The sequence below is a fragment of the Dipodomys spectabilis genome, unplaced genomic scaffold, assembly GCF_019054845.1.
Source record: "Dipodomys spectabilis isolate Male_0828 unplaced genomic scaffold, ASM1905484v1 ptg000026l, whole genome shotgun sequence".
Lineage (NCBI taxonomy): Eukaryota > Metazoa > Chordata > Mammalia > Rodentia > Heteromyidae > Dipodomys > Dipodomys spectabilis.
In genome coordinates, this window is record NW_024870703.1 from 5,584,287 (window position 1) to 5,728,465 (window position 144,179).

At 42.7% G+C, this 144,179-nt stretch overlaps 1 protein-coding gene across 2 annotated transcripts; it reads right to left on the reverse strand.

The window, feature by feature from the left end:
* Positions 1-26,030: 26,030 nt before the first annotated feature.
* On the reverse strand, positions 26,031-116,582 carry Epas1 (endothelial PAS domain protein 1). 2 transcript variants are annotated; one of them, XM_042675559.1, is made up of 17 exons: positions 116,005-116,582; positions 68,886-68,989; positions 66,751-66,941; positions 58,618-58,769; positions 57,870-57,954; positions 53,798-53,916; positions 53,473-53,678; positions 43,059-43,165; positions 37,360-37,507; positions 36,537-36,751; positions 35,375-35,568; positions 34,770-34,880; positions 32,784-33,289; positions 31,910-32,036; positions 31,575-31,692; positions 31,166-31,342; positions 26,031-28,346 (listed from the first exon to the last, which is right to left on the reverse strand). In XM_042675559.1, exons 2-17 carry the CDS (start codon positions 68,930-68,932, stop codon positions 28,195-28,197), a joined length of 2,655 nt encoding a protein of 884 aa, XP_042531493.1. In that variant the 5' UTR covers positions 68,933-68,989; positions 116,005-116,582; the 3' UTR covers positions 26,031-28,194. The 2 variants fall into 2 exon arrangements, with proteins under 2 accessions (XP_042531493.1, XP_042531494.1); XM_042675560.1 differs by lacking the exon at positions 68,886-68,989.
* Between the last annotated feature and the right edge of the window lie 27,597 nt (positions 116,583-144,179).

Below are 144,179 nucleotides of genomic sequence, written 5' to 3' on the forward strand. Positions count from 1 at the left end.
AAAAGGGCTTGGGCCATAGCTCAAGTGGTAGAGCACTTGCTTACATATGATATTCTGGGTTTAACCTATAGTTCTTAAAAAAAAAAAAACTATCCAAAGTTACTTCTTACTTGGCAAAGGAAGAATTGGCTTTGCACCACTTAGAAGTAAATAATGACGTTTGCTGTAGCTGATGTGCTTCATGCATGATCCTATGGTGAGACTTCTGGTCATGACAGGAGACAGAAATGAAGCCTGTGGTTAAGGGGAACCTTCACCCAGAAGCTTGGGCCACCCTGTCCCCCTGAAGATCTGTGAAAAAGAAAAGGCATACATTACAGATCACATGATTCAGCTCGCAACATTCTAGACAAGTATAAGAAAGAAAAGCCACTAGGAAGTATGGTGCCTGACATTTGCTGACCTTCAAAGACGACCCTGGTGGAACACAAAATCTCCACCTTGGCAATGCTGGTGAGCGGCCTTGTTTTGCTGACTTTCCTTTCTGGATCTTCCTGGCTGATGGGTATGGAGCCTGGTAGACCAAGCCTTTCCTAAGATAGAGGGATCAGTACCCTCCAGAGTACCCTCAGAAGCTCTAATCATGGATAGACATTTCTGGAGGTGATGTCACCTGCCTTCTAGGATATTCTTTGTGAAGCCCTCAGTTCTGCTCTGGGGAAACACACCTAAGAAACCCATCTCTGTGCATTCTGCCACTTCTATGGTGTCATTGTTTTCCATGTCCACTCCTGTCCACCTTGAACATCCTCATTTCTCATTGGACAAGGTTCCCAGATCCTTGCCATTCTGATCAGTCTTCTCTGAGCAAAGTTCATTGTGCTAACATCTAGCTTTAAGGAATTTTCTGGGATTAGAATTTGGTGGGTAAAAATTGTATTTAAAGCCTTTGTGGGCATAGAAAACCTCCTTCCAGGACCTTAACTTCTTTATGGCAGAGTGGTAATAAATAGACCAGAATCAACCCAGCTACTAGCCATTTAATAATGGGCCCAGTTTCCTGATTAATAAGGAGGTGATTGGGAAAAAGGGATACCAGAAAAGAAAAGGACTTGATGCCTCTTTCCAACACAGAACACAGATCTTGTTTTTAAATTACAGTTCTGGAAGCTCACAGCTGCAAGATTCTTCAAAGTCATTTCCACTAACCTCTTAATGTCCAGACAAGTTGGTGTCCAAGGTCACAGAGAAATTGAATGGCGGGGGGCTGGGAAGGTGGCTCAGTGGTAGAGTGCTTGCCTTGCATGCCTGAGGCCCTGGGTTCGATTCCTCAGCACCACATAAGCAAAAAGAAAAAAGCTGGAAGTGGCGCTGTGGCTCAAGTGGTAGAGCACTAGCCTGGAGCTGAAGAGCTGAGGGACAGTGCCCAGAGTTCAGGCCCTATGACCGGACCCCCCCCAAAAAAAAATAGAAATTGAATGACAGGATCTCAAGCCAGAGCACAAAGCTCTAGATTACTTTCCTTTCATCTCTACTGACTCCTGGCTCTTTTTTCTTTCAGCCTCTCCAGACCTCCCTAGGACTCAACCTTTAGTCTCTCTGTCCATTTACCCTTACCTGAAAGCCTCATTTTGAAGATATAAACCCTAAAGTTATAAGATGCCTTGGTATATTTTTTATTTTCCCATGAGAATCTTCTGCATCGTGGTTTGTAGAGGAAGCTGACTAGCAATCTAGGTGTTGTCGTGGTTATCAACAAAGAACAGTGGCCGTTAAGATCATTCATGTATCTAAGTAATGTCAGCATTTACAAGAGCTGTCTTGTCCCACTAGGACAACAGGAAATGTGTTCACCCAAAGGTGCAGGTCACAGATAGGTCAGAGAGATAGCATAGTACCAGGGGTCAAACCAGCTGCAGTGTGCTTTCTATAGTCAAATATAGTCTACACCTTGGAGAACATAATTGCCCATCTTTTTTTTTTTTTTTTTAAAGCCTGAGTATTCACTTGGGCACTTTTAGGGCAAAGCCTCATTTCAACAAAAAACTTCTATGGCAATCAAGGTCTCGTGTTAATTTCAAGCTTTTATGTACATTTGCTTGTAACAATCTCTTGTATATTCTAACTTTTAAAGAATTTTATTTGCTCATTGAAATGATTTTATATGTGCATTTATTCATTCATTCAATAACGAATTTTGAGTACCACCTTTGAGATCTCATCTTGCTCTCTTCCCACCTAGTCTGAATTTTATTCTAAATGGTTTAAGATTCACACCTCACATCCCCAAAAAGATTTCTTTCTCTGCTACTCATGCTTTGGATACCCTCCATAAGTTTTAGGTTCACTCATGTGTTGGCTTTGACAACTGGGCTTACTAAATGTATAAATAGAACATTGTTTTAGTCATGAACCAAGTTTATGTGCATTGTGTAATTTCACCCTAACAACATATTAACTTTCTTATGACAAAAGTGAGCAAAAAGCTCAAAGAAATTAAAAATTGTGCTTGTCTCACCAACAGTGTGCAACTCAAAACTCAGGTTTGTCTGTTGCCTCTAAATTTTCTGCTTGACTCTTAATTTTCAGATCAGTCTTTGATAGTCAGGAAAGTATCTAAGCCCTCAATAGTTCTCAAGTGTAATTAATTAAAATCCAAACAAGTCATTCAAAACTCTCTATAATCTGGTATCAATCCATTTTTCTGTGCTTCTCTCTTGAAGCTTCCTGTGAAGTATCACTATTTTCCCCAAACCTCTTTGATGTTGTTCCACCATATCTGAATATCCTGTTCACTTGTTACTAGGCATAACATTTGAGTCTTTCCCATCACCATTATATGAAATCTCATTTTGCCTCAATTCAAGCGGTAACCATTTTTTCACACCAGCAATTGTCTTCTTAATTTTTTTTCATTTCTGACTCTCTTAAAGCACATTGTGTTATATACAAGATGCTTATTTTGCATTTTTTGGAATGAAAGGAACTCAGAGTTCAACTTTTGAGCTCATTACTTAGATTTCATCTCTCAGTCTTTATTTTAGAGATTGAGATTATCTAGCTTAACTGCTCAACCAGGGTTGTGAGCTCTCCTATATTGTCACATACAGAAAGTTACATTTGTGACCAAGTGTCCATTACTTCATGGTCTATAATGTCACAGAATTTGTAATGTTAAGTGGTTTCTGTGATATATTGAGCCAAAGTTTTCCCTTACCTCCTTATCTTCCACCATTAGTACAACAGTTACTGTAAAACCTTGTAATTTTCATGACTAGTTTGTGGAGAGGAAGCCTAGTGAATTGGCTTCAGTGCTGGTCAGGTTGGGAGATTGGGGATCAAAGTCTACTCTTCTACTTCCAAGCTGTATTGTCTTAACAAGACATCTTAAAAATGGAGATAAAAGTATCCTTCTAAAACTACTAGAATGAATGACAAAATGCATGCCAAGAAATAATTTATATGAAGGTTCAAGTACAACTCTTGGAACAAAGTTAAGTGTTAACCAAATGGTAGCAATTATCATCAAGCATGTACACTGCACACTATATTTTACTAGCCATTCCAGAGGAATCAAGATTGTGTAAAAGAATCCTCCCCTCTTATTCAACCTAAGACTAATTTGAATTGTATCCCAAATTTGTTGATCTAGATAAAAAAAAATGAGTAGCTTGTTTGTTTACTTGCCTATGGGATGAGTCTAGCTTGACAAGTAAAAGTTGGAGGTTCCAATGGGTACAATTTTATATAGTTTCTTGGCATCAGAGGTGGCCTTTTAGAGTTAATTGATCTATGATCAGCTCAGTTGAAGTGGCACTTATTTTCACAGAAAACACTTCACAGTGATAGTCAAACCCTTTTAAAACCATGGGTATACATTTCTCTCTTCTTTCTCATGTCAGCATTTTCATTTTATGGTTTTGTAGAGATAGCTATGCCTAGTTAGCTTTTCCGGATGAGGCCATTCGGTGTTTTGTTGTTAATTTTAATCTGTGAACTAGTATTTAGATTCTAATATCTGGGGCATATTATTAAGTGTTGTGATCTTGTGGGCAGTTGGTAATGGTTGCTTTGACTATTTCATCTACTAAGCAGAGCTCTATAACATATAGCTTTGGAAATTTGCCTCAAGTTGCAATAGGTGCACAACTAATTCTTATGGGAAATTTTGCTGCTCTAGCTAGCTCTCTTTTGAATAGAGGTTCAGTAGATTTCATGCCAATCTAATCCTGACTGGACTTTCTCCTTTGCCCCAACCCTGCACTTTGCTGATGGCTGAAGCAAATTCAGTCTTCCTGTAGTGGGAACAATAAGTTATTCAAACTTCAAGTGTTTTCTTGATAGTATAACTCTAAATTCTGCAGCTTTATTTTTACCAGAAACTCATTTTAAAGAAATGATGTTCAGCCAGGCACTGGTGGCTTGTGCCTGTGATCCTTGCTACTCAGGGGGCTGAGTAGCAATCATGGATCACAGTTCAAAGCCAGCCTGGATAGGATAGTCCCTGAGACTTTTATTTCCAATTAATCACCGGAAAACTGGAAGTGGCACTATGGCTCAAAGTGCAATCCTTGAACAAAAGAGCTTAGGGACAGTGCCCAGGCCCAGAGTTCAAGTCCTATACCAACAAAAAAGAAAAGAATGAAAGAGAGAGAGAGAGAGAGAGAGAGAGAGAGAGAGAGAGAGAGAGAGAGAGAGAGAGAAAGCAAAGAAGAAAAAGAAAAAAGAAATAGGGAAGTGAAGTTCATAAATAATTGCTCAGAGGATAAGCCATTAATCTTTTCATCTAGTCAAACCATCAGATGTTTTGAACTCTGGGCCTCTCAAAGGATTCAGTTGGATGAGGTGAACTTTGACTTGTGAGTGTTAGGCAATATTGAGGAATTAAAACTTGCTATTGTATTCATTATTGAAGGTAGAATTCATTCCAACCCGTTACATTAATATGGTAGGAAAATTCTCCTTGGTTTCAGTGCTTTACTTGGGAACCTGAAACCAGGATACTTGTAATAAATGATATCCTCTGAATTTGTCACTGCGGACTCCGTCATCAGGTGGTCCTTGGTGTATCTTTCATCCTGTCTTATTTTTTTGTGTTATCTCATTTTGTTTTCAGCCCAAGTTTTTCATTGAAACAAAATTCTAATTGTATTGCCTGGATGTTTATAACGGCCACAAATTCCTTTAGGAGCAAGTCAGGGCAAGTCCAAGTTTGTAAGAGCCTACCATCCCCTGGTGGAGGTCAGCAAAGTGAGCAGAAGTTCCAGAGAAGAGGACAAAGGGGGAACAATCTCCTTAGAAACCAAGGTCAGCACCTGCTTGCCAATCTTTATGCAAAACATCTTCCTCACCCCCCCCCCCCCCCCCCCCCCCCCCCCCCCCCCCCCCCCCCCCCCCCCCCGCTGCATGTGAGACACTAGACCCATTGGGCCAGCTTTCTCAGGAAAGCATGGAGGTGTTCCACAGATGGAGCGGTCTGGGCCTTTTCATCAGAAATCTAGTCATGCTTTGTAGCTAGTTGGGCCCCAACTACCAAAGCCAAACACAGCCTTGTTCAAGACACCACATCCCCAGCTGGTCTCACGTCTGGAGGACCAGAAGCTGCTCTGAGCATCCCTCACCATTGCATGGCAGAGCCTGCAGCAGCTCAGATACCTTGGGGTCCTTGAAAGTGCCGATGGGTCTCTGATAGTTAATTTCACCACTGGAGAAGGTAGTGCAGTACAATGAAGGTTTGAGGTCTCCAGATACCTCCTCAAGCTGAGAATATATTCTTTTTTTTTTTTTTTTTTTGGGTCCGGTCATGAGGCTTATACTCTGGGCCTGGGCGCTGTCCCTCAGCTCTTCAGCTCAAGGCTAGCACTCTACCACTTGAGGCACAGCACCACTTCCGGCTTTTTTCTTTTTGCTTATGTGGTGCTGAGGAATCGAACCCAGGGCTTCAGGCATGCAAGGCAAGCGCTCTACTGAGCCACCTTCCCAGGCCCATACCCCACTCTTAAATGCACCACAAACAGACAGTTTTGTACTTCTAATATGTACATATTTTTATTTTTTATTTTTATTTATTTTTTTATTGTGAACATACTGTACAGAGGGGTTACAATTACATGGGCAAGATAATGAGTACATTTCTTATCAAGCATCTCATATGTACATATTAACCTTGGCCTTCTATTTTTCAGATATTATCATGGTTCTAAGTACCAAAGGGAACTCAAAAAGTTAATCTTTCTCTACTACCTCCTTTCCTTGTCATTCTGCAGTGTCTTCTTTCTGTTCCTCCTGTTTCATTTTGAGCTGGTTATGAGATTCTGTTAATTGGTTTTGCTATGGTAACAAGTAATCTCTGACCCACAGAGCCTTCTGAAGCATAAATTTATTTCTGTTTCCTGAGCACTCAGGGTCAGCCATGGCCCCTTTTTATTGGAAACCCGGGCTGAAAGAGAAAGCCTCCTCATAAACACTTTTTATTGTCACTTCCACACAGTTAGCCTGACATAGGCTGGGGAGTGTACCCCACCTACAGGAGAACATTCACGTCACATGGCAAAAGGTATACCATTATCTTTTCAGGAAAGGATCCAAGAGTTGGGAACAATGAAACATTTTACCAATGACTCCTTCTAGGTGTCTGGCTCTGCTTGATGTATTTTATAGTCACTGTATGCTCAGCTTCAGGTACTATAATTCTATGAAATGTGACAAATTTTGTCCTATTTTTAACCACAAGGAAAGGCAAGTTCAGATGCCAAATCAGCAGATGAATTACAGATACCCATCCATTCACCCATTTGCTTAATCAGCATCTGAATGAGTGCATGATTGGATTGCTAGATATCTGTATTTCTATCAACTTTTCTTGACACCTGCTAACACACAGCGTCCACTGATATTTTCCTCATCCTGCTAGAGCTACTAATGCTTTGCTTATACTTTTTCACATGACATTCAGAAAGAGTCCTCAGTAGGTCTTAGTAGAATATTCCACATCTCAGATTAAGATATTAAGATATTATAGTTGAGTGGCAGGCTATAGCATGCATAGGGCCCTAGGCGACTTCTGGAGATTCTTTAATCCCTAATGGTGAATTGAAATAACAAGTTCACCCATATGTAGGACTAAGAGAACACTGGGTACTTTCTTGCTCACTGTTTCAAGTTGTTAGTCCCAATCATTAGTGGGTTTTGACTTGAAATTAGTATAATGAATCATGAAAAATATTTTATAAATGAAATTAAATAAGCTGGGAAGTGGTGACTCATGCCTGTAATTTAAGCTACTGAGGAGGCTGAGATCTGAGGATCATGGTTCAAAGCCAGTCTAGCAGGAAAGTCCATGAGACTCTTATCTCCAATTAACCACTCAAAGGCCAGTAGACCTGTAACTTAAGTGGTAGAACTCTAGCTTTGAACAGAAAAGCTCAGGAACAATGTCTAGGCCCTGAGTTCAAGTCCCAGGATTGGCACAGACAAAAAAAGAAAGAGAGAAGGAAAGGAAAGAAGGACAGAAAGAAAGAAGGAAAGAAGGAAGGAAGAAAAAAGAAAAAGAAAGAGGGAAAGAAAGAAAGAAATTAAAGAAAGGAGAAAGTATTAGATTGCCTTATATGTATAAGGGAAAAGGGTATATAGCTTGTTTCATTGAGCTTATGTTTTAGTTCTTTGTGTCTATGTATGAGTGTATATTGTGTGTATGTGTGTGTGTTTTAACGTCCAGTGTGTTTACTTATAGATTTATAGGCACATTCTAGTTACAACAAATGAGGGAAACCATGCAAACTATGTTTCATTGGGTCTGGCTTACTTCATTTAATATAATTTTTTCTTGTCTTTCCATTTCCTTATGAATAGCACAATATAATTCTTTCTAGTGGAAGAATTCAATTGTGTATATGCACCAGATTTTCTTGATCTATTCATCCATTGAAGAGTATTGTGGTTGATTCCATATGTTGGCTATGGTAAACAATTCTGCAATGAATATGGTTGTGCAGGTAGCTTTAGTGTGGATTTGTTTGTGGTCTATTGGATAAATGCTCAGGAATGGGATTGCTGGGTCATAGGGAAGCTCTATGTTTAGTCTTTTAAGGAACATCCATACTGCTTCCCAGAGTGGTTGAACAAGTTTACATTCCTATCAGCAGTGTAGTAGTGCTCCATTTTGGCCACATTCCTGGCAGTATCTGTTATTATTAGTTTTTAGGTAGTGGTCATTCTAACTGGGGTGAGGTAGACTCTCAGTGTTGTTTGAATTTGCATTTCTTTCATGGCCAGAGGTGTTGAACATTTCTTCATACGTCTATTGGCCATTCTTATTTATTTTTCTAGAAATCTCTCTTTAAGTCTTTAGCCCATTTATTAATTGGGGAGCTGTTTTTTGAGAGTTTATTGTTTGGTAATTTAACTTTTTGAGCTCTAAGTATATTTTAGATATGAGACACTTGTCTGATGCATAGCCAGTAAAAATCATCTCCCATTCTGTAGGCTTTCTGTTTATCTTGCTATGTCCTTTAGCACCTAGAAATGCCTCAGTTTGATGCAATCTCACTTATCCAGTGTTACTTTGATTTTTTGTGATTCTGCATCTTGGGAAGTTTTAACACATGCCTAGGAGCCCTAGTTTTCCCCTACCCCTTCCTGTAATATTTTCCTGGTATCTGGTATCTATTTAGAATGGATTCTGGTGCAGTGTGATATATAAGGATCTAACTTCAGTTTTCTGCATGTGTATAACCGATTTTTCCAACACCATTTCCATTTTTTGAAAAGGCTTTCTTCCAATCTGTGTTTTTGTCTCCCTTCTCAAATACTAGGTAACTATAGCTCTGTGGGTGTATTTCTGGGTCTTCTGTTGTGTTCCATTGATCTGCAAGCCTATTCTTGTGCCACTACCAGGTTGTTTTTATTACTATAGTTTTGTAATAGTTTTTTGGTGTTGATATTCCTCCAGCACTGTTCTTCCTGCTAAGGATTGTTTTTGCTATTTGGAGTTTTCTATTATTCCATGTGCATTTTTGGATTGCATTTTCTATATCATTGAAGCATGTTGTTGGGACTTTGATGAGCATTAAATTTGTAAATAGCTTTGAGTAGTATTTCCATTTTCATGATAGTAAGCCTTCCAATCCAGGAACATGGAAAGGTTTTCTATTTCCTTAAATCTGCTTTAATTTATTTTTTCAGATTTGAAAGTTTTCATAATAGAGGCCTTTATATCTTTGGTTAATTCTTAGGTTTTGGGTTGTTTTTTTTTTGAGGCTATTACAAATGGAGTTGCTTTTCCTAATTTCAGTTTTGATCTTCTCATGGTTGACAAACAGAAAAGCTATTGATATTTTGTGGGTTAATTTTAAGCCTGCTACTTTGCCAGAGTTTCAGATCAGCTCAAGTAACTTGGAAGAGGAATCTATAGAGGTCTTTACATACAAGACCATGTCATCTGCAAAGAGGGATAATTTTACTTCTATTTTCCCTCTTTGGATCCCCTTTATGTTTTGCTCTTGCCATATTGCTCTTGCTAGAAATTCCAAAACTATATTGAAGAGGAGTGGAAAGAGTGGGCATCCACAACTCATTCCTGATTTTTAGAGGACATGTTTTTAACTTTTCACCATTACGTATAATGTTGCTATAGGTTTGTCATATACAGCCTGTATTGTATGGAGGAAAGTTCCATGGATTCCTTGTTTCCCAGAGCTATTTATTTATTTATTTATTGCCAGTCCTAGGGCTTGATTTCAGGGCCTGTGCACTGTCTCTGAGCTTCTTTTGCTCAAGGCTAGCATTCTACCACTTGAGCCATGGTGCTACTTCCAGCTTTTTCTGTTTATGTGGCACTGAGGAATCGAACCCAGGGCTTCATGCATGCCCGGCAAGCACTCTACCACTAAGCCACATTCCCAGCCCTTTGCAGAGCTTTTATCATAAAGAGGCATTGAATCTTGTCAAATGCTTTTTCTGCATCTATTGAGAGGTTCATGTGGTTCTTGTCCTTACTTCTGTTGATGTGTTGAATTATATGAATTGGCTTACATATGTTGAACCAGCCTTGCTTATCTGGAGTGAATCCCATTTGATCATAATGTATGATTTCTTTTTTGTTAGTTGTTGAATTCATTTGATCAGAATTTTATTGAGAAGTTCTCAATCGATATACATCAAAGAGATGGTTCTATAGTTCTTTTCCTTTGATGAGTTCCTATCTGCTTTTGGGATAAGGGTTATGTTGGCTTTATAGAATGAGTTTGGTAGTGATCTTTCCCTTTCAATTTCATTGAAGAGTTTCAGGAGTATTAGAGTGAAGTCTTCTTTGAAGGCCTTACAGAATTCGGCTATAAACCCATCAGATTCTGGACCTTTGGGGGGTGGGGGGTGGTCTTTATTGCCATTTCAATTTTATTACTTGTTATGAGTCTATTTAGTTGGTTCAAATATTCTTGGTTCAGTTTGAATTTATCAATTTCCTCTAGGAATCCTTCCATTTCTTCCAGATTTCCCATTTTGTTGGCATTAAGGTTTGCAAAGTTCTCTTAGAATGTTCTAAATCTTCTTGTTTCGGGTCATGATGTTCCTATTTTCATCTCTAATTTTCTTTATTTGGGAGTGTTCTCTTCTTTTCATTTTCCTTTTTTTCTTGCTAAGGGTCTGTCAATTTTGTTAACTTTTTTAAAGAACCAACTCTTTGTTTTGTTGATTCTATGATTCTTTTAGTCTCTAAATTGTTTATTTCTGATTTGTCTTTTCTTTTTTTTTGTCAGTCATGGGGCTTGAACTCTGGTCTTTGGCACTGTCCCTGTGCTCTTCAGTTCAAGGTGAGTGCTCTACCACTTGAGCCATAGCACTACTTCTGGTTTTCTAGTGGTTAATTGGAGATAAGAATCTCATGGGTGCTCCTGCCCTGGCTGGCTGTGAACCATAATCCTCAGATCTCAGCCTCCTGAGTAGCTAGGATTACAGGTGTGAGCCTGTAATCTTTTGTGGTACTGGGGATCAAACCAAGGATGTTGCACTTGCTAGGCAAGCATTTTGCCACTGAGCTATATCCCAGCTTTTTAAAGTTTTATTATTTGTTTGTGTCTACTGGTTTGGGGATTGGCTTGTTCCTGTTTTTTCAAGGACCTTGAAGTGCATCATGAAAGTGTTGACTTGAGATTTCTCCAATTTGTTGATGTAGGCACTCAGAACTATAAATTTTCCTCTGAGTACCGCCTTTGCTGTGTCCCAGAGGAACTGGTATTTTGTGTGTTCATTTTTGTTAAACATCATAAATGTTTGTATTTTCCTTCTAATCTCTTCAATGACCTATTGTAGTCATTCATCCATGTGCTGTTTAGAATTTTCTGTGATGGCTTTTGATACTGCACTCTAATTTTATTCCATTGTGGTCTGACAGGATGCAGCGAATAGTTTCCCTCTTTCTTTTTTTCTTTTTGAATTTGCACAGATTTTCTTTGTGACCTAAACCATGATCTATTTTGGAGAATGGTCCATGAGCTGCTGAGAAGAATGTGTATTCTAATGCTGCTGGGTGATATATTTTGTAAATGTCTGTTGTCTAGTTGGTAAGTGCAGTTACTTAGGTTTCTTACATTTGAATGATTTTCTTAAAAAAATCACTTTTGATCAGTTTATATTTGTTTTCTTTTTAAAAAGTTGTCTGGCACTGGTGGCTCAAGTCTATAATCCTAGATACTTAGGCTAAGATATGAGGATTGCAGTTTGAAGCCAGGCCAGGCAGGAAGAGTCTGTGAGATTCTTATTTCCAGTTAACCACCAAAAAGCCAGAAGAGGAGCTGTTGCTCAAGTGGTAGAGCACTAGCATTAAGAAAAAAAAAAAAAACAGTGCCCAGATCCTATGTTCAGGCCCAGGAGGACACACACAAACACACACACACACACACACACACACACACACACAGAGTTATACTCTTTTTTATCCTCCTGGAAAGTATTTATTGAACACATGTAATATTTATTTATTTATATAATATTTATTGCCACATATAATATTTGAACTGAAGAATAACAACTACAAAGAGTAGCTGGTTTTCCAGAGAGGACAGGAACACCTGGGAGAGTCTTATCTCCAATTAACCACCAGAAAACCAGAAGTGGTGCTATGGCTCAAGTGATAGAGCACTCTCCTTGAGCTGAAGAGCACAAGGACAGCGCCCAAGCCCAGAGTTCAAGCCCCATGACCACCAACAAAAACAAAAAAAAAAAAAGAAAAAAGAAAAGACAAATCAGAAATAAACAATTTAGGGACTAAAAGAATAATATCATAGAATCAACAAAACAAAGTGTTGGTTCTTTAAAAAATTAACAAAATTGATAGACTCTTAGCAAGAAAAAAGAAAAAGAAGAGAACATTCCCAAATATTTTCTAGTGTTTAGTTAGTGTAAAAATAATACAATATCCTTAAACAAAGAGTAAGAATAATCTGAATTTTCCTCATTATTTTTTTCCATTTTCCATATAATGTTACTTCATGTGCAAGATAGCTTTCCATGGTGCATTTCAGATTTAGACTCCTACTTTTTCTCTTCACAACAAATCCTAAAGTTTCATACAAATAATATTTAATTTATGTATGTTGGGCTTCTCAACAGTATCACTAACATTTGGAGGTTATACTCAACATTGTGGGATGTCTAATAACATCATTGGTCACTCCCCATAAGATGCCCATAAAGCTCACTGCTCTTCCAGATCAAACAATAAAAATGTGTTTTTTGGAGGGAGGGAGGGGAAGGCATTGTCAAATGTCTCTTGAGGACCCAAGTCATCAGCTGAGAATCAGTTTCCTGAGAATGTTTCCTTTGATGATTATATAATGTTTATAACCAATCATCTTTTGTTAGATGTGTAGGCTACATCCAAAATATTGTTGTTACAAATCATGTAGCAAGTAATACTTTATACATGTAGTGTGTGTGTGTGTGTGTGTGTGTGTGTGTGTGTGTGTGTGCGCGCACACGTGCGTGCGTGCCTATGCTGGGGCCTTAACTCTGGGCCTAGGTGGATTCCTGAACTTGTTTGCTAAAGGCTAGCACTCTATCATTTGAATCATTTGAGCCACAGGTTCACTTCTGGCTTTTTGGTGGAGATAAGAATCTCATGGACTTTCCTACCAGGCTGGCTTTGAACCATGATCCTCAGATTTCAGCTTCCAAATAGCTAGGATTACAGGTGTGAGCCATCCCAGCTAAACGCACACACACACACACACACACACACACACACACACACACACACACACACACAGAGTGAAATTGATTTTTCTGAGAATAATTCTTCAAGATCAGGGATAGAAATACTTTTAGGAACTTTAATACTTACTGCTAAGTTTTTTGTTTTTTGTTGTTTTTTTTTTCCTAAGAGAATCTGGCCAGTCTCAGTAAGAGGATCAATGAATAATATAATGGTTTCCTTGACATTTTGCTAATGTATTCTCTACCATGTTGCAATTTCAATGCAATTTCAGGGGCTTGTGATGGAAAGAATGTAGAATGGAGAGCCTGACTGGTCTGGGCAGCATTAGTTCTGATGGCAGGATGACCTTTGGTAGTTACATTATCGCTCAGCTTTGATGTCCTCATTTATAAAATTAGCAGAATTTTCCCTGCCTTATAGGGTTTTTGTGCTTAAAAACAATCACAATATTCAATACATTTATGTGAAAATGGAACAAGGTGGCTCCATTTTCCAGAGATACGTTGAGATAAATGTTAGAAGGGGTGACATTGATCAAGACACATTGTACTCATAAATTTACGTGTTGAATGAAGCCCCTTTGTTTAATTACTTAAAGATTAAAAAAAACAATATGAGAAAAAAATCAACAATCCACCATCATTGATGCAGATACTTTTTTTAGAGGTCAGCAAGGAAGAAATTGACCACAGTCAAATGGAGGCTGGTGCTCCGAGCCCGAGGCCGAGGTTTCCTGTAATGGAGGAAGTTGTAGTTTCTTTGCCTACATTAGTAGGTGCTCTCCAGCGTTCACCCTGCTGATAGCAGAGATTATTGTCTGACACTTGAAATTGCCTGAGCACCAGGCAGAAATGATGAAATGGAGAGCTGAAAACCCATGCTAAGATCTGGGTGGCCGACTCAGGAGGAGATACTGAGGCTTCAGGACGGGGTAGAAGGTATTTATAGGGACTTAGAGTGAACCCTAACTAAGCACTAGCAAAGAGAAGGAGAAGGTAAGGGGTATGGTGATGGGGTATGATGAGTACTGAGGCAGGCAAAAGCCAAGAAGAGAGAGAAGCCTGAACTGTCTCTGAGAAGAGGGCGGCATGCTACCCGTAAGACGAGGGTAAGCTAGTGACTCATGCCTATAAATCTAGCTACTTGGAAGGCTGGGAATGAAAGGATCATGTTCTTACAACCATCCCAGGCCTGGTTTTCTCAACTCCTAGCTGGACTCTTGTCATTCCAGGCTACACGAGAGGCTGATTGGAAGGATCACAATGCAGGACAGCTTGGGCAGAAAAGTTTGCAATACTTTGTAGGGCAGTTGGATGTTGGTGTTACATATCTGTTATCCCAGGGACACAGGAAGCCCAAAAGTAGGCATCATGGCTCAGGCCAGTTCCTGAGTGGGAAGCGAGACCCAATTCTAATAACAGCGAATGAAAAACAGGCCTAGAGGTATGGCTAAATTGTATTGTAGCAGCCTAGTAAGGACAAAGCCCTGAGTTCAAATCCTTAGGACCCCAGAAGTAGGGATAGGGAAGGATTGGGAGGGTGGAACTCAGGTCTAGCCGTTTTGATATGGATGTGTCATGACAACCTGTCCAAATGTGAAACCACTGGTGTCTTTTCCTTTTTAACTTACCAAGACGCATGCCTCATCTTTTTAAGTCATTTCACCCCTACCTTCGCATCTCTAAGTTCTTTCCTCAACCCCACTCTCTGACATCCTTACCATCCCTCAAACTCCTGCCTGACCCTCTAATGAAGGAGAGGGGTTCATGCAAAGTATGCATCATTTGCATATTGCTTGCTACTGTGTGTGTGTGTGTGTGTGTGTGTGTGGTACTGGGGATTGAATTTAGTGCTTCCCACATGCTAGTCTGGCCTCAAACTTGCGATCCTCCTGCCTGTGCCTCTTAAGTAGCCGGGATTACGGTGCCATCACACTGGCTATTTTCATAAGCTAAGAGTTTAAAGTATACCTGTTGTTATTTTGGCATTAAGCCCTATTGTAAACTCAGGGGTTTGGCTGGGAGGTGACCTTGCCAAGACTGGAATTCCCTGTTCTCAGCTGCAGATAGGATAAGGCCAGAGAGGCAGGGGAGTTAGTATTCTCAGCCTCCTGGCTCTCTTCTGGATGATGGGAGAGGTCCTAAGGATCCATGAGGTCACACAGGTGGATTCCAATGCTCGTTGGGAGACAACTCGCAGCTGGGGACCTTGGTGGGTTCAGATAATCCTGGCAAGTGGCTGGCAGGGCCTGTGGGGAGACGATTTGCTGAGCTATTGTGGGCTTCAGCCTGCCTCTTATCACCTGTGTGACCTTTGACCTGCCTCTTCATCTCTGGGGGCTCAGAATGCTTGTGCATAAAAACAGACATAGGTGCCTTCTGTTAGTGTGCAGCAAGAGCTAAGTACCCACACATTGCTTAATATGCCATTGGCCTTTATACTTACCCTTGTTCCCTGACATTTCTTCATCCTCTTCACTTCTGCCCTACAAGGACTGCTCAAGAAGATAGTAAAGGAATGACAATTTTCCTTGTTTCCCAAAGCATTGGAGATGGGAATGGAAGGAGGCTGGGATTACAAAAGAGCATGATGGCTGATAGAGACATTCTCTCACTATGGTCATGGTTTTGCAGGAGTGGATGTAGGTCAGTGATGAACTTATATACCTGAAATACATGCAGTTTGCCCAACTTCAGTTATACCACAGTATATTTGGGGAGAACATTAAAAAGATACAGTTCAAGCCAGAAATGATTCTGTGGCTCAAGTGGTAGAGCACTAGCCTTGAGCTGAAGAGCTGAGGGACAGTGCCCAGACCCAGAGTTCAGGCCCTATGACAAAAAAAAAAAAAAAAAAAAAGAGATACATTTCAAATATAATGTTTAATAAAGGTTAAAATATACTTTCATGCTATATTGACATTTCATTACAACAAAATATGAAAGCAAAAAAGTGTTGTGCATAGTCATATCAATGGACAATCAGGTTTTCTGTGTCCTAGGTCAATGAACACAGTAACTCACAAGTTTTATAAACATGCTGTGTTTATGGTTATGTCCTTCATGTCTAGCTCAGAGCCTTGTGCTCTCAGCAAACATACAAAAAAAAAGGATGAATGAATGATCAATTGGTTGAAGGTTGAATGAATGAGTGGACGTGGAAACTTAGGAGAAATGACTGGCCGCACTGAGGTAGAGGCCATCAGGAGTCCCCTTCTGTGACCCTTACCTTTTATCTATACAAAGGGTCACCAGGGACCCTGGATGCTTCTCTTCCCTATTGCTTGTCTCTGTACTCCACCAACCAGCTTTCCCTGTGCACATTTCCTGGGGCTCAGCTGCTAGCTGCTAGCTTCATCTGTGCTCAAGGGGAAAGGGGCCATGGCTGGGCTGTGTTTACCTCCCAGTGATATGTCTACCATGAGACAGAATTCAGAGAATGGCATGGCAGCCTCTTTATCAGCGTAGGGAGGGGTGGACCTCTTGGTCTCTGAAGTCCTGCTGCTGTCCTGCATCTTAAGTGCTGTCACTCCTGCTCTTCATTAGGGGATCAAGGGCTTTGAGTGATGAACTTTTGTTCATGGTTCTCTTCTTCTCTCCCAAAGCCCCAAGCCCTAGTGTCCTATCACCAAGGTGGCTGCTACTGCCTACAACTCAGGCATTTGTAGAAAATTTCTAGCATATGAATGTAGACTGCAAACTTGGGCCAGATTTGGTCAACATATGCTTGGAATTCTGTTGTGTAAAATGCATCATGATTTATTCAAACAAGCCTCTTGACACTTTGGTTTAAAAATGTGGCTGCGTCTACAAATGTCTTTGTGCTTATGTAGAAGAATAACTGTCAATATGCTAGAAGTAGAAATGCTTTCTAAAGATAGCCAGTAAGGCCACCTTACTTGTGGATTTATTGTATTTGACTTTGACCAAACACTCCCTGTAGTGTGTGTGTGTGTGTGTGTGTGTGTGTGTGTGTGTGTGTGTGTGTGTTGTGTGTGTTTGTGTGTGTGTGATATGAAAAGAAATTCCCAAAAACAAAAGTTTTAAATTTGTTTAAAGTTTATTTACACTAGCTGACACAGAGAGGCTGGCAACAGTCTGTCTTGCATTGGTTTCCAATGTGGATAGTCTTTGCATATTAAAAAAATACTGCCTACCATAAGATCACGAAGACATTCTCCTCTATTACCCTCTAGAAGTTTATCTGTTGCCTTTAGGTCTCTTTCACATTGAATTTTATACTTTTTATAAAGTGAAAGTCAAAAGCAGTTTCTTCCGCTGTGGACTCCTGTTGATTGTCTCAGTACAGTGTCCTTTCTTCTTTGCTCATTAGTCTTACCTTGGTAAGACTAATTGTCGGGCTGGGAAGGTGGCTCAATGGTAGAGTGCTTGCCTTGCATGCATGAGGCCCTGGGTTCGATTCCTCAGCACCACATAAGCAAAAAGAAAAAAGCCAGAAGTGGCGCTGTGGCTCAAGTGGTAGAGCACTAGCCTTGAGGTAAAGAGCTGAGGGACAGCGCCCAGGCCCAAAGTTCAGGCACCATGACTGGACCCCCCTCCCCCTCAAAAAAGACTAATTGTCCACAGATAAATGGGTTAATTTTTTGACTGTTCATTCTCTTCTAACAGCTTGTTTATCCCTACACAATCTCACACTGCCCAAGTTTTTGTGATTTTAAAGTATGTTTTGCTCATTAGAAGTTTAGATTCAACTTCGTTCTTCAATATGGTCTTGGTTGGGCATGGTGATTCTCATCTATAATCCCAGCCGTCAGGAGGCTGATGCCAGAGGATCACAAGTTTAAAGATACTTTGGGACTATGTTGAGAGACACCGTCTAAGAAAAACAAGTAATGGAAACACTTGTCTAGCATGTCTAAGGCTTTGGGCTTGAGTTCTAGCACTGAAAATTAAAAGGAAAAAAACACCTTGGATATTTTTGGTTCTTAGTATTCCACATATTTAATTAATTTTGTTGACTTAGGCTTCTAAAATTATCTTTAACTTGTTGCACAAAAAAGATTTCAATTCAACATGTCCATTGATGAGAACAATGCATCTCGATCCATGTCACATTTATTTATTTAGTTTTTCAGACTATAAGCACAAATGCACATTCACGCTAAAGTACTAGTGTTCTTAATTGGGACTGTAGCTCATAATACAGCTAAATTTGAGGCTGGCATATTAGAAATGCTGGCTTTTTCAGTCCATGCATATCGGAAAGCTTTTTGTCCTGGTATTTTATCTTTCGCAATATTTTTAGTGCTCGATATTTTGCATTCTTGTACATCTCTTAGATGTAGCTGAGATATTTACCAGACAAACTCCATACCCTTCTAGAAAATTCTTTCCTGGCATACAGACTATATTTCTATCTAGGTTCTTCCTCACCAAATGGAGATAATTATGAGCCTGAGCTGGTGTGACTATTGTGAGGAATAGATGGGTGTTGGTAAAGTTTGGCACAATAATATGAAATTAGCTGCAGCAGCGGCTCCTTTCTGATGGTGAGTTCTGCTACTACTATTCTCCCACCTCCATGGCATGGACCACCACTCTGCAGACACACTAATGCTTGTCCCGGGACAAAGAGCAGATTTATGGGAGGGAATGGATCTACCTGGAATGAATTGGATAATCAGAAGACCTCCTCAGCCTTGAGCTGAGGCCAGGCCTTTCAGTCTCTGTCAGAAGTTCTCTCAAGGATGTGACTGACTGGAACAGGTGCTAAGTGAGGTTGCTGGACCAGGATGACACAGAAATAAGTTTCCCACAAACTTTGCCATTTTCTCCCAAAGGATCAACCCATAACAAATCCCAGGACCTTTGCAGAAGCCGCAAAGGTCTGTGTTGGCCCTTACTTGTAGGGTGGTGGGAATGATCAGCCCTCCCAGCAGAGAGCATCCAACCAGAGCAAGCTGCTCTGTGCTTTAGGCAAGAGGAACAGACTCTGCATGTCCAAACCATGTGGGCCACCTCACCCGGTCTGAGTCATCGTTCTCATCAGATTTGAATCTTGGTTGGAGTCCTGCCTTGCTCTTTAGTGAGGCCCCCAATCAGTGTCAATGTTCACGCTCAGCTGCCCTCGCCTCCACCAGGCTAATGAGGGTTGGGGAAGTGCCCTTTGTTTCAAGCCCAATAGATCTTCCAACTGTGGCCGTCTTCCTTTATAGTTAGAAAAAACGTTGGGCTCACACCGAGTTTAAAGCCATGATCAGGACAGAAAGGTAGGTAACCACCCCTGGCCACTCTCACGTCTGCCATTAGAAAGCAAGGAACAAATGCAAGCCCACTTGCCATTTGGACCGCACACATGTGGTGGCCCTCAGAAGCTGCAGAAAACAAGCCGGGGCTGGGAAGCTCTGAGATTCACAAAAAGTATCCGAAGCCATCATGCCCATCCCTTCAGGCTGCAGGAGAGGGCTGCTTCCTTGGGACTTGAGCCCTGGAGAGACTATCATGAAGATAACACTCATCTCCTGGCTTTTATCCCCGCTCCGCTACCAGCATCGACCAAGTCTTCCAGTTCACCAGTCATTACCTGGACCTTGTCTCCAGCACCTGCCATCCCCTCCCTTCCTCACCTAGTATGTCCTTGCATTGCAGTCCCAGGAGCTTGCTCTGACATCAGACTGGTGACTGGATGCCTGGAGGCCACCTGCTCTCCAACTCTACTTAAACTTGCTTTCACCCACTTCTGTAACTTAGCCCTGCTAGCCCTGGTCTAAAGCCCCTGTTTCAACAGGTGTCAGGCACTGCCTGAGGTGGGGAAGGAAGCTAGGAGGTACTACTAGCTTTCTGTGGCCATTTCAAAATTCTTTCTCTTTCTGTTCCCTCCAGAGTCTATCACCAAACTGTTTCCTGTTCACCCTCACTTCTTTCCCGTGGTTTTCACCCTTGCTCTTTTCTCTCCTCCACCTCTCCTCCAATTTTAATACCCAGCTGGGTGTGCCAGGCACCATCCCAGCCCCCAACTCTTCCTCACCTTCTCCTCTGTTACATTCCAGCCACCTCTGAAACGTCAAAATTGGCTTTCATTTAAAAAATTTCATGTGTACAGTAAGACTCTGTTATGATTTTTAACAGATGAATACATTTTCACCACCTCTATCATCACCATTGTGTATGGCATAATTGCAGTACTGCAAAGAACTCTCCTCTGTTGCCCATTCTTGTTCAGACTTCTTTCCAGCCTTGCCCTCTAGCAAGCAATGGTTTTTTAAAATTTGTATTGAGGCTTGAACACAGGGCGTGAACACTGTCCCTGAGCTTTTTCACTCAGCTCTGGTGTCCTACCACCTGAGCTATATATAGCTCTACTTCTGGCTTTTTGCTGGTTAATAGGAGACAAGAGTCTCACAGACTTTTCTGCCTGGGATGGCTTCACACCTCAATCTTTAGATTTCCTTCCCTTTTAGTAGCTAGGATTATAGGCATGAGCCACCACTGGCATCTGGTTTTGTTCCTATACTGGTGTCTTTTTCAGTGTGTCACATAAATGGAATTAAATAAAACCTACTCTTTGGGCTTCTTTCAATCAATCTAATATTGTTGTTGCTTGAATCAAGTGTAACAGTTTTTTTTTAAACTCAAGGCATTGGGCTTATTTAGCTTGTTTGCTTGGCTGGCTCTCTACCACTTGAAGCATACCTCCAGTTGACTTTTCTGATCCTTTTAGCCATGAGTCTCATAGACTTCTATGTTTGTGTGGTTGCAGTGTGCTTGTTTGGATGGGTACTCCTGTTGAAGAACATTTAAGCTATCTTTGATTCTTGGTGATTATGAAAAATGATGCTACAGACATTTGTGTGCAGATTTCTTTAGGGCAAATGGCCAGGAATTGTTTTGGTCCAGTGGTTAGGGTATGTGGAATCCCCATGTTAAGTTTCCTTTTCCCTTATAGTCATTCCTCCTCTGTGTGGTTCCCTTTGTATGACATTCAATCACTGTTTGACTTACTGAGGCCAACCATTTGAGGAGCCGATCTTTTTTTTTTTTCATTGATCATCAGCCTTCATTTTTTTCTCCTGTCTCTCACACAACCTGGTTTGCATGATCCATCTTTTTTTTTTTTTTTTGTCAGTCGTGGGGATTGAACTATGGGCCTGGGCACTATCCCTCAGCTCTTCAGCTCAAGGCTAGCACTCTACCACATGAGCCACAGCACCACTTCTGGTTTTCTGGTGTTTTATTGGAGATAAGAGTCTTATAGACTTTCCTGCTTGGGTTGGCTTTGAACCACGATCCTCAGATCTCAGCCTCCTGAGTAGGCAGGATTACAGGCATGAGCCACTGACCTGGCTGGTCCACCATTTATATTTATAATATAGTGGGGCACTAGTGGCTCATGTCTATAATCCTGGCTACTCAGGAGGCTGAGATCTGAGGACTGTGGTTCCAAGCCAACCTGGGCAGGAAAGTCCATGAGACTCTTACCCCAAAATCCAGAAATAGAGTTGTGGCTCAAGTTGTAGAGCACTAGCCTTGAGCAAAAAATGCTCAGGCCCTGAGTCCAAGCCCAGGATCTATACACACAGATACACAGACACACAGACACACAGACACACAGACAGACAGACAGACAGACACACACACACACACACACACACACACACACACACACATTCTATATATTATATGTAATATATATTATACTATATGTAATAGTAACGCTATATTTTTATAGCAATGCTAGTAGGGTAAACTGACTGCAGAAAACTGTGTTATACTTTTGTAACTTTTTTCATTTCTCTTCCCTTTCTTTTTCCTCCTACCCCCACTTCTTCCTTCCATTTTTGCAGTACTGAAGATAGTACTTAGGGCCTTTTGCTTAAAAGGAAAGTGCTGTGCTACTGAACCATGCCCTTAATCCTTTTATGTTTTTTAGTTTTTCAACTTTCCTGGACTGCCCTTGAACTGTGATCCTTCTACCCCTGCCTCTCACTTAGGGGGGATTACAGGCAGGTACCACCACACTCAGCCTCTTGCAATTCTATAAACCTACAACTATTCTAAACTAAGAGTGTATTAAACATTAAAGCACACATCTCCTGACTCAGGCCCTTCTCCAGCTTCATTTCTGTTCCCTGCTTCCTTTCGCAGGGCAACTTCTTGAAGGAGTATGTATTGCTGTTGCTACTGACTCCCCATTCCAGCCAGCTAATTCCTTCCTCAGTATACTCCAAACTACTGTCTTCAACTCCTGACCCAAACTGCTACTGTTAAGGTCAATGATGATGCTCATGTTAGCCAATCCCTGAGTCCATTTTCTCTCCTTCAGCCCAGTGTGTGTCCTTGGCTTTGGAATACTCTATACTTCTTGGCTGCCTCCTGTTTATTGGCAGCTCCTGCTGAGCTGTGTTGCTGGCTCCTTTCCTTCTGTGTAACTTCTGTTGATACTTAGGTGGTCCCAGGCTCTACTCTCCTTTGTCTAGACTCTTGTCCCATGGGCCTATTTCATCCCATCACATTGATTTAAGTATAATTAATCTGCCATCCATTCCCAAGCATGTATCTCTAGACTTAGCCTCAAGATAGAGACAATCAGGTCCAGGCTTTCTGGCCCAAGTTTACACAGCTTGAAGCACAGCCCTGGGATATGAAACAGTTCTGATGCAAGGCCTGTGCTTTGAGCCACCAGACCACCCTCCTGATCTCTACCTCTGCCCTAGCTCTATCCTGCTCCTCACCCCCAGGTCTGCTGTATGTGTTGTAATATTCTGACTTCATGCTTGCCTCCCTTTCATCCACTCTGGAATGACTTCTTCTCTTGGCTTTTATTCCTCTTCTGCTCCAGCCCTAGTGAGGAGTTTCTGATGGCTGATATCCCCTGGCTTCCTCTGCACTTCCCAGGGCTGGCATCCATACACTCATCATATTACACCTGGTGCTCACTTTGCTTCAGTTATCTCACTTTGTGAACCCCAAATCAGGTGTGTGGGGAGATCCAAGTACAAGTACAGGCCTGGGAACCTGTTAGACTTTTGAAGTGCAAAATCTAACACAGGGTCTGCTGGAAAGATATGGGTCGTGGACCTCTTTATCATCAACATCCACTCACACGGCAGGCTGTTATCTTGGATGGCTTCGGTTTTGTTTTCTGTACTGGCTTTTGGAGAGAGGGATTGCAACTTCGCTGAATGTTTCTCATTTTAAATTAGGTGGGTTGAGGTAGCACTTCCAAACTCTCCTAGATCCTGGGGGGCCAAGGAGAGTTCAGACTAAAAGAGAAAGAATTCATCTAGACTTTACCGAGGCCACGGCGAGGCCAAATAGTTCCTACAGAGGTCACTGAGTTCAAAGGAATATTTTTAAGAAATAGGAGTGACACTTCACTTGTGGTCATTTTAGAAGAACTGAAAGTGCCCTGTGGGAAGGCAGGAGGAAGAGGCTGGAGAGCCGTGAAGCAGTGCTGGGAAAGAGCCATGTGTGGGAGGTCTGTGTACCAGTTGAGAGACTGAGAACTGACCCCAGGGGCAAAAACCACTGGCTTCTATCACAACCTGTGAGTTCCCCGTTCCCTATGACGTTGACCTAGGCTCTGTCCCCAGCCTGCTGCTCAATCACTGTGTGTCTTCAGACAAGTCATTTGCTTTTCCTGGACATCCTCTGTAAAATAAGGAAGCTGAAAACTTGTGTGATGGGGTGGGGCTGCAAGTCTTTCTAGGTGCCTTTTAAAAACTGAGTTGATTTAGGTTAATATACCAACGGTCAGTAAGACATACTGACCCTAGACATCTCTTCCTGGAAAACAAACAAACAAACAAAACAAAAAAAAAACAAACTGAACCATTCATGTACAACCTTCTGATGAAAACCACAAAAGCAGAGCACAGGCAGAGCACAAAAGAGGAAGGTTGTGGATTGTGTAGGATCTGACTCTGTATTGCATCTCTAGAAAAACCACCCTTCATTTCCATCACCAGTTGAATTACAGTTCATCAGCGACCGACCATGCTGTGTGTGGACGATGGTGCCCTGAATAGATCAGAAGGGACAGGGCTAGTCTTTCTCCATTGGGTGGGAGCTTCCTGGTGTTCCAGTCTTGGGTCTGAGTCTTCCCTCCAGAGAGATTTCTGATCCAGAGGCCCTCAGATAGGGCAGTGCTGAGGCATCCCTCCCCAGTGGCATTTGTCTGCCTATTGAGAGCAGAAAAGGCTAAATGCTAACCCTTGCTTTTTCACACACTGCTGGACAGGCATATACCCATTCTAACATAGGAATAACAAATATCAAATAGGAAGCATTGAAGCCAGAGTCTTCAGTGGATTGAAATAAAATATGAAGTAGTGGTGGCTGGTGTGATATGTCTCCTGCCTGAGTACTTTGGGGGAGGGAAGGAAAAGCTCCTTCAGTCCAACAACAACAATGGCTTCTTTGTGCTCCTCTAACCCAGTGCTTGCTTGGAAGTAAGAGGACCAGGAACTTCCTCCTACCTGCAGGCACTTTGGACAATAATTATAGCCTTGGATATGGTTAAGGCCAGATACTCTGCCCCAGAACATTGTTAGAGACCCCCCCCGCAGGCCCTCCAAAGTTGTTAGGGGCTAGGGTAACTCCCTTCCAGGTTTAAGTCCTGAACTTGCCAATGTGAGGCCATTCTGCTCTTCAAAGGGGGAACTGAGGGTGAAATGTCTAACTCATAGAAGAGCTTCCAAAAAGAACAGGTAACATTTTCAGGGAGTCTAAGATGTCAGGCAAAGGTAGGTGGAAATGTAGCAGAACCCAAAAATCCAACCTGGGCAGGTACCAGTGGCTCATGCCTGTAATCCTAGCCACTCATGAGGTTGAGATCTGAGGATCACCGCTTGAAGCCAACTGGGACATACAAGTCCATGAGATTCTTACCTCCATTAATCATGAAGAATCCAGAAGTGGTGCTGTGGCTCAAGTGGTAGAGTATTTAGCCTAGAGCAAAAATGCTTAGGAATTTCAAGCCCCAGGACCAGCACACACAGACACAAAAATACAACCTGAAAGTTTAAGTACAATATTGGGGAAAAGATAAGAACAGTAGACATAAAAACTAAAAGGAGATTTAAAGGTTTAGTTAATAGAGACAAGAAGAATTTTCTGTTGGAAAATGCAAACAGCCATATCATAAATATAACTAAGCAGACGTAGGGTGTTATAGAAGAAAAACACTAGCCAAGATCAGATTCCATTTCCATTTCTCCTATAAACAAGCTGAGACTTGTTCAAGTCACTCTGAGTCTTGCTTTCATTGTAACCCCCAGTGCCCACAGCTAACAAGGTACCATAAAACCATAGGATATGGCCCAAGGAGACCTCAGTGTGAGCAGAAGTAGTGCTGGTTCTCCCACTTTAACCCACCCCTACCAGACTACAGCTGGGAGACTCTTAAGAGTGAGACTTAGGTAGCTGCATTTGAAATCTGGGGCCTATCAGGCCCATGCCCAGTGCTGGGCTTTGTTTCTGGATGAGATTAATTTTGCTCTCCCCATCTACAATCTATCCAAGGAAGGCGTAGATCGAATCAGGACACCCCCAAACTGACCACCAGAGCCCAGTCTAACTTTTCTTTTCTCTTGCAAAACTCTAGAGACCAGCATGGCTCTCAAATCACTCTTGGTGTTTTAATAAGGTAGAAGCCATGACTTCCTTCCTTGGATTCCCTCCAGCATACAAAGAAAGGGCAGATACCAAGATACCTAAAGAAATATGGAAGATACAGTAGTATATAGCTTTTGGAGTAAAAGCAGTTGCCAAATATTAGTAATACTCTTTCTTTCCTTCACCAGTCAGTTGTCTGGTTAAGGCCAGTGCCAGTGTTCATTACCTGCAAAGTGTTTAATAAATACTTCACTTTCCATTGGGTGTGATAAACCACAGGAAACAAGGGCCACCAGCAGCAATAAGATCAGAATACTTTAATAAGATATCAGTGTCAAAATACATTTCCTTATAAAGTTAAGCTTCCATTCAGTTATAATGTCAGTAGGAATTCAACAATATAATAATGTTCATGAAATTGTTACATTGACAGGTAAGGTTAATATGAAGCTTGGAAAAATTTTAGGGTGTTGTTTTTTAAAGTAAAACTGCAAGGGTAAAATGCCCTTAATGCTGAGGCAACATACACAGGAAATCAAATACCAGCATTTACATGTCAGTAACCCTTCAAGTTCTGCTGCTGTGTGCCAGCCGAACTGTGCTGCCCAAGTATGACTCAGGCAACACAGTTCCTAGGTAATTTTACTCCTATAACTCTGATTGTTTTTAAAGTTTGATTTTGGTTTGCAATAAGGCCCTCTGGGCTTACCGAATTCTAGGCCTTGAGTGCTTTGTATGTGTCTGTGTGTGTGTTTAGAAACTTCATACTATACTCCTGACAGAAAATCTTCATGTTGATTGTTATCTAAAAACTAAAAGGTGTCATCCCTCTTCCCCAGTGAGTTACAAAGTGCTCTGGGAACACTATTTTCAGTGCTTCTTACCTATTCCTGTCTCTTCATGTGACAGAGACCTCAGCCAGGTCCTGAGGCTAGGAGCCCAATGCTCCTTGGAGGTCTGCCTGCTGCTGGCCAGCAGGGGGTGCTGAACCTCAGCCTTCAGAGTCCTCTTTCTGAGGGTACTCTGCCTGCAGTTTGAGGGGGCACCCAGGGCTGGGGCTGGTCAGACCTGATGCCCTGGGTTTGGCACCCTCTCTCAGTCTAGCTCCAGGATTGTGAGCTAGAGGACAAGAATGGGTCCATTGTATCATTTCTGAAGCCTCTTGCTTCCACGAATTCCCATCAAAACCATTTCATGGTAGTTCTGGAAATATCTGAATGTGCCATATGTGAGACCACGAGAGTCACATAGCTCAGTGCACTTGAAGGGCTAGCAAGACAATCTGAAGAAAAGTTAAAGCACTTCCTCTCCCTTAGCGTTTGCCCCACCCCAGCCCCAACGCGCCATCACACCCTCTTGGCAGTAATAATAATAATACATACACACACACATAATACACAGAGAACGCGAGGAGAAGATAGCTCACAAAGCTCCCACTTAACGATTCCACTTTTTGGATTGTTTGTCACACCTATGGCATATCACAAAAGTAGAAAGCCAACAGAGAGAGAAAGAGACAGATCTTTCATCATGTTAGTACAGGCCTGTGGGAGTATTGTACAAATCTGCAGTATCAGCAACACCAAGAAAAAAAATAAAATTAACAGCTTAAAAAAAGATTACTTAAAGTGATTGTGTGAGCAGGATTCCATTCCCATTTCTAAGTTTTTAGAATATTACAAAGTACCCATATATATGATAAACACTTAACCCAGATATAAATTTTCCTTAAAAAATCAGTATGCTTTTGAATAATAATAATAATAATAAATCCACCAGCCATTGGGTGGCATAGGGGAAACCACCAAATAGTTCAGAGAAAGCCACACCGTGCAACTTTTCACAGGTAACTGCATACCCAAGACTTCACCCTTCACAATGCTTTTCTCCCCAAAAGTCCTATCAAAATTAGAGCAAAGAGTTGGCCTAAATAAAGACACTGAAGTTCACAATATGCTGATTAGTTTTTTTTTTCTTTTAAAAAAGAGAAAGGCTCTGAAAGGGAGACGCCACCAATCAAGCTGGGACAGCAAAATCCTTTTTGTTTCTCTTTGGCAACAACAATTCCAAAAACTTTAGTACAATGAAGCCAAAGCTTTCTCTACGGGAGAGCCAACATCCACCGCCACACTTGTTAATCTGGAGGCTAGGTGTGTTAGAGAGATCTCTGGGCAACATAAATTAGAAATTATTGAAGGTGGGGAGGGAAAAATTATTGTCAAATTGAAGAACATCTTCATTGACAGCAAAATGGAGCAGTAAAACAATGATGTATTTTTTAAGTAAGGGTAATAAAATGAGCATCTCAGAAAAAGAAGGCCACTGCTGGGTGACCTGGGCAAATCAGCCAGGTAAGTACATCTTGTAAGAAGTGTGCTGGTGTTAGAAATACCTAGTTGCAAAAATAGATGTAGAGTGAAGCTGGCAGGACGGCATTGGCAGGGCGTGCTGGGTGAAGGTCCTGGCTCAGGTGGCCTGGTCCAGGGCTCTGAGGAGATCCCCTCCTTGCAGGAGTGTGGAGCTGCCGGGCACGGGGACATTCACCTCACAGTCATATCTGGTCAGTTCAGGCAGTAGGTAGGGCTCAAACGAAGGACCCAGCAGTCGGCTTGCTATACCTGCAAGAAGGGTTGTTGCCATACTTTAAATATCTATATTACATACTAGAACACTAGAAACCAGCAGGATGAGGAGGGTGCACTTAGAAAGGCATTTCAGGTTTTCAGGTCAGGGGTTCTGGATGGGGTAATGTGTGTGTGTGTGTGTGTGTGTGTGTGTGTGTGTGTGTGTGTGTGTGTGTGCACATGTGTGTGCGTGCATGCATACACCAGAACTGAGGCTTGAACCTAGGGCCTAGGTGCTGGCTGTTAGCATTTTCTGTTTAAGGCCAGTACTCTACCACTTGAACCATAACTCCACTTCTAACTATTTGCTAGTTAATTGGAAATAAGAGTCCCGTGGACATTTCTGCCCGGGCTGGCTTCTAATCATAATCCTCTGATCTCTGCCTGCTGAGTAGCTAGGATTATAGGTGGGAGTCATATCACCAGCTCCTTGCTTTGGATGGGATAATCTTAATTTCCCTGTGTTCCTTCAATGCTGTCTTTTCCATGACCTACTCCCAGTTTGGGGGACAGACTCAACAAAGAACATGTCTCAGAAATGCTAACATCCAAGGAAGCAGGACACAGACAGGCAGGGCTCTGAGATGGGAGAGGCTGGGTGGAAAGGCCCTCACAAAGCATCCTGGCTTCACAGGATGAAGCTTCAGAAAGAGCTAGTTAAGCCCAGGGGTGCCAGTCCAAGGCCACTGTGTGCTACAGTAAGGAATTCTGGAGGGAATTTAGAACTACAAGTAGTCTGTGCACATGTATACCACAGAACACACATGTGCACATGTGTCTAAGATTTAAGAGACTGAAACTGTCCTTTCACCATGCTTCTTTTTACCCCTGGACCATTCTCACCTGAGTAGGAGGATAAAGGGGAAACTCCAAGAGGCACCCAGGCCACCCCCGGAAGTGGGGCTCAGTATTGGAAAGCAGCTCTTCATGCTGCTTTTCAGGGTGAACTGCTTTCTCTTCCTTGGGCATATCTACAAAAACTCATCCATGGTGAGCCTTTTCTTCCTGGTCTTCCTAGTCTTCCTGGTCTTCTTGGGGTCCATGCCTGCTTGCCCCATTTGCTTGTACTCGTATGGATGGAATGTTAGGATGGTATCAACAGATACCAAGGCTTACTATGCCTTGTTCATTTCTGACATAAGAGGGAAAATGATTGGAGTTGAAAAGATGGCTTTCCTGTGATTTCAGTATTTGAGGAAATCTGTGGGATTCATGCAAGGAGAACAATGCTAGCTACCACCCACTGTATACATCTGTCACCAGTACCCCAACTTGATGCAAAGCTTTCCTTTAACCTTCCTGGTTTGGCTAGACAAAAACCATACCTGAAACTAGGCTTATGCCTGAAATCTTAATTATCTCAATAAAGCACAAAAAAGGCCTGAAATGGAGCGGTGGCTCAAGTGGTAGACCACCAGTGTTGAGCAAAAAAGCAGAGTGCCCAGGTCCTGAGTTCAAGCCCTAGTACCAGTGCCCATAAAAATTTCCTGGTTTTGGCACAATCCCATTGGTGAAGAGCAGAGCTGGAATTGAAGTCCAGAGTCCAGGGGTTGTATTGCCTGGGTTTTGAGCACAAAACTGTAATTTCCCCCAAACTATACCATTGAGGACAAAAACCTGATATGTTTTCCCACAACCACAAATTATGCTCATGCCAAAGAGAAACCTTTTCATGAAGACAAGGATATTTCAGCTGAGCCTTCTAGACTGGCTTTCTACAGAGCCCCAGGTCACTATCCTGGCAATGTGCCCTCTATGCATGTGTTCAACTCCTGCCCAAACTCAGCACAAAGCCCTGATATGCAGGGGGCTTTAGCAATGTGGCAATGTGACTGGACTCTGCAACTCTTAGGTAGCAAGAACCCTGGAGGTGACATGCTCTCGGAAGGTTCTTTCTATAGCTCTGCAGTCAGATGACCCTCCACCCCCCACTGCAATACTTCTAGGGAGGGAGACACTGTTCTCTCCATGTAGCTGCCTTTCTAAGGGAGCAAGTGTGTCCTGTGCTCAGCCAAGATTTGCCACCCTGCAATGTCTATCTCCAGGTCCCCTCCATGCCAACTCTGAAAGTCTTCCCACTTTGTTTTGGTCAGTCCTGGGGCTTGAACCCAGGGCATGGGTGCTGTCTCTGAGCTTCTTTTGCTCAAGGGTAGCACTCTTCCACTTGAGCCAGTGCCACTTCCAGCTTTTTCTGAGTAGTTTATTGGAGATAAGACTTTAACAAACTTTCCTGCCCAGCCTGGCTTTGAAGTGCAATCCTTGGATCTCAGCCACCCGAGTAGCTAGGATTACAGGTGTCAGCCACAGGAGCCCATCTCTTTCTCCTTCTTAACTCCCTCTCTTCAGCAGCCCCTCACATACCACAGCTGTGAACCTTTCACTGCCCCTGCCCCTCTTTTTTCTCACCCAACACATATGACTTATGATGCTCAGCCTTCAGGATGCAGAACAAATTGGTATTCCCAGGTAGTTCAAACGCTTTTCAGCCCCCTGAGGTCTGTATTCTTTCTTTCAGCTACTCTAGTCCAACCGAGGAGGGCCTGGTCCTTCCCTATACCTGACACTGTGCAGCTCCGGGAAGAAAGGAGAGGTGGGCTTAGTGCTGGAGACACCAGGCCCATGTGGGTGGTAGATTCCCATAGGAAGTACCTGTCTTGGTGCCTGGGTACTGGGCAGGGACTCTATGTGGACAATAGAGTTAAGTCTCTGGAGTTTTTCCAAATGCTGAGCAGCTATCTATGTAAGGAGCAACCTGCCCAATCACCCCCCACCCCACTGAACCCTGAGATATGTGCCAGCTCCTGAGTACCCACCTGACACCTTGTGAGCTGATGGTGGCGGGTTGTAGTCTTGGTACTGGGAGGCATAGCACTGTGGAGAGAAGCCATTCTTGGCGTTCTCTCCGGAGTTCAGGGCTGATGGTGGCTGTGGTGGTGGCAGATGCCGTAGAGGCTGGCCCAGACCTCGCATGGGGTTTTGGATAAATTCATCTGGAAGATCAAGGCCTGAGCATGAGCATAAGGTCATCTGGGGTCATGAAGCCCCCAGTATCCCCTTTTCCCTTCGTAGAAGGCATATGGAGCCTGGAACCACAGAACCCAGAGCTCTCCAATGATGTTGACACTGGCTTCTTCTAAAGTGACTCAGAAAGCCAGTGAATAGTCAGGCTGTACCACGAGTCCCCCAGCCCACCACCAAACCCCTGGGTCCAGGTCTACTCACCAGGGGGGACATTTTCACTCAGAAGCTTGTCAGGCATCAAAGGGCAGGTCCCGCCTCGGAAGCTCTTCATGCGTTTCCACATCAGATGTGCACTGCTGTTACTGCCTGGAGGATCCCCCTGCATGTGTGAAGGGAAGATGTAGACAGAGGGTCAGTGGCTCATCAAGTGGCCCCTGTCTACTCTCTTGCTTTCTTCTGAGTACCAGCTGAGATGTCCTATAAAGGGCACTCAGCCTAGTGAGCTCTCACCTGGGGAGCCTGAAAGATGCAGGTATCTATATTTCCCATATGCATATCTGCCCCGCCTCGCCCCAGCCTGCCCCTTGTGAACTCACCCCACTCATGTCCTGGAAGGCTTGCTCCTCATACTCCAGCTGCCGCTTCAGCTTCAGTTTGTTGGATAGGGCTATCATGGCTGGACTCATCACATCTGGGCCCCGGGACCCAAAGTCTTTTGCAGATCTGCCATGCCAAGAGAGTGATGTGAGGGAGTCTGGAGGGCCTAGTTGCCTGGGGCCTTCACCTGGATGCAACATGCATGCCCAGGGCATCTGAAGGCTGATCTGCATCCTAGTTTCCTCTACCTGAACAGATACTGAGTTGCTCAGCACCTGTCTTTCCTCCTCATGCCCATCTCAACATGCCCATGCAGGCCACAGGCCTGCCCTCACATGTGCCTGTCTGATCTGTAGGAGAGTTTCTTTTATCCAGCTCTCTGCTCCCCAGCTCTGACTGAACTGCTCTGCCTGGAAGATACTAAGAGCAGACAGGAAAGGGAAAGGAATCTGGCACCAAGTCCTCAGAGGCCATTTCAGTGAGAGTACAGGATAGGAAGGAGTGAGGTGTGTGTCTTCTCATAGTTTTCAACTAGAGTTTCCTAAGATCTGAGAAAACAGTCACAAAAATAATTGTCTGTATTCTGTGGTGCAGGTTAAGAAAGGCCTGAAGAAAGACAAAACCCTCATGGCTCTCAGCAAGCCGCTCCTCTCCCTGCCTGTGCTCAGTCTCTCATGATCTCCTCTAGCCTCAAAGATGCTCATCCTATTCAAAGTCAAGCTCTCAGAGTTCAGAGGTAGCATGGACCACGGGCTACAGTGAAATGGGAGGGGGAAGGAGGCTGGGACTGGAGCCTCCCTGGAATGGGTTTCTATTGGTCCTCATTCCACCCAACACAATCTTTGCTGATACAGCCAAGCATTGGCCACTCACCTCATTTTGAGCATGGAGACATTGGGCAAGGCAATGGGGGACCCCAACTGCGATGGCCCCAATGGTGGTGTCCCCAAGGGCTCGGCGTGCTGATCCTCAACAGGCCACTTTGTGGGTCCGAAATTTAATGGTGGATCCGGGGGCCACTGCGTGTTGGATCTGCCTCCCATGGAAGAAAGAGGGGTTTTGGCCTGGCCACAACATGGTGGCAGGGACCCCTTGCTCCCAGCATCAAAGAAGATAGAAGACATGGGCCAGTGCTCAGGCTCTGTCTTCTTGCTCTCCAGCTGCTGCCGGTACTTGTCTAGGAGGAAGGGGCTGTGAGAGGCACTGGGGGCCAGCGGCTGGAAGATGCTGGTCATGGCACTGAAGCAGTGCTGGGGGGTGGGCTGCGGGCTCTCAGGCAAGTGCGGCTCCTCTGGGCAGATGGGGCTTAGCTGGAAATCTTCTCCATCCATGGGGATGTAGGGTGCCAGAGTCTCCAAGTCCAGCTCGTTGAAGTCGGTCTGAGAAGAGGCAGAGTAAGGGCAAGAAGGCTGAGTAGGTTGGTGTCCCTGCCAGGTCTCAGCCAGAGCCACACTTCTTAAGCACAGCTTCCAGTGTCACTCCTGTTCACACACCTCTAGTGGCTCCCTGTGGCCTCCAGGAAACACTCAGACTTGATCATTTAGCATGGAAGGTCTTCTGTCAGAGGACTGACCTTTCCATGATTGTCCTGCTTTACCCCGCACTGTGAGTCTCTTCTTTCCACCAGTGTCACTTCTATACCCAAACTGAAATTACTTCGTTTCTCCATTTCACTTGTCTAGACACCCAGCCTCTTCTACAAATCTGCCCACCCTCCAGCCTTCTCCAGCTGCAGTAGCTGCTCCTTTTTTCCTATCCTGCAACACGCTGACCTGCACTTCCCACTGTGTATGTGGGCAGGGGACACGGGACCCACACAGGCTTACACATGCAGTAGTAGCCAGGGCGCATATACAGACTCTAGTAGAGCACCTAGTAGGCTCTGGTGGCAGAACAACTTCCTTGCATTCCAAGAAGTAGATATGGGTTCCCTGTGTCACAGTGGACAGCAGAGGGAAGATGCAGGAGGAGACCCAGGAGATGGACAGAATGAAAGGCACTGATTGGCATAATATAGTTTTAAAATACAGCTTCATGGGACAGGTAAGGCTTTGTGCAGGTAGGATAAAGGCACAGGCTGAGGGACAAAGTGGGACTGGGGTTCTGTTAAACACATACCCACCTATCCACTTCATTTATATCTTTGTACAAGAACATGTAGTTTTTTTGGAATAACTACATTCATAAGAACCTGCATATAAATGGAATTTGTCAATCATGTCTTTTTTGGGGGGGAACTGGAGGCTTAAATTCAGGATCTGGGTGCTATCCCTTAGCCTGAACTTTGGGCTTGGGTGCCATTCCAAGGCTAATGTTCTACTACCTGAGCCATACCTCTATTTTCTGGTTAATTCAAGATAAGAGTCTCATGAACTTTTCTGCCCAGGCTGCTTTGAACCACAACCCTCAGATCTCAGCCTCCCGAGTAGCTAGGATTACAAAGTGTGAGTCCACCGGCACCCAGCTCAATCGTGTCATTTTAAAATACATTTAAAATAAAACATTTTTAGAAAACTCTAAACAAACAGTTTGTGACAGGAGGGACCCTGAAGTTCAGGAATGTTTTATGACTTTGGACATGTTTTCTAAGAGGAGAGCTTGCCTAAAAGAACACTTCTGTGGTGTAGTTTTGGTTTACTCATTGGAGGCTGTCATCCACAAAAGGAGATGAACAGTTGAAAATTAAACACTGAGGTGCTAGATTAACATAGTTAAGAAAAGGATGGGAGAAACACAACAGAAGACCTCCCCTCCCCTCTGCCCACCCCCCCAGTTCTCTTTTCCCTAAGGATCTCTGCAGGAAAGATTATGGCCAGCAGGCCCCAATGTGTCCCCTTAGGCTGCTGCATAGTTACCAACCTGTGTGTTACACTGGTCCTTTGCTTCAGTGTCCAAGGCAAAGAGCTTTTCAATCACCTCAATCTTCAGGTCATCCTGCAGGGATGTGTAATAGTCTTCAGGGCTGCTGGGCTGGGAACCAGGAAGGAGAACACTGAGTCAGACATAGTACTTGTGTTCCAAGAACAGTGCACAAGGAGAAACATGTTCCTGGACTCACTTATTTCCATTCCACCAAATATTTATAGAAGGGCTACTATTTATGAGCTGTGTGACTTAAGTCTACTTCTCAGTGTCTCTGAACTTCAGCCTCTTCATCATAAAAATGAGGCTTCTTTCACTTCCCAGGGTATCTTGAAGAGCAGACAAGATAAAGGCTATGTTTGCTAGGGCTTTGCAGCTATAGCACTAAGCTCTGCACAGGTACCCAGTTAGTTGCTTCTAGCTCTTTCAGACTTTCCCACTTGGACTGGGGTGGTAAGGGTATATCAAAAGCCAATAAACACCTTTGATTCCTGGTAAGCGAGTGTCCCGGCTCTGTGGTAACTTAGGAAGGAGAGCAGCACCCTTTTACTCAGGAAAAGCCCACCCTCCCCCACATCCTTGCCCAGAAGGTGGAGGCTCACCGTGGAGCAGCTGCTGTTGCTGCTTGTGGCACTGGGGGTGCTGCTCCCAGGGGCAGTCACCTGGGGCACAGTGAAGGAGGGCAGGCTTCCAGCCTCACTCTGGACACTGTGGTTCCTCAACTCTGCAGTCCATGGCTGGCCTGGGGGCAGGACAGCCTTGCCATAGGCTGAGGACTCTTCAAAGCTCTGGTTTCCTGTGGAAATATTCCTGATGAATATCAATGACCAGAAGGTTAGATGAAGCCCACAAGGGTTCTAAGAGAGCCAAAAGCAGGTCTGGGGCTTAGCTAGGACAAAGAGCCTAGAGCTGGGTATATGAGTCAATGGACTGACTCCCTAGGAAGCAAGGATGTCCCGAGAACACTTGATTTTGAGACTACACTTCTTAGGAGCTGTCCTTCCCTAGAGAGAACAAGGAAACAAAACAAATGGATCATCTGACTTAATACTACACCAAAATGGGGCTGAAAGATGTCTTGTGCCAGGGCCTATTGCCCTTAACAGTTCTCTGAATTTTGAGTCTCACATGGGGCAGGTGCAGGGGCAGGGTGGGTTGTTCTAGCAGGGACAGGAGAGGGCAGCATCTGGAGGAGGAGGCTTCTCAGATTCACTTCAAGGGTATCTCCAGGATGAGAGCAGGGGAAGGGCTAAGAGGTCTGCAGGGACCACAGTGGCACCACCCAGAGAGATCCATTCATGCTCTCATGAAGTCAGGCATTTGAGGGCTTAGCCCTGGGTCTGCTTCCGTTTTCCATCCCCGTATCTGGAACTTTCCCTCCCTTTATTCTATCTTATCCCTCTGCCTGAGTAGGCAGGCTGTTTTTCAAGACCTCTTTGGGGAAGAAAGGGGAAAAATCTGCCCTTGCTCAGGGACAACAACATTCATACAGCCTCAAAGCAGACCTCTCCCTTCTCCCTCCCTCAGCTCAGACTCTCATGTCTCAAGAACAGAGCCCTGAGGAAGTTTCCTTTGGTGCTTCATGAGATCATATTAGGAAGGTCTAACTCAGTGGCTAGGGCATATGGTTCTTTTGTGCCCAGCAGAGGGATAGCCATATGGTTAGCAAGATGTGGAGAAAGGCCAGATAAACTCTGGTTTAGGGAGAAATAGGGCTGAACACCAAGAGGTTCCATGAGTCTAATGAAGCCAAGAAGCACTGACCAAAATCCAGAGAGATGATGGCATCCCCAGGGGTAGGGGCCAGCTGGGCCAGCTCCTCAGGCTCCTCCTTCAGCTTGGTGAACAGGAAGTTACTCTTCTCAGACACAGCCACATCACCACTATTGTCAAAGATGTTGTTCATGGCCATCAGGTGGGGCTTGAACAAGGATTCAGTCTGATCCATGGAGAACACCACATCGTTCTTCTCAATCTCACTAATGGGATGAGAGAGCTGTTTAGACCTATGAAGATTTCTAGAAAAATCCTTCAGTTCTCCCCAGCCACATAGAAACCCTGACAGCCAAGCCACTCTGACCAAAAGATGGGCAGAGCCACTATGTTGGCTTCTTGTAAACAGTCACACAAGACTGTGTAAGACAGGATTACTATGCATGGAGATTTTTTTTTAAGAGCAGACTCTTCGGAACTGCATTGAGAATGGGGTACATATGAGGCCTGGCTGCTTTGCCTCTGTATGTTTCACCTTGGCAATCAATGTCTCTGATGATCTGAAGATAAGAGAGTATGAGCAATTCTCTCACCTAAATCCTCAATTCAGACAATATTAAGCATCTACTGTGTGATACCTGTGTCCTCACCTGGGTTAGAGAAATGGCACAGTGACAAATAAAGGAGAAAGGACAGAAAGACTCCCAAGAATACCACTTTCCCCAAGATCTCCATGTAAAGTCCTCTCAGTCAGAAGGATCTGAACTGCAGACAGCTCCAGGATACATTGTCCAGGGTTCTGAGAGGTTTGGTTGTTCCCTGGGACAATGGTTCTCAGGCCATAGGGTCTGCCAATCATTCCCCAGACACTCACCTCAGGACATAATTGACACACATGATGCACTGGGGCTGCAAGTTTCTAGGGTTGTAGATGACAGTCCCCTGGGTTTCCAGCCACACATAGCCTCCGTGCTTTGCGAGCATCCGGTACTGGCCACTCACCACCTGTCCCTTGGTGCACACTAAAGGAGGAGAAATGGGGTCCAAGATCAGAGAGGTAGGGGAAGTATGCACAATGGGTACAGAGACCCTACCGGCAGAGTAGTCTACAAGTACATGAACAGATCAAGAATGGGACCAGGGAAAACAATCTGATAAGGAGCTTCAAGTCCATCTCAACCAACTCTTCATTTTAAACAAAGCAAAAGGAAGTTACCAGAGGATTCACAACTTGTCAGTGGATGATCAGTGAAGGAGCAACCCACCCATTGTAAAGCTTTGCAGCTGCCTCTCACAGCATTCATCAACTCAGTTTCCCAGCCCAGAGCAGCTGTCATCAGAACAGAGAGCAGCACCTGCCCCTGTCCCCACAGGGTTCACATAGAGGAAGCCCCTGACCGATCTCCTGTGCCAGGTGGTCATGGTTTGCCAGCAGCTTGGAGAAAGCCTCACCTCAATGTGTCCTGGTGCTCGTAAACAGAAACAGGCTCATTTGCTTTTTAAAATTACTCTTTTTCACTTTTACCCAGCTCATCTCTTAGGCCTGCCATCTTTGGAGTCAGTTCAGGGGAGGATGGACACAGGCAGCTTCACTCTCCAGCTGGAGACCTTTATACTTCCCCCAGATGCCCAGCAAGGCTGTCTGGCTATGCCTTTTTCTTTTCTTTCTTACCTTCCTTCCTACCTCCCTTCCTCTCTTTTTTCTTTTTTCCTTCCTTTCTTTTTCCTTCTCTCCTCTTCTTCCTCCTTTTCCTCCTCCTCCTCCTCTTTCTCCTCTTCATCCTTTTCCTTCCTGTTCATTTAGCATGTGTTTTTGCTGTCTACAAACACTGTGGCAGGTCCCATATCCCGGACTATCTTATTCTGCAATACAGAATGCTCCCTTTGCTTTCATGAAAAAGGAATTGATAAATCCTTTTACATGAAATCAAGTCATGTTAGAATTTCTGGTAGCTCTCAGAACTGCCCATTTATGTTCATTTCTTGGGAATTTGTTCTTCAGACACCGAGCTCAGATGCCTCTCTCAGTCATCGAGAACTGGGGAGAGGCATGCTGGCAGGGTTAAGAAAACTAGCCTGGGGATTTTGAGGCGGGTACAATCCTTGGTTGGATATCTTTCTCTGCAAAACGGGGTATTCATAATAGAACCCACAACAATAACTGTCATGGTATCCAGGGCACAACTGCTGCTTGTACTGAGGATCAAATATACTTTCCTGGATGACTGACAATAATTTATAATGTTAATATGTATAGTGCATAGTCCATCACAGATTTTATATATTTGTATGTGTGACCAGGTGCTCCACGGGAGAATATCCAGAGTCTCTGTAAATATAGTTTCTCCAGTTCTCCTGGTAAGGTCCCAGGCTACCTCCCTATTCACCAGCCCTGTATGGTAGAGGATGCAGTTTGCTTTATATTAATGAAGACTGCAAGCCTTTATATTTATGTGTGTGCATGAGTACTCATGTGTACACCAGTACTGAGGCTTGAATTCAGGGCCTTGCCTCACATTCTCACTCAGCTTTTTCACTGACAGTAGGAACTCTACCACTTGAGCCGTGCCTCCACTTCTAGCATTTTGCTGGTTAGTTGGAGATAAGAGTCTCTTAGATTTGTCTGCCCTGGATGGATTAGAGCTGTGATCTTCAGATCACAGCTTCCTGAGTAGGATTATAGGCATGAGCCACTATTGCTTAGCTAATGATTTTTTTCTTTTTAAAAATTTTTAGTTATATATATTTTTATTGCTGCAAAGGTGATTACAGAGGTGTTAAATATCTTCTAACACAAAGGACACTAAGGCTATATGGGTTGTGACTTGCTTCATATCACACAGGTCAACAGGGATGGAGTCTGGGCTAGAAAACAGGCCTTGTGGCTCTTAGGACAATGGTATCTTAACTACATTACCCTGAGCCTAAAATGAGTGGGAGAGAAAAATTTGCTGTTGCCACTGTCCTCATGCATCATGGAATCCTTGACCAAAAGAATGACTTTTGTCTTCTCTGCTCTCCTTTTCTCAGTGCCTCTGAGCCTCACCTGCTGAAATACTATGACTCTTGCATAATTTCAAGTGCCTGGAGTTAACTTGTTTAGACGGTTCCTGATGCAAACCAAATTCAAGGCTCTTATTCTTTTTGATTAAACAATTTAGCAAGCAAAGTTTTAACTGCATTTCTAGTAATTGCGGGCAAGGCCTGGTCTGTCACTACAATATAATTCACACCAGCATTCTAATCATCTGCTCATTAATACGAGCCTTGGTGAGGGCCTGCTATTTGCTAGGGAGATAGGCTTTTTATGGCCTTTAATCTTGTTTCCTTAAGAGCACATAATGTCTTCATACAACAAAGGGAAGCCACTGCCAGCCCTCCTCTGAGAGTAACAATGTCTGAATTATTAATCCATTTGTAAATAATAGCTTTCAATTATCTAAACCTGTCTGAGGACTGAGCTTCTGCAGCCATTTCAATGGGAAACATGTTCAGGTTGAGATACAACATATAGACACAGGTACATGTGAGACACCAGTATGTAAACCTGGGCTACTCTCCAAATTGAGCTTCCAGTGAGCCAGAGAAGGAGTGAATCTGTATTGCAGCTTTATCCACAGAAACCCAAAAACAAATGAGGGAGGGGGAGAGAGAAAAGAGAAGGGCAAGAAGGAGAGGGAGAAAGGGAGGGAGGAAATGAGTAAGAAAGGGAAAGAAGAGAAGAGAAGTAGGAAGGGAGGGAGGGAAAGAGAAAAAGGAAGAGGGGGAGGAGGGAAAGGGAGGGGGAAAAGAGAGAGAGGAGGGACAGACTGATGGAGGGGGAGAGAAAAGGGAAGGGAGGAGTGAGGGACTCTCTCATAGTCTCTCTCTCTCTGGGGAGACTGCTGTTGTAAGTGACATTAGCTATATTTCCAACACCCGCAGATTTTGCTTTGCTAGATGTAGGTCCTGCTGGTTGAGCACAAGGTTCTGAGCTCAGGGCAGCTTAACTTAGCTCTATTGTTGGAAGAAGGGAACCTTGATTTCAATCTGGGCTATGAATTACCTGTAGGTGTGCCTAGTGCTTAAATATAGATCCAGTACAAACAAATGCAGCAGATCCCCTGCTCCTCTAGAGTTAGCAGAAAACTGATAGGACAATTTTTTTAATTGTGAAAATACTGTAGAGGGGTTACAATCACATGGGCAAGATAATGAGTACATTTCTTATCAAGCATTGTAGCGTCCTCCTTTGTTTCCCCTTCCCATCTCATCCTTCCCCCACCCCCACCCCCCACCCAACCCTCCTCCTACCAAAGTTGTAAAGTTGATATGACAAATTTTTGTCTTAGCTCCTTTGATATTAAGTAAGTTACAAGTAGGGGAACAATACTTTCTTTATGCCTGGCGGAAGTCATCCCTGTTCCCTCCACAGTAGATTCTTCTACACCTCTTTTGCCCCAGAAGATAAAGCACAATGCTGTCCTCCAAACATTCCCAGAAACTTTCTACATCTGTCCACTATGTTGGCTTCCCTCCACCACCCTCTGCCCCGCCCAGGCTTGGAAGGCTGGCTATTCCCTTAGTTTTGCATCGAAAGGCAAAGAAATCCAGAGAGTTAAGTGCTGGAGAATCAGCAGGTTAACTAGGCCCACTAAGCCCAGTGCCTGCCTGTTAGCCTAACTTGGGAACAAGGACTCTCAGCGGCCACAAAAGCATAGGGAATCCAAAGGGAAGGGAGAAGCCACATTCTTCAATCTCTAAGCTTACATTTGTGTTCATAGAGCACCTCATCCTTTGTCTCTTTATTCAGGCTGGATCCAGATTATTAATTTTTTCGTTTATTTATTTTGTCAGAGGGCACACTGGGAAACTTCTCTGATATATCATAATAGTCCCTCTCATAGTGTCAGATCAGATGAAACTCAAGTCATAAGGAAGAAACAGTCAGGGCAATTAGAAAGAGACCTCATTCCCTAAGAAAATGAACTGTGCTGGCACACAGTTTATATTGTTGCCACAGTATGTTAGCTTCTCTGAGCTCCAACTGCTCTGACCGCAGGACCCAGGGCTGGATTTCCAAACAGTGGACAAATTGCTATGTTTTCACTTCCTCTATTGCCAAGAGGGATACTGGGGATCTGCTCAGATTTTACCCATTTTTAATTTTATCCATTGTTTTAGTACTCTTATACTCTCCTTAGCACCATGGGGTGTGTTTGGAAGATCATTTCCCAAGTATCATTTTTTGCTTGTGGGCTTATATTTAGTGCTTGTACTAGATCAGACACTGAGAGAAACACTGAGATTAAAGGTTTGAACAACCTAGTTTCTAAGGAGCTCACAGTCTTATTTTATCACAGAAACAAGATTCCTTAGGATAGAGATTATTTCTACTGAGGGCGTGGTTTAAGTGGTCGAGTGCCTGCATAGCAAGTGCTAGTCTCTGAGTTTGAACACCAGAACTACAAAAACAAAAAACCATTTTTTATTTCCCACTGGACTTAGTAGAGGGTTATAAGCCCACACAGTCCTTGCCTGGTTATGGGTTGTAAGGATTTGAGGAAATCATCCTGGATCACCTAAAATCAGGAAGGCTAAAAGGGGAAGCTGACCAAGTAAATCCTAGAACTGCCTTGTCCAATATGGTGGCCCCAGGTCAGGTGTGTCTGATTAAATTATTTTAAATTTATTTTTCACCAGCTATATTTCAAGTACTGTACAGACCACATGTGTCTTGTACAGATGTACAGCATTACTATTGTAGTAAGTCCTAGAATCCTTTAATCTTCTAAGCTATAGAATAGAGTTCCCATAGGCCAACACTTTGTTGCTTCAACAGCCTCCCCAAATGAAATTTTTTCTTTAGACATAAAGCCCAGACTGACCTGCAACACAAGATCTCCTGCCCTCAGTCTCCCAAGTTCTAAGATTACAGGCATGTGATCCCTAGCCTGGGCTTCCTCCTCTAAAGTTACACTGATGTAGCAAGCAAGTTCCAAGAGAACTATGCCTGTCTGAACACCTATGTTTAGTTGGTTCCAGACTACCTTCTCCTTTGTTTTGTCCCATTTTTCACTGTCCAATTCAATTGTCTTTTGTTCTTTCCTTAACTCCCTCAGGCCTTCTCTTCTATGCACAGATGGACTCGCAAGTATAACTCAGATCCACATTGTTGCCATATATTATTGTTGCCACATATTATTCTCCACAGGATTGTCCCAGAGGACAGTATAGATTGTTGGCTATACAAGAGGGCTTAGGAGAGGTAGACTGTGGGACTGACATACTGCCCAGCCTATTGTCTCCAAACTGGACCTAGTGGAAGGGTTGTTTTCTTAATTGGTCTGAAACGTTGGTGGCAGCTTTGGTTCTCTATCTTGAAAGCTTGTTTTAGCTACCACCTGAGATGGCTGCTCTGAACTAGAGGGGTAGGCCCCATCTATAATCCTGGTTTGACACCAATCCAGGCAGAAAGTGTACCCTTTTTGGTACCCTCCCCCATAAAAATATGGTGGCAATCTGGTATAGCCTTCCACGGGAGGCTAGATTTCATGAAAATGAAGATGCCCATGAGATACTCCTGGAACTTACAGTTCTGGTGGCTTTTGGTCATGTTCTCTGAGTCCAGTGCATGGTAGAACTCATAGGCTGAGCGGCCAAGTAGTTCCTCTGGGTGGTAACCAATCAGTTCTGTGATTCTGAATTTAAAGAAAATAACCATGTCACACAAAGAGAAATGAACACAGGAACTTGAAGAAATTAAACCCAGAAAAGAAATAAATTTATAACACTCAAATTAACACAATCTAGACCTCTTGACCACACCATTTACTCAGTCTCCAAACAATTTGGATCCACCTCAATTGCCATGGTCCCTTCCCCGACCCCTACCCTACTGCACACACATGCTTGCTCTCCTAGAACCACTACAAGGGGTTTACACAGCCCAAACCAAATGCCTGTAGCTGTGTAGACACACAAGTGCCTAGGAGCAGAACAAGAGAAAAAACCTAGGCCTCTTCATTATTAGTTCAAACTCATTCTACAAGACAGCGGTACCCAGCGAGAAGTGGCAATTCTATGGCTCAAGTGAAGAGACAGTAGAGTGAGAAGGAGCCCGGTAGTGTAAGCCATCTATGCTAAAGCTTTGCTTCCTGGATGCTTCTTCTCAGGTTGCCATCATGACTTCATGACCTCAGGTGCCCTCAGATATCACATGTGTCTTCCATGGCAGTTTTTACTCATTCGTCCCCATCTCAGAAAAGAAGGGAAAGTAGGGGATACTTAGGGAGAAACATCACAGTCTTCTTTGGTACGCAGGAAGCTATGCCAGGATAGGACAAGGCTATCCTGATTGCCACTGACTTTGTTTGGTAAAGATGGCTAGTTTGAACGAGAAGTAGGCAGGGAAAAGGCAAGTGTGGAGAGCCAGGAAGAACACCCAATTCCTTAGGACCTTTGCTCTGTGATGGATGCATTGGAACAAACAAACCCTGCTTAAGAACCACCACAGTGAGACTACTCCACATCAGACCTAATGTTATTCTTCATTATCTCTGCCATCATCTTCATGAGTTTATTGTCTTCTTTACCTACTCTATCTCAAGTTAGAATAGACACTGGAGGCTCATTATTACAGCATATGCCTCTTGCTGTGCCCATGCTGGGGTTAACAATACAGACAAGAGGCAGGTGCAGAAAGCAGAAACACTAACTGCTTGGCTTATTCTCTCTGCTCTTAAATCTCTTCTAAATGGAATAACTTTGTACACAATTGTCAGACTATGCCCTCATAAAGTACTGCCTCCATCCTGCCACAGCCCTGGCTCAGTATTGACAGTCACAATCAAGGGCTAATTGCCCAGTTTCCCTCCAGAAACCAAGTCTCTATTTCCAGGCAATCTGATCTTGAGCTAACCTACAACATGTCACACATCCTCTTCCCTGGTACCCAATCCATATACCTCTTTGCTTTACACCAAACTCACTCCTACAGCCAGGCCTCCCAGCCTCCCAGCTCCTCAAAGCTCTAACTCTTGTAGAGCTAGCTTGAAGTCTCATTTTCCACAAACCCTCTTCGATTCCTTCCGCCTTCACTACTGCCTTGCTAATGAAATCCCAAAGGGCATGCAGTGTTACAAATGAAGAAGTATTTGTCTTCTCACATCCTAGGCTGTCAGCCCTTGAACTCAGGGCTTCACTTTTGCCTATTCTATAATTGGAGCTTAGAGTATCTGAGCAGTAGATTTTTCTGGATCTCAGGTTAAACTAGAGACCTATCTATCTCAGCACTACCAAGGAACCTGAATGCTAATGATCTACTTTTCTTCCTTGAGTATACTTGCCAAATTGCATTCTGTGTGTATTCATACACACACATATAACCTCCATCAACTCATAATCCTCAATCCAGCCTTTCTCTAGTCTATATATTGTACTATAGTGAGCAAAGAAGAGGTGAGGTTCCTACCTGTTTGAGACTCTGGAGTTTAAAGCCTGGGTCAAAGCCAGGAGGCTTATGTCTTTGCTGATTCAGCCCTAGGGAGATTTTTTTTTTTCAGCAAAAGGCTAGTAGCCACTTGTATCAGCCAGCTGGTATCATAGTGGGAGGATTTTCCCCTTCACTTGTCCCTGAGCTCATTGGCCATGAACCTATTCCCTGTAGCACGACACTGGGGTCAGCACCTAATAGTGCCTTAGCTGAGGTTCAGTTTGGCAGAGAAGAAGGTGACGGAACAGGGTTGGCCCTGTACCATATCATATCATTTTTCTGTGGGTCAAACACATTTCAGTCTTAGCCTGGGCATCAGAACTGTACCAGTGGCTCTGTTAACAAGTTGGCCATTTTCAGGCTCACTGCTTTGATAGATAAACTTGCTTTCACTTCTGGGCAGGCCAAGAATTTTCTAGAGACTCTCAATAATGCATCTACAGGCATTCTAGGAAGATATGATTGTATTTCCTGAAGGAATTAAATTTCCTTTCAAGATTAGGATCTTTAAATGAAAATGTTACAAGTAAATATTATAATCAGCCTCATAATAAGATTTTTTTAATCTAATTAATGTATCATCTGTTCAAAGGCACACAATGGACATGTTTTGGAAGTGGACAAACAAACATAGATTTTGGAATTGCTAGATATCTTCCCACTAGCAGCTTTCATTTATCTTGTCAACTAATATAAATATTTAATGTCTCCTTCATTCCTTTAAACAGACTACCATAAAAACTGGGAAATACACATAACCCAAACACAATTGAAGAACATTTGAGTTGTCAAACTTCACAAAGCCAGGAAACCCCATCTTAAAGCTAATGGTCACTGGCCTCCATCTGCAGGCATGCTGACGCCGGCAGGGAGGTTAATGAACCACACTTGTTTATAGGGTCAGCTACTATAGCACACAGGGTCTTCCCTACTCCCTTCCCCAAGCTCTGGACCAGCCAACAGAGCTGATAAGAGTTGCCTCCTTTTCGTCCATCAGGGAGGGGGGAGAGAAACCATTTCTTTCTAATTAAGGATCCTTGACTCAGTGGGGGAAAAAACCATCAGAATCACCTATAAATTTAAAGTATAACTTGGTAGGGCTCTTCTGTTTTAAAGGAGAGAGAAACTTTGTAAAAGAAACCTAATTTACCCAATTTCAAAAGGGAGGACAACAGAGGATATCCTATGAGAATAAAGTAGAAAAAGCAGTAGGTCCAAGACAAAGTAAGAGAAGATATAGAGGCAGCTACACAGAAGTAGATGTTGAAGGACAAGAGAAAGTAGAAAACCTAGGGGGGGAAATGGCTTGTTAAGTTTTTTTTTTTTTTTTTTTTTAAATTTAATTTTATTTTATTTGAGAACATACTGTACAGAGGGGTTACAATTACATGGGCAGGATAATGCATACATTTCTTACCAAGCATTGCAGCCTCCTCCTTTGTTTACCCTTCACCTCCCTTCCCAGCCTCCCCCCTCCCTCCCACCCGCTTGTTAAGTTTTGAAGTTAGTGTTTTCCCAAGCAAGTGTGTAGGCCAGGTCTCTGACTTTGGACTTCAGAGTGAGATGTGCCTGTGAAATGTGAATAGAGTTATTCATTGCCCTTAATTGCTCGTTATTTTAATGCTTAGAATCTGTTCAAAAGCCACTATCTAGAGTTAAAGGCTGTCCCTTCAAGAGGCAGGAGAAAGCAGTCCCATTCCTATGATGGTTTGTTCTTTTTTTTTTTTGGAGGGGGGGTGGTCCGGTCGTGGGGCCTGGGTGCTGTCCCTCAGCTCTTCAGCTCAAGGCTAACGCTCTACCACTTGAGTCACAGCACCACTTCCGGCTTTTTTCTTTTTACTTATGTGGTGCTGAGGAATTGAACCCAGGGCCTCATGCATGCAAGGCAAGCGCTCTACCACTGAGCTACCTTCCCAGCCCCTGGTTTGTTCTTCTCACCATGGGCTGCCATAGGATGTGCCAGTGTGACTTCATACTCTACTTCCTCCGGACAAGGAATGTCTGAATGCAGATTGTACCTCTATTTTCTACAAGAGTATCGTATTTGCTAAGTAAATTAATCATGTAAGTATGATGATTAAAGAACATTTAAGCCTGGCACCTGTAATCCTAGCTACTTAGGAGGCTGAGATATGAAGTCATGGTTCAAAGCCAGCCTGTGGAGGAAAGTCTGTGAGATTCTTATCTCCAATAAACTTGGGGAAGTGGTGCTGTGGCTCAAGTGGTAGAGCGCTAGCCTTGAGCTGAAGAGCTGAGGGGCAGCACCCAGGCCCAGAGTTTAACCCCCACGACTAACAACAACAACACAAAGAACATTTAAATTATTTATGGGGAGGCAGAGGTTTGCAAGGTTTGATTTTCTGTTTTCTTTTGTTTTTGTGTGAGCCCTGGGGCTTAATCTCAGGGTCTGAGTGCTGTCCTTGAGCTTTTTTTAAACTCCAGGTTAGCAGTCTACCACTTGAGCCACTTTCAGCTTTTTGGTGATTAATTAAAGAGTCTCATTGACTTTCCTTCCCTGGACTGGCTTTGAACCTAGATCCTCAGATCTCAGCAAGAATGCAAGTTTTAAGAAGTTTGTTAGCATTTACTTGTTTTCTAAAAAGTAAAACTTATACTAAAGTCATCTCTTTCCTTCAACCCTTCTGGCAATTCTTGATTCACGCATACTGGTTCCTAAACATGCTAATAAGCTTTGACTTCTCATTTCCTTAAATATATATTATATAGACAATTCATAAACTCAGATTCCAATACCTTGTTGTTTTTATTTTATTCAGGTTTTACTTATTTAAAATACAGTCTTATGTCTTGGATTTTCTGCAAATATGACCCAGTTTTGGAGACCTATTCAACTAGCTTTGTCCATCATTATCCAAAACCTGTATCAGTAAGAGAAAATGTGCCTGAGCTATAGTAAGGGTGAAGCAGATCACATAGAACAGTTTTTGAATTGTGAAGTCTATTAAACTTTGAAATAAGTTCCAAAGAGAATAGACATAGTAAAAAAAATTTTGGAGGGAATTTTTTGAGCAGTGCAAACAAGACAAGAGAACACATGAGCATTTCCCACATACTCAGATATTGTTGGGGTGATTTCCAGAAATTGTCATCTGAGTAGAAGGAAGTGATCAGCACATTAAAGTTCCTCCTTACTCAAGGATATAAAGAAACACTATCTTTTCTCTTAATTAGGATGTATAGAAAAAGGCTAATATAGGTCAGGAAAAATATTTAGAATAGTCTATATACACAAAGAAAATGTATATATTTCTGTCCTCCTGAAAGATTGCAAGTTTAAAGATGGCACCCCTCCACTAAAAAGATGAAAAAAAAAACTTACTAAATTTGCTTACTATACAATAAAGAGTACAGTATTTTACTATTTATTTGCTGGAAATCAGTCTAATTTATTCTTAAGACTTCAAAATACCTTCTGGTTGTGTTGATATATGTATGTTTCACAACTCACATCTCTATAATTTTCTTCATTGATAATCTCTTTATGGCCCTTCCTTTGACCATCTTTACTATTCTCAAAATCTTTGATTAAAATGAATTTACCATACATTTTAGGTATAGAATTTGGAATTCAGCAATCTTAACTTGCTGAACTGCAAATATTAGTTTTTATTACATCCTAAATTCATTCAATTCATTGGCAAAAGATGGTTGTCCTTGTTTTTTTATCTGCAAAGATTAAATTATCCTCTTTTCAAATTCTCCCCCCCTCCTCCCATCCTGAGGCTTGAACTCTGGGCCTGTGTGCTATCCCTGAGCTCTTTTACTCCTGGTTATTCAAGGTTAGCATTCTATCACTCGAGCCATAGCACTACTTCTGGCTTTTCCTGTGATTTAATTGGAAATAAGAGTCTCACAGAGTTTCCTTCCTGGTTGGCTTTGAACCTCCATCCTCAAATCTCAGACTCCTGAATAGCTAGGATTATAGGTAGGAGCCACCATCACCTGGCTTAATTTTAAATTTTGACTGTAATTTTGATACTGATTTCTCTTTTCCCCATGATGCCCTATCCACATAATTTGATTTTGTACTTTATTTCTAAGATACAGAAAGACTCATAGAAGTCATAAAGTCAAGTGGTGGTACAAGCCAGTTAGACGTTAGTCTTGATGGCCTCACACCTGTCAGTTACTCTCTTTTGTCACTAGATGGCACCTCCACATGAATTTAAAACCACCTATTTTAAAGTTAAACTATTTGGGAACAATTTTTGTTTTCCTTTTTGGGAGAATGGAATATTTTATTTCGTATCATTATAGTTTCATTAAGCTGCTTGTGTCTCAGACCCTAAACTCTTTGAGATCAACAATCTTCTCTTTACTTCTTTGATATAATTGTATTTGGCACAGGATTATTAGTTAGCCAGGGGCCCAATAAACAACAGTTCATGAACTACTTAGTATTTTATGAAGCGGGAGTATTATGCCTATGTTTGAGTCATAGGTAGAGAAGATCATCACTTATACATTCTTTTAACATAGCTACCCAACTTTTCTCCCTTGGTCACAAGCTACAACAGTGAAGTATAAACAGATTTGAACATGCCTAGTGTGAGAATCTGACATCCAAAATGTGCCAATGTTATATTCAAAAAGTTTCAGATTTCAGAGTACTTTGGCTTTTAGAGTTTCAGGATAGCAGTGCTCAGAGTAGAATCTGGTTGAGTATAGAATCTGTGTTTCAAAAACCAAAAATCCTTGGAAATCTGAAATACCTTTAGTAACAAGTATTTCAGAGAAAGGCTACCTAACATGTATACACAAATGTAACTAACATATAAATCATTATACACTTTTAAAAACATAATGACTCAAATAATTAATAGAGGGCCTTAAATAATCTGATGACTCTTTTAAGGGAAGATAAATATTTTTGAACTATCTACATTTCTGTATTCAATTTTAAATGTATCAGAATGGGTTTTCAGATTCATTGATTATAGACTCTGAAAATCTCTCTTATTTCTGTTTTTTATCCTCCTTTCTATTTTCTCTGTCCTCCCTTCCCTTCCTCCCTTCCTTCTTTCTTTGATTTTAACTTTCTGAAACTATATTGTATTTAAAAATCTGTACTGTGTTTGATGTAAGGGTTAAAAAACTATCAAACTGCCTCAAAAGTGATTTTGTGGATTCTATTGCCTTAGTTGCTTCATATTATTTCTGGCTTTTGTAGTCTGTTTTGTATTAGGTATTATTAAACCAAATAAATTCTCTGATTAAAATGGGAAGACCTATTGATTCCACTTCTTATTAGCTATCCCATGTAGGCACTGGTTTGAAGGATATCTCAGAACACTATTAAGAACAGTACACTAAAGGTGTGTGTGTGTGTGTGTGTGTGTCCAATTCCCAATACAAAGAATGAAAGTAAGCCTTCAAACTCCCCCACCCCTCAAAAAAAAACCAAACCCACAAACCCAAGTCCTCACGGAGCAATTGAGAAATAACCCTTAGGGATTAAAGACTTAAAATAGTCACTTCATAACTAAGCTGTGTCTGTGCCCTTGTTCACTAATCTGCTAATTGCTTAAGCACAACTTCTGTGTGGCACAGCATTCTGTGTGTTTATGTACATTCACATCCATTTCTCCAGAATCACTGAATTCTAGTAGGGGTCATATAATCAAATTCCTTGCTGCAAATGCAGCGTGACCTGCAAAACCTATAAGCAATATCTCCCTCCTCCATGCTGTCAGTATTATATACTTGGCTGCCAGTCTTAAACCAAAAAGTCAGTATAGTGTCTCTCCTCTGCCTGTGTCCATTTTCTTTTCAACCACTTTTAGATGTCCAATTTCATCTGCCCTCCCTGTTTTCTTTTATCCACATGCTTTCAGAAAATTATCTAAAACTCATTCAAATCAAGACAATGAGGAAACAGATTAACATTGAATTTTGCTTTCCAAAGTGAGTTTTTCCTTCACTTTTATAAAAATCAAAATCTTAAGCTTTTAAAAACAATTATAAAAAACATCCTTTTTGCTATAGTTTTTCAAGGATAACAGGACTTTGCTTGTATGGTGGAGTCCCATGATGGGTATGTCTCACCCACAGGGGCCAATTCTAGCTTCCATCACCCACAACACTTGCAGCTGCTCTCAGGCTACATGGCCAGCGTGTCCTGAGCACCACTTCCTGTCAAAACCAGTGACATGTGGATCATGTGTTGCAACTTCCCAAGTCATCTCAGCATACTACTGAAAGAGGTGTACATCAAGGACACAAGGACTGCACCTGGTAAATGACCATGACATGAACAAGAACTCCTATTTCTCTAGTCATCACCATCATCTTTGTGTCCTCATGATTATGATGGTGACAGCCATTCTGACAACTGTCAAAGTTCCAGGATAAAAGCCTTCATTCATGACTACCTCTCCCCATGAGACTATAGCTGCTTTTTCAACTTAGAAAATTGCTCAGAACCCGAGGTTTGGGCTATAATGATGTTGAAAATGGGAGACAGAGCCAGGCGCTGGTGGCTCATGCCTGTAATCTTAGCCACTAAGGAAGCTGAGATCTGAGAATCAGGGTTCAAAGCCAACCCGGACAGGAAAGTCTGTAAGACTCTTATCTCCAATAAACCACCAGAAAACAGTAAGTGGTGCTGTGGCTCAAGTGATAAAGTGCTAGCCTTAAGCTGAAGAGCTGAGGGACAGTGCCCAGACCCAGAGTTCAAGGCCTACAATCACTCCCCCCGCCAAAAAAAATGAGGGACAGAAATGTTTCACAATGCTTTTTTTTTTTTTTTTTGTCAGTCTTGGGACCTGAACTCTGAGCCTGGGCGCTGTCCCTCAGCTCTTCAGCTCAAGGCTAGCGCTCTACCACTTGTGGCACAGCACCACTTCCAGCTTTTTTTTGTTTGCTTATGTGGCACTGAGGAATCGAACCCAGGGCCTCATGCATGCAAGGCAAGCACTCTACCACTGAGCCACCTTCCCAACGCTTTTACCAAAGTCCTGAAGTTGTGCCACAAGTGATAGCCAATTCTAAGAAGATACTACCAACTAATGCTAGGTGAGTCTAGAATCAGAGGAACAGAAATATGTCTACCCCAAAGCAGGGCTGTGCCATGAAGGAAACAGAAAGATGTGGTGGGTTTGGGGGAGGCTGGGCAGGAGTTCTTGTTCTAAGGCTCCGGGGTTTCCTGCTGATAAGGAAGACAAGGCAGTTTTTTGCCAGTGGCCTTCCTTCCTCTGTCGGGCCCTGAGCCTACAGGAATGTTCTTGTCTCATTTGGTTTGTGCGCATATTTTGCCTCAGGATGGTCAAGGGCAAAAGTAACAACAGCAACATAACAGCATCAAGTATACTCCCAAGAAACCTCCCATGTGCTGCTGTCCTGTGCTTTTCTGAGTACTTGGACAGCCATGACCATGCATGATTGATTCCATGAAAGAGGCTGAGAACATAATTTTAGAGGGGAGTGGCACAGAGATAGAGAGGCTACAGAGTTGACTTTGGATACTGAAGAAAGGTAGGATCAGAGTGGATGAGCTCTGTCCTGAAGGACACATCTGGTGTACACTACTCAGCAAGGTATATCCAGAGGGGCCTCCCCCAAGATCAGTTACTTATGGCCTTCTTCCCTCCCTAATGCTGGCCACTGCCCCTCATAATTGTCCTTACTGTCCTCCTCCACATTCTAATCATCTGGCTCATACCCCAGGGGCAAGCATGTAGGGGTTAGTAATGTCATGTAGTTTAGACACTCAATGACAACCCCAGCTTCTTCTCTACCACATTAGCCCTTAACTTGAACTTGGAACTAGAGATGACATGCCTGCCCAGATGACTGTGTGGTCTTGGGTGGTCTCTTGACAACATTAGTAATAACAGAAACAAGAACTAACACTATACAGCTGCACTAATGCACAACTAGATCTGAACCTAGGCCACATTGCCCCAGGGCCTAGCCTACTGTGTCCAGAGAATTTCCAGTGATCCTAGAGTTGGAGTGCAGAGTCTGAATTACCTCCCTTCCTCTGAAAGCTTCAAAACAAGGTTAGCCAGTGGTCAGAATGCAGCTGCATACAGCAGGGGGAAAATGGAGGGAAAAGCTCAGTCAGTCATGAAAGAGAACCAGGAGAAGCTAGTCTCACCATGTGTCAGTATTTAGGCCCAAACTCTATGCTCTAGGCAGGCCTCTGAATGGAGAATACTGATAGAAATCTCTTTGCCCTTGTCATCTGAGGCAGGGCACATCCTGGAAATTTTCTCAGGAGCCTTGAGACATAAGTAGAAAAATGTGTACACAGCACAATGATGACAATAGTCACACAGAGGAACAGACAGACTGAAGCTGTGTCACTGAGACACCATCAACTATTATGGTAAAGACCTCTGAGAACTGGTAGAATGAAACACAATACAAGCACACAGACTTTCAATACTCATGCTCCAGTCCCATCCCTTCATTACAGGTACACAAACACACAGACACACAGACACACACACACCCCTGCTCAGCACAGATGCTAAATGCTCAGATCCCCACCTGTCATCACAATAGGTGAATTTCATGTCCATGCTGTGGCGGCTCAGGAAGGTCTTGCTGTCCAATGGAATGTCCATGTGGGATGGGTGCTGGATGGGCTCACACATGATGATGAGGCAGGAGAGCAGAGGCTCCTTGTAGCCACAGAGGCTACTGTGAGGAGGACAATTGTTGTAGACTTTCACCTGGCCAGTGCAGTGTAAGACCTGTGGGGCCAGAGGTCAGACAGGAGGCTGAGAGTGCTACATATAGGGGAAGGAGCAGGCCTTTAGGCATTCCTCCTGCCCAACCTGGGACTCTAACCCCAAGCCTGATGCTGTCCTACCTTCCATGTGGCTGACTTGAGATTGACAGTTCGGCCTCTGTTGGTGACTGTGCACTTCATCCTCATGAAGAAGTCCCGGTCGGTGGACATATCTTTGCTTTTCTTTCCAAAACCAGAGCCTGGATGGTCAAAAGTGTGAAAACCAGTCCAATTAATTTTATGTTTTCATTCACAAGAGAGGCCCAGCCTGATGGTTTCTGGGCAACTTATTTTTCCTATTTCCCTACTGTTTGTACTTGTAGGCTCTACAGCCTTCAATGAAGATTGAGCTTCAGTGTGGTCCATGGACTAATGGTTTCTCACCTCTAGCTTGTCTCCTTATCTGGAGCCTGAACTTCTGGAAGGTAGGAGCTGCTTATAGGGTTTGTTTCCCCCCTGAACCTAGAGTTTGGTCTTGAGTCAGTGAAAGCAGTGAGTGACTATGGCCACGGTTTCAGAAACTTGCTCTGGGCCCAGGAGACCCAGGGTCTTCCAGTAGGAAGGCCAGAGTTTGATATAGGAGAAGCCAGTTACTGCAGGGGTATATGCTTTGAATTGTCCTCAGAAGCACTCTGCTTTTTTTCTATATAACCTTTCTCCCAGGAAGCTGGCATTCTCTTTTTAACCCCCAATTACTACACTGAAGACAAAGTATTATTAGATTTCTTCTAATGTGCCATTAGATTTAACCAGAAATTGTGTTTAACTTTCCTGGGATTGGGTAAGCAGGTGCAATTTGAAGATGAACTCAGTGTAGATCAGCTGCTCTCTTAACCAGAATTAATTACATTGCGCTCTGGTCCCCTTACCAGTATCACAGAACTTGCAGCCTTACTTCAAATGGTCATCCCCCTCACTCTAGGAAAAGCCACAAGCCTCTCCATCTAAACCTCCAGAAGAGCTTGATTTATTTGGCATACTTGGACTGAATGATGGCTTTTTTTTTGTTTTTGTGGATTTTTTTTTTTGCCAGTCCTGGGGCTTGAACTCAGAGCCTGGGTATTATCCCTAAGCTTTTTGCTCAAGGCTTGAACCACAGCTGTATTTCTGGCTTTTTTGGTGATTACTTGGAGATAAGAGTCTCGGACTTCCCTGCCATGCTGTGTTCAAACTGTGATCCTCAGACCTCAACCTTCTGAGTAGCTAGGATTATAGGCATGAGCTACCAGCACCTGGAAGCTGTTGTTGTAAGGAGGGAATATTCCTCCATTTTGATAAAAACTCTCTCACACACTTAATAATGCTTCTTACAGTTTTAACTTTCACAGGTAGGGTTTGCATTACGAGAAATATATTTGTATTTTGGGGGCCCCCAGAAGTTAGGGTTGAGGAGACTCCTTTGTAGCTGTTCGGGTTGTTATTGTTGGCCCCTAACTTGTTAAACTCTGGATTCTTTCCATTCTGACATTCGATCATTCTTTCCCTACCTAACTAAAGAACATGCTCAAAAACCTTTATTAGCTCCCTGCCAACTGCAGGATAAAGTTCAAGTCCCTCTCCCTGGCCTTCAAAACCTTCTATAATCTAACCCATGGCCTTATCTTCCTCTAGGAACTAGTAACAACCCTTTGCTTCTAGATCATAAGTCCACTCACAGACAAGCTTCTTCGATGAGATCTTCTGACTCACTGAGTCAGAAGTAGAACTAAAGTTCTACTTTGATAAGCAGAAGGCACTTGCCCATGGGTCAAAGCACTTGAAAGCTGGAAGGTCCTAGACCTTGCCTAGTCTAATGCCATCAATTTTAAAAGAAAGATTCCAAGAACACAAAAGTGGGTTTTTGGTTTGGGTCACAAAGTCAAACTGAGACTATGATCAGTGGTTAAACTGAGACCAAGAACTCAAGGACCAGTGAGTTTTTGGAGGACAGAAGAAAGAATCAACACTGGCTTTAGAAAGTACTTCCAAAGGCTTGTTAGCCCCTTCCCTAGAACTAGCCATTATACAGAACACAGACTATCTCAGTGCTATGGAACATAGCAGACACAGCCCAAAGCTCCCCAGCCTGTGGACTCTAAGAGCCAGGTGGCTGAGTCCTTTTTTGGAAGGTAGAGGGATTCAGAGAAGAGATCAAGGGTAGTGGTTGGGATAGAAGAGGAACTTGGGTGAAGGCCCAAGTAAGAATTACAGATAATATGCATTAAGGATGGAGGCAAGCCAATGAAAGACTCAAGGAACACAGAAGCGGGGTACTTGGTTCAGGTACCAGAATCAAAACTGAGACTATGCTTTTTCAGCATGTGTAGTAACAAGGGTAAAGCCTGAAGGCTTTGTACCACTGCTTCTGTTATTCAGTTTGAATGAACATATACTCCATAAAACCCATGGCAGTGAAAAAAGAGAGACATTAGAAAGGATCTCTAAATGAGGCCAAGGGCTGTTCAGATTAGGGATTGGTTTTAGAAAGAATCTTGATGGTCATTATGCATAACTGCTGCCCAAAGTTTCAGCCCTCTTGACAACATCCCCATTCATGGCTTTTGTCAAATGCCCCCAGTTATAGCCTGTGTGGGTTGTCTCCATCCATGGGCACTGATTGTATACTCCCACAGGTAAGATCTGGTATACTACCTCTTTAAAAAAATCCCTTAAGGTAACAATGCTCACTATGAAATGTACTCATTAGCTGGGCACTGGTGGCTCACGCCTGTAATCCTAGCTACTCAGGAGACTGAGATCTGAGGATTGAGGTTCAAAGCCAGCCTGAGCAGGAAAATCTGTGAGACTCTTATCTCCAATAAACCACTAGAAAACCGGAAGTGGCACTGTGGCTCAAGCGGTAGGGCGCTTGCCTTGAACTGAAGAGTACAGGGACAGCACCTAAGCCCAGAGTTCAAGCCCCATGACCGACCAAAAAAAAAAAAAAAAGAAATGTACTCATTACCCTACTCATATAACTGTAACCCCTCTGTACAACATTATATATAATTTCCTCTCAGCTGGGTACCAATGGCTCACACCTGTAATCCAAGTTACGCAAGAGGCTGAGATCTGAGGGTTGAAGTTTGAAGCCAGCCTAGGAAGACAAATCCCTGTGAGACTCTTACCTCCAATAAACTACTCAAAAAATTCCAGAAGTGGTGCGAGTGGCTCAAGTGGTAGAGTGCTAGAAAGCTCAGGGACAGTGCCCAGACCCTGAGTTCAAGTTTCAGGAGCAGCAAAAATAAAATAAATAAATAAATAAATAATCTATTCTCTATCTACCTGCCCATCACCAGATGCCCCAGATCCATGTCATAGCTCCTATAGTATTAAGTCTCATTGGTGGTTGCAATGAGCCAGGCCTCTTGATACGCATGTTCTTGGGCAGATTCCTCCTACACTGAATCAGGGCTAGCCTGAACCTTGCTTGCTCCAACCAGCAAAATGAAGCAGAAGTAATACAGTACCTCAGGAGGCTCCTGACAGCTTCTGCTTTCACACTTTGGGAGCCTAGAGTTGCCACCAAATACGGCTAATCTGAAGGCCCTATATGGAAAGGGCACTTTGAGATTCAATGGAGAGACTGAAGGAGAGAGCTACCCCACTTGTCAGTCACCTAATACAGGCCCCAGATGTGTGGGTGATACACCTTGATAATTTCAGCCTAGTCCAATCCCAGATGACTGTAGCCCAGCTGATATCACATGAAGCAAGATCCCTGCCCACTGAACCCACAAAAACATGAGACAGAATATAAAAAGGATTGCATAAGTCCTGTTACACAGTCAACGCACAAATGCAGCAGCTCCCATGAGCACTTTGTCACAGATGATGAGGTTATTGGTTTGGGTGGTATCACTTGGCAGAGATGCCTGATCTCAGGTGATGAAACTTCCTAGAGATGGCATCTTGACCTGAAGGTGTGCCCTAGTAGTATGACATCAGGCATCATATGGGGCCAGCAGAAGCTATTTCTGAGTTCTGGATCTTTTTTGTGCCTGCAATCTTATCACCCTCATCTCAGGCTTCATGTCCACACTGATGTCAGGGTGTTTTTCTTTTCTGGCATCACTGTGTTCATGAGCCATGTCTCATGTGCTTGTAGATAAAGGGAAGATAGATTCTTTCAGAGGTGGGACAAGAGGGAGGTAGACAAACCACAGTACTTTACCATTTTTGAGAGTCAGGTTCTCACGGATCTCCTCATGGTCACAGGGATGAGTGAAATCAAAGATGCTGTGTCCTGTTAGCTCTACCTGTTTCAAAAACAAGGTTAGCCTTCATTATTTCTAACACTGAATTGAAAGGATCCAAGAGGAAGCTGAGCTACCTTCCAGTCTTGGAGACAGCAAATCAGGTAATTCTTCTCATAATTCCAGGCCAGTGTTAGATCCATGGAAATACAAATGTAGCAAAGGGCTACTGATAGTGATAGGGACTTGACTCAGACTCAGGAGGTTTATTTTGGTAATCTAGTCTTGAAAGAACTGCCAATCTGGATGGCCAGCAGCAATGCCAAACCCAATTCCAAGGAGTGGGAGTGTATGTATTTTTGATGCATAGCCTGAGGATCATGAACGTTAAGTGGGCATGTGCAGGGAGAAGTGAAAAGACACTGACCACAATTTTCTACTAATTTCTACCCCCAAATGGAAACATTGTCTCCCTTTGTTTAAAATTTCAACTAATTTTTTAATTATAGGAAAGTTTCTAAATGCTTTCTATAACTTCTTACCATACTTCCCCCAGTATTATTCTTTCATTTTTTAAACACTAATGGGTTGTATGATACTTACGTATATGTATACCCATACTTTCATCCTATTTATCTTCACCATCCTGTCTTTATTATTTTCTCCCTCCCTTGACCCTTTTGTTTGTTATATTTCCCCTTTCTGAGGAGGTAGAGAAGATTTCACCTGGGTGAGTCCCATGAACTTGCTGATGTTTTCTGACAGGAAGATCATATCACCATCTTGGGTCACCACGGCAATGAAACCCTCCAAGGCTTTCAGGTACAAATTATCCATCTGCTGGTCAGCCTCAGCTTCAGATTCATTTTCAGAGCAAACTAGAAAGAGAGGGGATTGGGTGGCTTGCATGAATGTGGTGTTAAGACATGTGACTGGCAGCACTGATGTCTGCCTGGGATCCTTGAGGGCATTTGGTGGGCTTTTCTGTAAATGCACACTGCCAGCTGTTCAGGTATCTACCATCTACCTAAAAAGTGGACATTAGATAGGCACCATGACACATGATTTGAGGTTGTAGTGACAACTGGGGTACCAGTACTGACAGCTGTAATACTAATCACTGATAAACTAGTCATAGTAGTGGCAGGAACAGAACTTACAAGTGCTAGTGTACACTGTAGCAATTGCTACACATAAGTATTACACTGAGCATTCTATAGTTTTCATAATGACTGGACCAAGTGGCAACTATTCCAAGTCTCATTTTACAATGAGGCTTAGAATGGGAAAGCGATTTGTCCAAGGTGTTAAAGGCTCAAAAGCTAGCAAGCCGCAAAGGTAAACCTAGAAGTCATCCTATTCAACCATTTGGAGTCAAATATTACTTCTATTAGGCTATGACCTTAAGTAACAACCTCTTTGAGCATCAGTTTCCTCATCAGCAAAGTGAGAAGAATACTTTTCATTGCTTTGAACCACAAAAATTAACTAAGTACATAAACTGCTTCAAACGGTATAAAAAATTGTACATTCTTTCTCTCATCTGCTCCATGACACTGTCACTCTCCTTAGATTTCTCAAAGCCTAGCTGGGGAATTATGGAGCACATAGAGATGCTAAGTTAAAACAAATACCAACAACTCAAGGGCATGGTAGCTGGGCACTCAAGAAAAGGCAATCTAAGTGCTCTGGGGGTCAGAGGAGAAAGAAGGGTTCTTTGTGGTGATCACAGATGATGGTTTCAGAGAAGAGGGTTTGAAAATACTAATGAAAAAAGCAAGATTTCACTCTTTTGGGTGAGAGATCGAAAAGAAAAGGGCTTTCCAGGCTGGACAGGGTTGGGCAGATCCTGGAAAACACAGGAATAGGCTTTATGAAAAGGCCCATTAGGCTGAAGAAGAGGATCCATGTCCCAATTTCAGAGCTGAGGTAGGCTTTGGTGTTCTGAGGTGCCTCACTTTTCAGCTAAAGGAGCAGAGAATACACATTCATCTCAAAGCACGGCTTTGGAGGGGACTTATCTGACAAAAGCATGCAGAGTGGCTGAAGAGTTGGTTGCTAGGGGCATCCTGGGGTAACCTCTGTCCCAAACTATCTACTCTGAATATCTTCATCTATTAAGTAAGCCTCTCTTACCTGCAAAATGTGGACTCAACTCTTGATCCAGATAAAAGACCTTGTAGGCCCTAGGCCTTGTAATCCTCAGACCATAGACTTCATTCCAGACCTACTTCTCCTAGTTCATTATTTAAGTGTAAACATATATGTATTTTAAAACTCTGTATTCATCCAGTACAATCAACAGTTGAGTTACGAAGCAAGTGGTTTTGATTTTGGAAGTATCTTTTCACTTACATAGTCAATATTCGCTGAACTAAAAGAAGTCTTTCAAATGGATACTCTTCTAGGGAGTATAAAATGCAATTAGATTTACAGGCTACTTGGCAAGAGACACTAGCAGTGCTAGGCAGTAAACATCAAGGGAATTTTTTTGTAATGACACTTCTTATTTCTTTTTTTTATCTTTGTACCCTTAAATGTAAGTTCATAAGGAATATTCAGACTAAGAGATAGTTCCCCCAAAGGGCTTCAGTGTTAACACTGGTGAGCTGGCCTAACACTAGGGGGAACAGAACAGGGCTCATAAAGTGCTAGTTTGGCTTTCCGAGGCCAGGAGTTATGCAGAACAGCCTTCTGATGACCTTTTCCCCTATTCATCAAAACAGCATGACATGATGAGGGAAATTCCTTCTCTTCAAAGCCTTGTTCAGGTGATGATAGCCTTCCACCACTCACACCAATACCTGGTCCTCATGTAACACTCTCCCCACTGACTTATCTGTTCTTTGCCAGTTAACTAGTCAATTGGACTGATGATGACCAGCTTGTGTTCCAGGAGAGATATAGCTGCTGATATAATTTCCTGGTAGTGCCCATGTTTTAAAAGGGATCTTAGGAGAGATAGTGAACTAATTTAGTGCATGCATCAGGACTACTTGGGGGAAGTTGCTGACTGAAATGAAGATTTCTTAGCCAAGAGCTGGTAAGTAATTCATGGGCACAAGAGCAAAGTAAAAATGAGGGACCTCTTATTGAAAAATTAATCCAAGGCCCTCCAAGACTGTCCAGGTGTCCTAGCCTAGAGTTCCTGCTTCAGCCTTCAGCGAATCCCTGCCTGGGTCTGGAAATGTTCTTTGTCACCATGTTCTCAGGTGATGCTGAAGCCCTTGCTCTTGGGATCACCCACTGAAGACCACTGTCTCAACTCCAGGTCCTATGAGTGACCTCAGTGCAGGGAAAAAAATGCTCAATTTAGATTGGAGATGCTTGATTTGGGAAACAGGTGAGAAGTTTTCAGCACCATTTAAATCACACCAGATTTACTAGACAAGCAGAAGCCAGCCTTGTGGCCTACTGAGAAGATATTTTCTCCTCAATTTCTTTGATCTCAGTGGTAACACTGACTTCAAAATATGGAGTCAGCCCAAGATAACCTATTTGGGTTAACCAGGCCCAGAGGAAATAGTTCTGCTTAAAATTTCCTGTTTTTAACAAGTCCAATACAGACAGACAGGTTTCCATCTTGTCCATCGCACTTGCTTCCAGGAGGTGGCGAAATTGGCTATTGCGGTGGATCCACTGGCCTGACCTTCAGAGGGAAGGAGGGAGTGGGGTGATGTTGGGCCACAAAAGGAAACAGAACATCTTGGAATTGAAGTCACAATGGCTAAAGGGTCAGGAAGCCAGCAGGCTGCCCCAGGGACCCTGGGCCAGCAGGACTCAGGCGGGGTCTCTTCCTTCAGTGGAACTATTTGCTCTCCTAGCACCTGCTTATCCTTCTGGGAGCTTCTAAAGGAACCTGGACTGGTTGCTCCCAGCCTGGGGCTCAGAGGCAGATCCTTCCTTGAGGGTCAAGAGGCAAATGTCACATCCCTGCTGAAGATATCATTACCTTTTCCCTGTGTAAACCATCTTCCCTGATGTATTATAAATATCTGACTCACTTCTGGACATAAGAAAAGATGCACTTGTTTATTGCGCAGCAACTAAGCTTGCAACTGTGTTTGCACTGCACCAGGTAAAGTAATCTGTTCACAAGTTGCACTGTGTGGAACTACTACTCTGTGCCTAGTCCTGTTGTATGGAGAACCAGGGATTCTGAAAGAGTCAGATCAATTCTATTCCTCAAGGAATTTGCAGACTGAAGGTAACATAAAGACCAATCATGGTAAGGTTATACAACAGGTGAGAATAAACCCTTCGCACAGAATAAAGTGAGGAACCTGCTCACAGTAGGTGTACAACAAAGTAGGTCTTTTAATCATATTGTCTTGGTTACTTGCTTCCTAGGTTGCCATAGGGTTCTACTCCAAATGAAAAAAGAGGTACTCTGCTAAAGGAGAGCACATTCAGCCTGGGAAGCACAAGGAGATTTTTTTAATGCTAAAAATAGCCCCAGTAAACAGGCTTTGATGACTCCCCACAGCCAGGATACGCACAGCTGAGGTTTCAGAGCACTTTTTCCGGAGCACTGCTCATTTCCTTCAGGCAGCACCACCCTTGTTGGCTGGGATGCCATGGGCAGTTGGAGCTGGCCCTCTAAGGTGGGCAGGTGGCAGAACAGAGAGCTCCTGACTAGGTCTCTGAGACCAGGCTGACCCAGAAGTGCTACAGGTCAGGATGTTGGCTACAAATCTTACCCTACTAGGGTCATTTTCCCTCTATGTTTCCTTCTCCAAGAAGCTCCAGGACTACTTTATTCTGAAAATGGTTCTGCTTCAGCCTTCCTGCTTCAGATATGTTTAGCACTTGGTTATCACAGGGTCTTTCCTTTCAAGGACTTTGCCTAAACTCGTCCCCTTCCCATTCCCCTTCAGGGAGGGGAGCCTGGAGTATTGCCTCAGTTCCTGTCTCCTGTCTCAAGTGAACCCACAAACAAGGAAGGGGATTGGGCGTCATCTGCTGGATCATTAGCTGAACCTTAGGCTCCACCATATCATCGGCAGAAAACTGTATCCCAGCAGACCTTCCTAGGATTCTGGAAAGCCCCAGAAGGCCACCATTGGACACTAACACCCTCATTTTTTACATATCTTCTTATCCTGTTTTCCATCTGTGTATTATTCTTCAGAAGATGAATTGGCTTCAGAGAATACCTGAAGAAGGTCAGTATTTCTAGGAGAGATTGTACATTAGCTACTCTTAGCCATTAACATCCTTGCATGAACCAAATTATTGGCTACTTTCCCAACAGGACAGAAAAAGGCCTTGATCTGGAGTGTGTGTGTAGGACAAAGGGGTGGGACAGTAAAGAAGTTGGAGTGAAAGCCAGAGAAAACAACTCTGAAAGTGGGGCAAGACAAAGCACCAGAAACCATTATCTGCTGCCACAATTTTGGTTTCCTTGTACAACTTTTTCTGCACAGAAAAGTCATAGTAAAAGCTTTAAAGTCATTTGCCACACTTTGTGTGTGTGTGTGTGTGTGTGTGTGTGTGTGTGTGTGTGTGTGTGTGTGTGTGTGTGTGTGTGTGTGTGTGTGACTACTGGAGTCTGAACTCAAGGCCTGGGTATTATCTTTTAGCTTTGTTTTACTCAAGGCTGGAGCTCTACCACTTGAGGTACACCTTTACTGCTAGCTTTTTGGTGGTTACTTGTAGATAAGCATCTCAGGGACTTTCTTGCCAGGGCTGGCTTCAAACTGTGATCCTCAGATCATAGACCAACCACCTGAGTAGCTAGGATTACAGGCATGAGTTGCTAGCACCCACCTCACAGCCTCAACTTTGGAATGCCTTTTCCTTAGTGGTCTAGAGATAGGGAAATGGTAATCTCCTAGGAAGACTAAGCAAATACCATGATCAAGAATAAACCTGCCGTTTTTCCCTATAGACATTGCTTCATGTTGCTGACTCTAGATAAAATGCATTTGATTTTTACCTGATACGAATGTAAGGAAGTCTCAAAGCAATTTTAGAATGGAAAGCACATTTTGCATGTTCACCAGTGCTTAATGCTCTTAGAATGCAGAAGTATTACAGTTTGAAGGGCTTGTCTTGAAAGAGGATTTAAGACAATCAAGTGGTATTTCCACTGATGTTCCTGTCAGAGTTATTCTGTCCTCAGCCCAGCATGGAAGCAAATATCATAAAGCTATTGTTTCAGTTTGCTTCCTGTGATAGGAATCTCAATCGGTGGCCCCAACCCACAGCCTGAAATCTCAATGTTGAAGTTTCCTCTCCAACATTCCCACACACAAGAGCCTACTGTGAAAATCAAAGGGAAGTGTGTTACTAAGTAAAGAAGAAACTTTTCTAAAGCCAGACCTGGTATTTTTTAGCCTTTTGAACTCTGAGGTACGCAATTAGCTATTTCCTATTATAAAAATGAGCCTAACTGGGGCTTGTTCACCTTTGTCAGAAATGCTTAAATAGTGATTTTGTGGTTTGTTTTGACTTGGAAATGTTTTGTTTTTGTTTTTGGTAGTGGTAAGGATTGAACTAAGGGACCTGAACATGCTAGGCAAGTGCTCTACTATTCGGTCTCATCCTTAGTGTTATGTAGGCCAGGATGGCCTCAAGCTTTCAGTTCTCCTGCCTCCACCCGAAATGCTGGGATGACAGGTTTTCCCTGTCATCCTGACAGGTTTCTCTCACCCCCCTTCTCCAGAAGCTGAGTCTTACTATAAATCAATGTGTTTCATAATAATTTTTTCTTTTATATTTTCTTGATCCTCTAGCCACACTGCAGTTAAGTATCATTATTCTCTTTGTGAAGATGAGGAAAGAGAAGTTCAAAAAAGGGAAAGAAATGCATGCAAAGTTGCACAAGGAGAAAACAGCCACAGGGAAAATCCAATGCAGGGTTATCTACCCATAAATCCTATGCTCCTTTTTGTTATTCTGTAAGGTAATAAGCAAAGTATGATTTACAAAGAAAAATACAATTTCTGAAAAACAGATGCAACAAATGGTCCAGAGAATGTCTGGCAAGAGGCTGTGAGAGGAGGCAGGGAAAAGAGAGGGCTGATAACCCATCTCATCCTCCCCAGGCTCCTTCAAGGACGCCAGGACCAGATGGCCTAAGGTTGAAACTTTTTACATTTATTTCCTTGGAACAGAGAGGTCTAGGGCTAAAATACTGAGGATTCTGGAAGGTTTGGGGCAGGGCTTGGCCAGAGGGGAGGCAGTCTGTACTCATAATGTTCAACACCTCTTGAGGTGGGATGGGTGACCCCCCATGGAGGTTACTTTGGTCCTGTCTCACTGTGGTCCTGTCTCTATGAGGACATCTAGTACATGGAGGGATCACACCAGCTGTCAACTCAGGCCGAAAGCCATTCTCAGGACCAATGAGGATGTGGACCAGGTTTACATGGGGTTAAGCATGGATAAGAAGACCTCACACCAAGAGGAAAGACAGGGACCATTCTCTGAATGCATGAGGACTTCCTTCCCACCCACTGTTCATGGTCTGCCCTGTTCAGCTCCTGGAACATGGATTTGAGATTGGCTCTCTTCCCAAGCCCATAACTCTTATCAACAGCTTTGCCCGAACAGGTTTGCAGAATACTGAAAATCCCTATCTGTCTTCTCAGCTTTCCAAGAAGGCAAACCTCTTTAAAAGGAAGAGGTACCCAGAGTCTCCAGAAGCCTTTCTTTTATCCAGCAACCCCAGCCTTGCAGAATTTCAACTGTAGTTGCTCCTGTCTGGGGCATCTATGACTATGAATCTGTCACTGCTCTGTCCTATATGCACAGCATCTGTGTCCTTGTTGCTCTTTTCTGTGAGCATATTCAGTCTATTTGGCTTGCAGCTCAGGCTCCAGACCCTTAGGCCATCCTCTCCTCTGAAGGTCTTTTTCTTATATCCTTCCTGTGCTCAGGACCCAGAATAGAACAGGTCAGTCTGGCCTCCCTGTCTCACAGTGGATTCCCTCTGCTCAGGGTTTCTTTCCCAGAATAGCCACCTCACAACAGGATGGCAGAACTGGCTCCCTCAGTAAATCTGAAAATGAACTGCAATGGTCCCTTCCCTTTAAGGGTTTCCATTTCTCTCATTCCCTCAGACACTGCCCACCTGTGGTGCCAGACTGGCTGCTACACTGCTCAATTTCCTTACAGAACTGACAATTTAGACAAGACTGTCGCATAAGATCTGAAATTGGAAAACTTCTCAGGCCTCTTCTTCCAGGCTGGGACTAATAGGAAAAACATTTTTTTTAAGAATGTAATTTTATGAGAAACAGACATTTTTATGGACTGCAGATTGCAGAGATACCAGGAAGGGAGAAAATGTGCTGGGTTCACTGGGGAGGCGTGATGCTTGATGCTCTCATCTGCCAAGCACTCCCCAATGGACATGAGCATAGCTAGGTTATTGTCTACATCAATTTTCACAGACCCCTTGTGTTATTAGGTCTAGCCTCATCAGGCAGGTGAGGAAATGGACGATCAGAGAGACCAAATGATCTGCCTGGGTTAACCAGCTAGAAAGAGGGAAAAGCTTGAACAGGATACAAGAGAGCTAGCTGGCAAACAAGAACTAAAACAACTCCACTTCCTGCAGACTCAAGTGTGGAGTGTAAGGGTCTAACCTTATTGCTTCCCAGTGCCCATGTTCACTTTGTCTTCTTCTCGCCCTCCTCCTCCCTGCATATTCATTGTTAAGGCTGTTGCTACAGAGGCCATTGTTGTTTTACATGAAGCACTGGTGATAACCTTCCTATGAGTGGATGTTTTCAGAGTGAGGTGTCTGGGAAGAAGGTCTCACATCTCTGGTGCCACAAGGGCCAATGTAGACAAGATGTAGCCACATGTAGACAAGAATCCCATGCCAGCTTTGAGGACTTGTCGTCTTACCTGAGGAGAGGAGCTTGTGTGTTCTCAGGAAGCTGATAGCCAGGCGCATGATGGAGGCCTTGTCCAGGTGGGAACTCACGCTGTGAGGCAGGGGTAGCTCATGAGCCAACTCACAGAAGACCTCTGTCTCCTTGCTACGCCGGCACCTGGCAGCATCTCGAGACTTCTCCTTCCTCCTCTCTGAGTTGCTCCTAGAGAGACAAGGGATTAGTCTATAAAGATTACTGTCATGCTATCAAACTCCTGGTTAAGTTATACCCATAGCCCCCCAAACTAAAGTATAGCCAACTCTCCCAATGGACTGATCTGGGCTCATACCAGTCATTGGAGCCATGCACAACCTGCTTTACGTTGTTGGCTCTACTTTTGTGTGTGTTGGAATTTTCTCAGAGGCCTTCCTCTCTGGCATTCTATGATATCCAGTGTAGAGCTTACTATAGCAAAAGAAGCCAGAAAAGATATGCTGGTTAGTTAATTGGCAATGCCTTGGAACTGGTCCTAAGTTATCTGGGGGCAAGGGTCAATGTCCAGAAACAGAAAGGGGAAGAAGCTATGATCACTGGGTCAGATGGCTCTGTCAGAAGTGCTAAAGAACAAGATGAAAGCCTGCTTCAAGGCTTCAAGTATAAGATGAACTCTGGAAAAAAAAATTAAGCCCAAGACTGGACCTTAGATTCTATTTCTTTTAAAATCAGAAAGTGGTTTCCATAGTAACAACTGAAATCACCACTATATCCCAAGAACAATTAGACATGCTTCAGGCTATAGTCCCAAAGTGCAGTCCTGCCAAGGGTTAATTGCCTGTCCCATGTCCATTTCCTCTTTATTGTAGGATGGAAGAACTATGACAGTCTAAAATCTGCTTTTTTTTTAGAAGTCCTAAATAAATATTGAGTCTTCTTATAAGGCCTATGTCAAGTTCTACCACAGGAAAATAAATTCAGGGTATTTGGGTTGTAATTGCTAGCTCTGTAAACTTATATTATTTAAACTGCTTGGCCTAAGGTTCTTCCTCTGTAAAAATGGTAATAGCAGTACCTACGTCACAGAATTATTATGAGGACTAAATGTGATAATTTATGTAAAATTTGTAGCACCAGGTCCACCTCAGCTGCAAGCAACCAATATTAGCTAGCAGTAAGAAAACATCTGTCCATGCAGGCTGGGAAGGTGGCTCAGTGGTAGAGTGCTTGCCTTGCATGCAGGAGGCCCTGGGCTCAATTCCTCAGCACCAAATAAGCAGAAAAAGCTGGAAGTGGCACTGTGGCTCAAGTGGTAGAGTGTTAGCCTTGAGCAAAGAGCTGAGAGACAGTGCCCAGGCTCAGAGTTCAGGCCCCACAACCGCCCCCCCCCCCAAAAAACTCTGTCCATGAAAAGATGATCATGAGAGTAAGAAGGTTGCTAAACACAACATGACAATCCTATCTTTGTAGAAATTTGTGTATTATACATGATACTTCCTACACATGATGAAAAAGGCCTAGAAACATAAAAAATATTAAAAAAAAAACAAATCCGCAAGTGAACAAATAATTATTATATATTTTCTAGGTATTATTTTAAGTAATACTGTTTGTTTTGACCTGAAAAACTATCCTCAGAAATATCACTATCCTCATCCCTAATTTGAAAGTGAAGGGACAATCCCGTCATAGTAGTTATATAAGTCACGGCCACTAGCCAAAAACAGGGAAGTGAAGTTTTGCCCTGGACAGGTGGGCTCCAGAATCCAGGCACTTGGCCATCAGTGACTGCCTTGACTCTAATTAAAGACTTTGCAGTTGCACAGTAGTGAGGTTAGGGGAGAAAGTTTTCCCTAGTGATATATATATATATTTTTTAAAGTTTCCATAAATAACCTACATTGCTTGTTTTAATAAAGAAACAAGTTTTTTTTGTAGAACGTGTCCAATGCAATTTGTGGCTCTCAAGGCCTTAATCTACTCAGTGTTAGCTCTCTTACTCTATTCTGCCTTCAGAAATTGTCAAAACCAAGGGCTCCTTCTCCTTTTGTCTGGCTTTGCAGCCTGTTATCTCAACAGAAAATCAGTATTTTGGGATTCACGGAATGCTGACACGCCTTGCCACCCCCTCAAGATTTGGGGCAGAAGCGCTGTTTTGACTTTACAACATACTTCATTTTCAAAGACAGAACGTCCAGCTCTCTGCATGGATTACACATCGTATAATTCAGACTGCGAGAAGAATTGTCCAACAGCTGGTGATGGTCAGGAAGAACCTTCAGAGAAATTGTGAAATGAGTGAATTTTTTCTTCTACCTCCCTGTCCTATGTTCTTTAAGCTTTGTTTCCTTTCCTCTCCCAGATTTCCATTTACTCAAGGCTCACACTCTTATACCCCATCCATTCTTACCATCTCAGAACCTGTTCTTGGGGGCTGGTTTTGCTTTTGTGACCAGATTTTAAGGGCAAGTTTGTACATTAGTCCTCTGAATTTTCATCTTCACCTTGACCTCTGGTTGAGGGGATTGAGGGATGCTAAAATATTGTTGGCATTCTGATACAGGGAAGGAAGGTGGAAGGGAAAAGAACCACAAACATAAAAGAATTATTGGGGTCCATTGTCCAACACTAACCCTCTCATTCAAACAACAGCATCATCTCTTAATCTAGTCATAGTGGTTGCATCTAAAGAAGTCATCTCAGGGCAGAGATACTAAGCTGTACAGACTATGACATTAACAGCAACATCTTAGAGCACAAACTTTCCCCTTGCCTTTGCCATGACTTAGAGAAGAAAAATCCCTAAAGCAGAGGATGGATCAGCTGGGGAAAAGGCTATCTAGAGTCAGTGCTCTACTTGACAGCTGCATTAGCCATCTCAGATCTGCTATGTTCATTCTACCATATAAACATTTATTGACACCTACTTGTGCATCTGGCACTGCATTAAGAATTCTGTTATTATCTTCTTACCAACACAGCCAGCATGATAGGTATTGTTTTTACAACTGACAGATAGGGAAATTGCCCAAGATCACATATAACCCTTTGGAGGGCTTAGAATCAGTAATCAGGTTCTTAGAAGTTCTGAGAAAACTTACACAGGGAACCCTGTGTAATGCCATCCTTGCAACCTTATGAAGAGAGCAAGGTAGGCATTGCCAGTGCCCTCATTTCAGAGATCCAACCAGTTAGTTAACTTGCCTAGGGCAATGAGCTGATTCTAGCTGATAACTAGCCTAGGGACCAGGACCCTCCACCTCCCTCCTTGTGCAATAACTGAAGGAGACAGTGGCTTTAGCAAGAAAGAAAGACATAACATTTTACCATTTAGAAAAAGACAGAACTTTCATCAGCCCCTTGACTAAAAGTTAAACCCTCCATTTAGCTACTCTGCTTTTATAGTTGCACTCTAGGACTTAGTATGATTTTTAATTAGATTATCTAGCTAATCTTGACACAGCCCAGAGATGTCTGTCTAATGTTGAGTCTTAGAAAAACAAACAAAAACCTGTCACACTGGACACTGCAATCATTTAATTAGCAACACTGAAGAGCAAGGATAATTAACACTAAGGTGCAGGTAAGACCTCCCCAAGCCCAACCAATACATGTGCATTACTGATTGCAGGTGTGTGTGGGAGGAGGGGGGACTGGAAATTAGGTAAGGTGAGGTTCTAATATACTGTCCAGATTTGGGAGAAGGAAAAACATTCTCTAGGCTCTGAAACCCTTGCCTGTAAAATGGGCAGAATCTCATGTCTTATTGATCAAATGAATGAGTATGGAAGCAATAGAAAGCTCTCATGAAAATCATCATGGCAGAGAGATAATAAAAACCATTTTTTGGCTAACCTGAGCTTTAGTCATATCACATTAAGACTAGCCATACACTTGTTCCTCATCACCAAATAAACTGTCTTGGAAATGGAAAATATGTCCAGCAGGCCAATCCTGCCCAGCACTTTGTATCAGTGGTTCTACATCTCAGGCCAATGAAGGGTTTCATTTCCTAAAGTACTTGCCCTTCCTGGTATTTCCTGGATGGGTCCTAGAATCAACTATAGTAGGTCAGATTTCTTCTTTTTCTTTATAAAGTAATAATCCTAAACTTATCATATTAGTAGGATTCTTTGGCTTCTATTAAAATGATACTTAATCTTACAATATTTCTTGATCATTATCAAGGATAAGAAAAATTGTGCTCCAAATTCCTCCTCCTAGCCTTCTTGGATTTTTTGCTCCCACAGGTGACCCTGCACAGCACATGGTATAGGGAAGAAATACACAGCCTGCATGTGGCCATGGTTTACTATGTCTTCTTGCATACCCAGAAGTATTTTCTGAGTTCAGATTTGACCCAGGACTACCAGAGTGTGGATGAGGCACCAAGCCCTTGCTCTCAAGGAGCATGCAGCCTGCCAGCTGCCTCCTCTAGCACAGGAATGAGTACAGACAATACACAATAAAGGGGGTTTAAAAAACACAAATTGTCGTCACAAACATGGATATGGATCTATGGGGTGGGGGGTGGTGGGAGACAGAATTTCAGGAGAATAAATAGCAACACCCTTAGCAGCCTTTGAGGAGCATATTTTTATATACCTGTGTTATTTCATTCACATAGCCATCCTAAAAGATAGGAGCTAGTATCTCCATTTGGTAGGGGAGGATATGAAGATTAATAGAGCTTTAAATCAGTTGCTAAAAAAGATTTCTCAAACTTAGTTCTTTTGAATCTCAAATCAAAAGCTTTGCCACTGACAGCCAGATTGCATGACTAGTGTATGTTAGAAACTGTCTCATGAATTGGCTGTTTGCCTATGCTAGAGAAAGAAGAGAAGGCTTAAGATTTGTAAAAGACAGAGTGATATAGATTCCTTGGAGTGAGGTTAGCTCTTCCTTTAAATAAGCAGTCATTCACATTAGTAATATACCTAGAACTTTAGAAGTCAGATTAGGAAGCTGGGGTGTTATGTGATTTCACAGTGCTCCATAAAACAACCATGCAGCAGTGTCTAATCATACTGCAGTTAGAAAATGAGTAGCTTTTGATCTGGGATTATTGTTATAAGTGCAAAAACTTATACCTATTCTCCCCAAGTTGGAAATCCATGCGGCTCTGAAACATTTGATCCACATTACAGGAAGCAACCACTTCAAGATCAGGTAATTGGTCAAAAGATAAAACAAGGGCTGGGAGCTGGTGGGTCATGACCCTTGTCATCCTATCTACTCAGGAGGCTAAGAGCTGAGGAGTGAAATTGGAGGCTAGCCCGGAAAGGAAAATCCAAGAGACTCATCTCCAATTAACCATCAAAAAGCTGGAAATAGAGATGTGGCTCAAATGGTAGAGTACTAGCCTTGAGCAAAAAAAAGCCCAGGACACACACACACACACACAAACACGCACAAAACAAGGACAAGGTCTATGGTGGTGTGGCTCATACCTTTAATCCTTGCTATTAGGGCAGGGGTGGGGTTGGAGAACTGCAGTTTGAGGCCAACTGGGGCAAAAAAAAAAAAAAAAAAAGCTACAAGACTATCTCAACAAACAAGCCTGGAGTGGTATTTCTTATCTGTAATCCCAGTTATGCAGGAGGTAAAGGTAGGAGGATGACTATCCAAGGTCAGCCCAGGAAAAAAATGTAATACTCTACCTGAAATACTAAAGCAAAAAGGTCTGCAAGCTATGATTCAAACAACAGAGCAGCAAGCATGAGGGTCTGAGTTCAAACTCTAGTACTACCAAAACAAAACAAAAGTGACTGTCCAGAAATGTTAAGTATAGTCAGTCTCTTGATATTAGTTAAGGATTGGTTCCAGGACCTCCTGTAGATATCCTATAGATATCCACAAGTCCTGTATCATTACATAGTGTAGCAACTTTCATACACTTTAAATCATCTTTAGATTACTTATGGTGTCTAACACAATATGAGTGCTGTGTAAACATGTGCAATATCATATTGCTTAGGAGGAAATAACAAAGAAAAAGTCTGTATGTGTGTCCAATATAGACAACATTTTTCTCCAAGCATTTTAAATCAGTAGTTGGCTGAATCAGAGAATGTAGAACCTGGGGATATGAAGCCTTGTTTATGCTCTAATGCAACCAGGAAACCTTTGCTCAGACCACATGTGACTTTTGGGTCACTGCTATAAGTGTGGCAATGGGTCCCTGCTTAAGTCATTAATATATAGTGACTTAATATTGGTCAAGATGATACTGGTTTCTGACTTCCAGGTAAAAATACCTGAAAAATAACATTCACTCCCTAAATGTCACTAACTGCACTATGAAAGTTAGTTTCTTAATTAGCTATGGGCTCTTTACTTTAGAGTGGTAAGAATTCACAGGCCTAAATACCTGTGGCTATCTGGGTATCAAAACCACATGCCTATTTCCCTTGGAGGTAGAATGGATTTCAAAACTTGGGGAGAAGAACTGGAGCTAATTAGACCAACTTGGTTGATTTTACTAGTTGGTGGTACAATTCTATGCTCATGCCAACTCACAGGTGGAAAACCCAGGTCTACTTTTAAAACTAACCACCCCCTTCCCTCTACCATGTACGGTGTCCAGTAAATTTGGAGTCACCATCATATGATATATATCTAGGATGAGGCTATTACTTTAGTAAATGTATCACTATAGCATGAGGGTGATAAAAATAAGGAAATAGAAATTTGAAGCCAGTTCCACATAAAAGATGGTTACCCTTTACAACAGTCACTTCCAGACAAAACTATAATTTTAATCCCACTACTCTAAGTGGGATTAATTAATTTCAGAGCCACAAAAGAAAATCAGTCTCAATACTTCATTCTTGTATGCATCATTTTCAATCCCAGATGATCTCTAGCTACTCTGTAGTCACTAGACTATACTGGAAAGTTTGTAGTTTTTTCAAAGAATAAAATGTACCCTTAACTGATTAGATTTTGCTGTCACTGAAGGCACTCAAAAAACAAAATAAAAAAGACAAGGCAACTCAAAAGAATTTTCTACATGCAATTCCAAAGAGTGGTAAAGATATTTTTGATGAAGGCAGTGTTGTAGTGGCCAACTTTCTGGGAACATTCTGATGTTTGTCTAAAGGCAGTAGTGGTTAGTCAGAGGCATCTATTTTATAGTGAGGAAAAGGTATCAAATATTATGGACAGTTGAAATGGAAGATAATAAATTAGCAAATTCAGGAGGAATGAGGCAGATCAAACAGACCTGGAGAAGGGCAAAAATGACATCAATAAGCTTTAAATAGACACACCTTTTGTGAGGGGCATGGTCTCTGCGCTAAAACAGAGAACTAATAACACAGAGTGAGACATCAAACAACCTTAGGGAAGGGACAAAGAGGAGGGAAGGCATGAGGGTTGGAGGGGCCAAAGTAGGGGCAGATGTTTTCACCCATCCCTTCCCTGTGGAAAAAGTCCTGGAAAGTGTCTCACAGGCAATTCCTCTCCTCAGGGTTCAGCCCCCAGCTGCCTGACTGGCTCTGAGGGTCAGTGTCCCTGCAGCGGAGGGCCTGGACTGCATTCAGAGCTGACAGTAATGTCTGAGGCTCACCCAGTTTGGCCCTCTAATGGTCATTTCTGCTTGGGGCTGACTGGAGATGCTTATCTGCTGGCCTCCTCTGCTGCAGGCAGCCTTGGAGAAGAGAGCAACAGATTCAATTACCAAGAAGTCCATCTGGGGCTCCAGATACCCAGGTCCTTACGTCATCTAAGGACATATGGAGTCTCCAGCCCAGCTGGGAAGGTGTGCATGGACAGGAGTAGCTGTGACAAACCGTCCTGTGCTTTGCTTCATCAGCTTTCCTTCACTAGCTAGCCCTTTAGTCTAAATCTCAATATTCTCCCCTCAAATTCTTATGTTGAAAGGCTCACCTTCAATGTGACTGCCTTTGGAGGTATGGCCTTGGACATGTGATTAGGAAATGAGGCTGTAGCCCACATGAATGGGATTAATATGCACTATAGAGGCCCATCCCTTTCAGTGGCAACAAATCAGGTGCCATTCTGGGAGCTAGGACTAGAGTCTTTATCAGATATTGAGTCTGCTAGTTCCTTGATTTGGTCTACCCAGTGTCTAGTCCTCAGCTTATGCTATTTTGTTCTAGCAATCTGTACAGAACAAGACAGTGGCCACTCTAAATAACATATTAGTGAACAAAATACTTTGCATTTGTGCTACATATTATATTTTATGAGACTCTTACATGGTAGGAGAGAAGGAACAGCTATCATCATTCCTGTTTTAGAGAGGAAGAAAGCTAAGCATAGAAATAGATGGGAAGTAGAACAAAACTCACAAGGCCTGATAAGGACACACAAACAGAGAGCCACTGACAACCAGCCAGTGCTAGATGTGCATCTCAACTGGGAAAAGACCTTCATTATATACCTCGTAACTCAGCCTTTGCTAACAGACCTTTTTGTTTTTTTTCTTTCTTTTGTCATACAACAAAGATTTAATATTATTCACATTACATGTCCATGAAGAGCTGGTAGGTAGTAGATGGGGAAAGTACTGTTCTATACAGCTACTCAGAAATCCCAATTAATGGAGACTCATCAGATAGCTACTGTTCCAACTATAACCTGGAACAGCTGGTTGATCTGTAAGGTCTCCTTGGTACAGGAAGAAAAGACTGGAGGAGCACTCTAGTGCTCAACATCTTAGGCCTGGACTTATAAATTTCACTTCTACCCATGGTTTATTCACCTTAACTAATGGTGCAGCTATAACCTAACTGAAAAGGAGGTAGACGAGGGGAACATAAAGAAACTTGTGGAGTAGTTGATGACTCCTGTCTCTGCTCACTAGAAACTACTGTAGTAGATTGCAGATGTAAGAAGAAGACTGGGCAATGGACAGGACTACCCTGTAGGTAAAATGTCTGTTAGTCATTAGTTCTGTTCAACAAATATTCCCTGTCCTCTTTCATAGCATCTAATAGATCTTTTCCTTTAAAAATGTGTTGGTGGAGATAAGAGTAATATTGTACATATTTGGTATAGGCAACTTTACAGATACAGAAAGGTTTAAAGAAAAGAGATCTTACTGGGTTTATGGATTTGTAATTTGCTTTTTAAAAATTTTAAACATATCACATTAAGAAGTTTTTCAAATCATTCCTAACAGCTAGCAAAATATATGTTCATAGATCACAATGTTATTTGACCAGCCCTGTTCAGCTCTGGCTTCCAATTTTTAGCTGTTGTAAATAACACTCTGAAGCTACCTTTACATTAGATATTACTTTCTAATTCCTCTCTCCCTCCCTCCCTCCCTCCCTCCCTTCCTTCTTTTTTCTTTTCTTTTTTTTTTCTTTTGTCGGTCATGGGGCCTGAACTCTGGGCCTGGGCACTGTCCCTCAGCTCTTGTGCTTAAGGCGAGCACTCTACCACTTGAGCCACAGCACCACTTCTGGCTTTTTCTGCTTATGTGGTGCTGAGGAATCGAGCCCAGGGCCTCATGCATGCAAGGCAAGCACTCCACCACTGACCACCTTCCCAGACCCTCTAAGTTATTTTTTATAATTAAAAAATGACATGAATTGGGCACTCTTGGCTCATGCCTGTAATCCTAATTAGGAGGCTGAAATCTTGATCAAGACAGAAAGCCCCCCCTCTTCACCCCCCCCCCACCAGGCAGAAAAGGCAAAGCAAGAGTGTGAGACCCTGAGTTTAAACTGTGGTACTCTCTCTCTCTCTCTCTCTCTCTCTCTCTCTCACACACACACACACACACACACACACACACACACACACACACGATCTGTATTCAATTTCTAGGAAGCCCCCCACAGCAGCCTCATGGTGAAAGTTTTAATAGACAGATCCGGTCACCATTTCTGAAGACAGAGCCCTGGCAGAGGGTGCGGAGGGAGGCAACAGCGGGAAAGGAAACCAAATGTATACGTTCTCTCTCAATCTGGGCTCAATCTGCTTTCCTTACTCAGCACTGGTTCTCTCTGGCTTCCTCTTTATAGCCAGCCTAACACATCTGCAGAGTGGTGACCAATTATACTGAAATGGGAGTCTCACTTTGATTCCAATCCAGTCCTGAGAAGCTACACATGCCGTGTATAGCAGATCCTCTTCTCTCCATGTAAAAGTAGCATTCTTTCCACCCTTTCCTTCCCTATATCCAGTATAGTGATATCCTTTATGGGTAGCCCTTTGACCCATAAAAAAAGCAAGAAAATAAGCAGTGCTAGGGGCTTTAGTCTGGATGTCCATTGCTCTCTGTGGCCCCTGGGGACCACTACTGCCTCACTCCCAACACTGTAGAGATACCAGCTAAGGAGCTAATTAGCCTCAGAGGTTGAGACGCTACTACTGTTGCTGCTGCTACAACTAGCCAACATTACCGGCAATTCTTTCTGGTTAACAAAGAATTCTCACTCATCTGTCTGAAACAAGTCTCCTGAAGTGGGTATGGCCTTATTTCATGTGGCACGAGACACAGCCTCTTCATGAATGAATGTTAATGCATGCCCAGTACCCTTCAGTGATGGAGTCAGCACTCATTGGATCCTACACCATTGGATCCTACACTCCACATTGGGTGGTGGTCCTCCAAATGCCAACCAGCAGATCCTCCAGCAGGCTCAGAAGGCCTCACTGAGTTGGATATATGAAGGTTAACCTTCCAAGGACACTTAATTTGAAGAGAATTTGGAATCCTACCCTCTTGGTCTGGAAAGAGGGACCACCTGGCCACATTTTAATTTAGGTCAGCCCTTAAGGAGATGAACCAGCCCAGGATGGAGAATTTTCTCTTGCTTGAAGTTGTCTGAGAGAAAGATAGAGGAAGCAGGACAGGAAGGAAAGGGATGAGATAAGGTGGGGAGATGTAGTTCACTGGTAGAATGCCTGCTTAACATATACACGTTCTTGGGTTCAATCATCTGCCCCGCAAGAAAAGGGAGAGTGCCTCCTGCAAGCAAGCATTTCATTCTCCCTATTTCTCTGGGGCCACTTCCCTTGGGCATAAGATATTCCCCACATCCAAGATGTTACCAGATGGATCAAGGGGTTTTCCTTAGGACTGACTTCTGCCCACTGGCACCCTTCTTGCTTTGTATTCCACAAGTACCCAACAGCATAATCTATGGTTTGGCTTAAACTATTGTATGTGTGCAGCTAGCCTGTTTCTACAACTCTGCCTTCAGCTAAGAAAACTAACAAAGAAATTGCACAGCAGAGAGAGAAAGAGGGAGAGAGAGAGAGAGAAACACACGAGCCTGAAATGTACAATGGATTCTCAGGCAGAAAGCACTCTGTGGTATAGTGGAAAGTAGTTCACCAGTCCCATAAGACCCTTCAGCAATCTTGCTGCTGGCTCTCCCTCCCCTCAGCCTTATGGAACATTCCTTCATTACCTTGGCCTGTCTATGGTGTGTTCCGCTCTCATGACCTCAGTTTCCTCCAGTAAGCCGCACCTGTGCTGATTGGCTTCATAGATTCCACAGGGTACAGTCAACCCTGTGTTGCTCTCCCTTTATTTTGCCCAAGTAAATTATATAATCTTCTGGGAAAGGCCCACGTCCTCAGTTCTTTTGATGTCCTCTAGCACTAAGAACTACAAAGCAGAGATATAGAATTTTTCAAATTCATCAAAACTAGTCTCTGTCCTAGATCTTTCCTAAGAATACTAATTCAGTGTTTAATTAGAATAAGAATTTTCCATCTGGGAAGAGTAGTTGGTGCAGAGAGATTCAAAGATAAGCAGTAGAAAGGGAATGGAAGGGAAGGAGGGAGAGAGAAAGACAGAGACAGAGAGAGAGTCTGTGTTTGTGTGTGTGTATGTATGTGTCTTATCAACACTCTGAACAAAATCTGGGCTCTTGACAGTGGGATCACATAGTCCAACACTTCTTCACCTTTGCTGTGCCCACAAACCACCAAGGATATAGTTTCAAGACACTCTCTCTAGAGGTGTGTGATAGAACCTGAGCATCTATATTGCTAGCCACCTCTCAGATAATGCATGATCCCACACTTTGAGTAGAAATAGACCCAAGTACCCATGAGATATTGACATCATGGAGATGTTATTTGTCAGTATTAGTGCAATCCAATGCCATCTTTATCCAAAGACAGCTGACACTGAACAAAGCAGATCTTCCAATAGGATGAACCCCATTCTCTTTGTGCATTTCATGGGACTTCACAAAGCCCTACTTGGATGACATTCTCTTTCTTCTCATCTTCCCCATCTATCATCTCATTTCTTCCTATTTTTAATAAATCCATCTTTCAGGCTCAGCTCATACCTTAATTCCTACAGAGGCACCCCTCCCCCACAAAACCCTCATTTTTCTATGGCACTTCCTCTTCCTGGTCCTACGTAATTAAAGAGGCCACTCTAGCTTGATGGTTCTCTCTCTCTCTCTCTCTCTCTCTCTCTCTCTCTCTGTCTATCTCTCTCTCTCTGTAAAGATTTTGTTGCTTTATGGAGCACAGGGGCACGGGTACAACATCTTTCACTTCTGAGTATCCTTCACAGGGTCCTGGGCAGACAAACTGGGTGAATACCTGTCAGTGGATGTAAGGACATTTCAAGTGTGCCTTTTACTCTTGGTTTTTCCATCTCAGGGAAAAAAGAGAAAGTGATCCCAGCTGTCTTGGCATCCAGCCCCAGCCCCAGATCTAGATCCCAATTGCTCCTGGAACTGCAGCTGGGCCAGCTTAGGTTTTATTTTGTTCTCTGCAGCGTCTTTTCCTCTCAAGGAAGAGTTAATGCACTGGGAAGGCTGCTTCCCACTTGGAAATCTCCATTTCCTCCTGCAGTGTGAACAAGAGAACTCTATGGACAGAGGCTGAGCAGGGCCAACTGCACAGGGAGTGAACTCACTCTGAATGGGGCTGTTCTAAAGCCCGCCAAGTCAAGTCATTAAGATGCCAGCCTTGAGGTGCAGCCCCCAGCGTCACCTCTGGATAGCCATATCCCAAGCCCACTGCCGGCAGGGGATGAATGGCAAGCACAGAGCCCATGAAAGCAAGCTCTGTCATAAGCAGGAGTGGAGGACCACTTCTCCCTCTAGGGTGGGGGTAGGATGTTGTGGAGGTACAAAAGTAGAAACCATTCTCCACTGTGAGCCAAAATGAACCTTCTGATTTACATAGTGTTGCCAAAACCCAATTGCTCCTCAAAAGGCCAAAGGGAATGGGGAGGTAATAATAACATTAGAAAAAATATGTACAATGCCAAAAATAATCACTATGTCATGAGAAAACAGAGCTGGGCTGCCTCAGGGACCATGCTGGCTATATTCAGGAAGGAGGGGGCAGAGATCTCCCTGGCAGCGTCTCAGACAATCTGAGTGGGGGGAAAATGCCCTAACTGGAGTCAACAGTTGGCAAGGAGAGAGAACTCTTCTCAAGTACAGAATATGATTTTACGGTTTGCTTTACAGTTTGTTTCTCTTCTTTATTTCAGCACTTTAATGTGAGAGAAAAAACATTTGTTTGGTCTTTCAATCAGGACTAATGCTTGACTGCATGTTCATGCTAAAACATCCTAAGTCCTATCCTACGAATCCCAATTTGAAGCCAGAACTTCTGGTGCCTAGTATTTTAAGTATTTCAAAGCAAAAAGGGTGCCAGGTGCTGGTGGCTCATACCATTAATCCTAGTATTCAGGAGGCTGAGACCTGAGGATTTGTAGGCAGCCTGGGCAAGAAAGGCCAGAATTCAAGATGAAACAAACAAAAACAAACAAAAAAAGAAAGAAAACAAAAAATGAAACAAAAATAAAAAAAGAAAAAGAAAGGCCATAATTAACTGCCTAAAAATGGGAAGTGAAGCTATGGCTCAAAGTGCTAGCCTGGAGCAAAAGAAAAATAAAAAACAATAACAAAAAGAAAAGGCTCAGGGACAGCACTCAGGCCCTGAGTTCAAGCCCCATGACCAACAAGAACAAAACAAAAAAAAACAAAAACCAGGGGTGGAAAGCATAGGAAGTTATTGAATGGGAGTATTGAAGTGCTGCCCTCATCCCATAATCCCTTCTCTCTGCCTTATTTTTTTTTAAAGACAAAAGATAGCCAAGAAAAGGAAGCAAGAAAGAGCTGGTTGGTCAAGAGTCCCTTCTAAATGCCCTTTAGGAAGAATTCTGATTTGCAGCCTGTTTACATGGTCACATGTCTGGTGTGTGGGGGCTGATTCATGGCCATGGCGCAAGTCCTTGCTTTCTCCCAATTCTGTTGCCTCTTACTCTGATTAGAAGTGAAATGTTCATGTACACTGAAGAAGCTTTGCTCCATTTTTTGCAAGCAAATCATCAAAACCCACAGGAAATGCTCAAAGTCTGCCCCATGTTCTCAAATGATAACACAGAGCAATCTGGAAAATGGAGCTGTGTTTTCCTCCCATCATAGCTTATTCCTTCCACTCATTCCACGGATATGAGTCTGTCTTCATGTGCTTGGACCACAATCCCTTACTTCAGGGAGCTTGCAGAGAAGTAAGAATTAAATCCTGGAGTATTGGCTAACAATCAGTGCCATAAGAGCTTCAGTTTGCAAGGCTGGAGGAGATTGGCAGAATTCTGTGCCATAAGGAGATTGCACGGAGTAGGGTATAAGGAAGCAATCAAGAGGGAAGAGGTAAAACAAAGATACCTCTGGGGTAATGACAGGTATCAGTGGTAACAGTGGTGGTCAGGAAACAGCTAGACAGTAACTCAGAGTGGGCCAAGGAGGTATACTAGTCAGAGTGGGAAAAATATGCTGTTGAGTAGCCACAAGATGCAGAGGCAGCTGGCTAATCAGGAGCTATGGTGCCAGTGAGGCCAATGCAAGAACCAGTCTTAACCCTGTTTGCTCTGCTGGCCATGATTTGGCCACACTGAACAGCAAATCTGAGAATACCTCTTTTTTGGCACTAAAGCCAGGGAAAATGAATCCCTAAATATGGTAGCAACCCCTGGGTTCCCTCAGGCTGGAGCTTAGCTGTGCCCACAGTAGACCTCAGCAAGGCATTCTTGCTGAACAACAAGTCACAATTTGTCCATGGATGAAAAACAAACTTTCCTCAAGATGCATGCCTCCTCAGCCTTCAGTGGGGTTCCCGGCTCACAAACAGATGTTAGCCATACTTTTCCAGGTGTTTCCCCTTGCTGCTCACCCCTTTACTATTGGTCAAGAAAAATGACCTCTCTACCACCCTTTCCACCAAACAATGTCGGCAACATGCATTGCCCCAGTTTTAAATTGGAAGTGACTTCCTACTTGTCCTCCAAATTGCCAAGCTCCTTGAAGGCTCCCAGCCTCTTGAAATCTCTTGACATTCCAGACCTTCTAATATGAGAGCCAATACAGGCCTGCCACCTCCATAGAGGTTCTTCTGGTCATTCAATCCAGCCCATCCTGATCTCTCCTCCTCAGCCCTGCCCTGAACACTAAGAATTGATCTGTGCCACTTAACTGCAATGTGCCAGCCCCTGGTTATTTCTTATCTAAGGGTGTCCTCTGAGGGCACAGGCAAAATGTCAAGTTTATGGGTCACAGTACTTACCCTGATAACAGCAGTGTCATTAGCTCTTTTAAATATACAATGGCCAACTGGAGTGGAGGATTAGAGCAGCCGTGGTCCTCAGCTGTAGGATGGGTATTTCAGAGGAGTTCTAATGTTCTGTTGCTTCTCAGCAGAAAGTGGATCAACAACAAGGCATAATGGTGGCTGCACTCATTATCAGATTACTTAATACCCCATGACTCCTCATGGTCCCCAGGGCACAGATCCTCATATCCTAAGGCTGTTTTCCCTGCAGAAGTGGCTGCCTGTGTCTGCTGTCCAGTCATACCTATATTCTTTGAGCCAGCTGCCAATGAGTTCTTGCTGCTTCTGTGAGCAAGCCCAGACAGGGGTAGTTCCCTTCCCCACTTCCACTCTTCCCCCAAGAAGCCAGATGTAACAGAACAATCTATTGCCCAACACTGCCCAGCGCTCGAAAAGCCTTTATATCACATGTGTGGGTGCCCTTCTCAGAGTCAGACTTCTTGCAGGGAGGATGCTAGATCCTGGCCAGGGTTCCACCTCTTTTGTGATATTACATGGAGGTGAGAAAATAGGACAAGACCCTCCCCAGCCCCATGAAGAAGCTACGAAACCTAACAATAATATGAAATCAAGCCAAAGCAAATATATTTAAGCATCTATAACAAGTTAGGTGCTAATGGCATATGCCTACAATCCTAGTTACTTAGGAGGCTGAGATTTAAGGATCAAGGTTTGAAGCTAGCCATGCCAAAAGACTCTTACTTCCAATTAATCATTAAAAGGCAGAGTGGAGGTATGCCTCAAGTGGTAGAACACCAGCCATGAATAGAAAAAGCTAAGCAACAAAGAGAGGCCCCGAGTTCAAGACTCAGTACTTGTACACACACACACACACACACACACACACACACACACACACACACACACACACACACACACACACACACACACCAATAACATTATCAGGCATAGTAGTGTATGCCTATAATCTCAGCTACTTCGGAGGAAGAGGCAGGATTATGAGTTTGAAACCAGTCTGTTACTTATTCAGATGCTACTCACCATCAAAACAAACCTAAAGAAAACAAACACAAAAAAGATGTGTGTGTGTGTGTGTGTGTGTGTGTGTGAGAGAGAGAGAGAGAGAGAGAGAGAGAAGGAGAGAGAGAGAAGGAGAGAGAGGTGTTAAGAGTGCTTGCTCAGGGCCCTGGGTTCAAGCCTCAGTACTGAAAATAGAAAAGAAATAAGGTCATCAGGTAGGCTTAAACAATAACCCACACTTTGAAATAAATATGCTTCATGAGCCTAAATTCCAACTTTTAAAAATCTGTCCCCACCCCACACCTTCAACTCACACCAGATCCAACACCCCCTCCCAACCAGAGAAGTTAATAGAGCCCAGCTGCTTCTCTTATCTGGCTCACCTGCTAATGGCAAATTTCTGCTATTGAGGCTGTCAGTGATCTCTGCAAATCACTTTTTATTAGAGATAATGCCATTTTTACATTATTATCCAGCCCAGCAGTCAAAGAGATACAAGTTGATTTTTTTTTCTGTGAAACTCTGGGTCTGCACATTAATGCTGACAGGTGACAGGGAGCTGGCCATGCTTCTTGGGAGATTCTGGTGAAAAGGCTTGGCACTTCACCCAGTTCCTGGCTAGGCAGATGGAGAGCACCTAGCACCTCCTTCCAGAGTTTCTGAAGCAGTGGTGAATTTCTGGGCTTGTAATATTTGCTTCCCTTACAGCTCTGTAAAACAGCAGCAGGCTGGCTACACGCTCAACTCTGCCCAGCAGATAAACTCTGTATAACATCTAGGCCCAAGCAGAGCTTATTCTGCTGTGTGGAAAGCAATAACTCCTATGTGAGTCAGCTACAGGGAAAGACTTTAAGCCTGAGGAAAAACCACCCAGAAGTACCTGAAGTCTCCGAGGCAGCACTGTATTCTATTAAATCATTTGGAAAATGAGCCCAAGTACGGGAGACCCCAGTGGAGGGGACTGGGCGACCCCAGGAGTTCTCCTGTGTTGTGGCTGGGACACTCCAAGTCTCACTGCCAATAGTTACAGGAAGTTTCACTTCTCAGGCACTACCCAAAAAACGCTCTGTTTTCTTGCTGTTTCCCTTCATTATTTTTAAAATGTTAGATGTAGCTTTGGTTTCACTGGAGTGACTTCTAATGGCCACCGAGATCCTGGCAAACACAATGTCCTTTCCCCACGGCAGTCTGCCAAATCCCACAGTTCTATGCTGCAAGAAGAAAATTCTGAAGCCACTGAAGTTCTAAAACGTCACCTTCACTTGGCTGAAAAGAAAATACTCTGCATTTGGGTGTTTTTGTAAGAGGGCTCTTTGGCATTTAAGTCCCATCTGGCATTTGTGATTGGTTAACTTTAGCTCTTATTATTTAACATCTACTAAGTACCTACTACTGGGCAGGCACTGAAGATGGAGTAAACTCAGGCCTCTGCCCTCAAGTGGCTAATAGCCTGGTAAGGGAGCCAGGCCAAGGGGCATGATCTAGGCCAATGAAACTGGCTCAGATACATACTCTGTGACTTGGAACAAATGACTTAAGGTTTTCTAAAATAAAGTGTCCTGTAAAACAGTTACTTGACAGGGCCCTGCCCCTGTGAGGCATAAATGACAGCCATGCAAAATGCTTAGAAACATGCCTATTGTTTACCTGGCACTCTGTAGAGTTGGACTTGGGAACCAAAAAGAACACCATAATACAAGGTAGGAAGAGAGGAGCCTTTCTCTCTGGAAGTGCTTTCTCAGTTGAGATTTTAAGGTCAGTGGGACATTAGCCAACAAAACCATGGTGAGGGAGCCCCAAGAAGACAGGAAAGGCTCAGACCTGGTAAAACTAGACAGCTGACTCCATGGTGATAATTGGACGGTCCCTCCTGAGGTGTCCCAAGGTGCCCTCAGTTGAGGGCTAGCTGAGCCATGGACAACCCTATTGTAGCATTTCTTCTTGTTATTTGCATTCCTTCACTTCAACAATGAGATGATTGTGTGGATATTACAAGAGGAGATTATCTCCATGGGCACTGAGCCTGTTTTAGTGTAAAGACCTGGCCTTGCAGAGCCAAGACTTCTGAGGTCACAGCTAGGTTTCCAATTCTAGAGAACCCCTGCAAACCTCAGAGATATTGAGCAAAGTGCTTTGTGGATGGCTTCCTTTGGAAGATAAGATAATGCAAAGCAGGTGGGCTTACATGCATAGAACCATTTCAGTTCAGGGGATTGTATAAAATAGCTATGCATGCCTAGCTTAGGTAAAGGGATGGAGGGAAGAGAAAAGTCAGCCTGTGTTATGAAGCAATTGCTTTAGCTCATGGCCATCCACACTTCTGGAATCTGTAAAGCCTTTGATCCCTTTGATCTATGGGAATGGGACCACTGAGGATGCTCATGGCAAACTCTGGCAAGAGGCAAGAGGGGCAGAGCTTATTTAATTTTGTCATGATTAAGAACATTACAATATAAACTTAGAAAAGAAAAAAATGGAATATTACTGATGTCTCTGCGTGTTATAACAAATACAGGGTATACATGTTCTGGGACCTTAGTCAGAATGTGTTCAGCAGTTACAAGTTGACACTCTTAGATGGATTGAACTAATTCTGTGAATGATTCATCTCCATGCCTATAGGTGAATTTCACTGAAGTTAAAATCTGTAATATATCATAGAGGCAGGCAGAGGCTACAGAGGCTTCCAGATTCTTTCAAAAAGTGGATTTTGTTGTTAACAAAAATCAAAGAGAGAGGTCTCCAGGAAGAATAAGTCTCTCTTAGTGGGAGAACAACTTGTCTTATTACCTTGGAACTGATAGCTTCTCTGTTCCTTTTTATGTCTCCCTTTAGCTTCAGTGAAAATAGCCCAAGTGTTCTCATTCTGTCTCACAGGGACCATCAGAGAAGAGGCTGAGTCTTTAGAAAGAAAGAACATTCCAGAAAAAGCTGAAGCCTACTTCATTGGTAGTGTTAGTAACTACCTCTAGGTGTCCACTTTCAGACCATAACCTGATCATCTAGGAAGTATTTCTGGAACTGTCTTCACTAAAGAAAAGAAATGCAATACATAACTTGACTTTAAAAAAAAAAAAACCTAGGATGCTCTAAAACGCTATCAAATTCCTTAAAACTTTTTCTTTCCTCCATAATCCTTTGCCAAGTTCAAAGGTGAGCCCTTTCCCAGAGGCCTATTAGGAATAACGCTTATTTCATACATTTGGAGGTTGCAAAGTTTGATTCAATCTTACTTATTTGGAAAAAAATCTTTTTATTTTTAGTGAAAAAAGGGAAAAAGGAAAGGAATAACAAGAGTAACATTTGGGAGAGAAGAGGGTATCTAAGAGCACCACTTGGATGGTAGATGCATATTTTGAATATGCTCACCTCAGATTTTCTCCAAAGGATGCTAACAGAAAACCATTGGTCTCTATACCTTTCAGAATTTAAATGACTTTATGTGTTCTCCTTCCTCTTGTGGATACAGTAGGAAAGGGAAATTTAATGGCAAATAAGACCCATTCTTATACCTTACAGAGGGTACTATGTAAATAAAACACCTTAAAACATCTCACCAGGATTTCTGGGTCTTTTGTAGGAGTGAAATGCAGCAGAAAGCTTTGTGAGGGTTTGTGGTCAGCTGATCTGATGCCAAGATGTCACAAATTAGCTATTACCAAGTCAGGCCATCCCTGCTTTAGGGATGAATGGGATTTCTCTGACTTGTTGAGTCAAGGGAGTTTATGTACATCACCTGTCATTTCCATCTCATTTTCTCCCCTAAAATAAAGTAGATTGAAATGGACCTGCCATCTCATGTTTGCTTAGTAAGAAGTAGTTTAAGGGAGAATGTCAAGGGTAATAAAAAGTAGTTGAGGGGTTGGGAAGGGTGGCTTAGAGGTAGAGTGCTTGCCTTGCCCACATGAGGTACTGGGTTCTATGGCTCAGCACGACATAAGCAGAAAAAGCCAGAAGTGGTGCTGTGGCTGATCAAGTGAGTGCTAACCTTGAGCTAAAGAGCTTAGAGACAGCGCCCAGGCCCAGAGTTCAGGCAGTTCAGTTCAGTTCAGTAGTTGACATCTTCTCCTGTCTATCTCCACACAAGGCCTCTACTCATTGTTCAAGGCAATGTAAGCTCCTAGCTCACCCTTTCCAAGTCCCTTGTCAGGATGACCTCCCCAAATACCAACACCACTCTTTAGGCCTGTAATAGTCTCTTTCAAGTATTGAGTCTCTTGTCACTTGTGTCAGCCAACCTACATTTAAACATTAAACCATTGGGATAGTCAGATTATGAGAACTAAGTTTCCTTAAACTCTAAATTCAGTCACTTCTGAGGGAGACTCAGAAGCCCCTCTCAGCTAGAAAAACTTTAGGAAGCAGAATTCATCTTTGAGAAAGAGGATGGTTTAGGAGGTAAAAGGCAATATTAAGCTCTTCCTCTAGCTCTGCAGGGCCTCTTTTGCATACTGCCCTCTAGAGGCAGGGCTTAGAACACCTCCAGCTCTTAAAGTCATTGACAAGTTTTTGGTGCCTTCTCTGTGTTAAGACTTGATATTCTTTTTTGGGTCCGGTCATGAGGCTTGAACTCTGGCCCTGGGCACTGTCCCTCAGCTCTTCAGCTCAAGGCTAGCGCTCTACCACTTGAGCCACAGCACCACTTCCGGCTTTTTTTTGATTATGTGGTGCTGAGGAATCGAACCCAGGGCCTCAGGCATGCAAGGCAAGTGCTCTACCACTGAGCTACCTTCCCAGCCAAGACTTGATATTCTAATGGAACTATTATCCAAGAATATGTCTGGGTAACCAGTCTGAGCTTTGTTATAGTTCCAATCTGTACTCTTGTTTTGGACAGAGTATTTTATAAAACTCTGTCCTACCAAGATCCCAAATCAGTGGTTACATTGTTTTTCTACAGTAATCACTTTAAGTTGATTCTACAATAACCAACTTTACTTAAATATTAAGGTCACCATTCCAAAGCTTCAGAATTCTAAGACTGGATTATTTGTGGTTCTAAATATTGGATGATTGTCATCAAATCTCTTGACTACTCTGGCCTCCTCTAAACTCTATTTTCTTTTTTTTTTTTCTTTTTGTCAGTCTTGGGGCTTGAATAAACTCTATTTTCTTTTTCTATTGTGAAAATATCATACATAGGAGTTACAATTACATGGGCAAGGTAATGAGTACATTTCTTATCAAGCATTGCTGCCTCCTTCTTGGTTTCCCTTCCCATCCCTTCCTATCTCCTCCCCCCAACCCCCTACCTCCCCTCCCCCTCCCTGCCCAGGCCAAAGTTATAAAGTTTGTTTTTTGACATGTCTTGTACATCTCATTGTTGCAATGGGTCCACCGTATCCCTATTTAAACAATTTGATAAACTCTATTAAGACATATACAACCAAGTTTTTAACATATAATGTTCTCTAGTTCTCTAATAGTCACCTTATAATAATGCACTCTTCTCACTTGGATTATAGTTCTTTAGTACAGAGACTAAATGCTACTTCTCATGTTTCCATCAGTACTGGGGCATACATCACACACTTAAGTAATGAGACTTAAACTCAGGACCTGGGCACTGTCCCTTCACTTGTTCGCTCAATGATGGTACTCTACCCCTTGAGCCACACCTCTATTCTAGCTTTTTGGTGGTTGATTGTAGATCAGTGTCTCATAAGACTTTCCTGCCAGGTTGGCTTTAAACCTCAATCCTCAGACAGATCTCAGACTCCTGAGCAGCTATAATTTATAGGTACGAGCCAACTGGCAACCCCTTTAATATTTATTCATCACAGTTAGAGTAAGTGAAATGTTAACATCAAATCATCTCTTTCCTGTAGAGATGAAGAAACAGAGGTTGTTAAGTCACAAATTCAAGGTCAGTATGGCCCTTCCTTTCTGGTCTTGGAGTAAAGACTAATCTTTCTGAGGATTAGACTATAACCCTTCAATGGAGCTACTACAGTGGCTTCCCTTTTGCAGTTGAGAAACAGAGGTATAGAGTGTTTAAGTTACTTTCCCAAGAAACCATAGCTTAAACACAATACTAGAATCTATACACTCATTACTACGCACTGCTGCTTTATTGTTTTAGAAGTCCAAGGACCATTTCCTCCTTTTCTATATTGTAGTAGACTAACTCCTACATTAAGTGTGTGCTTGTCTTACTCCTACCTGGCTCCCAGTTGGCTATAGTGTCCATGGACAGGAATAAAGGTACCTTCCTTAATCTTCCTCTTAGGTCATTAGCCTGGTTCTCTCCCTACAGTGGGTGTTTAGTGAATAAAACTCCACAAGTACAAATGAAATAGGCTAGGCAACTAAGGCAATTGATTTCCTTCTCCTATGATACTGTTCCAATCTTTTAATACTTGTTTTTCCTCAAGGAGGTGATAGGGATCTATTAGGAGTACAAACGCCTTTGCTCAGACCTCTCCACCCTGGCCAAATGTTGCCCAAGTCTTGCATAACCATGAAGTCACATGGGAGGCTCATCCCCCAAGCAGGTGATCTAGCCACTCCTTTCTGCACCCATTCATGGTTTTTCCCTATCATCTTTCATTCTGCAGAAGGCTCACTCTGGACCCCATATTTAAGCCATTCCAGGAAGTCTTCCTCCCTTGATATTAGACAGCTGAGACTAGAAGCTGAAGGGGCAAACAGACTGCCCACTACCCCAGCTTCTCCCAGGAGTCTTCTGCTGGTGGGCTTGTCAACAACAATGACAAGATCCAAGTGTTTTTCATGTCCACACAGGAGAGGAAACTGGGCTATCCCCAGGGGCAGATGATGGCTGGAGGGAATTAGCCTAGTTCCAGCAGTACAAGATTATTCCATTTCATCCTACCACTGTCCTCTCAAATATTCTAACACCTATGCCATGCTAGCCTGCCCTTATTGAAAAATAACTGTACCCCAAATCATAGTTTTCTCTGCAGAAAATAATTGCTACAACTTAGCAATTTTCTCTCTTCAGGATTTCAAGGACAGGAAAGGGTGGCTTTTAACTAAGCCTGTACAGAGTGGGTGTCTGTTTCTCCTATGTTTTGTGTTCTTGTTTCGGAAACAAAAAAGCTTTAGTACAAATGCTGAAGGCCATTATGGTAATAGAACTTCTAAGGTTTTCACTAATTTTCATGCATTCCTCTGCCATGGATCAATATAAAATTAGAAGTAAGGATGCATACTCCAATAAAATTTTTCCATACCAATTGGCAGAAACAGAAAATGGTTATGGAACACATCCTCCACACCTGCCTGACTCCACCAGCACCCAGGCTAGCGATCTTCTGCTGAGCAATGGAAAGACTAACTTGTGCCACTCAAACCTCTATGGATCTCACTCACCTGGATTTTCAGCTGAACCAGGAGGAGGTCACCAGTGTGAGTCATGTCATCCTCCACCTGCCTACAGGACATTCTTACACAGAGGCTATTAGGGCTTTTACCACAAAGGAAGCACACCCTTGGTGCCTCTCCCAGTCCCTTGGCCCCAAGCAAACACTCACATCAGCAGAATTTTGTTTTATCCCTCCCTCCTCCCATCTCCAATGGATAGGGCAAAACAGCTTTCCTCACAAAGGTAACCAAAATCTTCAAAGGACATTAATATTCTGATACAATAATGGTTTTTTTACAACCTTTATTATCGAAGATTCATACCTAAATATCCAGATCCATTGCTTACAAAAGACCACTGAGTTCATCAGGGCCAATGAGGCTACTTCACTAGGTTTTCAATAGGAAGAAGGCTTGTCTTCAGGGAAGTTCCCTGTTTCATCTAGAAAGGCCAGCCCACTCTACACAAACTATACCCTTTTCCTTATCTTTAAATGTTGTGAGAACCTCCAAAAGTATGCAAATATTGAACAACCGCTTTGTCCTTCAGGAGACTACCCTATCCAACAGCATAGCAACAGTCTGTACTCAACATGAGGCAGAAGCAAGACTGGGCCAGACTACGAGTCTCACTCCAAGCAAACCCACTTGCAGTTCAGAGCAGAAATATTAACTAGTTTTGGATTTCTCTACTTTTGACATTTAACAAACAGCTCCAAACTGAGGACTCTGCCTCTCCTGCTAAACCTTTCATAAGGCGCAGTTAAGTTTTCCATTTATGTAACTGTTTTTAATACATGGTTTTAAAACTTATTGCAAGTCTGGAGATGTAATTCAGTAGTAGAGGGCTGGTCTAGAATATATATGAGGTCCTGGGTTCGATGACAAGCACCAAATAAATAAATAAATAAACATATTAAAACAATGGGGAAAACCCTTGGCATCTGTAGCTGCCAGAGGATGACTACTTTTCATTCTAGCCAGGCTGTCCCAATCTTGCCCACCATGCACGCATTGCAGCCAATGTAGAGCACCACTGTGTGCTATCATTGTGTGCTGATCTGACTAGAGACAGCCTTGAGTCACTCTGTTTACAAGATTGCCTTTCTTTACCTCCAACATATTCCTATTCCTTGTAGTTTCATAAATAGGACTTGCCCTTCCACAGCTTGGAGATTCTGCCAATGGACTAAACATGGAATTAAACTATGATCTAGTGATATCACTCTTGGGTGTTTATCCAAAAGATTACAAGTCAGGAAATTGTAAAGACATTTACACGCCAATGTTTGTGGTTACACTATTCACCAGAGTCAAGTTACAAAAACAGCCATGATGCCCTACAATGGATAAGTGGATCAAAAAAATGAATCAAGAATACACACACACATGCACACACACACAAATGTGCATGTGTGTATATGAATTTTACTCATCTATCAAAAAGAATACTATGCCATTTGCAGGAAAAATGGATATACCTAGAAAAAATTATTAGTAATTAAATGAAGTCAGGCTCAGAGAATCAAAGGGTATATGTTTTCTTTCATATGTAGAAGATAGATCTAAAGTAAAAACATGCATGAAAATATGTTTAGGGTCATATACAGATAAACACAAACAAATGGACTGCATGATATATGCAGAGGAGGAGTCCAATGGTATAACTCCTATCAATGACAAACTTACTATTTAATAAAAATCAATACCAGGAAGCTGGAAACATGTGTTGTTGACAGGGTGGCAAATGGAAAGAGGAAGGGTGTGTGAAAACAGTCATAATATTCAATATACATATGTGAAAATGGAACTGGGCAATCTGAGGGAATGGATGGAGTTAGGACAGGGGAGAATGATGGAAGAGGTGATATTCATTAAGATACAGTTTATCATAAATTGACTTGTTGAAGCCCTTTTGTACAACTGCTTAAAGACCCCCTCTACATCCCACAAATAAAGATTTGTCCCATAAGACAATAATTTATTTTTATTTTTATTCCATGTCTATCACACATAAGTGATGCTAATGGCTGGGGGAGGTAAGAGGCATAAATCACATGGCCTATCCTGTCCTGGCTTTTAAACTGCTTACAAATAACTACTGAGACAAGAGATCACCCTGTACACATATTAGCCATAGACTAAATATTTGTTGGTAGTGATAATGAGGACCAGACATGGTGTAGGCTGACAAAAACATATGAAAGATAGTGGTGGGTTAGTTCAGAAGACAGAAGATTCAAACCAAATAGTGAGCTTCCTTTGATCACTCCTGTATAGAAGTTAGGAGACTGTTATCTGTGTAAACCTCTGCTCTGATTTCCATCAGCTTCTTTCAGCAAAGGTGTGAGTAAGGTTATCCCAGAGGCATCACAGTGGCAATACCTGGAGCAGATCACAAGTTACTCTCTTGAGTGTCAGTCATTTTTTTTTTATCAATCTCTCATTACTTAAGGACATAAGAAAAAATATTTATATAAACCCATGGATGATTTCAGGACCCAAAGGTGCTATGTAAATCCAAGGTGTTATCCTCTTGTTCAATCTTATTTATTCCTCCTGTCCACTGGCTGAAAGATTTCATCATATGTGGACATAGTTGCCTCTGGCACCTACTTTGTTTACCTTTCTTAACAAGTATTTACTGAGCACTATTTTATATCTGTCACTGAGCTTACTGCCAAATAATAGAATTTTTAGAACAAAATGTAGCCAGTACAAATTAAAACAAAAGTATGGAAGTGTTAAAAAATCTCCATCTATATTTTAACCTATGTTTAAAAGGTAAGGGTCTTGTATTACATGGGTACTGAAAAAAAAGATTCCTAGTTGGGATCATGACCACAGTACGATCTGGAGATTCTGTGTCTTTCAGAGCTACCCCAATCCACCAACCATTTCCTTCCTAAGCAAGCTAGATTGAAGATCTTTTTAGCTGTCAATAGACCGATGTATTAGTAATATTCCCCTTTCAGAGAGGCTGATTAGGGTTACACAGGAATGACAAACTTTGATTCCACGGATGGGGTAAGTATGGCTGTTGACAGCAATGTGTACAGGATTCCAAAGCCACCTCTAAGCTCAGTAATGCTGTGATGGATTAATATTGCCTGTCCTAGGGGTGGAGTAGAGAAGAGAATCTCCAGTACTCTGTATGTACCTGCCATTCCTGCTGTGACAGAAACAGCAGGCATTCTGGACCTCTCCCACTCAGCTTCATGTCTAGGTTCTGGTCCCCTTGGTCATGAAAACCTGACACAAGTCATTTATTTGGCCTCTCTGTATCACAGTTTCTTATCTAGAAATGAGACAAATACCTATTTCACAAGACTGATGTAAAACAATGTTCTCAAAGTGTGGTCCAGGGATAACAACATTGGCATCACCTGGAAATTCGTCAGGAGTATCAATTCTTGGGCTTCACCCCAGACTTTTGGAATAAGAAACACTGGGGATAGGCCAGAACTCTTGAGTTTTTATGAGACACCCCCCCTCCCCCGATGGTTCTGCTGAACATTTGAATTTGCAACTTGTTGCAAAGAGTATATATGTTAAATTACAGGTACTGTAGTATTAAGTGTAACAGAAGACATTTTTAATTAATATTCATGGTTGCAAAGCCAGGCTTACAATAGATGCTCAATAAATTTTAACTTCTGCTGCTTTCTTGTCACAACTATAAGCTGCCCACTTGTACACTGTTTGTCTATTATTCCAGGTAGAGAAGACCTAAGCAAATGCTTGGCAAAGGTAATTCCTTCCCTACCCCCCCCCCCCCTCAAGACAGGAATGGGTTCAGATTTCTGTAGCAGATGACAACCGTGATTATTCTCTGGAAAGAGCAGTACTTATGCCTACCTAGGAAGGACTATACAGGGTAGATCCATTCCACCACAAGCTTGCCTTACTTAGATCTCATTCAGAATGTTTCACCTACTCCTTACTACAAACTTAAACTGGTCTATTAAGGTGCCTGTTTTGCATATTGTAATCATAATTGTAGGGTACTTTACTCCGTCCTTAAACTAAACTGACACCTTTCACTCCCAACAAATATTATTACATTGCTGTCTTCATTTGCCTCATAAGTATAAACAATTGGGTGATAATATCTACCCAGGCCACCTGCATAGTGGGTAGGAGGGAAACATGCTTATAAAGACAACTAAGGTGGTAGTCATTAGAGGAATGCAAATCAGTATCACAATGAGACACTACTTCACACCTACTAATATGACTACTACATTAAAAGTCAGACACAGCAAGTGTTGACAAGGAGACAGGGAGCCCTTGTGCAGTGCATATGGGAACATAAAATGGTATATAGCTGCTAGAGAAAACCACATGAGAGTTTCTCGAACATTAAACAAAAAAAACACCCTATGAGCCAGTATATACCCAAACAGGGGCTCAAACAGATATGTGTGCACCTATGTCCATGGCAGCATTGGTCACAGTCAAAGATGGAAACAACTCAAGTGTCCACTGATGATGAATAAATAAAATGTGGTTTACACATGGACAGTCTTAGAAAGAAATGAAATTTTGATCCTTGCTAGACAACATGGATGGAACTGAAACACTGAAAGAACTAAAGAACAAATATTTTCATAGAAAATATTTTCACAGAAAAGTACAGTAGAGGTTGCTAGGAACTAGAGAAGACAAAAATAGGGAGTTACTGTTTACAGAATGTGATATCAATGTGGGATGGTGAAAAACTTCTTGAGGTGGATGATGGTTATGGTAGTATGATATGTATAATTAATGTCATCCAATTATACACTTTAAAATTAAAAAAAGACCCAGGTACTTGTGGCTTATGCTTATAATTCTAGCTACTCAGAGGATAAGATTTGAGGATTGTAGTTTGAAACCAGCCTAGACTGGTAAGTCTGTGAGACTCTTATCTCCAATTAAACACTAAAAATTTGGAAGTGGGGCTGGGAAGGTGGCTCAGTGGTAGAGTGCTTGCCTTGCATGCATGAGGCCCTGGGTTCGATTCCTCAGCACCACATAAGTAAAAAGAAAAAAGCCGGAAGTGGCACTGTGGCTCAAGTGGTAGAGCTCTAGCCTTGAGCTGAAGAGCTGAGGGACAGTGCCCAAGCCCAGAGTTCAGGCACCACGACCAGACCCCCCTCCCAAAAAAAAAATTGGAAGTGGTGTTATGGTTTAAGTGGTGAAGTACCAAGCTTGAGCAAAAAAAGGCAAATGAGAATGTGAGGCCCTAAGTTCAAGCCCTAGTACATTCAAACACATACAGAAACAGAAGCAAAAAAATGGAAATTCTTATGCTATGTCTATTATCATTATCATCCTAAGAAAATCAGTAATACAAGCCAAACTTTCTATAGTACCCAGAAGCTAAACTCTCACATTTAAACTCTCACATTTAAATATCTTGAATAAAAAGGACCCCCCCCCCCAAAAAACCTCTCCATGTTGAAACAGGAAATAAGGCTTGTTGCATTCTTTCAAGACAAGCAGTTTCCCAATGTACTATAGCTTGCCACACTTCAAGCACATCTGCTGTGAAAAGAGACACAGAGTGAAAATGGAGTTAACTCTGGCTCTCCAGCATGTTCTCCCAGTGACCTCAAAATCCCCATCCTCCCTTCCATTAATGAAGGTTTGCTTCGACCTTTCCATTAGCCCACAAACTACTTTTTAAAAAGCCATTTATCAAATTAACACTGAGGACTGCAAAAGTCATCTGCAAGCACCGTGCACTTTTCCACGTAGGAGTTGCTATGCCAACAGCTGCTGCATGCTCATTGTACAGACCTATCAATTTTAACAAAGTCCTGTTTCATAATTTTCAGGACCAATTCAGTTGTTGTGGTTCCTTCTTAGTTCTGAAACATGCACACGTGGTTAAGACCCCAACAAAATCAAGTAATTGTCAAGTAAAAAGAACAATTACCAAATTAACTTGCTGAATGTCTACACATCAAAAACTGAAAATCAGCCATGCGCTAGTAGCTCATGCTTATAATCCTAGCTACCCAGGTGGCTGAGATCTGAAGATTGTGGTTCAAAGCCAGCAGAGGCAGGAAAGTCTGTGAGACTCTTATCTCCAATAAACTACTCAGAAAAGGCCAGAAGTGGCGCTGTGACTCAAGTGGTAGAATGCTACCTCAAGCACAGAGAGGCTCAGGGTCAGAGCCCAAATCCTGAGTTAAAGCCCTAGGACCGACAAGAAACAAAAAACAAAAACAAAAAAAGCTCTGAAAAGCAAAGATTCTTATTTTCTCTAACTCTTACTTCTATGTCATCCCTCAAGAAAATAGACTCAAGGAATTTGATATAAGAACACTCTGGCCAATAATTCTAGAAAAAAGGAGTTCAGGGTGAGTAAGTTGAAGGACAGATGATAGTTATGCATATTCTTATGATCTACTGAGCAGTTGCCTAGAAGAAAACTATAAACTAAATGAACTAAAATCATTGTAGTTTATTACTGCCAATCTTTTTTTTTTGAAATTTTTGTTTAAAAAAGATTCCTGAGAGCATTAAAATGAATGTATTTAAACTGAGTGGTTTGAAGGATAGGAGAATGCAGTCATAATATTCAAAGTATAGGGCTGGGAAGGTGGCTCAGTGGTAGAGCGCTTGCCTTGGATGCATGAGGCCCTGGGTTCGATTCCTCAGCACCACATAAACAAGAAGAAAAAAGCCGGAAGTGGTGCTGTGGCTCAAGTGGTAGAGTGCTAGCCTTGAGCTGAAGAGCTGAGGGACAGCGCCCAGGCCCAGAGCTCAGGTCCCACGACCGGACCAATATATATATATATATATATATATATATATTCAAAGTATATATGAGAAAGTGAAACTAGGAAAATTGAGGAGAAGGGTAGGGTTAGGAGAGGAGGGGAGAATGATCCAGGGGGTGACATTGACAAAAGATGCATTGTACTCATAAGCATGTTGAATTGAAACCCCTTTATACAACTACTTAGAGATAATAGAAATAAATAAACGACTAGCAGTATTGTCCTTTTTGTTTTAGGCAACAAACTCTGAAACAAATGGCTTAACAAAACAATTTGTCATAACTCAAAGTAAACCTTATGAAATCTCATGATCACCAACTGCAAACATTATCCCTGGCCTCTTACTAAAATTGTGGGCAAAACAAAATCAAGGAACTACTTAAACCAGTGAATTGAACGGAAGAAAACGGGTAAATGCTATAGTCACCTGGGTCCAAAAATGACCAGCAATCATCGTTACATTGAAATGTACTGTAAATCTACTACTCTTTCAGCAGTGGAAGAACAAAATCTAATCAAAGCCCTAAAAAGTACACAACTTTCTGGGATGAGACAGAAACACTATATAGATACCATCTTTTCCATATTCTAGCATTAAGCAAACGTGAATGATTCTGAATATAGATGCTCTGATGTTGTCATGAAAACACTACTATGTTAAACAAATGACACTTCTTTAAAGATATGGATGTGTCACAAAATTTCAGGATACTAACCAACTAAAAGTTTAAATGGAGCTTCTTTGACATCTTAGGCATAGTAAATCCACCACAGAAAAACTTGTTCTACCAGCTAGTGGCTCTCCTTGCTCAAAGTATACACATGGGCTATACTAGGATATCATTTTACCCAAAGTGAGACCCGGCCCAGCCCTAGGAGCTGTCATCATTGTAGCCTACTCCTATGTAATCATGTGAATTATCCTAAGCTTAGTAAAAGGTCTATATGGGCATCTAACCTTTTATTGTGTAGTTATTTCTGGGATACCTGAGCTAACAAATTGGACTGAAATATAGGAAAGATGCTGCTTTCCAAGTTTGAAAATAATCTTTACGCTGGCTATTGCTCGTTTTAGGAGCCCAGACATGTCAGTGAATGGCAGTTTACATGTATAAGTGGGACTTAACACAGCTATTTTATTAAATCTATGATAATAATAGAGATCTGATACAGTGCTACATAGAAAGTACACTGTCTTGTGCATATAGCATGATCATACTCAATATGAAAAAAGTTCATCAAATAGAATAAAGTATAGTCATCCACATGCTAACAGTGGTTATCTTGGGATGGTAGAAGTTTGGTGCTTCTTATTATCTTCATGCTTTTTTAAAATAGGGAATGTGTATATTTTTTTAAAAACAGAAGAAAAAATTTAGCTACTTTAAAAATAATTTTCCAGGAGAGATGATTTACAGAGTTGAGTGAATATACACAGGATTTAGGTCTTCCTAAATCCCTTCTTTGTAAAAATCTTCCTCGGAACAATTTGAGGGATCCATCCCCAGCTGTCCTCAATCCCCAGGGCCCAGAGCACCTGTGGGTGACATTGGAACATCCCATCCTCCCTCCACATCCTGCTCTCCATCCAGCAACGTCAGTGAGCTGCCCCTGTGCTGGGGCCAGCCATTCAAGAGGCAAGGAAATATTATGCAAGAGCACAGGAAGTCAGAGGAGACAGGATTCTGGGCAGGCCTGGCAAGGAGTCTGTGTGAACTCCAGCGAACAAGCGGACTTTGCTCAGTGGGGCTGAAGCCAACAGAAAGCCAGGGCAGCAAAGGAGAGCCGTCCACTTCATGTCTCTGGCCAGTGGGTGGCCATCCAGAACTTGATGTACCTGATATAAGGCAGATAAACCCAAGTCCCAATATTTCTACTTCTTTGGCTCAAGTTCAAGGTGACTCCCCAACACTTTTGCACTGTGACTCACCTCTGTCCCACAGCACAACCCTTCCAGTACAATATGATTTCATTCAGCAATTTCAAGCCTGTTTCTCTTTATGCCACTGGCTTTCTTGCCTAGTTCTCTTCTCCCTGCCTCAGGTCGAAGAACACAGTACTTTTCAGGTTTCATGTATCAGTCATCACATGTCACCACCAGCCCCGAGCACCACAGGTCCATGTATATATGAATCATAATAGTAATAACCCTATCTTGTAGTCATTTTTGAATTCTAATTCAATTGTTGTGGCAGACATTATAGCAGCTATTTGACAGATGTGGAAACTGAGGCTCTGCAGGACAACATGATGGTCAGAACTGTACTTCAGTCTCCCAGTCCACATGTTCTCCCTTACCTCAGAATCCTGGATAAGAAGATAGAGACTGCCCCCCTCCCCCTCTTGGTAACACAGATGTCCCTTTTCCAGTTTCCCACTTCTATTGTACTTCAGAAAACTTCCAGCGTAATAGAGGGTGGGAGTTACAGGGAAGTAGATCAGCTTCCTCAAACCCCAACCAATCCCCTTTAACTTCCTACCTTCCTTCCCTGAGGGGGAACATGGAGGCAGAAGTCAGGGCCAGGCCCATTGAAAATATACTTCCTAGTGAAAATATACTTCCTAGAACTGTGAAGGGGATCTTTGAGCCTATTGCCACCTATTAGTTTCTTTTGAAGATGAAGAAATTAAGGCCTATAATTGTCATCTGGCTGATGAATGCTTGCTTTTCCCATTCACCAGGCCACAGGAATTCACTGAACATGCAACACATCTTCCCAAGAAGAAAGGACCTTATTTTGAGAGAGGAGGTATAGCCAAGGCAAGAAAGAAATAGGGCTGTGGTCTTAACCCTTTACTTTCATTTGCTTCTGTGGAAAAGCAGGAAGTGGTGTTTGAATAAACAGAACCTGCTGCAGAGGGTCAGCACCCACCCATTGCTGCTCCTGGCCTGACAATTACTAATTGTGGTAAGAACAGTGGCATTCCCCTGGGACTCTGTTATGCATTTCCAGACGCCACCACCAACACACAATGGCCCCTACTCCTCCAGTGTAAACACTGCCAAATAAGACAAACAATAACATCACCACAACAGAAAAACAAGGTACCAAGAGAGACAGCATGGATCTGTGCTGAAATGCTGGGGCTAAGAGTTTCTTCACATAGGCACTGCCAGTCCCTGGCTTGGTGATCACTTTTTCATGCCTCAATTGTTCTATGTATATGATGAAAATGACAACTACTTTATTCTACATAAAGAACTTTGGAAAGAGCTGGGAAGAGTGGTACATGTCAGTTATCTAAACACTGGGAAGGTAGAGGCAAGAGAATATTCCAGTGTCCAAGGCTAGCCTGAACATACATGAATTTATGTAGTGAGTTTCAGGCCTCTGTTTCAAAACAAACAGAGGAGCTTTAGAAAAAAAATTAAGCACTGAATAAATCTAAGAAATGATAATGTTGGGAGCAAAAGTCTAGCAACTAGATAACTATTTCACTGAAAGAATATTTAAGAAGCAGCTGATCATGTAGGCACTACCCTAAACACTAAGGGTAAGGTGGTGGGCAAGGCATGCATGGTTCCTGTCTTCACTGGGCTTAGAACTTGGGGAGGGGATAAGTGAACATGTAAATGACCACTTGCGGGAAGTGTTGTTTTAAGAAGTAAAAGAACAGGGATGGTCTTTAACTAAGGGAGGCCAGGAAATGCTCCCTTTAGGAGGTGATATTTAAGCTGAGACCTAAGGCCAAAGTCAACTGGCCAGCCTCCTGGGTGTGGCTGAAGGAAGCCTAGATATACACAGTATAGGTCTGAGGTCAACACTAAGTGATCTGCCAGGCTTATGCACCCAAAGCCTCATTCTCACTTCTAGTAACCCAAGAGGACAAGATGTCTCCCAGGGGTCCATTCATATTTACCTCTGTTTCAAGGCTGTCTTTTGCAAGCCTACATTCTCATAAGGTGCAAAGTAACAAGTAGGGCCTGAGCATTTACGGTACTGACAGCCCAGGAGAGCTAGAGGTTAGGTGTGCTATGCTGAAAGAATCATCATTCTTGATAGTTCACAGTTGACTCGCTCTCCCTCCCTCTTCCCAGGTGAGGGAGAATAACCACACAAATCAAAGTGTTTCTGAGATGTGTCAGAGTGCTGGGAGTTTCCTCAGTGCCTTAGTGTTATATTTCTTCACTTCTAGGATATGGGCAAGAATATCGCTCAGACTCTAAAATCATGATTGCTAGGAGTCCATGATTTTTCAGAGCCCAGGACACTGGAAAGGTCAGCTAGAGGGACATTTACAGGCCTGGGAGCCCAGAGTCTCCTTTAGATCTCCCAAGAGTCCTTTCCAACTGCAGTCAAATCACTTCAAGAGGCAATAATGTGCCTAATGATTATATTGCTGTTTGTTAATAATAATGTCTTGAAGTTTTGCACTTTATTCATTTCAAAGTTCTTTCTATTGATATGCTTACCGAATTATACATATACATATATGTGTATATATACATAATATATATATATATATATATATATATATAGTTTTATTGAAATTCTAGCTGGATTTTGAGAAATCAGCAAGCATGTCTAATTCTCATTTAGGAATGGGGAACATACAAAGAAGTGAAATCTACCCCAGATCACACCTATCAGAGAAAGATCTAGAAGTCTTTTGAGAGCCTCTCTGAACTTCATAGGCGAGCGGGCTTTACCAGAGATACAGAAACAAAAGATGGTCCCTAAGAGGAAACAAAAGATGGTCTCTGAGAGCATCTATAATCTGCTTGGCAAGACAAAGGCTAAGAAACACAGAACCCTTTTGGAGGCAAAAGAATTCAAGTGGGTGAAAGCTTGTCACTCTCCAAAATAAACACTGGCCTTGAAGATCTAACTCTAGGAGAATTAAGTTGTCATCACTGTCCTTATAATATTTGTGCCCATATTAGGAGATACAGGTGGCCCAATACCATAAGGCATCTGCTGATCTAGATGGAAAATTTTTTTCAAATATGCTCAAGAGAGGGTTCAAGACAAAAGAATCCATGTTCAGACACTCAGACTCCTTCCTGCCTGGGTCTTCTGGTCCCTGGGATTTCCCATGGCCTTGAGCTGACTGGTGAACACCAGTGTCACACCACCTTCAGGTATGTCCAGATCCCAGCATCTTGCTGACCAAGATGGGGCAGAACCTTCTTTCGAGGAGTGTAACAGAGGAAAGGCAGAATTACTCCAAAGGATTTCTTAGTTTAAAAAGAACAGGAAATTAACACAAAGGGAAAGATGTAAATCCATTCATACGTTTCACAGGTATCTAGCCACCAATGAACTTAGTAAAGACATTATCCTCTTTCCTTCCTCATTCCTTCCAGGAACTATACAAGTTACATGCTAGACTCACATTTCCAGCCATGGTAAAAATTTGAACAAACACCATTGTCTGTGTGTGTGTGTGGGGGGGGGGGGGCTTATACCTTCCTGAGGCAGCTTCCTAGGGAATGTGCCCAGCCTAACACCTCTCTCTGGGTCTGCCCGGCTCGCTACAGCTCTCTAGTACCTATAGTCCCTTTTTGGCTTGACAACCTTGGAAGAGGAAGGTTCCTTTCCTCTTAGGCTATAGAAGACCCCTCTCTGGGATCAGTCACAATGGTTACAAAAGTAGACATTTACATGACTTCTCAGCAAACCTGTGATCCAATCATTCCTGCCTGGGCTAGGCAGTAGTTTCCTAATTCTACAACCATTTTGCTGATCACTGGTTTGTGTGTTGGGGGCGGGGAGTGAGGATAGAAAAGAATTATGAGTTGAGACATGTAGTTGTCATCCTGAGGTTAAATTCCAAGCCAAGAGCTTTCAGGAGCAAGAGCCTCCTTTGCAGTACCATTGGACAGGGAAAGCTAATAATGAGACTTGGATGAGACATGCTGGCCTCTACTGTCCCTAGAGTGGGATCTTGTCCAGTGATTTGCGATCTCTAGCCAACTCCTGGCCTACAAGTGTTCAGCTATGACCTTAAGTGCTTCTAAATTCTTCCAGGGGAAAGGTTACATCTGTGGGGCAATGGGGGGAAAAGGAGGAGGGGAGGAGAGAGCCCTAGCTGCCCTACTCAGGTGACACCTGAAAGATGATTCCATTTTTTACTCTTCTGGCAGCATCAGCCCCAGAACACTGGAGCTAGGATTTAGGGAATCATGTGGCTATGTAATAGGAAAACAGAAGGTCAGGGGACAGATTGGTCACAACATTCTGAACAGGGCGTGTGACGAACAGTTATTGGCAGAGAATGACAAAAGGAATGATCTTACGTCAAAATGGTCAACTCCCTCCACATGGTGGGTGTTGATGGGATATCCTATCTTTCTATTATGAGAAAGTGTAAGAAGGGATAGAATCAAGACACCAATCAGACAAAAGCTTTATTGTCAGAACAAGAACATGGGGAGAAGGGTCATTGACATTTTGTGGTATAGCAAGCTGTTCCTCAAAATTTCCACACTGTACCCTAAGAGGTTCATATATGATGTGTTCATGATCCTGTGGGGGTGATAAAGGCCAAAAAGAAATATATAACATAGTAACTTGGGTACTTTCTCTTGGCTTCCTAAGGGCTATGAATGTGCCTTTGAGGTGAGTATTATGAAGGACAATTATGGCTTACTTCAACCACTCCTGGGTCCTCACACTGAAACCAAGCTTGTGGTTAAAAGGATAATGCAAATGCCCTGAGTAGCTCTTTGTGCCTTAAAAGAGGCAGGCCTTGCTCCTGTGGCACCAAGGTAGCCCACATATTCCATCACACATGACTTAGAGAGGCCTGTCCCTATACCTCTTAAGACCAGCCCAGACCTGGTCCTTCTCTCCCATGTGTTTAACAATGTACCAGAGTCAGCTATGAAAACTGCTTACCATCCTTGGCCTGTATACTTGAGTCCTCCTCCCTCACCATTCCACTCATCCCATTCACCTCCATAGAAATGTCCCATAGCCATATGCCTATTCAAACTCCAGCTAAACTTAGATCTTAATGCTTCTGTTAATCCCCCCTCTAATCTATGCCAATCATCTTCTTTTCAAACTAGTCACAATTCCTACCAGTATTCTGCTGTTGACTTAATACATATCTAACTACATACTTCCTAACAAGATGACAACATCTTTAAAAATGCAGGAAGGACACCCATAAACATAAACCATCTTACATTGCTTTAAAACAGGGGTGAGAAACATTCAGCCCAAAGGCCATAGATAGCCCATGAAATCATTTGGCACATGATAGGATATCCATGATTCTCATTGGCTTTTGTCCACTCTCCATGGCCCATCTTGACTGTATTAAAATTTTTTGTATGGCCCATGAATGATGTTATCAATACCTGAATGGCCACTGGCAGAATAAAGTTTCAAAACCCCTGGGAGGCAAATCATTCTAGGATACCCAGAGTGTACAGCCTATATAATGCTACCTTATGATCTCTCTTGAGTTGGTGGATGACCTACAACCAACCATTTATTCTCAGTGATGAGGCCAGAATCCCCATTAGCCTCACTCACCACATACATGGTTGAGTATCCTATGAGGATAGGTTAAATTAGTCTGAGCCAAGGTTTCTGCCTGTACTAAGCTCTAAGCTCCCAAAGTTCCTAACAGCATTAGTCTACAAACAACTAACAAGTGCCTAAATATAGATGGACTTCTGTTCTGGGGGCCATGGGAAGAAAGCACAGACAATGACAGCTAAGTCCCAGTTCCTCAAGGACTTACCGCCTCATTGATGATCAAGGATAGATCATGTATCTGCTCAAAAACAAGTATAAAGGCATATAAGTAATGTAGTCTGAAGACCAAATACATTCAGGGTTAAACAATGTATAGTGAATCATGTAAAACTTCCCAGGGAAGCTGCTCTCTGAACGTAGGTAACTCCTTACCTACCTGGCAACTTTTTAACTTTGAGATTAAGCTGGAATATTTTGTCATTTAGCTGACACTTGCCTTAGTATGATACTTGCCTTAAGTGATACATTCTTGGTGTGAAGCAGTGACACAGTAGCCTGATCCTCGCCTTTGATATGGAATCCTGTTGACCTGTGATCTCCCTAGTTTTTTTTTTTCTTTTTAGAGAAAAGAGTGATGGGTTTGCAGGCTTTCCAAGTTACTCAATCAACAAAGCAATCCCATGACTTTTTTTTTTAAGCATAGCATTATATCAGAGCAAAACAATCCATGGCATTATAAGAACACATTAGAAAATTAGACATTCCCTAGGAGGCAGAGGCAGGAGAACAAGTTTGAAACAACCCTAGGCTACAGGATGAGATGCTGATGGGAAAAGGGAGGGTGAGAGGAAGAGAAAAGAGGAGAAAGGAAGAAAAAGGAGAAGGATGAAAAAGAAAACAATTAGACATTCTTTGATATTCTTTGAAAGTCAAGTGCAAATAAAATGTCATTAGATAACAAGGAAATATAATCAGATTATTTGGCAAACATGATCAAGAGCTGGTAATGAACGGAGTAGCAAGTGCTAGTGTGGAAATCTCTGTGGGATTCTGTGGAAGTTGGAGAGCTTAAGCCAATACCAGGACAGTGTAAGGTATTTAGGTAAGAAGAGAGGTAAAGCATCTAGGTATGGATTAGTGTGAGGGAACAGGGATGAGTATGTGACACTGACTTTGGGATAGAGAGAGGAGAGTTGTGACTCTGGAACTCAAGAGGTTAAGTTCGATGGTAGTGAACAGGTAAGAGAGCTGGGTGGGCTTTATTTTGCTAGTGAGGCTGTCACTGCTATGTAGGCTGCCCTTGGGGAAGAAAATTAGGTCAAGGCCTAATGTCTCTATTCAGGCTCTGAACACCTAATCTTTGGAGTTCCTTCAGAGATGAAACACTCAAGTCCACAAAAGAACTCCTTTTTTCCCCCCACAATGAAGATTTTCAATATCCCTGAACAGAACAGAAAGCAGATTAAAGCAGGCAGTACCTGCATCATGAAAACCTCTTCTAAGAGGCTGAGTAATCTGTGTTGGCTGCCAGAGTATTTCCAAGGGAAGAAATTTCCATGGAATCATGATTTTCAGGGCTACCAGAAGATTTCAGAGTAGGGACCAGAGAGTAAACCAGAATTTCCCTGATTTCGTGACCATCACAAAGTACTCCACCAATGGGAGGGGCACATCAGATGAGCCCAGACACGAAGGCATCAAGAAAGCTAAGTGTAGTGATGACAAAAAAAAAAAAAAAAAAGTCAAAAAGAGATGCAGAGAAAGGCCTTGGCTCTTATGCTCCACCCACCATTAATTCCCCATAAGTCCAGAGTATAGAATAAAAGAAAGACCAGAGCTGAAAGATAATCTGGTAACATTTATAGAAGCTCCCTTGTCACCAGCGAAATGTGACCTTCATACTTTCCTTATCTTAATATCTAGGTAAACAGTTGTTGTGCAAGCACACAAATAAAGGTTCTAAAGGTGAAATGTGGTTTGTCTGGTAACACCACAGTGCTCCAAACCCAGGACCAAGAAAGCCCTTTTGGCTTTGCACATGCCTTCTCTCTCTCTTTACCCTGGGCACCAAAATTAGCTCCATCGACCTCAGCCAGTGCTGGAGTGAATGCTACCATTCTAAAATAGCATCTGAGAACTCTTAGAGAGAAATGCAAGGGTGCAGCGGTTTATAGAAACTTACTGAGCAAGCAATTTCACCAGACTGAAATGAGCATTTTCAGGATTTATTCTGGAATCTTTAAAGTGAACCATAGTCTTCTAGCTCCCTGACTCCCCCTAGATGGCAGCTTTTATATATTCTGACTTAGTCTATTAAACATGATTGTTCAGAAAACATTGTAGAGGTCATGTGTTCACAAAATATTACAGAGGTCACAGGTTCCTAAAAGTGTATTCCATACTTCAACACTCAAATTTAATGTACAAATTTGCACAGTCTTATTATTTCTAGACTTCTAAAAACATCATTTATCCCATTTCAAATTTAAAAAAATTATTTTGAAACAAGCAGCTTCTCACAGCATAATTTTCTGTTGTTTCCACATGGAATGCATAAACAAAGCCAAGATTTTTTTTTTTCTGTGTGCTTAAAGGCACTCTTTCCTGCAACTGTGTATGACGTATTTTTCCAGAACAATCTTTCTCAATACTCCAAAGTGCTTCAGCAACAGGAAGTAGTAAAGGTAGGAAGGAGGCCTGTAAATATTTGCTGTAATTACTCATTAGTAATGAGAAGAGTTAGCACTGCTGTTTGAGTCACTCCTTTGAGCTTCTGGCCCATTAGCTCATAATAGGGGCTTAAGGTGGTACACACAGGGGCAAAGCCTCATCCTGGTACCTGAGTCCCCTTCTAGGTTCTGCTTCATATAGTTGGCTTCTTCTAACAATTCCATTTTCCAAAATGCATGATGAAATTATGTGTTGCCTTTTTTTCCCTATCCCCAAACTACAGGGTAAACTTTATATAAGAAATTTTTTATCATGTATATTTGTTGATAGTAACACAATACCAAGAAATATGGAGAAAACATCATCTGGTTAGACACATGGCACAGTGGTGTAAATTATTCTTACAAAAAATAAGCATAATATTTTTAGAGGACTTATAAAACATTCTCAACTTTCTCAGAGTAAACCCTTTTATTCATAGCAAACTACTGATTTTCAGTAATATAGACTGATATCAGGAGACTAAAAAGAAGAAACTAACACTCTTTCAGGGCTGATTAGCCTCTAAGAATACTAGTTTTGTGGTGGCCAATATAGAAGTAGGGTTAACCTCCAACATCATAGTCATGAGGACAGCATTAATGGATCCATTTCTGCACCCACATGTTTGATTGTACAGCCTAGCCAGATAAAATCACTAATCTGCAATGAGTGCAGAACTTATCACTCTCATTTAATAAATTTTTTTATTGGGGGGTATCAAAAGGTAGAGGGGAAGCAATAAATAACTGGGAACATAAGAAGAGATTTCTAATAATCTATTTCCATGGCTTTGTGGAAGTTAGATAATACCAGGTGTTGATATTCTTGAAAGAATAAACATACAGAGTTGGAGAACAGATTAATAGTAGTAGCCAGGTAGAGGAGGAGGCACAAGTCTATAAAGAGGACCCCACAATAACCCTCATGGAGATGGAGCCTCAGTATCTTGATTTCAGGGAATACAAAATTCTGCACATCCCATGTGCATGTAATCTCACACTTGTACACACACCTGTACACCTACACACCCATCCACCCACATACAAGTTTGTGTAATCCTGGTGAAAACTAAACAATCTTGTGAATTGTTTTAATGTCAAGTTTCTGGTTTTTTCTAAATAATTATGTAAGTTATTACCACTCAGGAAAATAAGTGAAGGGTACAAATTTCCTTACAAATTTTTTCAACTTCTTGTGAATTCACAATGATTTCAAAATAAAAAGTTAAAGAGAGAGAAGAAAATTCCAGATATGAATGCGTCAAATAAGTATTTTTAATCCAGTCATTTTCCTCACTGACAAGCCACTTTTTAAACTATATTTTTCTAAGTAAGAAAAAGATATGCTTCGTGCAGTCATTATCTGATATAGAAATTACTCAGAACTTTAAAACTGAAGAAGCTTTCTAAGTCAAGGGGGAAAAATGTGCTTCCTGAGAACACGTGAAGGTGCTTCTGGTAGGTGACAACATACAATAGGAGTTTTGCTGATGTACCAGTGGACCCTGGAAACAGCCTAAGGCAGTCAAGCAAACCAGAATTTCTTGAGAGATTAGAAAAAAGGGCCACTTAGAATCAGATGACATTCTGGTCATTGCCATACCTGTCTCTCTGACTCCAGGGATCTCAAAGGGCCCCAATACCAACATCTTTCTCAGCTTTATACTTTTGGATCCGTTGGAGGAATAGACAACTACATCAAATTATATACAACCTCTACTTGACTACTACAGATGTTGCTAGCCAGTGGCACAAAATCTCAGACTTCCACCACACTTAAGGTGATTGGCAATTGACAAAATGGCTGACTTCTCTTTCCATTATGATAAGTGTCAAGGCAATTATGGTTTACAAGAAAATCTCCAAAAGCCCTCCTGGTTCTCAGCTCAGAGGCCCACAGTACATGGTAGTGAAAGCCTGAGGCTTACCAGAGAAAAGGCTCTATAAATATGCAAAATATAATTACAACAACCATAGTTGTTTTTTATCCCCCCATCCTTTCTTTCCTTCCTGTGCTTGCAATTTCAAAAGATCAAAAGAGCTAGAGGAAGTCCTGTGCATCTTGATTTGTAGATGATTCTTCAGAAGCCACAGAGGAAGAGCTCCTAACAGGTCCTCTCTCACAATGGAGTCTGAAGGCTAAGTAGTTATTGAAGTCTTGCCACTAGTAAAAGGTGGGTGGTGAAAAGCTTTGAACTTTTAGGGGCAGCAGAGAACCACCTCCTGTCCAACTTGAGGAAAATCTATAAAAAATAAGAAATGCTAGGAGTTCCAAGTCTTCAGTTCTTTAATCTCTGTCTGTGTGTGAGATTTGATACAAGTGATGAATCACTAAAGAGAAAAGTCATTATAATAATTATAAACACAATAACAAAAGCAGTTATCATTTATAGAGTACTTACCACATTTAGACATGATATTAAGTGCTTTATAGGCCTCTTAAGTAAGGCAAGGAGGCATGGGGCAGAAGGTAAGACTATGGACTTTTGGAGATACTTTGCCCACATTGAGTCTCAGCTTTGCCATGCTACCTATGACCTTGGGCAGAAACCTTGCTACACTTCAGCTTTCCCATCAGTGAAGTGGGGATAATAACAGGGCTTATATTACATGGTTGTTATAAGGATTAAGAGTCTTAATCCATATAAAGTTCTAAGGATTGAGCTGGCACAAAAGACTAAGAGTTCAGGTTTGTGTTTGTTTTGTCTTTTTGGGGGGACTGAGAATCGAACCTAGCATGTTGTACTTGATAGACAAGCGCTTTGCCACTGAGCTACATCCCAGCCTATCAGGTTTTGTTTTGCTCTCTTGAATGTATGATTTCTACTAAGGATATATACCTTTTTAGGGCATAGAAGGACCTCCAAATAACTTTTTGAGAATAATGGAAAATGTGAGTATATATTTGTTTTCATGGGCACATTAACCAATAAGCATTAACCAAATGAATCACACCAGAATTATCCCTCTGAAGAACACTTGGCTCTCTTGCTTCCATTACTGAGGGCACACATGCAAGCAGGTCAACTGGGCACTGGTAAAGTTAAGTTGCACCACAAAATCTTCACTAGTTGCATACACCAACCTCCTGTTCATCCTTCCAGACAGGGAGAGACACTGAGAGTGAAATGTTGGGTTGGTCCAAGACTTCAACAGAAAGATCTTGAAATGTTTAAGACAGTTACCAAATGAGGCATTTAAGAGCAAGTTGCTTGTTCCAGATCTGAAAGGCTGAGCTGAACAGATTTTGTTTAGAAAAAAATTACTTATACTCATAATACTTCACTCACAATTTCAGAGATTTTCAACCATGCATGGAAATCCTTTACAAAGCCTAAGTAAAAAGTCCTTCTTTCTTTTGTCTTTTCTTTTTGGTACTGGGATCAAAACCAGGACATTGCTTTGCCACTGAACTACATCCCAGCCCTTTTTCTTTCTTTCTTTTTTTTTTAGGGCCCAGACTGGGACTTGGTACTTGATGTTTTTGCTCATTGGCTAGCATTCTACCAACTGAGCCATAACTCTAACCCTAGGCTTGGTTATTTCTTTTCTTCTTCTTCTTCTTCTTTTTTTTTGCCCCTTACTCCTTCCTTAAGAAGTCATGGTTATCTCTATTGTTAACCTCAATGGAACACAAAATTTACCTCAGCCCCTATAATTTATGGAGTCTACAAGAATTTCTCCCAGATTGCTCCTTACTCAAAGCAAGTGTTGAAAGTACACCAGTCAATTTAGGTAGCTTTTCTGTCTATGGTGTTGAAGTTCACCATAGAGAATATCCTTGATCTCTCTACGTTTTCTTTACCCTCATTAGTCCCAAACTCTAACTTTTCCAGTATTCCTTCTCTAGGAGTGGTCTTTAGACTAGTCTTTGGTCCTACCCTGTGCAATTCTAGGGACCTTATGAACCCGCTCCCCTAATTCTCTTAATTTATTAAGTGTGTGTGTGTGTGTGTGTGTGTGTGTGTGTGTGTGGTTATTAAATACTTAAATACAATTCAGTGCTTCCTATCTTCAGCTTCAAAATATTTGATCTTTCCAGAAAAGACAGATAAAAATATTTGATGCCTCCAGAAAAGTTGCCAGCTTATATTTTCATGAGCTTTCTTTTGTGCCCTTCATAGATTTCCCCAGACTAAGCAACTTCAAGGTTAACATAGCCCCTATTTTCTAGGCTTCCCTTCACATCATTTTTTTCTACATTGGAAGTAGGTATTCAACACACTGATTTATATCTTAGTGTAAAAAACACTGTGAGAATAGAGATCATGAGACTAGGGGTGGGAGTAAGGATAAAGGTTTGGAGGCCCTGAGAACAGACATTGCTAACTGTATAATACTGGTAAAAAGCCAGGCCTGTTATATACTGTCAATCTGTACAAAAAGCCAAAGTTTAAAAAAAATAGGCTAAAATGAATAAGAAAATAATCAAGTTGGTATAGGATAGAACTTGAGAAAATACTAAAACAAACACAAAAACAGCTACTGAATAAAAAAGAATTCCTGAAAACTGAAAAAGCCTAAATTTTAAGATAAAATTAATGACAGCAAGTATTTGCAAACACATTGGACTAAAGTCCTAGAATTCTAAAAATTATCTAATTGGTTTCTTCTATTTCTAAGCATTTTACAGAATAGATTCCTAGAAAGTTTAGAATCACCTTACAAATTCAGAGATAGACACAGGGATAAAGAAATTGATTGCATTCTAAGTAAATTAGACTGGTTTAGTTTTGTGATTTTTCACTTCTTGTGAAAATGCCAACTCACCCCATACAAGAAGCAATCAAATAGCTATGGGAATGTTTTCTACTTTATGAAGCAATCTCTGTGGAGAAGCAATCCTGACTTTAGGTTTAATAAAGTCTACACAGAAATAGATATTTCTTCTATCTGAAATAAAAGGACATTAAAACAACATGTTTTTACTTCCCAGAGTTTACAAATACTGAAACCAGCATCAATGGTTCTTTCCTTTTCCCCCTCTTCTTTTCTCTGTTTCTTTTCTCTCTCCGGCTCTTTCTTTGGCATACAGAAAACAGTACCACTCTGGCTACAGCCTGAGTCTCCCATAATTATCTTGAAAAGCAAATCTTTCTACAAGTTTCCCAGGCATGAAGGTGGTGGTGGGTTGCACTGATCATTTGAAAATCATCCTCACTTTGTAGAGATATTTAAGTGCTGGGAGTTGTCTTATGAACATACACACTAATTGAAAGTAATGAGCAAGGATCATGATTCTTATCAGTACTAATTTTCCTTGTGATTAGACAAATTGTTTTACCTTCTCTGGGTCTTATCCAGAAAGAGAAAATATTTGACTAGATTGTTTCTTTGATCCCTTATAACATAATCTGATAGTCTCTATCAGTAACAGTTAACAAATTGGAAACCACAGTGTTCTTTTGAATTCCATGAAAGTGGTAAGAATTAGTAATGTATTACACCAAGTTTGCACCAACCCCCTTTAAAAGTGATGTCAAATGTTGAAGGAATATTTATAAAAATATGTGTCAATTGTTTAGCAATATGTTTCCTTCAGAATTGAAAAAAAAAAAACGGCCTCTCATTAATTTCAACAGAGGAACGACTAAGTCCAGCTGGCGTGAGAAGAGAAAGGTAGTTTGGAAACTTCTAGTACAAGTGTCTCCAATTCCACCTCAATCTTCCATCATTGCCCCTGCTCTAAGTAATATAAACATTCCTGAAAGGTGTTCAGACCTAAGTTGGCCTTTAGGATTGGACTTTGATACCCGATTATCCAAGAATCACACATTTACCTTAACTACTTTGTAAATCCCCATGCTGCTCAAGAATGTCCATACTTAGCTCTGCCTAGCATTGGAACCTGAGGGGTTAATGAGGCATCTACCAAAACTCAAGATCTTCCTTTTTTTTTTTTTGTCTACCAAGTCATGCTAGACAGCCAGGATTTTTCTTAACATAACCATGCACATATTAATGTTTTGGAACAAAATAATCTGGCTTACTTCTCGAGGGGTTACTGCTAGAATGAACAGAAATGTGTTTGTGAGCTTTAAGCTTTAGGGAAGAAATGGTCAGAATTAGCAGAAAGTCCCCTTGGAATTTGTGAGACACCCAGAGAAACTTTCAGTGAATTTGTTCACAAATTTTAATTACATCTTGGCCTCTCTGAAGCCAGAAAATGTGCCTGAAGCAAAAAAGTAAATGAAACTGGGCACTGGTGGCTCATACCTATAATCCTGGCTACTCAAGAGGTGGAGATCTCAGGTCTGTAGTTCAAAGCCAGCCAGAAGAAAAAAAGTTCTTAAGACTTTTATCTCCAAATAACCAGCAAAAAGACAGAAGTTGAGGTGTGGCTCAAGTGGTAGAATACCAGCCTTAAAGGGAAAAGCTAAAGGAGAGCATCCTAGCACTGAGTTCAAGGCCCTGGCACTTAAAAAAAAAGTGAGTTTTAAAACCAGATTATTTTAACAATAATTGTTCAACCTCTAATAGGCCCCTGGATAGTAAGAGGCACACTGTTTGTCCTATCGTTCTGCGGTGCAAAACCCCAGGCAGGTCACAGAGTGTGAGGCTAGAAGCTCAGCCGCCAGTAGAGTGCTGCAATACACCCAGCGGCCTCCTCCTAGGGCTTTAGCTGTTAAAGCCAACAATCTTTACCAATAATTTGAAATCTTAGTATGCAACTTTCTTCCCGTTCCCCCTTGCCTCCCCCATCTCTCTGCCAGCCCCTCTCCCAAGGAAAAACACTAGCCCAATGTTTCAAACCATTTTCTCCTTGCTCCCAAGTTTCTTCAGAGTATGAACATACATAATAGCAGAGGACCCAGGACCGAGGCTCACAGGAGAAGCTGACACTTCACACATTTGTCAAGATTACCATCAGATCCCACCTTCATCATTGCGAAATTCGCCCACAGGCATCACCGGTGTAAAATGTACAGTAAATTTGTCTGCCGCTCGGGAGCCCACCAGAGCTCAGGGTACTCTCCGAGGAACTGTGTATAACTTTGTTGTTTGCTTTTTGTTGTTTACAAAATGCACTGGTATTTTCCTTATTTCACTGCGCACAAAGGACGCAGGGCCTCGGAGCTGCTCCTAGAATTTAGGGGTGCATGGGCTGTGGACTCCAGGGCTCCCTTACCAGCCTGAGGCCTGGGGAGGCATCCCACGCAACAATGTAATGAAGTTGAGGCTGAACCACTGCCAGGACAGGGAGCCTGGCTCAATCCCCTCCCCCAAGCGATCTGGGAGTGAAGGGCCAGGGCTCAGGGCCAGGACGGCAGCGATTCGCTCCCGTTTATCAAATCCTTATCGGTGCTCGGAGGTGGGAGCTGCCGCTTTCCACCCGAGGATACACTGTTTCTGGCTCGGGTCCCGCAGTGGCAGTCCGAACAAGAGCAAATCAGCTCGGGTCCGGGAACCTTGCAAAGCCAGTCAGTCCCTTCCAAGCTTCATGGACGCTCACCACCTCACAGCCACCCAGCCCCGGGTTCTCCAAGGGCGCAGACCAGTTCCAAGCCGCGCGTTTCATTCTGGGCACCAGCAGGCCACTCCTGCCACGGAGCCACGGACTGGAAAGCACCAGGCCACGGGAGTAGAACGGGTAGAAGGAGGAGTGGAGGGGGTCCGATGGTGAGCCAGGACACATTTGACGGAAACGAGACCGGACCCAAGAGCAGAGCGCTCCCCTACGCGCTCCCAGAGACCTGGGCCGCGCGGCCCGACCCGGAGAGGGCGGGAGGGCAGCGGGAGGGCAATAAAGGTTGGCCGGAGTTGCCTCTCACCCAGTGCCCAAAGGCTCGTGAGGGCGGGCAGGCAGATCGTGGCTGCCCTTCTCTGTCCTCTCAGGAGTCAGGCACCCGGGGACGCCCTCCCCGCACACTACGACGACACCTGCCCCCACAGGGCAATCCAGGTCACTACCCACTCTCCAGCGATGTCAAAGTGCGGGGTGAGGGAAGGGGGGCTGTAGAGCTAGCGCTTGCGTGAAGCTGGGGGGGGGGGTGCCCTCCGCCGCGCTCCGGCCCCTTTGGCTCCTTCCGCCCGGGTGCCAGCTCGGGGCTCAGCGGGCCCGCACCAAAGCGGATTTGAAAGGGCCTGGGGGGTCCGGAGCAAGGGAAAAAGAGGCGTGGCTGCTGCCCCGACTTGTGGGAGCTGAGAAAGTCGAGGGCATCAACTCCAGAAACATTTCAACCTGCCGGCGACGGTGGGTAACCGGGTGCCCAGGAACGGCGCACTCGGGAGCCCCCATCTCCGCAGGCCTGGCCGCGCGGGTTCGCGACTCCTTCCGGCCACGGTTCCCGGGTGCCACTCCTCGTACGTGAACCAACAACCTGCTTGCGCTCTCTCCTTTCAAAACCCTCCAGTCCGATCCTCCCCTCCATCCAGACCCCCTCCTCTCCCACCCACCCCCGACCCCGCACGCCTCTCCCAAGGCTCCCGGGGCCCGCCGGGTCAGCGCGGCCAGGGCCTCTCGCGCCCGCTTCCTGGCCGGCCGCCTTACCTTTTCTTCTCGTTGTCAGCTGTCATTGTCGCGGAGGCTCTCGGAGACGCCCAGCCAAGCACCTGGGCTCCGCGGCCGGCCGCGCGCAAGCTGCCTTCGCTCCCGGAGGCCCGCGCCGGGGATGGAAAGTCCTTAAACGCGCACAGATCCAAATGCCCCGCACCGTCAGGTGGAAGTGTGCGGGGCGGGCGGCTGCGGCCCGGCGCGGGGGCGGGGGCGGGAGAGGTGGCGGGGAGGAACCTGCGCGCGGAGGCGGGGCCGGGACAGGACCGGCAGGAGGCTGTCCGCCGCGACCCGGGCGGCGAGCGGGGCTCCGAGTTTCTTCCTTTCTTCTTCCTTTGTGGTGGTTGTTTTCCTCCCCCGGAACAAAAGTCACTTTCCTTGAGTTTTCAAACCCTGAAGCGGCTCCCAGGACGCGGGTTGGAAGGAGTCCGGAGCCGAGCGGCTGCTGAGAGGACCATACAGTCTCAGGACACTGCCGAGGATTGTACGGCCGCCTCAGGAGAGCTGGGGCGGAGCGCGGCGGCGGACGCCGGAGCTGTGCAGCTGACCGCTCCCGAATGTCCGGCACCCGCAGCTACCGTCCCACTTTAAAAACTCTGGTGGCCCATGCGGGGGAGGGCGCGAGTGGGAGGGCGCGAGGGGCGCGGGCGCAGGGGGCGGGGACGGGGGCGGGAAGCGCGCCGGAGGGCCCCGCCCCTCCACAAGCCCCGCCTCCTCCCGCGTCCGGGCTTCCCACTGCGCCTGAGCCAATGGGAAGGCGCGGTCGGAACCGCTGCCCGCCCCTGGCACGCCCCCCGCCACGCCCCTTTGCCCCCGCGCTGGCCACTTTGAGACGCCTCGGCCCGGCCTCCTCCCTCAGCTGGTCAGCGAGTTGTTGTTGTTGAGGTCGGCGGGGTGACGGGTATAGGGTGGGACTTCAGTGCTGAGGAGGCGCTACTAGTTGGGGGTCTAGTCCCGCGGCTCTGAGGAGCGGGGTTTCGAGAGTGCGCCAAGCACGGGAGTGCGCCCCCGCGCCCACGTCCTGACACCCACGCCATGCCCTTGGGGCGAGGGCAGCCGCGCGGAGGCCGAGGGTCCGGGGCGCCGTTAGGCCTCTCGAGAGTCTCTGCTCGGTGCCGCGGCGTTCCCGCGTCCCTGGGCCCGCCGCGCAGCCCTTCCGGCTGGGTGTAACTAATCCTGAGGTCCCAGGGGGCCGCGCTCCGGACCTGGGCGACGCGCTCTTCGCAGTGGAACGCTGCTGACCTTGCCATCCCAGAGGTCTGAGAGAAAGTTCAATGCTAATGAGCTGGAGCCGAGCCTGCCCCGCCCTCTCCCAACTGGTTCCCAGGGTCGTTTGCGAGTTGTGTTAGGCGGAATTGGGGAGACGTCTGTCCAGCTGCCTCCTGTTCTCAACACCCCTTCAGCACCCACGCCGTTCTCCAGCAAGCCCAGAATTGGATTTGGTTCCCTCATGTGTGTGATCTTGGGGTGAGAAGTGGCAGAATGCTCTCAAGACATTGGAGCTGGAGCCAGCCCTCTGTCTCCAAGCTCCTAGAAAAACCAAGAAGTCAAGCCCCGGGAAATCGTGGATCTAAGCGCTCTTGCAGTCAGTTGGAGCACAGGGATTTTCTACCAGTGGCTTTGAAGGTGTCTGTCACCTATGCGGTATGCATGTCAGCCCAGCTGTTCCATGGTCCCAGTCCCCATGTACCTGACCTTACGTGATCCAGCAGGGAAATTTCAGGAAAGGAGGAGGCCCTTAATGTTTGAGTCTTGGAAAAGGAACCATAGGTTTCACAAGTGTGAATTGAAGAGTAAACAAGAGCAGAAAATTGAACTGCCCTGAGATTCAAAAACCTATAGTCTTTCACCACATTATATATTAGAATAATATGCAGAAATGATGTGAGAGGTCCTTAGGTTTGTTTTAGCATATAATAATAAAATAAGCACATACACTTCCCCTCCAAGTACACAGGAAGGGTGATAGGGATGCTTTTGAAGAACCTTGGAACATAGACTAGGAAGAGGGGAAAACCAAGACTAATGAGAGGGGAAAACCAATAGAGAACTGGACAGACTCATTAACCCATTTGTTTTTAGAACCACCGAACAGCATATATACAAACTTAGAAATCAAGCAGCAGTCTAACAAACTCAAAGACTGCACATTTCTCTCTAGAAAGTTGGTAGGTAATGCCCTACTCCACTTCTCCAATCAGCTAATCCTGTTGGACACATTTCTTTACCTTAAGGAGGTTCAACTGTGTTTACCAATTGGGGAAAAAGCTTATTTAATTAATACACTTTATTTAGTTAATACAATTAGTTAATAAAGTGTATTAACTAAATAAGCTTTATTAACTAAAAGCTTATTTACTTCACTTGGGACAAAACCCAAGCACTTTAGTAATTTCAAGGTGTCCAAAGTTGTTCTTCATCAGAATGCCTGAGGCCCAGGCCATGCTTGGCAGGTCCCAAAGCAACATGTCTAAGACATATAGAACACATTTCAGCAAGGTTAGAAGTTAACTTTGGGAGCCATCCTTTAAAAAGCAGAAAGATAGGGGATGGAGATGCCTCCCATGTGTGAGGTTCATGGAAAACACACACAAAAGGAAGAGTAAGGGATCATTGAACAATGCCTTAACCACAATAGCATAGCTTCTTCCCCACTGCCTCTTTCTAATTGGGATTTTATGAGTGGAAGATCTCCAATCTAAGATAAACAATGCAACAGATTTTGTGGAAATCCCAACAGATAGCTTTGAAGGCTGGGACTTTGGCAGTGCATGAGAGAGTAAAGCAAAAGCCCTGTATAATATCTCAAGGGATTACACCTCGCCTTGTTTAGAAAAGAGCCATGGACCCAATGATCTCTGAAAAGTTCTTCTAGGATTCAGTTCAACAGTTTTTGCAAGAAGGAACGGAGAGTGTGAACCAGATGCAAGGCTGTCTTTAATTTTTAGAAGCTATGTGGAGTTAAAGGAGGTATATTTTTGAAAGTTAATGGCAGGTGAAGGTGCCAGAGTTGTTTGTCTGGCTTACAGGGGTGTCTCTAGAGAAACTGATGTTAGGGCACCCATAAGCAAAGCTCCTCAGCTGCTTAAAATGGGAGCATATTGTTCATTCATCACTGGTTCTCCTGTCTGTCTCCCAACTTCCTGCTGCACTGCTTAGGAACAAAGACTGTGGAACCCTGGGATATTAAGTTTAATTAACAAGGACAAGATTGGATCTGTAGCTCCCTCTCTTCTTTGTAAAGTATCCCATTAGAAAGATGAGCTTGAAATAAGAGATTAATTTACAAATTTGGTAGAGGGCAAGCACTTGTGATGAACAGGTAGGCAGGAGAAAGATGACTTCAGGAATTCTACCAAAGTAACAGGTGGTTCAGGAAGTGGCTAGAAATCATGTTGGAACAGGTGAGACTTAGCAAAAGAGATCTATGGCTGCATTAGTACTTAGCACCTTTCAGTGGATCATCACAATAGCTGTTATGTAGAGGTGAGAAAAGGCCCTGGGTCTCAGAATCATGGATGATACCCAGTGTTCTTAAAGTGCATTTGTTCCTGTCCTGTGCATACATTATCTCATATAATACCCATCTAACCCTCATTTGTTTATATTTAGTTGGTTTCAGAGGGAGAGAGCATGGAAGACAGGGAGTTGAGATGGAAGGAATGGCCATCTGACAGGCCTTCGCTCCTCCAATTGAAAAGTCTTCCCTTCTTGTGTGGTACTGCATTCAAACAAAGCCAACCTGTCATTTTATGACTTTGTATAATCTATCCTCCCTGTCACTGAAAGCCAGGATCAAAAAGCTATACACCTGTCCTTGGCTTCAGGCCAAACAAACACATAATTTTATAATCATCTACTGTTAAGCACTATACCTCTTGGCCCCACAAATCCAGAATTTATCTTTCAAAAAGAGTTTTGTGATTTTATTGAAGTGGATACTTTTTTTTTCTATTGGAATGTGCTTCCCAATAACAGCCCCAGCTTCCCTATCCCTTACATCTGGATTACCAATAACTTTGAGGTTAATGTGCTCCATTGCTAGGTCAAAAGATGAGATTGAAACAATGAGAGACCTTTTGGTTTATATCCTTGTCATTGGCCTATGACCACTCTGCTCTGTTGCCTCAAGAAACGCATAAAGTGTCAATTTGGTGAAGGAGAACCCCAAGGATTCCCTTCCTTCTAAAAGGACACAGCCCAGTTGGACATATACTACATTTCCCAGGTTTACTCCCTGCTTAAGATTTCTGACACCAACAGGCAAGGCATTCACCCCCCCCCAACTTTTTAACAGAGAAAATATGATTAATGTTTTTCATAATGAAAACTGAGAACAAAATCATACTTTATACAAACACGTGTGACAAAAATTTGGTAGTGGTAGGCTGCAATGGGTTGAGAAAATGAATGACAAGCAGAAAAATCTTCAGTCCCAGTCATATCCAGGTTTAGGAACCAGAAAAACTAAGGCTCTACTGTCCAGGTTTCCAGGCTGATGGATGTAACCTCTAAGAGGAATGGTAGATAGGAAGGATATGTCAGCCCCCTCCTTCAAAAATAGCATCAACAGAAATGAACTATAACTGAAAATTATAACACAGGTCCTCAAGCAGCTCTGTCCTGAAGCCTAGATGAACAAGAAGGCATAGAATGGAGGGACCAAAGACATCATCCCTACCCACTGGAGTGGCTTTGCCCTATAGCAAGGCATTAAAAGGGAACTCTTCTACCTCCATTTTAACTGAGCTTCCAAGACTACCCCCATTACCAAAATGAAAAGCGCACGAAAGAGCTTTTTTGAAAATGGTTTTTGGAAGCTTTTTCTACTGTTCATCTCAAACAGAGTATGATTTGACACAGAAGAGGACTAGCAATTGGATTTCTATAACATCATGTCAACATCATGTATTCTCCCCTTCCTACAACATGAAGGGAAGACTACACCCTTTCCAGGAAACTATGTAAAGAGTATATTACCCGACCTTGGAGCTTGAGAGATGCAGGAAACCATCCACCCTCTACCATGGAAAAGCTGACTGAAAATGGCATGTAGCAGCTAAACGGAGGGCTGTGTCTAGAAGTTCCTACTTCCTGTCACCTCCTTTATAATGGAGCATGTGGATTCCCCAGGAATCGAACTCTAAAGGGCAAGATGAGTGAACAAATTTTATTAGAATTTGCTCTTTGCACCTGGGGGAGATAAGAAAAAGGAAGATGGGTCAGAGCAAGATATAGGATTTCCACGCATCATCAACAAAGGCCTTCAGTAATCCCCAGAAAGATCTCAAGCTGGGAGAAGTGTGGTATCTGATTAATGATCTCTGGATCCAGTATAAAGCATGGTATCCAGGGACCAGATGTTGAACTTACAAGAGAAATAGTCTTTTTAGCCAATCCTGTTATGTAAGTATCTTGAAGGAGACCACAGGAGGAAAATGAAGAAGTGTCACAAGAAACAGAAAATGAGGGAGGATCACAAAAAGAAAAGGAGAGATACTTCTGGGGCCATGAGAGCTAGAATTGAAGAGGACCAGGAGGAAAACTGCAAGGATCTCAAGAAACCAAAGAGAGAAACACTTGATGTGACAGAGAAAATAAGAGAGAAACTGTACCTGTGATAAAGCAAGAACTCAAATGACATAAAAATAGTATTGAGTTGCTAGTGCAACCACTATCGAAGGTAGTTTGGCGATTCCTAAAAATACTAGCCATAGAACTGCTCTATGGCCCAGTGATACCAACTTTTGGCATTTATCCAACAGAATACAAGTCAGGATACAACAAAGATCCTTTCACACACACATGTTCATTGTTGTACTATTCATAGTTGCTAAGTTATAGAAACAGCCAAGATGACCTACAAGGGATGAGTGGATCAAGAATGAACACACACACGTGCAAACCACACACTTCATTCATCAGGGAGAATAATATATCATTTGTAGGGAAATGGATGAACATGGAAAAAATAAATCAGATTCAGAGAGACAAAAGACACACATTTTCTCTCATATGTGGAAGTTAGAGCTAAAATTATAAAAATACATAAAATCATGTACAGGACCAAATGTGAATATAAACAATTGAACTGACTAAAGTATGTTATATGTAGGAAGGATTCCAATGGTGTAACTCCTTTGAAACAACTAACAGTTTTACCAAATGAATACCAGGAAGCTGAAACATGTTTTGTCAGAGAGGAGAGCTGACTCAAGGAGAGAGCAGAGGTAGGGGGTGGGGAAGTGAATGTGGAGAGGAAGGGTGGGTGAATATAGTCATAATATTGAATGTACATATATGAAAACAGAACTAGGTAACTTCAAGGGGTACGTGGGGGTAGAGAATGATGAAAGGGATGACCTCGATCAAGTGCAACATCCTAGATTTGATCCCTAATACCAAAGAAGAAAAGACCAAAAAAATACAATTAAAAAAACCCAAACAACTCTTTAAATTAATTTTTAAAAATAGTGGAAATAATATTGCCTCTTTCTGATGTCCATTCGCTACACAGGGCCTTTTATGCATATCATTTTGGCATTGGAACTGGGTCCTTCTGAGGTCTTGATTTCAGAAGGGAGAAATGCAGGGAAACTTTTAAAGCACACATGGGAATACCCCTAATGCACTTTTGCACATACATGCACGCACATACAGATTTACCTCCCCATGTACCAAACTAAGAGGTAGATTGCCATGCACACATTAAGCTGCATACCTCTGTCTTGGTCCTTTGAAGAAAAGCAGGGATGCAATGCTGAGAATGTGCCTGTAAATGCTTCAGATTTTAACCGCCAAGGATTTTCTCTTGGTCACTTCAGAAGTTTGAAGTCTGGGATTGCAAGGCCAGCTGTGTTTAATGCGCTCAGTGATACACCCTCCCCTCTCCCCCTCCCCCCCCAACCGCAAGAGGAAGGAAGGTGAAGCACAGATATTTCAAAACTTTGAGACAATTAGTCTTGGCATGCCCTATGTTAATAGTTAATTTTATATAGTAGCCAATTAATTCTTCTAATTGTTGTTTATTAAAATAGGTTTGTTATATTAAAATAGGTTTGACTAGATACTAATTTATAGAGGAGCAATTTCTTCTGGCTTAAATAACATGTTCCTAGTAAAGCTCTAAGTAGATAACTCTGAGACAGAGAGCCCAGAACTCATTGTGTATCAGAGCATTACAGAATGAAGCTCGTATATCAAAGTTTTAAAGCATAACCCAAAAATAAACCCAAGGATGAGCCCAAGCTAATTTCACCCATTTAGACTAGACAGCTCATTTTAAAAGTAATGAAGTGATAGTGTTGACACAACATAGCCTTCCAAATTCCCTCTTCAAAGTCTGTTGCATTAGAGACATTATTACCTGCTTTGACTGCATGACTTTGAATCCTTAATTAATTCACATATTCTTTCACTCTTCTATTTTTCAGACTTACTGAGTGGTTGGCACGTATTCATCCATGTGGTCAAACTCAGATTAGAATTTGACACAAGGCCCTATCTTCTAAAGTTCACAGTATACCATTGGGGACAGACTACTAAATAGATAAAATAAAATATCACACAGAGGAGGTTAAAATCCAGTTCTTCTGGGACTCAGAATGGGAAATTATTCTGCATGGGTACCAGAGAGGGAAGGAGAGAAAATTTCTAGAAAAGATGAGATTTTGACTGGATCTTGAAGGCCAACAAGGGGTTTTCTAGTCAGAGAAGGGGAAGAAGAGCATTCTGCACAGCAAGGTTAAGAACTGAGTCTTTCTTTTTAAGTCTCAAAACCAAGGGCAAGTCATACAAAGGTGACTCAAACTCTTCACAGAAGTGTAGTTATTATTTGCAGTCTCAGACTTTCTTACCGGTTTGCACAATACTTGGGACACCTGAGCCATTACCTAGTAGGGTATATTAAGCGTGGTGGTCCCATCTATGCTGGGCATGAATAAGATGTGATCTTCATCTTTTAGTACTGTCATTCTAGCTCTCACACCTTGGGCTTGTTCCTGATAAGTAAATGATCATCATGGCAGTTCTCTCACTAAAGGGTAGCTGTGAGTGTGCATTTTTTTCTGTGAATTCTAGTGACATCTATGGTATGGAGTATAGTTGCCCTTGATCTGTGCAGGTCTTGGCTTAGCTTACCAGGAATCTTCAAATCCTTTGCAAGAAAAGTTTATCTTTCTCCTTTAGCATAGATTTTTGCAAAAGCTTAATGTTCTGTTTACATCAAAGTTTTGCACAATAGGTATTAGCCTCAGAGCAAAATTCCCATGAGTTCTAAGCAGAGCCAATTGTTGCCATCCTGAATTTGGAAAGGACACTGTTGGTATGTGTGACCCTAGAAGTAGAAATGGGCAGCTGTGATCAGAGCAATACCTTGGGGATGTTAAACATGGTCAAAGGAAAATAAAACATCCAACACGACATGATCTGATTCAGAGATTATTCATTCATAGATGTACAAAGAACAGGGACACGTCTAGAAGTGGAGAGAGTGGACCCTGTAAGTTTCTACTAAATTTCTCACCCTGGGTATTACTCCTGTCCTCTCTCCTTTTTTCCTCTCTATTCTTTCTTTCCCTGTTCCACTTCCTAGTGAACATATCTTTTTATCTCCAGAAGTTTCTACTGAGTTTAAAGGCCTTGGTGATCAGACTGTTGACAACAGTATTGCTGCCTGTTCAACAAACTCTGTGGTGATCACATTGATAAGAAGGCCATATCTATTGCTGTCTCCCCATTAAAGAAAACACTGTCATAAACAAGTTCCTGTTTGTGAGGAAATGGAGGGAAAGACATGTTGGACACTATGATCCAAGTCAGCTACAGTGGCCTTGAGTCACTCAGACCAGTGCTGATAACTCCACACTGTTAGACCTTGAGGGGTGGCAGTGGGTCAACCTCAGGGCAGGAATGCTAGAGAGGTGTGAGAAAGGAAGAAAAGGGAGTTCTTTTCTAATCCGCTCCTAAATTTATTTTCCTGCCAAATTTGTGGAAGCTGACCTTTTCCATAAGGCTCAGAAAGAAGTAAGACAGGATGAGGAAAGTGGAAAACCCAGTACAAGTACCTGTCCTGGATGGAAGTGTGTCTGTGTGAGTCAAGGGACTCTGAGCATAGCTGGACCTGGAGTGAGATGCAGTTTCACTGTTGACAATTTTCCTTTGGGCCAAAATGTGCATGCATGAGAAGGAGGTTTCTGAACACTAGGGTAGGGAGAACTGGCGTTTGAAGCTTGCCCAAGTTCTAATCTCTATTTCTTACCATCTGAAGTTCAGGTTCAAGTATCCACCAACCTGACTGATCTCTCCTAGTTCCCATGTCTGTAACATGGGAATTCTATTCATTCCTCCTCAAAGACTTAGAGACAAGATCAAAGGTAATATCAGACTCAGTGGCACATATGTGGTCTCTATCATTAATTATAACATTAATCATTAAATCTACTATTCTATCATGGTAGTTCTTACACCATCATGGGTATTCAAGCAGAAATCATAAGCAAGATAAAATAGCCTCACCAGAATGGAAGAAACTAAACCTTGTCACTAAGGTAAAACAAATCTAGTATGTGATAAAACGTAATATTTAAGATAATTTAAAATCTCTTTTTAGTAAAATTTAAAAAAATGTAAATTGGGAAAGGTTCCTGACCCTGCTCTTTGCCATTTCTGCACTAAGCTCACTTTAGAGGAGAAGGACACTTTCTCTCCCTGTCCACTGGGGTAGGGATATTCTGGTGCACTTCGTCTTCTTTCTGAGCTCATGGGTGTGGACATGGTAAGCCTCTGGTTATATTTTTAAAATAGTGTTGAGAGAGACAGCCAGGCAGAAAGGCAAGGCAAGCTCATCTGACAGGGAGGGCAGGTTTTTCTGCTCTCTCCCTCCCTGCCTGCCTTACACCCTGTCATTTTGTCACCCCTCAAGGAGCACCAAACCAGCCCTACCACTAGAGGGCATTGTACTGAGTGGCTGTGTGTGTGTGTGTGTGTGTGTGTGTGTGTGTGTGTGTGTGTGTGTGTGTGTGTGTGTGTGTGTGTGTGTGTGTGTATTTTCAAGGCCCAGTCCTGGACCTTGAACTCAGAGCATGGACACTGTCCCTGAGCTTTTCTTCTCAAGGCTAATGCTTTACTACTTGAGCTACAGCTTTACTTTCAGACTTTTGGTGGTTAATTGGAGATAAGAGTCTTATGGACTTTTCTACCCAGGCTGGCTTCAAGCTATGATCCTCAGATTTTAGCATCCTGAGTCGCTAGGATAAAAGGTGTGAGCCACTGATATCCCAGTCACAGTAGAGGCTGCTTTTTCCTTCTTCCTTATCTTCCTCCTCCACTTCCTCCCCCTCCTTTTTCTCTGAGTTCATCTTTGTGTGTGTGTGTGTGTGTGTGCATATGTTTGTGTGTTTACCCTCATACCGGTTGTCTTTTTGTTTCATATATGTGTATGATAAAGGAAAATGTCCTTCTATTGATATATGTGGCCTGGAGGGCACAAGTGACATGAACTTGGAGGAACAATAAATACTGTAACGTCTCTTGATGTGTCATAGGCTTTATTTTTCAACCACTTGAAAGTAGGAATAGCTGTTCCTTAGCTATAACAACAACACAAGTAACACTTGAACAACCCCCTCCCCCGCCTGAGATTTCTGCTGATCCTTCATCCTCCCTATTGCCTGGGAGGAGTGAGGCAGGGCCAGGCTAGAAGCAAGTCACTGCTCTCAGACTGCACGCCCATTCCTTGCACCAAAAGCTGCGTTAGTGGTGAGGGAGCCACAAAGAATGAATGATTCTCCTTTCCTTAATGGGGGCAGTGGGAATGAAAAACACCCATTAATAGTTGCCCATGGTCTGAGAACTAAAACTAAGGAAAAGGACCTAGCTAACACTAGAGTTAAACATTTGAGTTTGGCTTCATTAATTCAATTAGGTACCCAGCCTCTGTATGAGTGATGTCTGTTACAGTAGCCACAATGTTCATAGAGGAAATTAACTCAAATTAGTATCTTGAAGATTTAGCAAGTAAGTTTTCAGTATCTGGAGGAGGAGGGTGTAGATAAACCAGCCTTTGCTTTTGTATAGCCTTTTGTTCTATAAAAGTAACTTTTTAAACATTCTGTCACTGATTCACACTCCGCCTCTATGACACAAATAGTAGGGACATTACTAACAGCAGCTTACAGATAATTTCACCAATAGATTAGACTAAGTGACGTATCTAAGCATTTAAGATCACAAAAGCATATTGAAGAATCCAGGGCTTATCTCTTAGTCCATTGTTTTCTTCTGTTTGGTTTTCTCTCCTCACTACTCCAAGGCTATTCTCTACAGAGCCATCTGAGTCGTCAGAGACTCCTGTCCTCTAATGAGCCCAGGTCATTTCCCATTTTATGACTTCCAATGGCTTTCCATTAGAGATGATACAATCCAGGTGGCTTACCTGACCTAGGCCAATGCACCACCTCTTTCCTTCTCTTTTCACAGCATACTGCTCCATCTCAAGGCTTCTTCCAAGCTGCCCTTCTCTCTGGCTCTTCCCATGGAGAGTTCCCATGTGTGTGCCCCAGCTTCCAGATCATTCTATGGTACTATCTGGTTTTGCTGTCTGGAATCATTTACTTGTTTATGTGTTTGTTTCCAGTTTCCCACATGCATATCATCCACAGAGTCAGAGATACTGTTTTTGTCTGTGATCAATCTCCAGTAGAATCTGGTATGAAGATGTTTTTATGAATAGATATTGCACAGCATGGATAAGAGAAATTGAGAAAGGGTCCTGGAATTAGATTGACCTGGGTCCAAGTGAGCACAAAGAAGTGGTAGCAAATGAGAAACATGTGGAACTGACATGAATAACCACTATAAGAGATGGCACTAACTGCAGAATCAGCCCCTCACTATCCAATTCCTAGGCCTGGCTGCTAGAACCAACATCTTCCCTAACTTGTACTGCGTCACTAATCATCACCTTAACTTGACACTCTAATCTCAATGGCCAACACAAACCTACAAACATTATCTCCTCTACTCCATTGGCCTACTATAGTAAAGATAGAGCAAATATGTTTAAAATATAAAGAGATCATCTAAAACAACATGAAATACTCTAAAAGATGATTAGAGGTATGGCTCAAGTGATGAGTGGTTGCCTAATAAACACAAGACCCATGGGATAGGAAGGTGGCTCAGTGGTAAGTGCTTACCTTGCATGTGTGAGGCCCTGGGTTCGATTCCTCAGCACCACATAAGCAGAAAAAGCCAGAAGTGGTGCTGTGGCTCAAGTGGTAGAGTGCTAGCCTTGAGCTGATGAGCTGAGGGACAGCACCCAGGCCCAGAGTTCAGGCCCCACGACCAGCAAAAAAAAAAAAAAAAAAAGACCCTGAGTTCAATCCACAGCACAAAAACAGAAGGGAATATTCTAACACAACACAATAAGTTGATAGGGGTCATGAACAAAAAATTTCAAAAGATGAATTACAAGTAGCCAATCAAAATATGATTTGCATCATTACTAGTTAAAATGAAAGTTAAGGCAGTAGGAGATGGGGGAATAACTCCAGCTGTGATCATAGCTCAGTGGAGAAGCACATACTTAGCATGCCTGGCATGCAAGAGGCCCTGGGTACAATCCCTGCCAGAAGGAAGGAGAAAGGAAGAAAGGAAGGTAGGAAGGAAGGAAGGAGAGACAGAAGGAAAGAAGAAAAGAATAGGAAGGAAGGAGAAAAGGAGGGGAGGAGGAAGGGAAGGAGAGAGGAAAGAAGAGAGGGAAGGAGAAAAAAAGAAGGAAGGAGAGAGAAAAGGAAGGAAAGAAGGAGGGAAGGGAAAAAGGAAAGCGGAAGGATAGAGGGAAGGATAGAAAGAAGGAAGGAAGAAAAGGAAGAAGTAAAGAAAGAGGGAGAGAGGGAAGGAGAGAGAGAGAGGAAAGGAAAGAAAAAAGGAGAGGGGAAAGGAAAAAGGGAAGTGATAAGGGAAAGAAGGAGAAAGGGAGGGGAGGAGGGAAGAAAGCAAGGAGGGAAATGGAAGGAGAGAAGGAAGGAAAAAGGAAAGAAGGTTAGAGGTTAGGGACAGAAGGAAGGAAAGGAGTAAAGGAATAAGAAGGAAAGAGGGAGGAAAGAAAGAAGGGAGGGAAGAAGGAGGGAGGAGAAAGAGAAGGAAGGAAGGTTATACCCATGAAAAGTTATCCCAGTTTTCAATCTATCTAAACAGTATGAGGTAGTATAAGATGAACCATCTCTCCTTGGATCCTAGGAATGCTTTTAGAAACACAATTTGGCAATATTGTACCAAGAGCTTTAAAACAATGTTCATACACTCTGACCTAGAAATTTCACTTCCAGGCATCTGCTTAAAGGATATCATCAGAGATGAGGTCAAGATGAATATTCACAAATGTTCAGATGTTAATCACAGAGTTATTAATAGCAAGTTTTTAGAACCAAAAAATCTAAATATCTGTAAGTAGAAGAATGCTTTGACTGCTAACAAAGTATCCTTAAATTATAACTGTATAGCTATTAAAATAACTTCAAAGAAAATTGATACTATAACTGCAATACAATGCTTTCTGAGAAGCAAAATATAAACTTGTAAGTAACATACAAGTCCACTTTTACATGGCTGTAGATTTTGCACTTACACCTGAAAAAGTGTGGCTTTCACCTGAAAATGACTGCATTTGCACACTGATTAGCTAACTTCAGACCTTCATGCACCCTTTGCTTCCAAGAACTTGAATTGTTCCTGCAAGCATCCTGGGAGGATTCTAAACAGGAAGTTTTCAAACCATTTCCTCTCCTCCAGATATATTTTATTTTAAAATCACAACAAAATAATTCAATTCTGAAGTAGGCCCAGTGATTTATGCCTATAATTTCAGTTATTTCGAAAGCGGAGATTGGGAGTATCACTGTTCAAGGCAAGCTTAAGCAAAAATATGATATCATATCTGAAACTAAAGCACAAAAAGGCTGGAGGTGTGGATCAAGTGGTAGAGTGTTTGCCTAGCATGTGCAAAGCCCTGAATTTAAACTTTAGTACTGCAAAGTAGTAGTAGTAGCAGTAGTGGTGGTGGTGGTGGTGGTGGTGATAGCAAATTTAATTTAAAAAATGCAATTCTAAGCCTATAATCCTAGCTACTGAAGAGGTTGAGCTCTGAGGACAGAAGTTCAGAGCTAGCCCACATAGACAAATCCAAAAGATTCTCATCCCCATAAAAAAAGCTGGAACTGTAGACGTAGCTCAAGTGGTAAGAGTACCAGCAATGGGTGGAAAAAGCATAGCAAGAAGGTGAAACACTGAATTCAAACTCCAGTACTGGCCCCAAGATAATTAAAATTCTAAAATAAATAGTTCGGCAAAAGATGTTGGTGTAAAAATGTTACTAAAACAGTATAATTTCTAAACATTGAGATATAGTTATCTAGAAGTTAAGAAACTAATTGTTCTGCAATCCCAGGTGAATAGGAGATGGAGACAGGAGGATCACAGCATGGGCAAAAGTTACTGATACCCTATCTCAAAAACAAGCCAGATGTGGTGATGCATGCCTATAATTTTAGCTACTCCTTGGGAGGCAGAGGTAGGATACGGTCTGAGGCTAGTTAGGTCAAAATTTGCAGAGAAGACCCTAATTGAAAAACAAGCTAAAAGCAAAAAGACTAGGGATGTGGCTCAAGCGATTAAAGTGACTGCTGGTGTGAGGCCCTAAGTTTAATTCCAAGTATCACATACAAAAAAAGAGAGAAAGAACAAAAGAAAGGAAGGAAGGAAGGTGAAAGAAAGTAGAGAGGAAGGAAGGAAGGAAGGAAGGAAGGAAGGAAGGAAAGAAGGAGATCCTAGTTTTTCCAGTGGCACCAAAGATTATTTTAAAGAATTTTTTTAGAATTAATGAAACCATTATTGATTTAAATGTCATTAAATGACTAGAACATTGAATATACAATGTATTGCCTATATTTAAAGAATTTCAAAACTTGAAATATACATACTTCTATATGTATATTTATATACATATATTTAATAACATTTTTATAACTGCCATGAATTTTATATATTTTTATTTCTTTAATATATTTATATATTATTTCATCTACCATGGCTACCATGAACACCAATTACTTTATGACCAAGACTTAAAAAAAGGAAGGAAAATAAAGAATAATAGTGTAGAAAGGGTATCAGACGATGTGAACTTCTACTGGGGAAGAACTGATGGAATTTCTTTACAGATTGTTGAAAAGATTAGATGAAATCACATGAAGATATGACTAGCACAGCATGTGGCACATAATAGATGTTGAATAAATGCAGGTTCATCCTTCCTTTCATTTCCTTCTATTCTCACAGGCACCCTTCTCATTCTGAACCCTGTACACTGCGGAAAATCTATCCCATTCTTCTTTGCTGAAGACACAGTTGGCTCTTCAGCAGATCGGTTGGACTATGGGAATGGGTTAGCATTTTTTCTGCAGTTCTTCCTCAAGGCAAGATGCTAGCAGAAATTCCAGAAAAACTTGTTGACTGGGGACAGTGTATGTGACAGAAATAACACCAGCTTCTCTCTACCAGAGAATCCACAAAGTTTCTTCTCAGGATCTCAGCTACGAATGAGTGCTATAAAAGAAGTGAAGGAATGAGAAGAGAATTCCTTTCTTGTCTCTATCCCCTTATCTTGTTTGGAAAGAACACAGGAGAAGGTGGTAGAGAGAATGCTCCAAGAAAGGTTCCTATGCCAACCATTCTTCCCTCAGTGATAATAGGCATTCCATCATCAAAGCTTAAAGATGATTAAGTAATGCTCTTTCTAGAAACCTCTAGCAAAGTACATTCACTTTGGAGGACAGACAGATTGAGGCTTAGATTTCTTAGCATGCACATTATTTATCAGCTCCCCTTGGAGGGCATGTATATGAGAACCCCAGCCTATGACCACTGAACAGGGATCTACTGACATCCCTGAGGATGAATGTGGAATCTTTCTATTAGCAAACATGTACTCAGACCAACCAGGAACTACTATGTTATAGTAAGTGCAGACTGATAAAAGGCAGGCAGGTTTTGGACCTCAGGCCTCATATATAAATGGAGAACTAAGGCAAAAATAAAAAATAGCAGCAGAGACATATGATAGACCATAGGATGAAGAGAACCATCCTCAACTTTCAGGGTTAACTAATGGGCTATTGAATTACTCTTATGGAAATATGGGACATGGAGTGGCTCAGAGAGAATTGAGCCAGGACTGTCTGAGCAGGCTTTGTATATTGAAGGATGGAAAACCTCTCTGGATAAGTTAAAGCACAGGGCTGGGCATTATTTGAAGGAGAGCAAGTAGGCTGTTGGAAGGAAGTTGGTGAAGGGGAGTAAAGAGAATGCACATAAGGGAGTTAGAGTCTGTTTTCAGACAATGCACACTACCATAGTGTCTGGGACAAGGACAGTGGTGAGAAACTGTTTCAGGAAAGTTGAGCTGGCTTGGAGTCTACCCTGCCCAACACATGCTTTGTAAGAACTTGACCTCCACTGTTAAGGCTCCATAGCCCCCAGGAGGCCTCAGATCCCTGAGGGAGGGAGAGGAAGCACATTGCTAACCAGGGTTTCCAGGAGTTGTGTGGCCAGCCCAGAGTGGCACCCAGGGCAAGGGTGAAGTCAAGGAGAGGGGCGGCTCCTCCTATTCTCTTGGACAACAATGCCCCCTCAGCTAGCCATTTTCTGTGGTCAAATCCAAGGCCTTACCCCACCCCTGTCCCCACACCAGTCCTTCACAGGCAATCTGTTTTAGGAGTAAAGATGGTCTTTCAAATAGCTTGAGCCAGCCAGGGCTGCCCGCTGCAGGCCTTCTGCACCTTAGGGGAACAAAGTAGCCAAACCTTGCTGACGCTATTATTCAACATACCTTGATTGAGAATCGACCGTCTCAGGTAGCTGTGAAAGCAAGATAGCTGGCACAAAGGACACCAAGAGAAGAGAGACAGCCACAGTCAATGGGACTGCAGATGCATTAACACAGAACTGCAGTGTGGCCAGTCACCTCCAGCTGAGGTCTGTGCCATATAAATCAAATGCCTGCGCCATATTACATGTCTGTGTCATACAAAGAGGATGGAGCTGAAATGTTGACATTGAGCAGGATCTTGGGAGAAGTGTAAGGGCTTTTTCAGGTGATCACAGGTAAGAGAAGAAGTCCTGGGCCTGAAGCCTGGTGCACCTGCAGAGCCATGAGTCATGGGTTAAGCTGTGGGTACTGGTGCCAGTAGAAATGGACCTGGAGAGATAAACAAGCTCCAGATAATGTGGATGCCTATAGCTATCCCAAGGTAAATAGTTTATCCCATCAGAAATGGCTACGCAGTGTTGGCCCTGCCCCAGGCAGCTAAGCAGGGTAGGTAGAGGAGAGAGGACATGGGGAACCTGTTGTACTCATTCATATTCTACTAGACAAGCTCCAAGTCTTGGGCACACATCAACTCCCCTCCATCTGAATGTTCTTCCCCAGATAGGTTTGGCCACTCTCCCTCAGGCCTGCTCTCTCTCCTTTCTTTTCCTAGTACCTATCATCTACTACATACTACGCATACTGCTAGACGAGTAATCATCATCTATTGTTCTGCTCCAACAGAAGCTCTGGCAACACAAGAAACCTGCAGTATGTTGTTCTCACAATCTCTACCACAGAGCCTGGCACAGGTAGAAACTCCATAACCATTTGAAGAAGGAATGAATGAGGGTGTACATGAATAAATGAAGGTGAAATCATCTTTGCAGCTCCAGGGCTAACACTGGAACTTTCTCTAGAAGAAGTAGTTATACCATTGTGCACTATTCACAATAGCCAAGATATGGAAACAGCCCAGATGCCCCACTACAGATGAATGGATCCAAAAATTGTGGTACCCATATACAATGGAATACTAGGCCGCCATTAAAAAGACAAAATAATGGCATTCACAGGGAAATGAATGGAACTAGAGCAAACCACTTTGAGCGAGGTAAGCCAAGATCAGAGAGACAAACGGCAAATGGTCTCTCTGATATATGGATGTTAAATCTAAAATGTAAGGAGATGTGACAATGTAAACAGGACTCAAGAAACAAAGGACAACTACTTAATTTGTCCTATAATTTCTAAATAACTGCATGTTCTTGACCTTGTATATGGTATATATACATGCACATCTGAGGGAAACTAGAAGGAGGGCAGAAAATCAGAGGGAAATGGGAAAAATATAACAGAGGGGATCATCAGCTGCACTGGACATTGATGAAAATGAACTAAGCAACTCAAGGGCAGCAATGGGAGGGAGGGAAAGCGAGGGTAAGAGAGAACAGCTAACACTAAGCAAATCACCCAACATGGAAGAAATAGTTGTACTGTCAAAGCCTGTGGAATTCACCAAGATAATGACAATTTGCCTTGTGAAGGTTAAAATATGTTTATAACTTTAACTAAGGATCACTATCCTACAATACTGTGAAATTTATGTAATCATTTAATCTCCATAAAAATTATTATAAAAAAGAAATAGATATAAATGTAAAACAAGGTGCTGTCATCATTAGGAGAATGAGAGGAAGGTAAGAGACAAGTGAGTCTTCCTGGTTTTAGCTGCAAACATCCCAGGCCCACTTTGGGTCCCAGAGTAGCACAGGCTGAGGTGGCACACCCTGCTCCTGGTTGCCCAGCATGACACTTGGCATGGCTTGGAGCGAACGTGCCACTCCTGGCAAGCACTTCCTCCCTCCACTGGGCTGCCCTGCCAGGCTGCCTGTGCCCTGCATTCAGGAAACACCTCCCCTTCAAGACCCTCCTGGCAAGTCCTCCAACAGTCTGTGACAATGGCTCCAGGAAGGGCTGCACTGCCTTGGAAGCCTGGGTGGGGCTTTCTAGGAAGCAGCCCTGGTCTGCCTACCCCTATTCAGCCTGCAGAGAGAGAAAGCTTGGGAGGGTCCTCAGGCCCCAAGCCAGGTCCTGTGCACATAGCAGACTTCTCCAGACCCCTAAAGACACCTCCCCTCCAAACAAGGGCCCTGGGCATTAAAAATATCCTGGTGTCCTGGTCTCTATTTGTCATTTTAGACTTCTATCTTACTCAAAAAATGCTTCTCAATAGATATGTGAGAATGGGACTGGGGTACTAATGAAATGGTCATTTTCAGGTAAAACGAAGTGATGGGAAGCAAATATGAAATCTTAGCTTAAATTTTACGTTGTGGACATGCAGATAGTGGTTCTGTTTTCTTGTCAGTATAAAAGTACTTCAAAACCGAGTACTGGTAGCTCACACCTGCAGTCCTACCTATTAAGGAGGCTGAGATCTGGGGATTGCAGTTCAAATCCACTCTAGGCAAAAATGTCCCGTAAGAATCTTATCTCTAATTAATCATCAAAAAATGGTAAATGTCTAGGCAGTCACACACAATGAGACCAAAGAGTATACTCTTAGGAGAAGAACACAAAGGTGCAATGCCTGTGTGCATCTGATCATACAAAATAATATTTACTGAAATGAGCTCCAGGAAATGGAAATGAGATTTTTCTTTGTTTTATTTTTTAAAAAGCATCCCTGGTCATAAAGAAAATGCAAATAAAAACAACTCTGAGATTTTGAATTCGAACAACAAATACTGGCAGGGATATGAGAAAAAAGGAACCCTACTGCACTATGGGTAGGAATGTAAACTAGTACAACCATTATGGAAAGCAGTCTGGAGGTTCCTCAAAAAACTAAACATAGACATTCCCTATGACCCAGCCATACACTCCTAGGCATCTACGCTGAACACATGAGCCAGGATATGATAAGGACATCTGCATATCCATGTTCATTGCTACACTATTCACAACAGCCAAGACATGGAAACAACACAGATGCCCCACAATAGATGAGTAGATAAAAAAATGCGGTATCTATACACAATGGAATTTTACACAGCTATTAGAAAGAATAAAATAATGCCATTTTCAGGGAAATGGATGGAACTAGAACAAATCATGTTAAGTGAGATAAGCCAGGATCAGAGAGGAAATTGGCACATGTCCTCTCTGATATGAGATATGACGAATTTCATAGAATTCTAGATACACATATACAGTGAGATCAAAAAAGGTTAGCTTCAGGAGAGAATCACAAAGGAGCAATGGCCAAGTGCCTTTTATACAAAATAATGTATACTGAAATGAACTCCTAAGATCTGGAAATAAAAGACTTATTTTTTCCTTTTTCTGATGATTCTGTATTCTTTACCTTATATACAGTGTATTCACGTATATCTTCAGAAGGGTGGTGGGAGGGCACAGAACTCAAGGAAAATGGGTGACAAAGGACAGCAGTGGCGTGCACTGGACATCGATGACCATGAACTATAATCCATGGGTGGAGATGGGAGAGAGGAAATGGGAGAGAAAGAGGGAACAGATGACACTACAAAAGGAAATGTACTCATTACTCAACTCATGTAAATGTAACCCCTCTGTACAGCACCTCTATAATAATAAAGTAAAGCTTAGGGACAGTGACCAGTCTCTGAGTTCAAGCCCAAGACTCGCATACACACACACACAAAAGTACTTTAAGATGAAAAATAAAGAAGAGGAGCAAGGTTGATATTTTCTTTTCCATGATAAGGATTCAGAGGGGTATGGACTTAATGCCCTGCATGCTAACCTTGGCATTGCTATTTGGGAGGTTAAGGTTCTCTGAGCACTGGAGCACTGGAGGAGAGATCTGTTGGGTGTGGTCAGTATGGAGGAGGAGGAGGAAAGGGACTTTCTAAGGGTCTGTTAAGTCCCAACAAGTGGAACACCATAGGCTTGTCCCACATAAAAGACCTGCCTTCTCCTTTGACTTCCTGAATGTTTTATTTTCTGCCTCTGATCTAGACCTTGATATGTTGCCACATGAATTAGATGGTAGAAAAGTTAAACGAACAGAACAAAACCTGGGAGATGGTATCCTCTGGTAGGGATCTAGCCCATGCCATGTCCTGGCAATTCAGGGGGATTCGTGAGGAAGCACACAGACTCGTAAGATACTGTGAAACCCAGGTCCCACCCAACTAGCGCCTTCCCGGTCCCAGGACAACATATGAAAGCACAGATTTTTCTTTCTAAACAATGCAATACATGTAAAATCCATGGGAATTCTTTTTGTTTGCTTTCATGAGCAGATAGAGGCACTATCTTTTCTTTCTTTTATAGTGTCCTAGGCATTTCATGGGCTCTCATAAAGTTCGTATAGACTCAGCTCCATCTCTTTAACATCCATGCAATCATTGACTCTTGTATGATGTCATGGTCAACTCAAGCTGCTGTGACAAAAACGTTGTGACATAAAGTAGTAGCATAACCTACATGAATTTCTCACAGCTCTAGGCTGAGTACTAGTGTTTCTTTCTTTTCTCATCAGGGCCCTCGTCCCTTCACAGAGACTCCATCCTTATGACCTTATCTATACCTAAGTACCTCAAAAAGGCTCTGCCTTCTAGAACCATCCATCCCACTGAGGGCTGGGCTTCAATTTATGAATTTTGGAGTCAATACAAACTTTCAGTCTACAATGGATGGGAATATTCTTGAGAACCAATGTTCACGGATGACATCAATATCTCCTCTGTACATTCTGACAGATGCATATGTCTATGTGTCATTCCTTATTCACTAGACATAGATCCACTCTCTGGTGTATGCTAGTTTCTGTCCAAGTAGTTCTTTCTCTAATCTAATTTCTCCCCTAAGTCCTGGGTTCTCTTATAGGGCAAGTTTGTGCAACGAGAATGATAATCTTAAGAGTACTTTAAAATTCAAAGAGATTCTAAAATACCTCTGACACATCAGATAATTGGTTTGGTTGCTTGACAAAATTGTTCTATAAAGACTGGTAAATGATCAATCCACTAGCCAAGAAAGTGATAGCTTGAAGTTAACTAAGCTATAAAATTATTCTGAGCTATGTACTTCCTGGTCAGCAGGGTCAAAGAGTTGATTGAAGATAGAATGGCTCTCTAGAATTATTTAATTTGAAGCTCACATTAGCCTCAGGCCTTTTTTTTTTTTAATAGGAATATTGATCTAAACACTACTTCATGAAAGTTCTCAATTGTTAACGCCTCAGGAAAATGGAAAGCTAAGGATTGGGGATGGAACACCATGGTAGAATGCTTGGGCTAGCATGCACAAGACCCTGGGTTCTACTCCCACTATTGCAGTAAGCAAACAAACATATCATAAGTTAGAATCTATGGAGTGCCAGTGGCTCACGCCTATAATCCTGAGATCTGAGGATCATGGTTTGAAGCCAGCCAGGGCAGGAAAGGTCATGAATAAACTAGTTAAAAAAAAAAAAAGCCAGAAGTGGCTCTGTGGCTCAATTGGTAGAGCACTAGCCATGAGCACAGAGAGGCTCAGGGACAGAGCCCAGGCCCTGAGTTCAAGCCCTGGAGTCAGCAAAAACCAACAACAAAACAAAACAAAAAAACAAAAAACCTCCATAACTGTCTCAGAAATATAGATACTGAAGATTCAGCCTGACTTAAGATCCTTAGGACCCATGTTCATTTATGCACAGATGGCCCACCAGTTGTAGCATTAGAGAATCCCATTACGATCCATGTTTGGTGGAAACAGGAAGAATTGGCCAGTATTGGCCAGTATTACTGATCAACAAAGAGCTAGGTTGGGTAGGGCTTCAATCACAAAGGAAGAATAGGTGCAGGCAGTGTCCTGACTTTCTGAGATGCTCATCCTGTCCTTCTTGCCTCTTGTAGAGCTAACTTAATTTCCAAGTGGGTCCTGCTTGCCTAGAGTTTCATCCTGCTGCAGCTAGAGTTTTTTTTTTTTTTCAGGAAGCTGGGAATACAAGGAGTATGAGGTTTTGACTGGAGACAAAGGTTTTAATCCTGGCTGCCTGCTGACCCATTTTGTCACTGGATAATTACACTGGGCTGTATGTGTAGTGTTTAATTCCATATTTTGCAGCTCCTAGGACCCAGCTCCAGATATGTATGTATCAAGAGTCCCTAGAGAGAAACAGCAAATAGGAATGGATTTAGAGACCTAGAGAGTTCCTCTGTGAAATAAAGCTCCAAGCCTTGGCCACCCAGCTTACTATGTGCCTTTGGAGTATAAGGTGGTTCTTAAAATGTCTCTCTGATTTCTTTCTGACCTGTGGGTATTTGAGGAGGTCATTGATTTTCCCTACCTAAATCCTGGAATATAGAAACAGTATATAAGAAGGGAAAATGTCACCTTTATCAATAGCTCCCTACTGGGGGCCTTGCAGAGAACAGTCTTAGCAGACCTCTACTTGGACACACCACCTCCTCCTGCCCCATACCAGTGAGGTAGTCTGCTGTGTGTTTAGCGTTCAAGCTCTCTGCTGTAGCCATACACAATGTAGCCCTGATCCACTGCCCAAACTACTGGCTCCATTAACTCCCATAGTTCATCTCTGTGGGAGGGCTAATGGAGAAAGTCAGCAGCCAGGCTGACACGGAGGACTTTCTCCTCATGGAAACCCCAAAAGTAGGGAAGAAGATACCTCCTATCTCTAGAATTTATTTCACAAGTATTATTAACATTGCTTAAGAGCTAGCTGGGGGATGTTGGCAGGCAGCCTCTACAGAAGGCCACAAAATCTCTTAGGCAGGAAGGGAGAAAGCATTCCATTCAATTCTACATTTTTTTTTTTAGCATCTAATTTGTGATGGGAACCATGCTGGTCTGGGAGTATTAGAAATGTAAAGTCCCTGCCTTCTACCTTCTCAACTACAGCCAGCTCCCATTGCACTACCTTTTTTTTTGTTGTTGTTGTTGTTTACTGCCCTTTTATTTTATTTTATTATTTATTGCAAAGGTGATGTACAGAGAAGTGACAGTCATACAAGTCAGGTATTGAGTACATTTCTTTTTTAACAGTGTCACCCCTCTCCCTCATTTTCTCCCAGGTTTTTTCCTCTCTCTCCTACAAGTTGTATAGTTTATTCCAGCAAAGTATCTAGTGAATATCACTGCTGAATCAGTTCATCCTTTGTTCCACTGTTTCTGTGCTTCCCCTTCCCCCTCCTAAATCAGATAAACACACAAGACAAAAACAGTAATCAAAAACAGCGACAAAAGGGAAAAAACTTCAAAAGGTAAAATAAAAAACCTCTTGTTCCAATTTCTTGGAGTTCATTTTGAAAAGCATCATTTTATATGATCATATGCACATAACTATTGAGTCCTTGTGATCCTCTCCTAAGAATATCCTCCTTTGGTTTCACTGTGTGAATGTTTAGAGTCCTGTTTAATTTATCACATACAAGTGTAATTTTTTGTCTTTTACTATCCATTGGGTTCACTTGTAGATTTATAGGCACATTCTAATTATTACAAATGAAAGAAACCATGCAACCTATGTTTCTTTGGGTCTGGTTTACTTCACTTACCGAGAACATGCAGAAAGAAAGAAAGAAAGGACCATGTGCCTATAAGGAGACATTCTAAAGTTGAGCACATAACACGTCAGAGAAAGCATGAAAGCCTTAAGACAGAAAACAAATTCAAACAATACAAAACACAAACAGTACAGAACACAAAGCTAGGTAGAGCCCTTCTCAGAATCATGATATAAACAATTGTTCATATTTACAGTAGTAATCCTTGGAGGAGATAAACAAGAATCCCACTAGTTACAAATCAGCCTACGTACTGTGCCTAGCACCCCTGCCCCTTCACTTAGAGTGATGTTTCCTTCAGCATTTGGGAGATATTGGCATTCGATGATGTATACCCCATGTGCTCTTAGTGACACTGTGGGGGCCTCAGCTTAGTCTCCAAAGGGGTCAAGGTTGTCTTCCCAAACTTTTTGTGATACTGCTCCATAGAAGAAGCCTTGAGACCAAATGGTAGGTCAGGTTTGGAAATGTTTCTCAATCTATGAAGATTTTTTTTCTATTACTATTAGAATGGTTTTCCTTTGGGAATAGGACTTGAGTCCTAAAAAAGCCATCAGCCTTTTCCAATGTTTGTTCTCAGTCACCACAGTCTGACCTACCTGCTGACATTGTGACTGACCAGATAAATCCACATCCTGACAAAATTCTGCAGGCTACCACAGCTGTCACTACCCCCACCCCTCTCCCAAGCAAACCAAGGTGCTGCCTGCTGTGTCCAGAAAACCATTATGCCCAGTTCTGCAAAACCATTATCCTCATATGTTGGTTAAGGTCTGCCCTGATTTAATAAGATGTTAGTATAGAACAATAACAAAGAATTATTTCAGCTAATAGAGAAAGCTGAGCTGGGGCGATCCATGTGCTGGATTGATTTGTCTCATTTGGGGCCACAGCCTGTTCTTTGGCAAGGCTGGGTCCTGGGAGGCCAGAGTTCAGAGAAAGTCTCTTGTCTGCTAAGTGTAACTTTAAGAGGACTTCAAGAAGATGGCAGGAAAATGAGTGGAGATGGTTCACAAGGCAAGGGCAGCATTGGCAGCTTTCCTTTGTCCAGGGAATTCTCCCCTCAGTGGAATAAGTCTGCAGGATACACAAGAAGGTGAAGGCTGGGACCAAAGATCTATTCTCTCTGGGTTTGTTTCCTCAACTTGTCTGAGGACAGGAGGCTATCTACAGATAGGTGGTGACCTCTGAGTGAAATGAGGTCTTGAAGTCACTTTGTAAACTCCTGGCAGGGGGTAAAGAAACATCTTGCTTTGAATGTCCTATAATACTTAGAAGAGTACTTGGCACTTAGAAACCACTCAGCCAGACAAATATTTGTTAAACAAATAAAATGAATCTGTTTCCTCCCTGCCTGAGATCCCTCATCCTACAGGGGAAGTAAGTCTTGGGTGAGTCACAAGTATTCCAATTGTTATATCCAAGACTCTCCATTTCCATATTGTCTACAGTTCTAGAAATTCACTGAGAAACAGCCATAGAGTAATGCTTTGCTTTATGAAGGAACAATGCTCCTGAAAAGTTGGGTATAGGTCAGATTTTTATAAAAACAAAACAAAACAACTTAGTAATTTAAATGCACAGTGAGAACTGGGTTATTTTAAGAATGCTGTGAATTTGGACATAAAGGGAATCCTTTGTTAAAGTGGCATAAGGTGAAGTGGAGAAATGCACACATGCAGATTCCCACTCACTGCCTTCTCCTATCTCATTCTTTATCTGTTGCTAAGGAACCAATCTTAAAAAAAGATTGATTACAGGCTGGAGTTGTGGCTCAAGCCATACAGCAATGCCTAGCAGATATCAAACCCAATTGCCACACATAAAAATTAAATTGCAGTATTATAACTTTATTTAAAAAGAAAAAATTTAAACCAGGCACTGGTGGCTCATGCCTGTAATCCTAACTACTCAGGAGACTGAGATCTGCGTATCATGGTTTGAAGCCAGCACAGGCAGGAAATTCCGTAAGACCCATGTCTCCAATTAACCACCGAAAAGCTGGAAGTGGAACTGTGGCTCAAGTGGTAGAGTGCCAGCTTTGAGCAACAAAGAGATAGCAATCTACCTCTGAGTTCAAGCCCCAGATCAGTACCCCAAAATATGTTAGTATTATTGCCTTTAAGAATGCAAATAAATGATAAAGTTTCTGCTCATTTTTCAGAATTGTGGTCATGGATTCTGAGTAAGGACAGAGGGGAAAACAAGCTGGGGAATCACTCACCAGCTGCTGGGAAGTCAATGAGTCACATAGAGCCCCTGTAGGGAGCTGGCAGTGCTCCTCTCTTGTCAGGAGCAGCCCCAGACTACAGCTTGCCCAAATGAGATGATCAGACTCAGGGGCACAGGGACAGAGACCTCTCCACCCAACACAAGCTCTTCTAATGGATTCTGAAGATCTTACCTCCAGGAAAGAGAGACATTAACTGGATGTGTTGGGGTAGAATAGGAGTGGAGGTGGCCTTTTCAGTTCCTACAGGGAGGGAAATATTGGGGGAGGCTGGGAGAAATAAGGTAGTGGGCTGTATTACTATCCATGCTCTTTCTCACAGCACTCTTCCCGCAGGAGGGTTCTACAGTCCTCACTGGATCTGTAGGAGATCGGTTCCAGGATTCCCACTGGTACAAAAAAATCAAGGATGCTCAGATCTCTTCCATAGAATGGCATAGTATTTGCATACAATCTGCACATAGCTTTTCTCTTTGGGACTTTAAATCATTTCTAGATTTCTTACAATACAGAATACAACATAAATGCTGTAGAATCAGTTGTTACATTGTGTCCTTTGGGAGTTGTGATAAGGAAAATAGCCCAAGCATGTTTAGTTACAGACAAATCCTTGTACACCCACTTAATATTTTCAATCCATGCTTAGCTGGGACTACTAATGTAGAACCCAGGGATAGGGAGGGCCATGTAATTTCTCACCTCTTTTAAATCATGCAGTGGCCAGTGGCGTATGTGCAGAAGATACCAGGATCATTTTTAGGTAAAGATGGTGAGCAAGAGCTCTCACCCACGACACAACAATGTTCTAGAAAAGTCTGTGTGGTATCCTCCTTGATGCCAGCAAGATACTGGCACAGAGCACTACCAGCTGACCTGGGTAGCATATAGCATAAGAAATAAACCTCCGAGGTGCTAAGCCTTTGAAATTTGAGATTTATTATTACTTCTTGATACAGATGGATTAAGTAGAAATTGTGTAGGAAGCTTCCCACAGAGCCAAGGACCATACACAATCAGGTCCCAGTCTCCAAGGCGAGGTAGAGAAAGAAGATAAAGGGGGAACATGCATATCTGAGGGATGTTTTGTCTGGTGTCTGGGGGATGAAGATAATCTTCAATGAAACCCAGTCAAGACTTTCTTCCAAATGACCAAATGCACTCTGACCTTTGCCATCTTGTGTTGATCCCTATCTATGAATTCCACAGGACCTGATACCCAGCCTAGTGCTCAGCCTCACAGAATGAGGCATGTCCCAAGACCAGATCACTTGTTCTCTTGTAAAGATCTCACCTGCAAACAAATATGTGCAAGTGAGAGAGAGCAGATCTGAATGATAAACTCTGTAGCCTTTTTCCTTTTCCAGAATTGTAGCTGGGTGGCTCATGCCTCTAATCTCAGCTACTCAGGAGGCTGAGATCTGAAAACCAGGGTTTGAAGCCACAAAAATCCATGACTCTTACCTCCAATTAACCACCAAAAAAACAGAAGTAGAACTGTGGTTCAAGGTAGAGTGCC

Excerpts from the sequence above, each read along its gene's own strand:
- Epas1 (XM_042675559.1), bottom strand. The coding sequence starts at position 68,932 with ATGTGTAATCCATGCAGAGAGCTGGACGTTCTGTCTTTGAAAATGAA. Across the intron at positions 66,942-68,885 it reads GTTCTGTCTTTGAAAATGAA|GAGCAACTCAGAGAGGAGGA; the intron begins GTATGTTGTAAA and ends TTGTCTCTCTAG. Across the intron at positions 53,679-53,797 it reads TCAAGTCAGCCACATGGAAG|GTCTTACACTGCACTGGCCA; the intron begins GTAGGACAGCAT and ends CTGGCCCCACAG.